Source organism: Styela clava, chromosome 4 (assembly GCF_964204865.1).
Source record: "Styela clava chromosome 4, kaStyClav1.hap1.2, whole genome shotgun sequence".
NCBI lineage: Eukaryota > Metazoa > Chordata > Ascidiacea > Stolidobranchia > Styelidae > Styela > Styela clava.
The window spans coordinates 17,051,147-17,160,255 of NC_135253.1; the positions used below are offsets into that span (position 1 = coordinate 17,051,147).

Consider the following 109,109-nt stretch of genomic DNA (forward strand, 5'->3'; position numbering starts at 1 on the left):
ATGCTGTTATAAAAATCTGAACATTCTGTCTTTTGCACAAATTCACGATAAGTTACAATTAGATAATGAGTGAATGTTTGAAACACATCACCCGAAAATAATGCAAAATATCACTTTCGTCCCATCAGTTAGAATGGCTGGTTAGATACCAAATCTGTAAAAAAATAAAGATATTCTTTATCCACATATGCATGGGGTGCATTCTGGACATTTAAAGACGTTTAAAAACTTTGCTGCAGAAATTAACTACATTATTACAGACATATTATGTCTGTATGTGTAATGAAGTGGATATGTAGATAAATACCAGACTGTTGTTTTCAATTATAACTCTCAACTCATTATTACAGCAGATATCAGTTTTTAGTACAGTAGTACTTGTATATCAGTATATAAAGAAGTTGCTAGTCTAGAAGGCTTTTTGTTCATTGAGCGAGTTTCGTATTCATATATTCGAGCATTGCTCTCTTGTTTCACAATTTATTTGAATGCTATCATTATGTTTAGTGCTTAAATAAATAAATACATCATAATGGTACAAATAGTAATTCGTAAATCCGATGGAATGGAGGAATGGTTTATGATTGAGTTACAAGGTGAACTTGTATCAAGATACGATAACGGCCTATCAGGCAATGTACTTGGTGATTTACATTTCTCAAAAACTGGCGAACCAGTTATGATAATCGGTCATCATATGTTGCAAGGAAAAGTAACAGACTTGGATAAACCATTTGGAGTTATGTTCGAATCAAAACAAAATAATTGTGAAATTGATGAGGATGAAATTGAAGCAAGCAAATCATATGAGATAAAAGCAATTATTAAAAGGAAAATCATTTTTAAAAATCGTCCAAAGCCTATTATTACACGTGTGCCAAAGAGAGTATGAATTGTATTCTGGTTTCAACTGTATTTAAGTTGGTGGGACTCTGGTCTGCGGGTAATTGACTCATCTTGAGTTGGTCTTGGTTCACCAGGATTCAAAGTTACTCAAGTCATGTAAATGGAATGATTTCAACTGTGTTTCAGTAGAATATTAGGGGGGAGCATGTTCATAAGCATGCGCCAAATTACTTGTATTTTATAGTGATTGAGCTGTATTCCTGATTGGGATTGTTTAATGATAAAATGTTGGGTAGCGGATATTTTCAACCTCATAATTTCACCATTTTATTTATTCATATTTATTAGAAATGTGTGAATTTGAAAAACATGTAGTATTCCTTAGTATTTGTATATATTTTTACAAATATACTGTTGCGTAATCTGTATATTCTTTTTCTTTTCTTTATGATAACACAAATCTTTAAGTGGAGATTGTCATTTATAGTTTGGAGTTGCTATTCAATTCCTTAATAAAATATTGTTTTATTATGGGAAATTACGATTAATGTATTCTATCGAATTTTGGATGAATGTGAGATATCATAATCATATTTTTGAATTTATTCTCAATGTATAGAATAAACATATTTCCCACTTTGTATATTCTTTTTGCATTGAATTTTTTACAATGAATTCAAGGGCATCTTTTGTTTGTATATAAATTTCCCTTCAAATGCCATAAGTGCTAAATACCTTCAGCAATCATATTTTCATATCACATTTTTTTTCATCTAAGATTGAGCAGGTTAGCATATTAACACAGTTTCACTATGGAAGTGGGTGAAATACCACTTCGACAATTGACACCAGCTGATTTTTTTGATGACGAAGGCACTCCGACTAAAACCACTGTTGAGCAAGTTGGTAACATTTATATTTTTGTATTATAAATACGTCTTTAATAGAAATGATAGTAATTTTTGCATATTTTTTTACAGCAAAGAGTAGAAGAAAGTGTTTTGAGAAAATTGAAGGATTTTGAAGATTTTTCTGATCTTGAACCAGGGTAACTTGTTCTGCATGTTATTTTTTTTATCTGTGAATGGTAGTATGGACCAGGAGTGATAAAAATTGAAGAATTTGTCATTTCAAATACATTTTTAATTATATATATTCAATGACAGAAAATTCTCATTACAGAATAGATTTGGTGATACAGAAGCGCTGGGATAGACAATGTTTTGATTGATAATATTCAGGATATTTTAATTTTTTTCGACAAATAAATTCCAATGTCAAACGTAATTTCGGTATAGAGATTTTAGTGTCGAATCGGTATCAATTGCCCCAATATTTATTTTATTTTTGAATAAACAGTTTCATAATTTTGACTACATTCCCACAAATTCAAATAGTATAAGTAAATTCATTCATCCATAAATTCATATTCAGGATATTTTATGTGACCCATGTTGTTGTTCTTGACAAGTGGCATATATTATTAGGTTAGCGATTCTAGGCAACGCTTTTCCCATATCTTCTATTGTGCAAATCCTCAAATGCTATTTTTTACACTTTAGTTTCAAATTTATAAAACACATCATTATTGAAATAATGTTGATGCCAATCATTGTGTGATTCAGTAACAATCAGCAAATTTCGTTTGATATCGACTTTGTGCTGTTTCAACTTTGCTTCTTTCCACATAGAATTCATTTAAAAAGAGATGATCATCTTCCATATTTGCTGAAAGGCTTGGAAAGATTATCTGAAGGATATGAGGTAAAATTTTCATTTTTTTTCGATTTCTATATTTTTGCGCATATTGAGATATGTTAAAAATAATTTGAGTGAGAATTAAAAAATATTGATTTTTATGTATAAATAGTTAATATTTCAATAGTAATTTTTATATATGATTTCTAGTGTTTGGATGCAAGTCAACCATGGTTATGCTACTGGATAGTTCACAGTTTATCCTTACTAGGACATGAGCTGTCTGAACAACAAAAAAGCAGGTAATGTATTGTTGAACATAATTACAATTTGACACATTATACCAGGCTAAGCTCAGATTCAAGTCTGGAAAATCTTATGTAAACAATATCATTCTATTTATAGTTTTCAAGTACTGTGTATCCTCGTATATAAACCAATTTCGCATGTAAGCTGACCCCCTAAAAACGGCCCTAAAATGGAAGCGCAGTTCTTACCGCTTCATGGCAGCTCCTGCCACGAACGAACCGCGGCAGCTCTTGCCATGGTTTTATAGCGCTATTCAGTAATCAGTATTAACGGTATATTCACAAACTAATGTACCAAATTTTATTTGATCATGCGGAATTTTATCTACTCAAACCCTAACCCCGAATCCATCAAAACTGTATTTATAAGAAAAACTTTCCAACTTACCCAATATTTGTTACCATAAGGGACAGCCTTGTCTTTACGGACCACCTGCCGTGGTTACGGCGGCAAAATGTTACCTGCCATTGGTTTTCAATTTGCTGCCGCGGTAACGGCAGCTCGTCATTGGTTTGTGGCAGCTAAAAAGTCAGTCGTCATAGGTTTGGCCATAGCGGCCATGGTATGGAAATACCGCCATGGTTTTGCGGCAGCTGCAGGCGCCACAGAATACTTAAAACTGCACTTGCTAAAATGGTGATTTTATAAAATTCGCATATAAGCCAACCATACAAATCGTAACATGCTGTACGAGTTGTAGCTGTTGGAATTGAGTTAGCATACTGTCATTTAGTTTGAGTGCAATCAGAGTTATGTGAGTATAAGCTAACCTTTTAGTGCGCTCAGAGTTATGCGCATATAAGCCGAATTTTTAGTGCGATCAGAGTTATGAGCGTCTAAGCCGACCCCTTGGTTTGACAACTTTTTCTTTGAGTTTTGAACTCTGCTTATATGCGAGGATAAGTTTGTTGAATCAAAACCATGGTCGTTATGTAAGGGCAAATTAAAGATTATGTGTTATATGCGCATTTCAGATATATTTTCAATACAATTTAAATCAATGGTCAATTGCCGTTACTCACTTTTTTTGAGATTATAATTCTATGACATTTCTTATTTATTTATTGTTGGTATTTGATTTTAGTGTTGTCAAGTTTCTTGAAAAGTGTCAGAGCCCAACCGGTGGCTACGGAGGTGGCCCAGAGCAATTTGCCCATCTCGCACCAACTTACGCTGCCGTCAATTGTCTTTGTATTATTGCAACAGATGAAGCATATGAAAGTATTAATAGGTAACGTCGTTATATTTCAACCGTTCGTTTCAACAACAGTTTTTTTTCTAATTTTCATGTTTTGTTGTCAGGGAGAAGCTTCTGTATTTTCTGTTTCAAATGAGACAAAATGATGGGAGCTTCACAATGCATGAAGGTGGAGAAAGTGATACAAGAAGTTTATATTGTGCTATATCTGTTGCATCTTTGACAGGCCTCGATGAAATAGCTGGAGAAAGCTTGTTTGCTGGATCACCACAGTACATTGTTAGGTATTGTTATTCATTTTACTTACTTTATCTATTTGATTGGACCACCATATCAATATTTTCAATTACTTTTATTCTCACACAAATTAGTTGGCTTGTTTGGGTAAATACAGGAAGAATATTCACTATTCGAATGCTAATTGTCATATAGGGATTGACTGTTTGAATCCTGTTTGGAATGTTCATTTGTAAGATAACTGCCAGTCAATGGTAATAGCTATGCATTATTTCTAACAACACTCGACTACTTTTTCATTAGTATGCAAATAATGTCTATTTTTCAGTTGCCAAACATATGAAGGGGGAATAGGAGGATGTCCTGGTGCTGAAGCTCATGGAGGCTACACATTTTGTGGATATGCCGGTCTTGTTATACTTGGCCACGAAAAATTAATCGATACTGATAGAATGTTGAGATGGCTCGTTAATAAACAAATGAGAATAGAAGGAGGATTTCAGGTTTGATGAGTTTTTGTTTCCTGAAATTTACACTGGCATTGATCTGATATTCCAGTGTTTCGCAATCAATGGGCTCATAGCCTGGTGTCCGAGAAGGCCACTGACCAAGGTGAAAAAGTGTTTAGGATAAGTGAGGTGACTATGAATTGTATCATAAAATATTCTTGAAAAATTCTTGAACTGTTATGAATGAATTCCCTTTGTTGCTTATGCGTTACATTAAACAGCATGCCATTGTTTTGCAACAATGTTATTTATGTCTCTGATTGTCTCTACTCTAACTCTACTGCTAAGCTAAAATCAGTTTCAAGTTTTCTGCTTTAGAATAATATGTGTTTGCTTTATAACTACGGTACATAGATTACCATGATATGAGATAGTGGGCCATGTTGCACTTTCATTAACTCATTATGGGTCATGTAAGAAAAATGGCTGGGTAGCTCTGTTTTCGAATTTTTCGCTTTCCTAAATTAACTTGAATATATTTTTCAGGGTCGTACAAATAAACTAGTCGATGGTTGCTACTCATTCTGGCAAGGAGGAGTCTTCCCTTTGATTCAAAATACTTTATTAGCAGAAGGATGCAAATCATTGGTTTGTTGAAATTTTTTTTTACAATTCTAGAAGTGTCTTACTGACTAATGTAGGCTACTTAAAATTAAATTGTTTTTTTTTGCAGTGTAAACACAACTGGTTATTCAATCAACAAGCACTTCAAGAATATTTGTTGATAAGTTGTCAGAGTAGATTTGGTGGCTTAATTGACAAGCCTGGAAAGTGAGTATCATGTTGTAGAAAAACAAAACCAATTATAGACTTTCCATCATGTAAAGATATATCAATTATTTTATGCCTCAACATTATGAATATATTATCGCTAATGAAAACATATCTAACACGAAAAATCTTTGGCATAAAAGATAAAATACTCATTGAGATAATAGTATAAAATGGTTTTAGTTGCAATATATAAATAATGATTCCGATATTTTATGGTAATTATAGACTGCGCAACGTAAGCAAGTCCATTAGAAACCTCTTTTTGTTTCAGATCTCCAGATTACTATCATACATGTTATTGTTTGAGTGGTTTAACAATTGCACAACACCCTCCTGATTTATCAAATTTAATTATCGGTGAACATGCAAATAATTTGGTAAGAATTTTTGTTTTCCTTTTATTGTTCTAAATCTGCCAATACATTGCTCTCTAAAACGCTTGGGGTGATTTGTTGACAAATGATCTCCAAATATGCTGCTGCATGACTCCTGAGTCCTAGTGTAAGAGTGTTAGACTTGTAGAATCATTCAATTAAATGACCAAGACTCAAAAAATCGAATACCACTACAGCTTCCAACCAAATTTTGACCATGATTCATTATTGCCATGTTTTGTTTGAAATTTTGGGTTATTCATGCTAATCTCCAAACCGCAGAGCTGTTAGTACAAATTCAAATTCTGCATAGTTTAGATGGCCCAGGATGCTATTAACAGTCTCCATTGTGTGTAAGAATTACTTCCAATACAATTTTTAGTATTTTGAACTCCAAGGTTGGCGTTATCATTGTTTTTTTCCTCCAAAGTATTTAGAATCCTAATGTTTAATTATCAGGTGCCGACACATCCAGCATATAACATAGAGTGGGAATATGTCACAAAAGCAAATGAATATTTCACCAAACGACCATTAAAGTTATCGGATGAAATGCAGAAAACAAAGAAATGATATTTTAAATCAATCATGTCTTCTTCCCAGACTACTGCTTGTGGTTCACCATATCATATACTATTCTATTAAATCAATTCTAATTATGAAATAAAATTTACAAACAAATTAGGATTAAAAAACTGTACTGAAAGAACATTTCATTTTCCGCTCCTCAAGTTATTAAACTCAATCAGGAATACGGTACCTTAGCTAAATCTGTGCTACTTTCCATGATATAGTTGACTGTTATAACTTCCTTGGGGGCTAGTATATGTAACATTAAATAGAGTTATGTCACCAAACAGAGAAAATCATATTTCATTCCACATACCATGATGCCGACTGAAACTTTGATACCATTGATTGTGTGTACCAGGTTAGGCCATAATTTTATTCCAATTACAAATTTGGGGACTGTCTTTGTCAGCCAAATCTGCCCATAGAATAGCATAGGTTTCAGTCCTTACACACAACTTGATGTAAAGTAGGCGAAGAAAATTAATTACCTCCATATTGGTACACACAATTCTGCAGCGCCGAAACTTTTTTGGAGCAAATAAATTAGAGCAGGGTTATCGTTAAATATTTGTTTTACTCGTCATCATTTTATAACCACATATTCATCATTGTGAATGAGGGCTATTTTTAAGCTAAAGATTGCATAACGAATTGGCCATGTTATTCTGTATATCTTGTAAGTGCTTCCCCTTTCGTTACATGTCAACCATCAAGTTAATAACTACAGTGTAATCTTTTACTTGAATGACCACTCAGATTTTACATCTTGTTTCAAAATAAGGGGAAATTGTGGTGAGATTACCAATAGTAAATTGAGCATTTTCAACTTCTTGGAGACGTGCACTAGAATCAGATAAAATAACCAAGCTTAGTTATTTTGTTCTATAGGTCAGTGATTCTTTTCAAAATCGCCCCTGGTGAAGTGGGCAGGGCAAAAGGGTAGCTGTGGTTCATTCGGGTCCGAATTATTGCCAAAGTGACCAAAATCCGTCAGTTAAAGATCACCAAGCTCAATATGTTTAATTGATTTGAAATTAATTTTTCCTGGCAACTTGACATTTTCTTGTATTGCTGAGGAGGCGATGTTGATATATAGAGTGCTGTGAGGAGGCAACTGGCCGATGTTGCATAAAAGTTTGAAAAACATAGCTTTAGGTAAGCAGATTCACTGCATTGAGTGTGCTACGCATGCCTGAGAAAAGCCAGAATGAGGGTTCATTTAGCTACTCCAGTAGAATTTCAGGAGCTGAAAAGGAATTGACCCTACTGTTGTCAGCACTCAGCATTACCTAAAATAGATAATTCAGTATACATGTTTCGAAGATAGCTGAAAGATACTTCCTTGTTTGTTTTCATACTCTTCACAACATATTGATGTTGCACAATACCTCCTTGGGCCGTAGCAATAAAAAGCAAAGACGAATTATTTTCATTATGAAATCCTAATTTTTAGTTATAAACCTTACTATCCAGTATCCAAGCCCTACAAGAAACACATCAGCAAATCATAGTAGAAGGATTTGCTGTTGCGTTTCTTGCCATCTGTTCACCTATACCTCTTTAGTCTACACTTTGCTGAAGGCCCCTCGTACAAATGTAAGCAACATAGGAGTTTAGCATAATATTTACTATTTAGCCAAATTGAGAATAAATAGAACAATAAATCAAAGGTTTGGAACTAATTATGTATAACCAACAGACTGCTTTGTGTATTTAAAATGAAAGGTAATGTTTTAAACCACGTGGAACTAGTGGTAGAAATAGTTGAGACTTGTGGGGTATTCGATAGACATCTGGCGATTATGGAACTGTTAATAAAAAATTTGACGACAGATAAAAAGTATTCTGCACAAGCATTAGACTTTTCATGGGCAATATTCATTTACTTGAAACTCGTGCCATAACACATTGGTATATAATATATATTAAATGAATAAACACATTCTTCATCTCAAAGCAGCATTGTGGTTGGATTCTCTATATATTTCTTGAAATGTTGAAGCCACTGTGCACCAACTGCTCCATCAACAACTCTGTGATCACAACTTAGTGTGACAGACATCAATGTGACTGCAGACACCCTGTGAAAAATTACAATTTATGTTACAATTAGGAGTGAGAATCATTTTTCAACTTAAATTAACTTCAGCTTCTGGGTTAGGTTTTGTGAAAATACTAGCCATTATAAAAAAATAAATCTAGTCCAATTATGACCTCATACATCAGTGTATTTCATGCAGTGCTTTCGAAACTGACATTGGTTGGGGAAACAATTAAAGTGATCAGACTGAAATACCTAGCTCGTATAAACTGAGTAATTGTGTGTTTTATACTGCTGTACTAAATGAGCACAGTCACTTTCTGATAATTTCCCAGGAGTGTTATTCATACACCTGGATTGATTACAAAACACTGCATAGAATGACTCGTACACTTTTTCGGTCTCCTTCGAATAGATCAGGCTTAAAGAGAAAATTGTGGGAAAAAAACAAATATGATAATCTGCTTGGAATATTTTCAGCCAATATATTATGATTTAGTACTAATCAGAAAAAAAAAATACATTCTTTCAAAGAGTTGGCAAATCAAACTTACCCTGTTTCTGAATTTTTATCTGGTACACATTCTTCCCTTGATCTTCCTACTGCAAGTATGCAAGACTGTGGTGGATTTATAATTGCTGTGAAGTCTTTAATTCCAAACATTCCAAGGTTACTGATTGTAAACGTCCCGCCCTGTTAATAATATTGCGCACATGAGGACAATCAATGTAACCATAACAGAATATCAATATCAGCATACCTTAACCTAAAAGTATTGACCAGAACTGTGGAGTTTGGGAAAACATCAGACTCCCAAATTTTAGCCATTTAACAAACAGCTCTGACTCCTATTTCGAACAAGGAAGTTTTGGCTCCAGATCTTGACTATAAAAACTTTGAAATACGCAAGGTGTCTTTAATGGTGCTTAAACAAGAACTTCATTAACTACAACAAAAATTTTGATTTGAAACTTCGACTACTCTGATTAGAAGTTAATTGTCTGACGGGTCTGAGGATGGGTGAAAATACAGCTCCGAATCCATAGCTCTGGTCAGATGCAAGAATTTGATGTTGGAGCAAGCTGTAACCGGACAATGAGCCATCCCGCAATCCTTTATCACAGGATCTCAAACAGTGAATCCACGCACAGCAATAAGTTTTGAGATAAGCGTTTTCCCAATCTCTGATGTGCCTACCATTTAGCCCAATGATTTAAATAGAGAGTTTGCATTTTCTAAATCAATTACAATTATTGAAACTTGGATAATTTGTGACATCAACTTACTATAAACTCTTGCGGCTGTAATTTTCCATCTCTGGCTTTCCGAGCGAGTGCAGAAACATCCTGAGATATCGATCCAAGTCCTTTTGTATGTGCATTGAACACGATAGGTGTGATCAATCCAGTATCTGTACTTACTGCAACACTTACATCTACATTGTTGTATCTGAATGAAAAAAACACAGTTTACAATGAGTCACAACCGAAGATGAAAAGTCACTATCGAATATATTTGAATTGAACATTTGTAATATATAGAAGAAACAGTTTACTCAAGAACTTGACGAGCAATACAACTTCAAGCTGTACCACGAAAGAAATTTTCATAAACTAACATAAGCATGAATTATTCTTTTTCTCAGACAAATCTACTCAAAAAATGAAGCTAATAAAAAGTCAATATTCATGCACAATCAGTGGTAACGATATAGCAAAGCCAACGTCCAGAATATCACAACAAACTTCAGCAGGGCAATTGCTCGTATAATTACTTCTCATGGGTTGGTCATGTTTGACTATGAATTATGCATAGTCTGTGTATTAGTAGAATCAGACTCACTGTCTTATAAAGGTATCTTGCCATGATGAATTCACTTCTGGAACTTTCAAACATGAAAGAGATGCAGCTTTGATCACAAAATCATTCACTGACAACTTGACTGAAAAATAAAGCACATAGTTTGAAAATTACAATTTAGGACAGAGTAAACTAAACATGCTGTGTAAATATACAAACATACATGGAAATATCAAAATGGGTTCAGCACCAGTTTATTAGTGTTTCCCTTAGATTTCATTATATGCAAACACTTTAATCAACTCGCCCAAGCGCATTGTACTACATGTAATCATTCCTTGTTAAGTTGTTTTGGGAGTCTGTTGATGTTATATACGTTCAATATTATTGGTCACATAGGACTGACTTGTGTATTGTATTTGGGGTAAAGAATCGTTCCAGGATCTAATAATATTCATTCTTACTGGGGTAGCCATTCACTGTTACAGCATTCAACCGCCAGCAGTGTAAGAACATGAAATTGAAGGAAAAACATTTCAGATATCTCTAGATCAATGCAGAATATAATATATCCTACAAATAGCCCTGATGACTTTGTACATTCTCACCTTCTCCACCAGCATTGAATTCTTTTCTTAGTGCTGTTAATTTTGCCATGTTACAATCAATCGTTAAATAATAATGTGGAATAGTTTGCTTTGATTCGATCAGTCTCTTAGCTGTTGTCTAAAATGAAAAAATAATAAAATAAAAAAATTGAATAAAGCCTTTCAAAATATTTTATTCCCAAACAAATTGTCATAAACAAAGTTAAAATAATATATTAGTGTTTGGTTATTCATAGTCACAAACGCGATGCTAATGAGCGAGCCGCTGTCTCGACTAATATGTAGGAGGCGCTCGATCGAGGAGTGATGCCAGACGGGCAAGACTAGTGAAGGTTGGCTATGAAATTTACAATAAAATCATAATAAATGAGTCTTTTAATGTAATAATAGTCAATATAGCAAATTAAAATTATTGAGAGGTCATAAAAACTTATGAAAATGAATACAAAACTTGAGTTTTCATTTCCAGCACACCAGGCAATGAGCTATCTCAAAAATTAGTATGGAGCAATTACTGTAGTTTATCAGCGACTTCACTGAAGTGAAAATAATGTTCTATATTGAAAACCAGCTGCGTAAACTGTAACTGAAAAATATTTTGTTTTGCAAGTGACTATACATTGAATGGTAATTTCAGCATAGTATCGGAAACACTCACCTTTCTTATATTAGTCAATGGAATATCAATATAATCTGCGCTCGGTGCAGCAGGTTGAGCAGACGATGAGGCAGTGGCTGTCTTAGCAGATGCAGGTTGTTGTGCTGCAACTTTAGGTGCTTTCTCCAAATACAAAAGAACATCTTGCTGTCTCACTCGTCCACTAGGACCAGACCCTAAAATATGTACTAATTGAGTAAAACAAATAGAAAATTATGCATGTAAATCGATGCATTAAAAAAAATTATAAAAAAAAAATTTAAGCTGGTAGCAAGCCGGAGTTTCATTTTAAATGAAGAATGTGTCAGCTCTCACATAGGTGGAATCAGTGATACAATGTCGATCAAATTTATAATTAACTTGAACACTGATTTCTTTTCAAGAGAATTTTTTTCGAAAACAATCTCAGTCAGGAGTAAAGATCATCTTTGAGCAACGTTGAGTTTGAGCCCTGAATATCAAGAGCTACTAAAACTACCTATATATAATTATCGTGGTACACAATCTGACAGCAAATGTGGATTGTTGCGAGACTTGGATCAAGATCTCTATAGCGGTTATAAAAATAGAATGTTGGTTTATCAAGAAAATTTGAAATAAGCCAAGGATATGATGCTTTATACGAAGACAATGCATGAACCTTTTCATACCTTGAACTTGAGATAAATCCACTCCTTTATCAATTGCAAGTTTTCTAGCAAGAGGACTGACAAATACTCTTCCTTCAGACTTCTTTGGAGCTGGTTGAAATGGAGCAGGTTGAGTAGGAACAGGAGGTGGAACTTTGTGAGCTTCTGGGGTTGCTGGAGCAGGCGTAGGAGGTGCTGCAGCTGATTCTGGTGTAGTTGTCCCTAAAATAGGCAATAAAATCGTACATAAAAAATGAAAATATGTGGTTGCTGATTGTACATAACTAGTTAGAAAATATAAATGAAGCGATAAAACCAATACTAGTTATTAGAAGTGTCACCACAAATACAAAACAGCAATGCCCAAAAAGATGGACACAAATGTTCAATAACTTACTGTGGCACTGGTAACGGTCATGTAATAAAATGCAAAAAAGGGGTAGTTAAAATGAAAAATGAGGTGATTCACAAATTGTTACAGCAATTTAGAAAAGGTAGCTTCCTAGCCAGACATCTTTCAACTTTTCATGTTGGCTCTCGAAAAAGTTTGAATTTTGATTCATATAATCTACTGCAATCTTGTAAAAATGGCGAATACAATACATACCTTGATCAACAAAGCTAGCAAAAGCAGCAACATCTGATTCATTTTCGACTTGAATACATAACAATGTTCCCAATGGAATATCTTTTGTTCCTTCTGACACAATTATTTTGGCAATAAATCCTGTATGATATAAAAATAACATATAGCTTACTTATTCAATACAAATTGATTACATTTGTAGAAATTAAGAAAAACAGAAAACAAATCAGCTTTTTATAGAGTAATTGTAAATTAAGAGATGAACAGGAATGTATTCAATTTCACTAATCCAGGATAATTTAGGACGTTTTTGTTTGAAAAATGAGGATTAGGAGATATTTTTGTTTAAAAAATCATTATTTGGAGATTTTGACATCTTACAATCAGACAAAAATAGACTTCGATCTCTTCGTGTATATAATGATTAACAAGCTCCTTAATAAGGAACATGGCCCAATTTTACATATATTCTACATCCCATATTCTAAAACATTATTATCTAAATGGTGAATTATCCGTTAAGCTATGTTAAAAGATTTATGAGCCTTGCTCAACATTGTGACAAAATTTTTTCAAGTGTCACCTTCATTTTCTGCTTCCATTGCCATTGTTGCTTTATCAGTTTCAATATCAGCCAACAAATCACCTTCCTCTACTTTATCTCCTTCTTGCACTGCCCACCTGCATGCAAATGAGAAAAATTGTATTCGATTTTCTAATTTCCCAAATTTTACTGCATAGTTGTTCTCGTGACATTGTGACTTGAAGTGCTTCATCCAGGAATAGAATTTTACTACCTGGCTGTCAAATTCATTAAATCAAACATTATTTACAACAACCAGTCTACATGTTGATTGTATCAAATTAGTATTAACTTATCATTTAGCATTCTGGCTCAATTTTTATGAGAATACAACCTAAGAAATATCCTAAACAAGAAAGCCTAATAATTCAAAATGAAAATAATCTACTTGGCAATAGTTCCAGTGGTCATAGTTGGTGACAATGCTGGAAGTGAAATTCGTTCATGTCGAGGATAAGAGGTTGTTGACTGTGGTGATTGGGACGTAACTGGAGCTGTTGGACTAGCGGCTGGTGGTGCGGCACTACCTGAAGCTTGATCTATAAAAAAATATAATATCATTAAATAGTCATTCAAAAGTCACATGTTATCAATGAAATTGAAGTCAGTTCATTTCGAATTCATAATATCCAGTATACTACATTCACAAATACCAGAAGATTCCTTGCTACCACTGTCCTCCATAACAGCACAAAAATGAAAAGTCAAGAGCTGCTCAATAAACTAAAACCAAGTGCAATTTTATACTGTCGCGTTTGAATTCCATGAAAATTCGCTACAGGAAAAAACATTTTAATGCAGAAATTTTAGCAAAAACCAACGACAGAAATGAGTTTCGCTCACTGGCCGTCCCACACAATTGAATCATAATATTATTGAGGCAAAATAGCTCAATATTACACATCTATAGTAAGGTCAGATGTCCTTCTTTCCGGGCATTCTTGAAAACGGAGAACTGTGCCATACTTTGATTTTAAAGTCATTTAAAAAGGGGAACTGGATAAACTCAAGTGGATTCTGAGAAATCCAATCCACCAATATTCATCATGCATCTCCATCAATAAAAATATGAAATATTATCACATAGATACCTGGAGTAAAATCTTTGAACGCAGCTATATCCTCTTCATTATCAACTGATATTGCGATGAGAGTTCCGAGAGGTACTTCCTTTGTTCCCTCAGGCACCAATATCTTGGCAATATATCCTTCATCTTGCGCTTCAAATCCAACTGTTGCTTTATCAGTCTCTATTTCAGCAAGAAGATCTCCAGGTTCAAAATGATCACCTTCCTTTAGTACCCAACTTGCAATGGTACCCATTTCCATCGTCGGAGAAAGTGCAGGGAGATCAATTTTTGTGTATGATGGGAGTGAATAAAATCGAACATGACAAGTGAATGGAGAATAGTGCATGTTTGAAGTTCTCCACATGACATGGTTTTGTGTATGAAATCTGTTGGCATCTTGGATAGATTTATTAGCAATGTGCAAACTTCTTGTGCTCAGTAGACGACTGGTTATTATGTGATTGGATGGTTTATTGACGATGAAACGCAGTGAAGCCTTCACACATCTTGTGGTACTTGCACTGCGTAGCATGTTGAATGTTCCTTAAGTGAACTCCAAGTCTATGTAGTAAATTTAAAACATAACTGTATAAAAGATATTTGTGGATCATGAAAATTTTAACACCTGGTCAGATTACAACTACTGAACTGAACTAAATTAAAAATGAATAATATAGCCTAGTCATGCATGTGGATAGTACAACCTGAATCATAGCTTCTGAGCTTGGTGTAAAATCTCCAATACTGCCAATATCCAGTTAAGATGACTGCATTTGTCTACGAATTTCAATTTTAGAATTCAATGACTGAATGAGGTGCGCTGATATTGATATCTAATTTACTTGACACATCAGTCAGTGGTAGGGTTACCATATTTTTTTGACTTCAAAGCGGGACGCCTCCAAAAATACGACCCCTTAGCTGTGATCCTGTAACTGTACAGTTTTCGATTTTACTACATAGGCCTACATTTAAAGCTACCCTAACTGTCTTTGTTGACCATATTGTCATCGAGAGTTCATGCACATATTTTCTGTCTAAATATTGGGTTCAGTTCGAAAAATAGAAAGGAATAGACGCTAACGATACAAATGATCCGAATTTAGATTTTTTGTGTACAGCAAGAGGAATAAAGAATAATGACATAGTCTGCCGTTTTCAAGCATTAAGAATTTACTTATTCGCCCAACCATGCTTTTCTGTAGATAACACCTTCAAAAAGACGTTGTTCAAATTTACATTAACGTGAATGACCGAACAGGACCAATTAGAATTGATTTTACATGTGATACGTTCGCTAACAATTTTAGCGGCAAACAATGAAACAAACAAAATAACGCATTCACCTTCAGTAAGTACAGAAGTAAGCTAACGTTGCGCTAGACTACCGGTAGGTTTTCAAATTTCAAATCACATTGAAATCAAGTTAATGTCAACACACAGAGCTCCGGTTACTGCTTTTTGTCTTTTCACCTCTTATGTATGTATACGGTAATATCAGATAGTCTACTACCATACAATCACTACGGTACCGGTACTGCACTGGAGAAGCAACAAATACTAATTTGAAAAATGTAAATTGATTACATTCAACATTGGACTCTACACATACAGACATATTCGAAATCTTATTTAATCTCAACATATAAATTCGAGACCAGAGAGTACTGGAGTACCGGGTATTTTAAATCAATGAATCGAACGACAGAACGAGCTTACCCTTTTGTGAAACTAACTTCTGCTTCGTTGTTTTGTGTTGCGTTTTAGTCAGAGAAGAGAGTGACCTTACTATGGGAAAGCAAATACGAAGCACGCAGTAATATTCCGCGACATGGCGCAATGGAATCAAAAAAAAAACAAATGTGACCAATGTAAACTTTGAACTGTTTCAACACAGTCCCGAGAAACGCCAGTTCCTAATTCTGATATTTGAATCGCCACTGCGTATATCATTAATAATAGGCGCCTATAAATTAAGAACTGTAAACACTACGTGCTACAATCTCCTCGTCCATGAAAGGCCACTTATGATTAATCCTACCGCTGGTACCGGTACGAGCAAAAGATAATGCAGTGGACATTTGAGTTTTTTTCTTGGAATAGGTACCGGTATCATTCGTGATTGAATGGTTAATTAATTGTTATTCAAGATGTCTATTATAAAGCACAAGGGGAATGGAATTTTAGTAGACCATGGCAAGTTCACAAAAGAGATATATCGAGGTTGCAGAGCACAGTCACAAAATTCTATTTCTAGTGAGTTCACACATGTCAAACTGGCTTACAAGGACATTTACTTTGGAATACAATCTCCACACCTCAGTCGAGAAAAAGACACACTTACCTCAAGGAGATGCAAAAAAAGAAAACTGCCTGAAAACGAAGAAGAAGTGTCTGCAAAAATGTATCACTTAACAGTATCACCAATGTTGCAGGAGATGACTAAAAACTTGGCATTGGAACTTGCAAATGAAAATAATTCATTGTGTGAACAACAATCCCAAAAATTATTGGAAGATTTCAGTCCAAAATGTACTATATGCTCTGATCTGTGTAGAAACCTTTGCCTTTCATCAATCTTGAAAAATGCGAGTAACATAGCGATCACTGGGAATGATCCGATTCACTTAGCAAAAAATGATGCAGATGGCAAACTTGTCAGGTATATTGGTGAAACACCGAGAACTATATGTTTCAGTAATGAAGTGTACCTGCTCCCAACTCAGTGCACTTTTTTATTGTCGGAGTTGGGAAATATGGAACCTCTAATAAGACATAGTATGAAATCTGGTGGTTTTAATATAATTGTAATTGACCCACCATGGGAGAATAAATCTGCTAAAAGAGGCAGTAAATATCCATGGTTATCACTCAAGGAAATATTAAGTGTTCCTCTAGACAAGCTAATGGATGAGAACTGCCTTGTGTTCGTATGGGTTACGAACAAACAGAAATATCATAAATTTATCAGGAATGATCTATTCCCGAAATACAACATCCACTTTACATGTGAATGGCACTGGGTTAAAGTGACCACTCAAGGTCAACCTGTGTTTGACTTTGATTCTGTACATAAGCGACCATACGAAACTATCATTATTGGACAGACATGGAAACACAAGTGCAATGAAAAACATATCGAGCCCACAGTAATTACAAGTGTTCCGTGCACTATACATTCCCATAAGCCACCACTTGATAAGATCATTAGGACGTTAGTGACAGATTTTCCTAACCCTAAATGTCTAGAGCTCTTTGCTCGCAATCTCCTGCCAAAATGGACAAGTTGGGGTAATGAGGTATTAGAAATGCAGCATATCAAACATTTTCAAGCTAAAAACCAAAATTAAATCGATGATGCAGATATGATAATACAGTCTGGGTTTCTCTCTCATACAATAATAGTCATTAAGAATTATCACAGATGTAGCATTTAAAATGTTATACCACAGGTTGATTTCCCTGCTCTACAGAGCTATGACAAATAAAAAAAATATTCAAGTGTATATGAACTTTTTTTTTAATTAAGAGTCGCATTCACAGTGTATTGATCCAATAATGCTAAATTGTTAGAGATTGTGAGATTTTTTATGTTTTAGAATTTCTACTGCACTCAGATTCAAATTTCTATTACATGTATCACACCAATAATGTTTTATCAAGCTATGACTGGCTTTGCTCACAATCATGTCCTCTTCAGGACGCAAAGTGGATGATGAACCAGAATCAGGTGAACACACAACTTGATGTTGAAGTCTATCGAGAGTCGTTGCTTTCATCTCACATTCACATTCTTCACAAGTCCATTGTTTTTCTATAAAATCTTTATTTTTCTTCAAATTTGCAGAGGAATTTGAGCAACTGATGCGGTCGTATATAAGATATGGTGTTATTACAACACCAGATTTAACTTCAGTTGGTGGTACAGGATTCTCTAATGATTCTAAGCTTTCTGGACTAGCATAAAGGTTTTTCTTTTCTGTTGATGTTAGACGACACATTGTGTATTTTACTTTGCTCGCCAGAAAATCTTCCATCTTTTCGGATAAAGTTGATTTTAAATCGCTGATCATTTTTCCACTTAATTTAGCTTGTTCAGAAAGTTTCAATTTTAGTAAGTCTTCCCACGTCCGTCTTAATCTGATCATAGAGAAAAGAGTATTTTTTGCATCATGTCTATCTTTTATGATAAATTCTAACCAACAGTCACATACTATCCTGCAGCAATCAGAGCTCACATCCACACTTTGTGCAAACAATAAAAAGCTTTGCAATCCTGGGATGCGAAGCGTGTTGCATAGGTAAGGCTTTTTTGTTTCAAGAAGATTTACATAAGCCAGGAGTTGGTGCTTGTTAGAAACAAGGCCACGATTGGTTTTAATTGTAGTTTCACTTCCACGGCTTGTATAAGGATCTAAAATATCTACATTATTGGCGAAATAACTAGTAGGATGAAGTGTAATGAAAGGCTTATTCGCAGTGTGGTAAATCAAGTTACCAGATCCTTCATATGAGTTATGTTCATCGGCAATAGCAAACTGCGGATACAAGCTGGAACACAGGATAAGCTTAAACACATCTATCTCCCGCTTGCTTAATTTTTGTAAATCAGGGGTTGATGTTGCCAGTTTTTCAGCATCATTAGTGATATTAAACTTAAGATCATGGATGTCTACTTTATCATCATCATCACTGTCATTTTGTGCTGCCCCAATCTTCAATCTTTTTGGACGTCTGGTGTCCATCATCTGCTTAGCTCGTACTTTACGAAAGCTTTTTCTATCAGAATGTTTTTGTTTTCTTTCATAACTAGTCTCCCCTCTCTTTTCACTTTCTTTTTCAAGAAGCAATGTATTGTTTTCTAAATGCATTCGAAATTGCCTTTTTAAATTCACAGCTTCATAAAACCTCTGTTCTTCCAAACATCTTCTTTTACACCATTTCCTACTGTTGATTTTCTTTTCACCTTTAATTTTGATCCACTCAATAAAAGTATTGAGAAGAGTGATGGGATCACCATGGTCTGATTCTAATGATTTTCTACGATCAGTTGCGTCTAAATTTTTGTATGCATTATAAGTGAAAGGTGATTGTACACTCAATATCGCTGCTGCTAATATAACAAGGTCTGTCATGTCAAATAATGTTCCCATTATAAGCAATTTCCCCATTGCAATGTCAAGTGGAAGTTCAGCAAGAACTTTACCAATAGGGGTCAGGTTTTCATCCACATCCAATGCAGCCTGAGCTTTTAGAACCTCAATATAATTCTCTATTGCATGTGCAGCAGGTGGTTCAATGAAGGAAAATTTCCTAATTTGTTCTATGCCCATACTCTTCATTTGTAGAATTAAATTGGCAAGAGGAAGGCGATGAATTTCTGGTACAGTGTAAGGAATTAATGCTTCATAGTCATCTTCTGAGAAAAGTCTAAAGCACACACCAGGTCCTGTACGGCCAGCACGACCTTTACGCTGTTCCGCACTGGCTCTACTGACCCAACATTCCTTCAGCAATTGCATTTTACTGTGATCATCATAGCTCATCTCTTTTACTCTACCTGAATCCGCAACAAATCTTATTCCATCTATAGTCACAGATGTTTCAGCTATATTAGTTGAAAAGATACATTTTCTTACGCCATCAGGGGCAATATCAAAAACTTTGTCTTGGTCACTGATAGACAACGTACTATGAAGACACAAAATAATCCATCTCCCTGATTGATCAGCATATTTCTGAGCAGCTTCTGCCACAGTTGAAATCTCAGTGATACCACTCAGAAAAACCAATAGATCACCATGCTCTGATGTGGGATATTTCTTATCAATCAACTCCATAATTCGAACATATGGTTGAGGGTTAATGTTCCCAGTCGCAGTAACTTTTTCTTCAATTGGTATGGGATGATATTTCATTTTTATGGGGTAAAGTCTTCCTGGTACTTGTATGACTGGAGCATTTTCAAAATAGTCCTTAAATAGTTTCAAATTGATTGTAGCAGACATGAGTACCACCTTCAAGTCTTGTCTTTGAAGCAAAACATTTTTAAACATTCCGAGCAAAAAGTCTGATTGCAAATGTCTCTCATGGACTTCGTCTAATATTATAACAGAGTACTGACTTAATGTGGTGTCATTTTGCATCTGCCTCAACAAAAGTCCTTCAGTCAAAAATAAAATTTTAGTTTGGGAAGTTTTCGTTCCATCAAATCTAATTTTATATGCAACTAAAGATCCAAATTGATTTAATGTCTCATACCCCACACGTTTTGACAGAGAAATTGCTGCAATTCTGCGGGGTTGTGTACATGCAATCTGGTCAAACCCACTCGCCAGTAAATATTGTGGTACTTGAGTAGATTTACCGCATCCAGTGTCGCCAGCAACAATTACAACTTGATTTTCTTTTACTGCGTTTATAATTTCGCTACGGTGAGCTGCAATTGGTAGATTGTCTTGTTGTAATTTTAGTTTCTTTAATTTTTGAAAATTTAGTTTTTGATTAAAATCAAAATATTTTTGTAATGCATCATAAAATTCTTTAATGCGTTGTTCCGATATGCCATGTCTTTTTCCAAGTGATATATATTCCTTTAGATTTCCATTGTCAAAATTGTAATCTTTAGATTTTTGTGTTTGACCATTCTGACCCATCTTCTTTTTCCTATATTCCAAATATCTCAAGAAAAATTTCCAGAAATCAAAATACTGTTCACTATGATATCGAATAAGGTCTGTATCCTTGAAAAATATGTCACCCAATTCGGTTTTATATCCTTTCCAGTCAAAGACCTCCATGTTTAAGAAATGAAGATATGTTCAAAGTCTGTAAAATATATTAAACAATCAAATTCTGATAAGGGAATAGCTAAGTAATAGAACCTGACTCTGTTGATGTGGCAATTTAAATACCTTTGGTCCATACTTTAACCACCACCCTCACCTTAGACATAACAAATTGGATGGGGTAGTAACTTAGTGCCTGCTTACATAGACCCTTGTTCCGAGTGAAGGGGTGCAAATGACTAATAAAAAAGAGTAGGTTGTGAGTGAAAGATAACAAAATTTTTCGGGGTTTGGATAAAGTGTACAAGTTTATTTTGACCTTATGATCAGCATAATAGGAGATAAAATAATTGATAAAAACAGACTGAAAAATTATGTATAGAATTGGGGAGCAAACAAAAACTTGGGGTAAGGTTTAAAGCTGTACAGAATTCAAGTTAGGAGGTTATGCTTAAACGAAGTTGCATTCACCTAAATTAATTAAAATAGGGAAATTCACACACAAAACCACAGTTGACATCCCTAATACAAAAATATGATTTTTATGCTACCACCACTGTCTGACCGTAGGAGCCAGACAGTCCTACTGCTCGTTCAGTATGTAATATATCGTTTAGTTACCTGAATACAATGCTCCAAGTACCAGTATATTCAATATCTATAAAATAATTCTTCTGTTAGTCATGACCGCCAAGCTCAGTCAGCCGCTTTCGATGTTGCAGAATCTGTTGAAAAGAAGGAAGCACCGTTTGCCCGATCCGTCACGTGACCCGGCTCGCACACGCATGTAATGTTTCATTTGCAGGTGCGAGCTGATAGGAATATCAGTTTTTTCGTCAGAAAGGCAGTTAAATTTGTCACAGTGGGGCGGCAACTATGCAAGACCTTCGAGCCACTCATAATGCAGACACTGTAGATGTATTGCTGTATTCTAAATAATTTTTTTTAATTCATATTCTGGACAGCAAATGCAGATTTAATCAAATATCAGTTTTCTCCGTCAGAAAGGCAGTTATATTTGTCAAAGTGCAGAAGTGGGATGCAAGACCTTTGATCCACTCGTAATGCATACCGTATACCGGTATATATAGATTTTTATTTATTATAAGTAATTTTTTTTAATTCATATTTGGATATTATTTTGGACAGCAAATGCATATTTAAACAGTCATGCAATTAATTTAACATTTTGCATTAAACGAAATAGTTGACAATTGGCTACATTGTGCCATTTACGAATCAAATCATGGATCAACCTTCTTCAAAAACTGAAAAAGAGGCGTTTGTCAGTGGATTGACAGGAACGAGTTATTGGGAAGTGAGCCTGCTTACAAATTTTTCAATACTACTTTTCGGAGTTCGTGCATTTGTAATAGCAGTTTTTCCGAGCACATTTGTACAGTCACAATGGAAGCGCTTTGTTTTAGAATGGTCTATCATGATATTTCCTATAATCCTGATTACAACATTACTTTCTAATGAAGTAGCTCTAGTTTTCTTCACTACGCTTTTTGTGGTCATCTTCAGCATTTTAACTCTGCCATCTACAAAGGCAAAAGTGGAAAAACAACAGGTGAATGTGTCTGATTTAAGCCAGGCAAAAATGGAGGAAATACTAAAAGAAAATCATGAATTATCTGATGATGATGATTGTATAGAAACAGAAGAAATCAAAAAACAAGAATCAATTTATACATCCTCCATAATCCCTCGGAATCGTATGCCATTGCTTTCCTTGTTCCGTGGAATGACTATGGTTATTAGTTGCATTGCTATCTTAGCAGTAGATTTTCACATTTTTCCCAGAAGATTTGCAAAAGCTGAAGTGTATGGTACAGGTCTCATGGACACTGGAGTTGGCTTTTTCATTGTTTCAAATGGCATTGTTAGCCCAGAAGCGAGGGGAAAGTATCGTTACTGTAACACCCTTATGGATAAGCTTGAAAATATGAGAAAAGCAGTGATTTCATCATGGCCATTATGGATGATTGGCTTTTGTAGGATAATATTTATTAAATTACTTGGATACCAGGAACATGTTTCAGAATATGGTGTTCACTGGAATTTTTTCTTCACTATTGCAGTTGTGAAAGTTTTGTCGACATTCATACTTTCATTCATAAGTATTACATACTGTATTCCATTTTCTATGTCATGTATTATGTTGTACCAATATTTATTATCCTATTCTCCCATTAATCTAACTTCTATAATTTTAAATGAAGATAGGAATGGGTTTTTAATGGCTAATAAAGAAGGCATATGCTCGTGTATTGGTTTCCTATCACTGTATTTTGCTTCTGTTCAAATTGGCGTTTTCTTATTTCAAGGAAATAGAACCAACGTTGTGTCGTGGTTTATTGTCTGTGTCAAATCCTTACTGATTGATATTATATTATGGACTTTGACAATGCTATCTTCCGACTATGTGCAACCTGTATCACGTAGGTTTGCAAATCTCGCTTATGTCTTATGGATATTAGCTCTTTGCTTCCAGTTTGCAGTAATTAGTCTTTTGCTTAATTTTTTCTTCATTGTTTGTATAAATTGGAACAAATTGCCAGTCGAATCTATGCCAGGACAGTGGGTTCTGTTAGAGAAGAAAAATCTTGGAAAAGCAAATGTTAAATATGATCCTCCAACTCCACCATTTTGTTTGATAACAGCTGTAAACAGGAATCTATTTGTGTTTTTCTTAACATCTAATATTTGCACAGGTTCAATTAATTTTATATTTGATACTATGAGATTGCCTGACGAGTATGCTTTGATTATCTTATCTGTGTACACATTTGTCAATCTACTTTTTATATGGATTTTACATACAAAGCAAATCAACCTGAAATTTTGGTGATTTTTGCAAGTTTGCTTGGAAAGTTGATATGCTCATGTGCAGTTCATTTTATATTGCAATATGTGCCTTGCATGTGATTTTTTTACCAACATCTCTAGACTCTAGTATGACATTCCACCGAGATAGCATACCAGGCATTTAATTGTCATAAATGGCATAGGGCTGTTACCTATGTTAATTCCATTAGATTGATATTTTCTTAGGGTTTGGACAATGTGTTTTGTTCAAAAGATCATTACTGTCATCAATACTGTTAAATTTGTAGGCATTGTTTGTGTGCATCCTGTAGAGTTATGTCCATTACAAATCACTCAGTGAAATATTAGCAAAGGCTCTATCTTGTTATTGGCCTATTGCTAATTATCTGATCTGTTTTCTTCAGCACTGTTTATCTTGGATTAGGATAAGTTAAGTTGTATTATTGCCCTACCTAATCAAACAAAACAGATTAGTAATTAGTGGCGATGCAATAACAAGGGTAGTCCATTTACAAGAATCTGTGTCAACTTTTATACTTATATTATAATGTTGAATCTATTTTCTTAGTTTTATACATGTTTATGTTTGATAAAACATCTATGTGATTGGCCAAACACAATCTATTGTTCAAACAAAATCTTTCAACTTGTAGTTCATTTAATGTTTATTAATCGGAATATTATGTTTTTTATTCTTGTTTTTAGTCTACCTCTACTAATTCACCAGAATGGTATCTTCGAACAGTGGTTATCTGCTCATAGAGATTTGCATTCGGTCAGTATTGGTCATCACATTCTTAGCGTCAGAAAGATTTCACCCGTTCGAGAGGATAATTCAACCGGAAGAATGGTGGTTGTATAAGAACCCAATAGCAGAACATGAAGTTTGCAATACAATGACTTTATTCCTTCTTTCAATTTTTACTCCAATTGTTACGATTTTCTTAGTGAACTATTGCAGTAAAAAGAGAAGACATCTTACTCCCGCGATAATCGCTGTAACATTGGCACTTTGTATAAATGGTAATTTAACAAATATTATCAAACTGATGGTAGGTAGACCAAGGCCTGACTTTTTCTTTCGATGTTTTCCTAATGGCAAAGTGCCAAACGGGCAACCATCAACTTATGACTTAAAATGCACAGGAGATGAAGGATTTATAGCAGGTGGAAGGAAGAGTTTTCCGAGTGGACACAGTTCATTTGCTTTCACAGGATTGGGATTTTCTTCTATTTATTTAGCTGGACACTTCCGCTGCTTCAGTGTTAAAGGTCGTGGAAGTTCATGGAGATTGATTTTATCTTTGGTTCCAATTACTTTTGCAGCGATGATTGCCATCAGCAGAACAAGTGATTATAGGCATCATTGGCAAGATGTTGTAGTAGGATCTATCCTTGGATTACTCGTATCATATGTTTGTTATCGTCAACATTATCCTGAACTATCACATGAGGAGAGTGATGTTCCTTATATGAGAACTGATCCTAGTGAAATGACACACTCACAATCATCAGGAAGGCTTCAGAATGTTTATGTTAAACGAGATATTTGATTATTGCTTGTGATGAAAAATCATGTGAGAACTTGTACTTGGTATATTCCAAGGGAACTAAATTTATCATAATATTGAGACAAAGATATTATAGTAGTGTGATTAACTAGTTTGTGGATGACAAAATGCAGCTAGAAAAATTAAAGTAAATATCTTTTGAATGTTATTCTCTCTTGCATCATAATTACAATTGGTCTCATAATACATATTTAAGGTCATTTAAAAATATACAATTATGTAGTCTGGGTCCCTCAACCTGGGCATGTTGATTTAGTGGATTTATTATTGATGAGATTTGTCATCACAGCATTTCATAGCATGTACAAACCAACATTTTCAGTCAAGTACCGGTTGGTGTTATTTCATTGGCTTATTCTCATCCTTGACAATAAAAACATCAGTAGTTGTAAAACATTTAATGGCAATGTCATATTTTTGGGAATGATAATCATAATGTCTTCGAAAACTCTTTAAGCTAGCTCCACTGCTTTTTGACCAAAAATGTGCAAAGACATGTATTTGTTTTTCTGTACCCATATTTTTTGCAATTCAATTGTTGGATTCAATATATTCTATTTGTAACTAACGATTCATCCTATTTTCCTGTCTTCCAATCCTTGTTTAGCTGTCATTCAGCACTTTCCTGAAGATTGATTGTAAATAAACATTCCATGACCATGCAGCCTAATATATAATATGGTAAATACAGTCATTGTATATAAATACAATATTTTGGGATATATTTAACTTTTGTTATTTATTTTCGCCTTTCTGATATTTATTAAAGCTATAGACATATTGTGTATTTAGCTGTGTTGAAAAGAACTATCGTATATGCTGTTGTTACATGTATATTTTATTTACTAGTTCAAATTTTATTGCTTTGGTGATGAGGACGTTTTGATAATAAGTATCTTTACTGTTATGTATCATTATATACCGCTATAAACGGGCATTTCTGGCTAAGCATATATTTATATAGAGCCCATTTCATGTAGGTGCCGCCTGGAAATCTTTTCTCAGTGTTGATTCTACGTTCAGTTGGGGACCCGAGACCGTCTTTAAAAAATTTATATCAAAATATATGTGTCTGTAAAAAATTTCAGAAATAATATGTTATTGGTGCTTGGTTATTTTATTGTTTTTGACGGATGCAATATATAATATGTATTATATTTATGGTGATAATTATGTAGAGAAGATCTTCAAATTTTTGTTTTGTGTTTGAAGGCAACACCATTTTATAACTGTTAAAATGATTTTACTTATTAATTTTTGATCTGAAAGATGGAGTCTGACAGCCACAGTGATGCAGATTGCGTTGACCTCAGTGAAGCAAATCCTGAGGAACATATGGTATGGTGATTGGTGAGCATTTATTGCGTTTATTAAGTTAAATTCAATACTTTGAATTTCATGATTTAATTCATTTGTGTACCTTTTATAGTTTCTCTATCTATTGTATACCCTATTTGAATCTAATTAGAGGATGAGTTGGGCTTTGCTCAAATGGAACTCACACGCAAATATCAGTAAGAAATGTGACCCAAGTTTATAACTCTTAAAATAAGCAATTAATGCATTAAGCATTAATTACTAGTTTATGCAATATGGCTTTCAGCAGCCTTTGGTCAAATGCCTATACAATGTAAAAAATTGATAAAAATTTTATCGTGTTAAATCAAAGATTTGCTTGAAATATAAGAAATGACAATACCGTATCTTGTCTGTTAATTTTTATACTGTACATTTTATTCAGATACCTGAATATGACCATTTTGATACAGAACATGATATAGTTATCGAGTCGCTGCCTGACGAAATAAAATATTCTGAATGGAACAAACTTGAGGTAGTATTATTTACGAAATGTCATGAATCTGTATTGAGATTTATCCTGCAGTGTTTTTTATAATCAAAATTTGAATCAAACTGAACTATTCATCAAAATATATATAACCTATATTGTGTATACATAAAATTGTGTATAAAATAATAAAGATGGTATGGTATAATAATGGTAAAGATCAAATTGCCATTTATGTAACTGATTTAGATTCTGGGTGAAATCATACTGCTTTGTGCAGAAATACTCAAATAACAAATTGACAGTTAACTTGAATGACTGTAGAGCAAAGTCAAACATGGGTTCATTGACCCAAAATTTCTTTTCACTACTTTTCAAGTTGCAGGAAACTGGCACATAGTTGAAGGCTTGGGTAATAAAAAATTATGTACATCGTTTCAGAGAGTATCTCAGGAGATTGGAGCATCATTTGGGAAAACAAATTTGCTGAAGTTGTTAAGACAAAAGCTGTTGGAACATAAATGGGGTGATGCAACATTGATAATGGAGGGAATTGCTTCCCAGCCATTGGGCAGAAGTGCTCATGTTTTCGATATCTTCAGAAACGTCGGTAATGAGGTGATTTTTAACCACCCTGTAGGTAAATATGAGACGGACTTGGTTACTCGGCACAAACAAGCCCAAAAAGTTCATGGGTCGTTCTCAAATCCTGTGCACATACTTTATGAATATGTTTTATACCTCATGGTAAAGAAAGACTTTCAATCTGCTAAGGAAGCTCTGGCATTTTTTCAAAGTTCATTCAAAAGTTATCATTGTTCTCGTGTAACAATAGAAAATTGGATGGACTTTTGGTCTCCCGTTTTAGAAGGCTATCTTGGAATGTTAGATTTTTTGTCATGGAAGGAAATGGGAAGCAACTTGCAAAGTACTTTCCTGTTGACGGAGAATGACCAAGAGCAATCTGTCAGAACACTCACTGCTGAAAGGGCTATTCAACGATTTGAAATAACACTACAATCTCCTGGTGTATGGGATATGTTTATTCAAAAATATGTTACAATGCTTGAGGATATGGGTCGCATTGAAGCGGCAGAAGAGGTCTTGCGATCTAATTCATGTAATAATCCAGAGAATCCGAATGCTCACAAATACTGGTATGAGTTTTTACTACGTCATTCTAAGATCGATATAACCACTGAAAATAAAATTGAATCTTTGACGAGGCTGCGAGGTGTAGCTTCATCTGATATCTACATGATTGATTTACATTGTTTAAAAATGAATCATGCCCTTACCAATTTTGACGAAAAGGTCAAATTTGTGACTGAAGTATCTCTTGCTCATAGTATCCTGATGGATATGCTCGATTATGAAGACTTAATGAATGATGAAAAAGCATGGGGTGCACTTGCTAAAAGCTTACGGACAGTGAAAGATTTGAAGAGTGATGCATTCAAAAAGATGTTGCAGGATTTATGGTATACATCAAAACGACACATTTGGTGGCCTAAATATCACTTTACAAAGTTTAGAGCTAATCAAGCATTGAATTCGAGCTCGTCCTTAGCCATGTCCAAATCATATGTAGCTTCCTTACTTGTTGGGAAAAAATGTGAATTTTGTAACATCATAAAGGCACAATTATAATATTATGATTTAGTATCTGTTACAATCTGAGGACAGCATATATCTTGTTTATTTTGCCTATCCCAGGGTCATCCTAAAAATTGTATATATTTAAGCTTTTCAGGAACGCACTAGAAAATGGCGTTGTCTGCCCTGTACAATGCAAAACGCGTAAGTGTATATACCGAACGGGACCTATTGTTTTGTCTTAAGGCATGAAATTAAATTATTAAACATAGCCACGACTTTCAGCGCATGGGGTCATCCTAAAAATTGTATATATTTAAGCTTTTCAGGAACGCACTAGAAAATGGCGTTGTCTGCCCTGTACAATGCAAAACGCGGAAGTGTATATACCGAACGGGACCTATTGTTTTGTCTTAAGGCATGAAATTAAATTATTAAACATAGCCACGACTTTCAGCGCATGTTGCTAACTGTTGGCGACCAGCTTGCCATCGCACACTTGCTTACCCTACAAGAGTTCTTAGTTTCGATGTGAAAATATGTGCGATGGATGCGCTCCTCGTCGTGGTAGGGTGGTTCAGGTAAAAAGAAGAGCACTCCCGTAGTATATGTACCAGGTTGGATTAGGTCATAATTTTATTCCGATTTTTCTCATTTTAGTTCTATTACGAGTTCGGGGACTGTCTGTGTTAGTCAAGTGAATGTACCCCTGCCCATAGGCTTCTTGCACAACTTGACTGCCGTACGTCACAACTCGGCGCGCTCGAGAAGCTTCTTTTCCTCCGCCTATTAATATGCTTACATTCAACGGGTGCTCTCGCCCGAACTCGGGTTGGTTGTGTATCGCGGATGTAAAGTGAGCGAACAAAATTAGTTACCTCCGTATTGGTACACACACTTCTGAAGCGCTGAAAAAAGTACGGTTACCCATCGTGGCGCTCGTAACAAGGCGAGAGTCCTGGGTGTATACGACTGAGCGGTTTCCTCTTCTTTCCACACCCCCGAGAGGCTCTGCGGTTGGCGCATCCTGATACGCTTGCCATCGCACTTCTGGTTCCCAGTTTCGAATCTCGTGGATAAATGTGGGACCTCTGAAGTATGCGCCATCAAGATGGCGCACAACCTGAACGGTTGGGGGTTCAGGTTATGCGATACTTGGTGCGCATACTTCAGGAGCACCTAAATATGGATATGGAAATTCTAAGTGTGAAAATGCTACTCTGTGGCATCTTGTTCGAGCCCAGTAATATTAATAGTGCAGCTAACCAGTTTAATATGCGGGCGTGGCCAAGAAATGATTGCAACCCAGAGACGTCGAGGATTCTAGGAATCTTATTCGGGCCGCCGACTTCCACCTCTATCTTGCTTTTCAAATTGTGATGAGATATAAGCATGCCCCGTGTCAACGTAAGTCTACAAAACACATCTAATCTTCAAAAAATAAAATTATTGATATACATGCAGAAGTACAGCCAATTAAATGTAAAATTCCATTCTGTAATTGATTAGTGTTAGATCCAGGATGACTCGAAATAGAAAGCAGGTTCCGTTGAAAACTAAAAACAATATAAATAAAATTTGCTTACAAATTAAACATTACATAGTGTTCCATTCATTTATTACCTATTCACTCACCAATAAGAGAAAACGATATTCTATCCATTCGTGTCTGATATCTCATAGTCGTGTAAACGAATCCCGCGATCGAAAGCATGAAGGCGATGACGTGAATAACCTGCAAATAAGAATCATATACCCGCATCAGGACCGGAAAGTAGAAGAAATCAATCGAAAATTTGAGATGAAAATAAGCTCAATGAACTCCGCGTTGTGCATTTATCCGCATATCAGTTTTTTACAAGAGTGCCAAGAAAGTGAGCGATCATATTGGTCCGAAATTCGTCCAGGCAACCGGGACGTTATCTATCTTTTCATCGGAACTTACAATTACAACACGTAGCTGTATGATGATAACGACTGTGCATATGAATAAAAAATACCAACAAGAACAACAACATAATAACCAAACGATCCATAGGTACAAGTCGTTTCCAGTAAAAAATAACCTCCTTGGACAGATTAAAAGCTGGTATGGAATTTGATTAATTCAGGACTAGCTTCATATTTCTCATCCACGAAGACGAAATGTTTTTACTTGTTTATTTTATTCATATTTAATAAAACGGGCTTTGCTCGTGTTTACGTGTTTCCACTGTTCCCTACAAATTTTTTTGCCACGTAGATTAGCGCCTCATCCGTCAACTGTTGTCTACGGAATTTTTTGAGCGAAAATTTTCCCCAGGAGTAAATTTGGCTCCATTCATAATCAACGTAACAGGCGATAAAATAAATCACAAAAACTGATATGTGAAGCACGAACGCTTCTAATTCTGTTATAACTACTTCAAAATTTTGATTCAAGCTCAAGCCCTTTCTTTAGCGAATTTGCATAAAATAAAGATACAGTAATCACAAAATGCCAAGCATAATACCAGGTAAATATCAACGTAAATAGTGAGGGTTTATATAAAACGCCGAATACACTTATGGTTATGGAGGAATTCATTCTCGCTCCAAAATCATATAAAGACGACGAGAAGTTTAAAATAAACTGCTGAGATTATATCACATTTATTGGTCACAAGACGCCAAAATCTGACATTGCACACGACAGACAATCCTTAGAATATTACCCAATTTAAAAAAATTAAAACACGTATTGAGAATGATTCGAATGTAGGCAAATAAAGATTCATCATTGAATGACTGTTTCAGAAGTTAGGCGCATCATAGTAGACGTTGGGTCATGTTGCAACTGATTACAGGGGGCGGGGGATGATTACGTGCGAATAGATTGCCGAACTCCTCGCAGGTTGCGGTTACAGATTTTTCCACCTAAAAGTATCTCTAAATGGTTAATCCTATAACCAGGGATTCCATACCGTCCTTATTTCTAAGATTTGTCCTTATTTTTGACTTTTTTTAGCTTGCGTCCTTATTTTTGACTTGCGTGTCCTTATTTTTTCTTATTTGGACTTCATGAAGGAAGCTTTGTGTTGTTTGTTTTACCGCCAAAGTTTTATTGTGGGTTGTGGCATCATAAAAGCAACACAATCTTATTTGGAACACAAAGAAGCAAGGCACAGATAGGCATGAAGCATTGTTAGTGTGGCGATCCTTAGGTTTTGTCGTGGTGGTGGTTATTTTAGCCTAAATGTAAAATGAGCAAATGAAAGAACTTTTTTCGTGATAAGTACGGGAAAGAATTCAAAGTTAAACGAAGCTTGAAGGGTGAGTGCTCCACACACTCTGACGCCTGTAATTGTGACATTAACCTGTAGCCCATAGGAAAGCCAGCTACTTCTGCTCACAATGCAGAGATTTTTCCAGTCATCCTTATTTTGGGTTCCAGATCGATGGAATCCCTGCCTATGACCGACATGCATGAGCGCTTTTACTGGTTTTTCCCTCGCCCATGGCTAATTCAAAAAATCATCAGTAAATGTAATGTTGAATATAAATGGAGGGGAAAACAGTAACTTTTAACTCTATTTTTGGAATGACTGGGCAGGTTAAACTATATATCTGACGCAACACCTGTTAAAGTTACACCGACGAAGATTTTTAAAACGTTATCGTATTGCGATGCTAGCTTATATCATCCGAGACGTTAATCGATTCAAGCGCAAGTAACATTTTGGTAGACAATGGATGGATGGCCAGCTGCAAGCGACAGTGTCTGTTTCAAAATTAGCTAGTACCGGTGCAACGCCTATGAACTTACCAAAGTGATATAAGTGAAAGATTGCGTTGTATTGAGCGGCGTTTCCATAATCGTGTAGTTGATGAAGTCGTTGAGAAGCCCCGCAAATAAAATAACTCCGAGGAAGGCGGCGATTCCGAGATAGAATTCATTCTGACGTATCCAGCGACTGGTTCCTTGTGTGAGATGCCTTTTCGCATATTTCGGACGAAATCTGGCCATTCCATTCTCGACAGAATGAAATACACAACCCCAGCACAGAGTCAACCCGCTTGAAGCGGCCCCAGCTGGATTGATACTTATCGGAATCCGGTTCAGTACAAGATTTTGCAAATTTAGTATTTCATATGTGCTTGTGGCGTCATAAAGAACTGATATGTTAGTAATATATGTTGCCAGATATTGCAATATGAAACTACATCCATTTGTACCATTTTACCAATATCGACAATTCAACATAAAATATAAATACGTTATAATAAATTTGCAATATTCAACCGTACGAGAGAACGAGACGGCTTAGATATATGGGCGAGCCACCGCCTCAATTACGTTTACAAAAAAAAAAACAGATAAACATCAGCTAGCTACCGTGTTTCCCCGAAAATAAGACCTACCCTGAAAATAAGACCTAGTCAGAATTTTAAAAATGATTTTAATATATGCCCTCCCGTAAAATAAGACCTAGTCAATAGCGCGTAATTTTTTTTTTACCCGTCCGATAGCAAGAAATCTCTTTTCTATACATTTTAAATGATCAATAATCTATGTTTTGCAAATATTTTGAATAAAAACGTGTTATTTATAAGTAAATTTTCTGATTTTGTATATTCGAAAATCTCGTAATTCTCTACTTTTTAATTTTGTTTTTGATAAATGAAAATATAAGACATCCCCCGAAATAAGCCCTAGTGTTATTTGTTGGGGAAAAAAATAAATAAGACTCAGTCTTATTTTCGGGGAAACACGGTATATAAATATCGCAAGTTTTGATTCCCTTATTTCTCGGTTTTTCTCAATTTGTACTATATGACGCAATATCCTTCTAATATTGCGATTTTCATTCTTTGTTACAGGTTCACTTCAATGATTTTTTACAGCGCGTTTCCCCGAAAATAAGACCTAACCTGAATTTTAAAAAGGACATTAATATAAGCCCTCCCTAAAAGACCTAGTCGATAGCGCGAAGTTTTTTGACTTAGTCGATAGCAAGAAATCTCTCCTATACGTTTTAAATGATTAATCTAAAACGTGTGAGAGAAGAAAAGGTATAATGACCTGAGGTAATGTCATTTATAAATAAATGGATATCGGTTTTCATATTTTGTATATATTTGAAAATCTTGTAGTTTTCTACTTTGTAATTTTGTTTTCAATAAATGAAAATAAAGTACATCCCCTAGTGTTATTTTTCGAAAGAAAATCGAAATAAGAATCTGTTTAATTTTCGGAGAAACACGGTGTATGGCTACGCGAGCACGATGTACTTTTCATAGTAGTAACTTGGATAGAATTAAATCCGAAAGTCTCACTAACGATGTCCGAGTTATGGAGAACGGAACAGACGTTTCATCGATTTTCCTATCATAAAGTTATCGAGTTGAAGTCTAGTTTTGATGTTAGGTATTCCAATCGACAACGATTTTATGCATGAGAACATTCTCCAACAATGATTTATTCCGCCGGGATTACTAGTTATTATATCATTTCTACGTTCACGAAGGTTGAGAAAAACATAAAAGTTGCTGCGATCTATATCGGTGTCGACTAATTTGCTTTTAGAGTAGAAAACAGACAAACACTGAGCATTTATTAAGTTAGTGTAGAGATCCGATCTAGTTGTGGTTATCTTATGCAGAGCAGTTTTCGTGACTTCATCATTCGAAGTCACAGGAAGCTTCAATTATGCAGGAAACATTATACGCCATATTTTATAGCAGCTAGTAATATTGTTTCCCTGTTTTTTTCTCTGAACCAAGAAAAATTTTATATTCTGGATAAATTGAGTTTTTACCAAAGAGTAATATACAGACGATCACGATCACAATCCAGTATTTTAGCGTGTTTCTACTTTCGTAGCAGCTTGATTTGCGCCAATTCAAACTATATGACGTGCATTTACGCGTGGTGGCGATAGCATTTGTCGATTATGATGTAATTACAATTTAAATAATTATGATGTAATTACAAGTATCATAAAACAGTTTGTTGCCCGTCGTTATTTCCGGGAATCTAACTTTATGTGTCGCTGCTGAAGTAATGAATGCTTCATTTCAAAAGTTGAACGTCATTATTATATTTTACATTCATTGTGTTATTCGATTTTAGAATTGCATTTTATAATTATTTAGGGCAAAGTATAGAGAATATCATACCCGGATGCAAAACTATCTTGCTTATGCGGAATATGAAATGAATGATATAAGGATGGCGAAAGGTTCTATCATATTTGATGTGCTCAATCGTTTGCTTCAAGTTGACCTACGTACAAAAACAATATGCGTTTTAGTTGTTCTATCATTTCTTTTTGCCACAATTGCAACATTCACCGATTTCTGGCTTTATGACATGGCGGCATGGCCTGTGCGTGTCCCTGCACCTGCGGCCATCACGTCTGATACAAAGTCAATCAAAAATGTCTCCGAAATTGTGAATAGGCAATTCCGTTCTAATTCTGGATTGTGGAGAATTTGTTGCTCAGCAGGTCTGTTATCATTTTTACGTAATAATTTTTGTATTACATTTTCTAAATACGGACTACAAATATTTCCTTATTTATTTCGTTTGAGCGGATAGGTACTGTTTTTTTTTTGTTCCCAGTTAGATGTAATAGTTTTGCTTTCTAATGAGTAAGTTTAAAAAATTTATAATTTCCTAAACTCGTTGAACCCATGTTACACCAAATTAACAATGATTAGCGCAAGCAGATTGAATATGTGCCTAAGGCTGAAGTCAATAGGAATTGTAGGGTTAACGTTGCAGAAATAGAATTGTAGAACTGTCGACTGTTTCCCGTGAAACACATTAAGCATTCGAAAAATCACAAAATATTTTAGGAGTTGATTAGTATTTATCCAATAACGCACGAATAAAGTACGAATTTTACAGATAAATGACACACTATGGTAAATAAATAAATGATTTCCGACAGTTTACATTGAATATCTTTTTTGCCTTGCAGTTGAGTGTCGCGGACAATGCAAGGCACTGAGTGAAGTTATGGATAATAAAGGATCAAGTACATCAGCGTACATTATTGGTAAGAGTGGAATTTCGACGAAATAATTTTCTTGTACCGTATCTACACTACAGTAGCTTTTTACACAGTGCGAAATTTCTTTACCACGGGTAGTTTATGTTGCCAAAAAACATACTTTAGTCAATACCTAGAGACTTCGATTTGAATGGTGTATGAAGCGTCATATTTCAATAAATTGTGAAAATTAATGTGATTATGAAATTTCGTATTTCCAAATTAAATTAGATTTTGTGTTAGCTCCTCATAATCAGGATAAATCTTCCGAGGCGGAAATATTCGGATTTTTTAATGCCAAGTGGTTCTCTGTCTGTCGGAGTAATTGACTGAATATTTTAGACACAATATACAATAAAAATTGACAAATTATAAAAATTCAGGACAAATTTGCTACTTGCATTGTATATAGATCATTCATTTGTCGTTACTTTTTCCATATTTAATCATTGGAGGCGTGTCGCATGTTCCATGGCGCCATTTATCAAGAGCAATCGTGACGTTTCTCCTATATTTTGTAAACGCTGAAAACCATCTGTCGTCGGGTGGTGAATTCGCGAACTTAGTAACATTTCGTGTTCATATTATTGAAAAATAAATCAGTTTCAAACGTGTGGGTGATAATCAAACTGACGTCTCAAATTGAAATTGCAATTGATCATAATAATTTGACGAGAATGTAACTTGGAAAATCACCCTTGAGAAACGGTAATCCCAATTTCAATTGTAACGGGTAAATTGCCGTAATAAATCACCAATCGTTATTTCAACTCAAATATAATTAAGTGGACTATGTATTATGCTCCCCTGTGAGTCCTGACTAAATTATGATGGCAAATTTGCTCGGAAAACTCTGAATATATATATTACTATAAGCTTGTTAAATCAAGTATCTGTTAGGACATTTCATGCATGATTCTACTTAACAAACTATAACGAGTCTCATTTAATCCTCAATCGTACAAGATCTTTAGAAATTGATGGATATTATGTCAGGCCCAAATCAGATATGGAAATGATACAATTGTAATTGTACGATAATACACCTTAGCATTTTCCGATCGAAAATTTTCATTGATTTTCTTGCAAGCGAAATAAATTTTGAAAATCCTGTACCATGGCCCATTCTAACTATTTTGAATACATTTCATTTGGATGTTTTTTTATTAATTTTAGAATAAAAAAAAAGTATTACAAAGAAAAATATTTTTTTAGCATCCATAATTTTACACAGGTACTCTCCGGGATTCGAATGCATTTCCTATCATCAGTATGCTGCTCGTTCTATTTGGTGGAATTTTGTTCTTTGCTGGACGATTCGTTATCGAGCCTAAAAATGCGACGTCGTTAACAGCAGGAGTTTTGTTTGTACTATCTGGTGGGTAGGAGTAGCATTTGGTTGCACAAATTAAAAGTTTTGTTTTTATTAATCGGTACTCCAAACATTAGGTTAAATCACAATTTTTAAACATTTGTAATACAGCCAATTCTTCCATGCGGACATTTATTTATTCAAAGTGATGCGATGGGTGATTTCAAAACTTATTTGATGTGTTTCACCACTCTGAAAAAGGGTCATTTGTGAAAAAAGTAAACTGAGCAAGATTATAGATATGCTGGTACCGCAATTGGTGAAAAAAAAATCGGAATGACAAGTCAAATAACACCAAAACTATTATTAACTTTAACGTTCGTATATAAAGTGCAGTTATGATAACATTTAAACATTTTTGATTTTTCGAATACGGGTATTTTTGTTACAAAACACATGATAAAGAATGCATATAAACAATCTCAAAGCGGTGAGGGAAATTACATTTTCAATACTATTTTTACTATTTTGTCTAATTATTCATCTATCAATTATTTTTATAGGTTTACTAAATGTTCTTGGCTTGATCATTTATATTTCAAACAACAATAAACTGAGTAAACCAGGGGATTTGCCGTCGTATGGTTGGTCCTTCTACCTCGCTGGTTTTTCTTTCATATTATCTGAAATATCTGGAGTGATGGTCGTGCAATCCAATGTTAAAACTGTGAGTATTATATGAAATATTACAGCATAAAATAATGTTTATCAATGGTAATCACCACCATGAATCTACATTCTACACAGTTTACATAATTCTTGACCTTTTAGTGGTCATCTGCGATTATGTCAGTATTTCAGAGAAGAACCTCATTTACTTCTCAGTGATTGCGTGACCTTGCTTTGAGCCAATTACTTTCTGATTTCCAGAATATCTAATCCATGTTCTTTGTAATAGTTCTTGTGGTTTTCATTTTGCAAAAGCGACATTTCAGCTCCTAATCATATAAAAACAAAGGCACGAAATCGAATGATACTCGAGGATGATATGAAATTAGCTTTGTCAAAAACTCAACCACGAATTACGCAGTTGGTGGCTACGCAGTTTCAATGCCAGCCGTCATATTGAGTAAAATTGCAGCTTGATGAAAATGTAAATTACACAATATTTACTTTGCCGCTTATTTTATTGATAAGTATAGAAAGTGAAGCAGGGAGTCGAGAGGTATGTGTAAACCACCAAAGGGGGTCGCGACTCGCGAGCCAAAAAAGGTTGGGAACCACTGATCTAGTAGATTACTCAGAAACTTTATTTAACAGACAATTTTGGAGTGGTATATTTTTAGGTCAAATTTATGACCAGGTTACTTGATATCAAGCTTTCCATTCAATTCATCTGTGACATGTTTTGCCATGTTGTTTTAATGAGGTTAACGATAGTGATACCAGTACAAATCACCAATTGAAATTTTGAAACCCAACGCCTAGAATCGGTCTGTTGAGAACCAGTCTAATACATTTGAAAAATGGTTAGGTATCAAGAGCAACCTTGCGTTGTTTTATAATATTTCCCCGTCTGTGTTTTGTCAGGACATTCATGACGACGAAAACAACCCAGACGACACTAAAATGGAATTGAACTCATGCAAATGCGAGCCTGAAATAACTACAACAACATCAATCCCGAATCAATTTCAAATTAGAGCATCACGGCCTTCAAGGTAGGTCATTTTAAAATAGAAAAAATTATCAGTTTCTATATAGAGTCTTGTTCGGTCTGCAATGGGATTTCTTTTTTCTGTAGTCGCAATAGCTAGATATATATAATGGAATATGATGCCTTCAACTTCATGACAGATTTGCCTACGCTGTCATCCGTATATAATAAAAAAAAAATGTTGTGTAATGCATGTGCAAAATTGGTATAACATTAATCCAGCAACTTTTTTATCATTGAAATTGTAGTTTATGAATTTTCCAAACAAAAAGTTAAACAAAACACAAAATAAAGGAATATGTACGAAATAAATAGAGGTTGAAAATATATTTTCCTCGTAAACATTTCGTCATCCCGGAAGCAATCAATTCTGGCATACCAAGTGTTATGTGGATAAATTTGGTATGGTCCAAATTTTTGCACGGGATTAAAAACCACATCCTAATCAATGATTTCGATCGTCGTGGGAAGCCTAATTGAAGATCTAATTGAATACATGTTCTCGATGGCGTAATGAATAGACTGCCTTGTGCTATGCTGCTTTGTAAACACAAGAAAGTCAACTTGGATTATATGTGATAAAGATTCATATAGTTTGGGTTTCATATTTTTGTTCATTTGAATTTTGCAACTTTTGCATTCAAATAATCACCTCCGATGTTGTTGCCCATATATACAGAACCAATTGTGTGAATTTTTTTTTATAATTACACGGAAGTTATCGGAATTTTAAATAATTTTTTTTTCTATTACCCAGCATGACGACCTTAGTTAGTTCATCGATCAAAATGTTAAAATTTGGACGAGATATTACTGACAAAGTGATGGTTGTATTTGCGGCTATGATGGTCGGATAAATTTCCCCTATTCCCTATAAAACGCGTCTTTCAACGTTGGAGATTGGTTAACCGAGACACTATGTACGATTTACGCCAACTTCTTGCTTGATAGACCGATTTGTTTCACGCTCATGAATAATAGAAGAAAACATGTCTCTCGACTGCTTGATTTGAAATTGCTGCAATCTCAGATTAAATCCCGATGAAAACGAGAGGATTTCTGTGACAAGAAAATTCGTTTATCGCTAAGCCTAGTTTCCCCGATCTACAGTACCTAGTGACGATTCCATGTACTTGTGCCAGACTTGGACGGCACCCATTTGAATATACTGTATGTTGGATGTCAAAAAGGAATCATTTGCAAATAAAGTTAATTCTGATTTTAATGAATTACGTAACGCTTGGATTGCAAATTACTTTAGTATTGATCATGTGAGAATATCGTGATACAAAAAATTATAGGACTCAGTTTTACATTAGCTGAAAAATAAGTACGTACGAGTACAAACCATAACAAGAAACCGACCAGAAATGTACACGGTGGGGTCAACATCGATGACACTGATTTTCAGACGTGAACACCTAATTTGACCGCATGGGGTCTATTTATAAATTTAAATATTACAGCAATTCAATTTTTGCCTTTGTTTTCAATATCCCTATTGTCTTGCAATGTTCCTCCATTTTATTCTTGTGCGGTGGTGACATGTTGAATATGGCCACAACTGATTTAAAATTTTGTATCATTGCGCTGAACTTTTTGAACTTAACAATCTTTTCTTGAATTATTCCGAAAAAGCCAAGTTAGGCAAAAACAATGGCCGTATTTAGGTAGATGAATTTTTGCGCAGAGCTCAAATAACAGTTTAACCAATTAACACACTTAACTAATCACTAATTGCAGCAGGGCCGCTGATGTACAATAAGTATAATCAGTATTATATTTTCACCATACCAAAAACATACACTGTACATAGAGATTGTTAAGTGAAATCGAGAATAGACTTCAAACTGATCATCCAGTAGCAACTTTCTTTTATATTAAAACAACAATTAGTTAATAAAAATGTGCTGTCGTCATCAATGATGTTGTCCGCATGTTGTTCACGTTTGTCTGGTAAAATGAAATGAAAATATATACCGGAGTGCATTCGAAGTCTACAACCCACTTGGTTAATTTTTAAATTTTTTTTTAAAAAATTCCGTAATTCACCTGATTTCGATGCTTTGACTGAGTTAACAGCATTATTGAGTTAAACCGTCAATATCGATTTCTATCAGTCTTGGTTATTAAAAATTTCAATCATTTTTCGATCAGGATCTGCCATCAGAATTCATCGATTTTTCGTTCCGTTGACCTCGATTCTCCGTTTGGAGACGACGACGCTGAAACAGAGAGTAATACATCACAAATTAAGAGGTGCGGAATAGAAATTATAACTATTCACTTTAAAATGAATTATTCTTCTGCTGGTGAAATATAAATGTAAAAAGTTTGTAGCGATGACATAGCCTATGGGGCGTCGGCTCAACCACCTCAAAAGATAGATATTATGAACTTAAAATTCGAGACCATCAACTCACCGCCAAGAGATCTGGAACGATTTAGTCGCCTTTAACCTTAGTAGCTCCCTATCTGAGAGTGGCTGTTGATTCAAAACCTATTCAAAGTGATGGTGTGAACCGGATAGACTCCGACTCTTCCAAAAAAACAGAAACTGCTTACATATAATATAACTTCGGGGTAGAAGGCGTAAAAAATCTTCATTTATCTTTTGTGTTGTACTTGATAAATATGTGTCCGGTATAAACTCGTCCTAATTTTCCCATTCACTGACGATAGACTCCCAAGAGACATGTTTTAATCGAATAATTATGAAGTATACGAGTTTACTAATTACAATCTATACATGATATTTATTTCTCCATTGATTATATGTAATCACCAATATGACTAAGTCATTGCACTAATTTGGTTAAGTTAAAATTAGTAACGATATTGAATATAATTATATATATTGAATTATGAATGTCGATAATTTTGTTCGGAACCAACAGAAGTAATTACCATCGTTTCAATTTGAGTAAGACAAAGAAATACTTTCATTAAAGAAATGTTCAATAACGGCGCCCGAGCCTCGCCATTGTTGATAAACATATCTCCGCACTCGAGTCTCTCCGTTGGCGGAATATAGTTTATATATATTATATATAAATATACCAAATCTTGCGCTCGGGCAAACTTTGGCCGAAATAGGATAAAAAATTACCTAATTTTCCCAATCTATAAACAGAGAACATGAAGATTCCGACGCTTCCATCAAGCTTCGTAACTTGAATAAAAACATCCTGGACTCAACAACGACGTTACCAAATTATGGAATCTCAAACGCCAGAAGTGGGTTTTATGGACTCGATAGAATCGAGGAACAAATTCCAACTCCTAATTACGACAATGAAATGATGGAAACAACTAGCGGTTCAAGTTCAACAAAACAAACTATTCGAGCTGATGTTGAAATTCCATCCATGTTTACCGGGAGGTCCAGATCAGATTATAAGTTGCAGTCAAATCCTAAATTCTCCATGTATGAAAATGATCGTATGCCTATGCAAAGCAGTAAAAGTGAACATGATTCAGTGAGTAACATTTCGAGACATTTTTCTCTTGAAAGAACTCATTGCAGACCCCCTCCTCGTCGTCGACGTAACTCCGAAGATCTTGATTTAACTAGTCTGCCGTTTACTTCAGCCGAGAGCATCCAACAACCTACAATGGATTTTGTACTTCCGGCACCTCCGACTTTTGCGGGAATTAATGAGGTAAATTGTAACTTTTTCACTTCATTCGGAGATTGGTGTATCATTCTAAGGCTAAGCTAAGGGTTATAAATACGCTCCGATTATTCAGCGCGGGTAATGTGAGTTATAATTACGTATGAGAGGATTGCTAGACCATTCGACGTCGTGGGGTGGTTCACATAACCACTTGTCGGTTACGTCATCCATCGTCACGCTCATGCATTTGAAAAGAATAGATGTCCAACTATTTGCATAACTAACATGGATTGGTAAGCGGACGAAAGACCGTGGTTCGCAATCGCATTCCTTTACCCTGGGATAAATAGGATATTCCTATTTCACACTAAAAATTCTCAACAAGCCTCTCTGAATTTAACTAAAATAAAACACTTTTTTTTTTAAATTTTCCCGTTTTGTTTCAGGACAATGTAGGCTCTTCGTTACCACAACAATCCATAAGTATTTTTGACCAAGGCGGGGAAAACAGCGAAAACCCTAGGCCGCGAAAGCCTAGAACCCGACGTCCGATTGTACAGAGGATGAATACATTTGATACACACAGCGACTTAGATGAAAGAAATGATTTTTCAAGTAAAGCATCACTTTCGTCGAACACCATACTAGAAGAAGAACCAGTGAAAAGGCGAAAAGGTGAGGCAAATTATTCTATCATTATAACTTCGTTGTGATAATGGCTAAATTGCATAATTGTGAACCTTCATTCTGTTATATCTCATATTCTGCTTAGCCTTATTAGACAATGTGTTCATTCAATTTCCCCCTCAAGATTTACATATCCATACATATGGGCGATCTGTACACGTGGTGAGGTTGTTGCCTTCTCAGTTAGCTATCATTTCAATTTGGTAATGGAAACAGTTCAGTCTGCTTCGAGTTTGTTTCCAGATGCATAGAAGCCCCAAATCTCATCAGTAATTCCACGCCCAACCCAGGAATTATTAAGAGTCCACCAGCAGATTTCCTCCACGAAAACCCCAAATTAAAAACTGGGATAATGTCATAAGTAATGCGATTTTGAACCTGTTTGTTCCCCGGCATGTCATGGCTTGATTCGGCCAAGCCTATTTTGGTACGCTAATGCAATACTAATATTTGTATTTATTTATTTGAACAGTGAGTGACATTTCACTGAGGTCGCGTGTTCTCCGATCCTTACAACGATCGGGATATTCCACATCAACCGAATCACAATCTATTCCCGCCAATTATCTAAACTGTGAGACGACATCCAGTGGTGAGCCAAACAACAGTTCATTTCGCTGCGACGCAATTGAAAAACAAGAAGAATTGTACAACAGGCGGAGTTATTTACCCCTTTCTTTGCCAGAAGTAGCATCTTGCAGTCCGCGATCACGGTCTGGCATTTCACAGGCTAAAAGTTATGGCGATTCCAGCAACGAGATCGCATCATGGTGTGATCCACGACGTCGAAACGAATCAAGAGGTGATCCAAATCGCATACAGAATACGAGAAAAATTCTGAAAGTTGATGGGGATTTATTAGGTAATTTTTGAAATTATTTCTTTATTATAATACATTTATCAGTAGTATCATTTATTGTGCAGCTTGACCGACATATTTGTATCCTCAACATTATCCAGACGGGTTTCACGTGCACACAAACATGGTAACTTCATACCCGCAACCTCATTAGGTGAGAAAATCACGAAGGTTACGTCAGGTCGGTTTAGCTACGTGCCGTTTAGTATGGGGCATACTCCTGGGTATTTATTCATTATATTTTCAACTGAATGAATTAAGAAACATGGACAACCGGGGACTGATAGCTAGTCCTACGATTACATAACAAAGTGACAGAAGAATTTTCGCTATATTATTCAATGTCATTATTAATGAGCCTTGTGGGTGGTAATTATATATATATCAATTCAATGATGCTTGATGAAATGCACAAAATTCAAAACAGTTTAAAAACAGGAACAGAAATATGTCGTCCATGTCCCATAAATATATCCCTCACAATGTAGGACCTACATCGTTAATAAAGTTAGAATTTTTCAAACATCATTATAAATTGCTTTCATACGTTTCAATTCTGTATTGAATAAATTTGTGATGTAAAACTCCCATTTGTTTTTAGAATAACAGCTATGAACTTTTCCATTTTAGATCTCCATCAAAACCGCCATTCCTATTACACACTACCTCACCCCGGTGAACCGTACCACGGAGAGAACTACTACCTGCCAACCTATTCGGATATGAACGGGAACTTGAACCTCGTTTATGGAGTTAATATGCCACCAACGTTACAAACGAATCCACACTTTGACACGCGTTTGCCTAGATCACTATCCACCAATGCACTCAACAAACAATCAACTGATCGAAATCAACGATTCAAAAAGGCGGGAAGCGTAATTAACTTGGCTAAGAAGTTGCTATCATCCGGAAAAACGCAAAATACTTCGCGAGGTCCGGATGATCAGAGTACGACTCAGAAGCTCAAGTCGCTGCTGTCAACGATGAATCCAAAAGGAGGACAAGATAGACTCACACCAGCAAGTGTCAGCGAAAACTGTAGTGAAATTTACAACCCGATAACTGGATCGACTGCAGTGTGACTTTTCAATAGCACGAATTTGAATTTTTTTACATATGACTCATATTCTGGATTCCAGTTGAATTCTCGACTTGATTGTAATTTTTCCTACGTTCAGGGGAAAGCATATTTATCATGTGCTTAACCAACGGTCGGGCTCGATTTTAAGTAACGAGATTTCTTTTGTATCGAAGTCATTCATTAACAACGGGTTCCCACATTTCGGAAATGTATGTATGTCACTGCGTAAGCTACTATGACATGGAACGCTTAGCATAAATTGAATATATAACCTTTAAAACGTTAAATATAACGCCGGTCGTCAACTGTGGTGCATCAAAAACAAGGACAGGTTCTTGCGAAACCCCTGGATCCCACCACTGTGCATAACAAACACTTCAATTATAATCGTGGTTGTGCGAATCAATCCTGTCTTCGATATTATTAATATCTTAGAATATTCATTTTATTCAGAAAGATTTAATAGATAACACCAATGAAAGATGTTCGATTTTTCTGAGGCCTAATATATAGGGTGTCCATACGATATATATTAATTTTATTAAATCGCAAAGGGAATTTATCCATACCATATATATATTGCTTTGGCCATCACAGATGTATTAAATGGAGTTAAAATACTTAATTTGAATTGTAAAGGGACTTTATGGACAACCTTTATATTTAAGTCAGCGAGGATATTTTAATATAGTGTTTTCACCACGTATTAGTAATAATTACGAATTGCCAGTTACGTGGCTTCCAAATTAGCCCCACCCTGGTACTTGGCATTTACTGTATATATGCCATATCATCAGCGAATTTTTGTTACTGTGTAATATTGTCCTATTGAATTTCCTATGTTTTGCTATTTAGAAGTATGTCAGTATACCTTAATATCATTTGGCGTTGAATTTCTTGGCGTGGGAGCTTTCGTGTTATGTAATAATACAATAAGAATTAACTATACGCGTTGAAGAATAAAGCAAGTAATATATATCTATATCCATCATAAAAGGTTACGATTAAAGGTTTGAATAAAAACAACAACAATATTTTATATGATGATTATTTACGCCTTTCAAACAAGGCAAGCGGTGTATTGAACGACATCGCTATTATTTTTGAATGCAACAAAATCTTTCGGTTCGGCATATCCTACCCAATTTATTACATCCTTTATTACATAAGCTGAAGCAAGAATTTGAAAGCGAGAGAAATGTAAAAATTTGCGATGTCAACGCAGTTAAGTTCCTTTCTACCGCAATTATCTTTTTATGAACATGAAGGTTGCGCATCGGTACGGTTGGGAGCAGCTATACTCAGGCTAAAAAAGCGTCGCTCCAGATGTGTGTGTACCAATATGGAGGTAACTAATTTTGTTCGCCCACTTTACATCAAGTTGTGTAAAGGGACGGAGACCTTTGGGTAGCGGTTATCTTCACTTGGCTAACACAAACAGTCCCCGAACTCGTAATAGAACTAAAATAATGAAAATCGGGATGAAATTATGGCCAAACCCTAACCTGGTACACATACTATGGGAGCACCAAAAAATCAATTCCGGTGAAATATCGGGTCCTATGGAAAATTTAAGAAATAAAAGTAATAGCCGTCTAGCGACTCCTTCCATCTTCAATCTCCTTGGCGCCACTTTGTTCGGAGGACTGGCGAAGAAATCTTTGAACTAAAACCAGAGTCAATGCCATTGCCGATGATCCTCTCTTACTTGGGTTTACCGTAAGGACTAGCGGCTACCGGTAACTCGCCATGTTAAAATAGTTTACTGCAGCAGTCTTTGTAAATATCACCCTTCCCCTTGCATTTGGAGACATAAAAGATGTGTCGTGAAGACGACAATAATTTTATTATAAATAATTGTCATAATATTCAATCAATCGTGATATACTAAGACTCATATTTATATTGAGTACAACACCATAGTTCCAAGAAACAAAATAATAATCATCATTCATATTTAGATGAGAAACAATATCCAGAAAAGTATATTGAATCAGTAATAAAGGCTATGTTACAAAATTTTGATGAGTACCAAAAACTAATTGAAAACGGCTTAGTAGCTGAATCCAGTAATTAGAAGTGGTTATGGAACATATTATCCGATACTGAAAACCCAAAACAGGGGTAAACAATATCAATAACTTTTCAAATACAAAACAGTCGAAGGAAAAGTTGCACAAGGCCAAAGATGCAAGTACAAAAGTAAATGAAGGGGGCCGTCACTGCACTCGCACTTCCAAACGATAATATCAAAATCTTAATTTTTTATTGAATTTCGTCGACAATGTCAAGTCCTACCATGCACAGAATCATAATTGCTTTATGGTATCAAATGGACAGATTGCGCCAAAATAAACGTTCATTAGAATAACCATTTTGTGAAGACCGACAATATTGAATAAAAATATTTATAAGTATGTCAAACGACATTGATAAACATTGTCAGTACACATTCTGTTATCAGGCATGATATGCCATTTTAACAGCGGATACTAGTTTTTCACAGATCAATGTATTTTACATGGAACAAGTTGAATTAAGTTAGTATCTTGCGTTTGTTCTGCATTGAAGTCAGAAAAATAGGTATATCATAATCAGTTCCAACGCTAAATCCCAATTTACGGAATTAACAATCAACAAATTTCCACACGCAAATATACAATGACACCCTTTCATCGACAACAGCATACGGATAGTCAAAGGGATCACTGTTTTACATTTGAATGTACACTTACAAATTGATATGACAGGAAATATAACAAGTAGTATTTACAACAGCTTAAACGTGAAAAACGAAATCATCATTACCTAAATAACATTCTACACTGTAATCAAATAGAAAAAAGAAGAAAAAAACAGAATTGGGGTTTTCATACAATTTAGACAGACATTCCAAAATTAGGTTGAGGTTATATGCAGAGAGAATAATAGGTATTGAAATTATAGCATGCCACTCGCCGTTAGTGGAAACACAGCTATATCAATCATTAAAGAATTCTATACTCGAATTAATCCATGCATTACCGGGTGAGGAAAGCCTATAAGACAGCTCTATCACATGGCAAATATCAGCTTCTCATTGCCAATCAAGGCATGGTATGTAAATAGCTGAGTTAGTTACTCCAAGTACCCGTATATAAATTATTATCCTAGCAATAAACGAAGGTATTTATGAAAAAAGATCGCTTGGAACAAGATCCTCATTGTCCTAGTCTTACGATATTACATGTTGAGGATTTTTTCACTAAAAAATGCTTGCCTATCATTCCAATACTTTTTAATCTTGTATATCTTATTGACTGAATTATGTGTGGGAAGAATACCATCTGGAAAAAAAGATGATAAAAACAGATAGGCAACCATAGTAATAAAGCAAGGCATCTGATATAAGCCTTGAAAACAAGAGTAGAAAAAAAGCACACCATATCCATAAGCTATTATATGACATGGGAGGAGAGAAAAGTGAGATTTCCTATATCTTGGTGAAATTTGAAAACGTCACATGACTATGGTGAATGGTTGGTGATACGCAAGACATCACAATAACATGACATTGCAGGTTGCTGATGGATATTAAAGTAACATCACAGAACAATACAACGCAAAGCGATAGCTGAAGCGTGTGACATGGTAAATCTGACTGAACTAACCAAGTTCATCTATTGAAAAAGCTTATATCAATAGAGATTTTACTTGATTGAAAATATTCACTTATAAATCACCTTACGTAGTCGGACGGCGAGTAAACAATCGTGTGCATTTTAACTGTTTTCGATATTTGTTGTTAGGTGATCCTCCGCTCTCTTGTGAGACTCCAACGCGTTCATCGTGTACATGTCTTGTGGTAGCTCCGATTTTCTACGAATCAAGTTACGGGGTCCTTTGAGTGCTTTCTTACCCTGAAATGGAAGAAGACAAAAGTTCTTTCTTTTTTCGATATGCCAGATTAAGTACTCCCGTAGTATGTGTACCAGGTTGGGGTTAGGCAAGCGGTTCCCAAAAGGTGCGTCGGGATGCACTAGTGCGCTGTGATGAGTTGCTAGGTGCGCCGTTACAGGTTGCTAGGTGCGCCGCGAAAATTAACAGAATTGTGATGAACATAACTGAAATATGATTGAACATTCTACAGATTGCATTTATTTTAAATGTTTAATTGTTTCTTCTTCCAAAAGCTGTGAATATGAACCAATAAATTCATTTCACATTTCTATGTCGTTTACTTTTCGTTACTTATTGTCTGCCTCTATTGTCACGTAACAATATAGGTAACCACTATTTGCTGGAATTTCGTGATCCACAGTCCATTTATCTGCTGAATCTAGTTTAGAGAAAATAAGTGATTTTTTTAGCATTTCAAATGATATTGCATAAACCCACATGTTTATAAACTTTAGAAGGTATAAAGTACACATTAACGATCACAAAATTGAGTTTTGTTTGAAAGCAGCATTTTTTTTTCGTGCAAGTGCGCCGGTGAGTTTTTTTCCCTCGTAAAATGGCGCCGCCCTAACAAAAGTTTGGGAACCGCTGGGTTAGGCCATGATTTTGTTCAGCGTTAGCCAAGTGAATATACCCTCTGCCCATAGTCTTCAGTCCCTTTACACAATTTGATGTAAAGTGAGTGAACAACATTAGTTACCTTCATATTGGTACACAACTAAAAAATACGTCGCACAAGCAGACACTGTTAGGTAAGGACTTACTACCAGTACTGTTTTTCTGACCATTTACCTAGAACAGGGGTCACCAAACTTTTTTGACCGCGGGCCGGGTATGACTCAAACTGGGTTGAAACGGGCCGGATGAATATTTTTGTCAATGCAATAAAATAAATTCACAAAAGTTGGGAAATTCATCCAATTTATTTAACAGAATATATTCTACATTTCTGAAGACTTGAATATTTAATTCTATCTATATCGCAGAATATAGATCAAAAACATCATAGGAAAACAAATATACAAGATTTCTATATCTAGACAACTATCCTGAGTTTAGCTGTTATCAAAACGTTGCTGTCATGAATTAGGAATGTTACAAAATCGACTATTTCGCGCCAAAATAATGAACGCTTCACGTCTGCTAAGTACTGTTACGCCGTGTTGGAATACTGCTACTGCTAAAAACGACTACGGACTGCCTGCTGTAGCTTGGAATTCTATGAAATTTGGACATAATTTAGATAAATAAACAACATATCTGGTATTTGATTTTTTTCATTAGCGCATACATTTCTCAGCTTTCGACGCTTTTAAAAATTCCGCCTCCCCCCTTTTATACGTAGCGCAAATTAAACTATCATGCACAACTCCAGCGTTTATTTGTTTATTATGCGACGATCTTTCGGCGGTGTCAATGACCGTTGCCAGAATAAAATCCCGAAATAGTCTCAATATTAGTGATTGACATGTGTTATTTTTTCATATTTATTACAGTTCTTATCAAAAAAGTAATACAATCCTTATGAAAATAATTGCCCTGTCGGGCGGTACTAAAATTCCGATATCTCGGTTATTTCTTGACCGTTTTTTATAAACTTGGTACTGTTTTCTATTTTCACTCAGATCTATCCACTGGCGCAGTTTTTATTTAAATCGGATGAACTTTAATTTTTTTTGTAACATACTACATGAATATCCGCATTTGAGCAGTACAAAAGTTAGTGTGTCTTATGAAATTGGAGCAGTACGCGAGGGATTATAGTACTGTTAGCGCAAAATGCACATTCAACATTTATTTTAGCACAAGAAACGTAAACAGTTTCGTCGAAAGCACGCGCCACGAGTATACAAGTGCATCTTTCGCAGAAAACGTTGCGTACCGGTAGAGAATTTTAGCCTATTTTTTCACAGCTATTTCTAGACTAATTTTTTATTACTACTATTAAAACTACAACTCCTAAGGATGCAAATGATAGTTGACTTATTTGATTCATACTTAAATTTCCGAAACACAATCAAAAACTAACGAATAGCATTCAAAGGCGCAAAAACGAAGTATTGTTTACAACCACGACTGGAAATCTGTCAGGATGACAAAAGTTATCTGAGCTGAGATGCGAAGAGGCTTTTCATTACGTCACGTTTTTTTGCATCTTGCTGATTGGTCAATGTTACGAAATAAACAAGGAAGACCGATGCTCGGGGAAATCTTCCTTGGAAAAAAATTAAGCCATTTTTGCGTGTTATTGCGGGCCGGATAAAATGACGCCGCGGGCCGTAGTTTGGTGACCCCTGACCTAGAACATCTGTGAATTACACCTTAGACCAGCGGCTCTCATCTGAGATTAAATTTTACCTCTGCGTCTGGCATGACAAACTGTGACCGTGGACCACATAGCAGCTTACAAGGACCTCCAGAAGTATGCGCACCAAGACGGCGCACAACCTGAACATAGTTTGTGTGTACCGGTTAGAATTCAGGCTGTGCGATATCTTGGTGCGCATACTTCTGGAGCCCCGACATGTAGTTACTTTTTCATATTTCACTCCTTGCATACTGGGAAGGACAGTTGACATACACGGATAACAGTAAATAACACTTTTGAAATTAACTCAGAGGTGAATGACATAATAATATTCTCAAGGCTCAACCCCTTGCCTTTATTTCCTATGCCCTGAGAGTTAATTCTCAAAAAAATGTAAACCCCTGAGAATAAATCAAAAACCAACCTCTTCTGCTTCTTTTGAAACATGAGAGAGAGTGAGATCCTTTTCTATATCAGTGACATCCATATTTTGTTGGCCTGCCACAACGGTACCAGCTGGTGCTAGAGCCACACCTGCGTCGCCAGATCCCATCAATGATGTTAGTGGATGGTCAGAGGCCGCTATCAGAGAATCGGTAAATGGAGTCAGAGTTCCTTTGTTGAAAATAGCTATGGCCTGTTAGAAAAACGTGAGAAGTGAAAATTTTAGGTATTAGCTGCAATCAGTACAATTCAGTAGTATATTTTAGGATTATACAAGCAGAATGGGTTCAGGAACAGTCTGTGTTAGCCAAGTGAATATACCCCCTGCCCATAGGTTTCAGTCCCTTCACACAACTTGATGTAAAGTAGGCGAAGAAAATTTGTTACCTCCATATTGGTACACACAATTCTGGAGCGCCGAAAAATGGACTCGAAAAGAATAGACTAGTTATCAAGAAGCTAATCCCTTGGCAAAATCTAACAGAAATTAATAGACATACAAATATTGACGTTGTTATCAATACACGTGCTGATCAAAAAAGCAAAATTATAGGACTATGTTCTTGAAAGTTTTATGTATTTCAGAATAATGCGATAAATTCAAGTTTACAACAATGGTCACTGCTACTGGTCAGAGAAAACTTGAGATAACAAGGATTTTTTTCTGTAATGTATTGGCTGAGCCAAAACAGCACAATAATAGTTTTCACAAATTTAGTACCGCAACTCTCAAACTTTCAAGTGATTCTGATTGGCAGAATACATTGGTATTGGTAAATATGTTGTGATATGCAAATTGCTACAATCAAATTTTAATTATAAAAATTTACGATAAAAAATGTTTAAAGAATCACATTCAAACAAACCTGAGGATTCTTTACTGCCAATGTGCAAAGTTTTTCCCAGCATTGTTCTCTCTCCTTTTGTTTTTGTTTCTCCCTGTTCGAGAAAGAAAATATGTATTCAAAACAATTCAATAATTTCGCAATATATCTTTAAGTGACAACCATAATCTTTCCAAAAGAATAGCTCTTCATGTACAAAAGTGATAAAAAGGCCCGATAAAAATAGGTAACATCTCACAATCTGTTGAAACTGTATGAATGACTACCGTTGTATTGTCTAAGACTCTTAAGTAGACCAAACTATTATCATGGGTGGAACAAAAAATTTCATTATTGTGTTATATTTTAATGTTTTCATTATTCCGAACCTAAAATACGACGATGCAAAACATGGGAAAACAGTCCTATAAAACATAACCATAGTACATACTTCTGCTTTTCCATTTTATATTTCTGTGTGCATTCATCAAATAACGTCTGATTCATTTCCATGAAGATTTTCAATGCATTGTATATCAGTCCATGTATTGTCCTGGAAATAATAATAATTAGCTGTAATGTTGCATCAGTATAACATGGAAGATGCGTTTTAGGTTTCTTGCCAAGAAAAATTTCAGCCAAAATCCTAATTCAGTATTACATGAATGAAATTGGATGGTAAAAGCTATCAAAATCAAACAAAGACACGGTTTTTAAGTAGTTAGAATTTTTATTACTAAGTTACCATATAATTGATTCGGTTCCATTACATTTGAACCAGTGTACATTTGAACCCGTGTACATTTGAACCACGTACATCTGAACCCATGACAATCGCACCTGTATGCTATTGCACCTATGGTAATTTTTTTGTTTTACGGATATTTGAACCCATACTAACCCTAACCCATGGGTTCTAGCACCCACATATAGATTGAACCCGCGGATATACACATGGGTTCAAATGTACGTGGGTTCAAATGTACGGTCACCAATTGATTCAAATTGTGATATAAATTCAATAATAAAGTAGTATATCCGGGTGACTTGAGTCATATTCATCTTTACCCAGTCCAGGGTTTCGCAAATTGGGCCCTGACCCTCTATAGAGGGCCACGAGCAAAGGCCTTCCCCAGGTGCCAAATTTAATCCAAACACTCCTAGAAAATGTCATTTTTCCAACAGAACTGAATCAAACCGACCTGGGCCGTAACCAAAAATTTTCAAAGAGGGGGGTGTTCTGAAATTTTTATTAGAATAAGCTAGAATAAGCGTGTTTTTATTAGTCTTGAGGGTCTAAAAAGCATTTTAAGCTATCTATGATACAGAAATGTGATTTTATTTTTTTTTATTTTTTAAAAGGGGGGGGGGGGGTTCGACCCGCAAAACCAACCCCACTGAAACCGACCATGCCTCCGAGTTTTCAAATTCACAATCATTAATTAAAAAAGTACTTACTTGTTCCAGTGTGTCTTGGAATTTTTATAAAGAGCAGGAAATATGATGGGAAGAACAGCATCTGTGTTGTCACTGACTAAACTCATGATATATTCGTTATTCCAGAAATATAAAGCACGTTCTGCAACCTGAATATTTATTAATGTTAAATCAATCGTTTATAATAGTGCAAGATGTACTAGGGCAACAATTAAGGGGTTGCCTCACTATTTTTTTTTTAATTAGCCTCAAATGAGTGAGAAATTTTTATCTTCACTAAAAAGGAAATAGCTTTGGCTTTCATTTTATATGGTTTTTGTCAAATTTGGCCCAATGCATAGTCAAATGTGCTGTAGTAAGTTTTTCTAATATTGACCAATGGGGTAGGAGGTAAGATTTTAAATTCATTCAAGTCAGGAGTCGTAGTAAAATCATACTTCTAAACATGGAGAGTCAATGTCCAATTTAAAAAGAAAAAAAAAAAATACTTTACATACCCAAAAATTTTAACAGAAACCAAGAGAAGCATGCAAAGCATCAATATTTTGTGATCAAAATTTTATTTATCAAAGTCGAGAGCTGAATCTAATTCATTTCAAGTTTAATAGGATCAGTATTTTTGAAGATCAGAGGTCGGACCAGTGTTTCCAACTCCACAGACTTGGCAGTGCCACTAGTTTAAGAGCAGAATTTCCTACCAACAGATGTGGCTTTATTGGTGGTATATTATGTAATACCCGATTTTATTAAACCTTTGATTAGTTTACGAACTATTTTTACTTTCGACTTTACCAAAATAATAATAATTATGAGCCATATGAATGTCATACCTGGAAGTGAGGGCTGGAAACACTTCTAGAAAGTTGTTTGAATAGAGGAACCATAATTTTTGTGAATTCCGTAGGCTCAATCACGTCAAGTATTTCTTCAAGTTCATTGAGAAACATGACTTCTTTAGGGCTGTGAACTTTAGGCCAAAACTTCAGCAGTCCATCAACAACCTGAAATGAATCGGTTAAAATCGAATGATACAATCGCATATTATTATTATGGGTAATGGGTATTATTTGGCTTTAGCAAAATTGAAATCTAAATTGGTGGATAAAGATTGACAAAAAGAGATTAACATCTCATCATTGACCATGTGGATCAAGAACTTCATCCAATACCAGATATCAGTGATTTTACACTTCATGAACAAGACTTGCGCATGAAAAATATTTATACGGATAATACAGAAATATTTTACCGGTTTGGTGAGAGAAGAATCTTTCTCCAGGAATTGTACGACACAGTATGCAAGCTAGAACAAAAATAGATTATGAAAATTAATTTTCATTCAACGGACAAAGCTTTCACCAATTGGAGAAATTTGTAAATATATAGCCTATAACAATAACTCTTGCAACATCATCCATCAAAAATATTGAACACACCACAGTTAGTAAACAGATTGATGGAATGATTAGCTGGGTATTGATAACTACTTCAAAATATTGTACTATAAAACATACAACTGAAACCAGGTAGGGGTGCCATAAAAGTTATAGGTTGAAATTGGCTCTAAAACCCTTTGCCTAATACTATTTCTCTGTAATAAAAGAATTAACGTTAAAAGGGGAGAATCTTATTTGAATAAAATGGGTAAATGGTTGATGAATTTTTTCAGATACCTTTTTTGACATGGCTGAAACTATCTATGTTTGTTATCGCCAGAAATAACATATTTATGTGTAAATCGATTTACATTTTTCCTGATAGTATTAGTCACATTTTAAGTTGAAATAGAAAAAAAAATACATTATTATTATTATTGTTAGCTTTAGTTTTGCAATGAAAGAATGTGTTGATTTTTGCAACATACCTGAGGATGATATACACTGAGAGATCTCGCTTTATGAAGTGGAATAAGAACTTGCACTAAAAATACTTTGTGTTCTTCTTTCAATGGAAGTGCGAATCCATTGATGATGCTGGAATATTAAAATACATTTTTTTCGAAACAAATCTTATGCATTATTCAATATCCTGGGAAAGAACATAGAACTTGGTGAATAAAAAGTTGAGATAAGTTCCGCAACATATAATATATTATTTTGTATACATTCTGAAATTATATTTTCGAATAATTAATATTAATATTCTATTTATTTATTTTGAAGTGTTTCAACTTAAACAGAGAAATTTGTAAAAGTGTTGATTAACTTAAAAATTTAGAATAACTTTCTAAATATAAATATTTCAATAGTGAAAGCTACAATATCTATTTTTAGGTAATATCCTCGTAGGAATAAAGCCGCTATAAAATCTAGTTTTTTGATAAAAAAAAAATATATACACAATATAATCTCACCTTCCTAATATCTCAAGTAACTCTGCAATGCCATTGTGTCTCTCCATTTCATAAATAAATCTGCATGAAAACAGGGCAAAGTTATTTGGCAAAGAATGTAACAAAGACTGCACAAATTATATTCTCACAAAATAAATCAATTCGTATTAACTAATGAAATACTTAAACACAAAAATCTGAAGATATGAATTGGGCATAGGGTAATAACAATAGAAAAAGTTGTGCTGACCCAGGAGTGTCCAGCATTTTTTGTCGGTGGGCTATATAACCAATGTCAGCCATTTAGCTGGACCACATAAACAAAATAGTTTTTCCATGTACGCAGCGAATTCAAAAATTAGCGCCAGTTGCACATACCTGTGTTAACCCATACATAATAAATGATTAGTATCTACTGAAATTTCTATGTTGTTCAATTTTTTTCAGAAAGCACCAATTATGTAAATTCATACTTATAAAATATATTGTTTATATTCTTTCTGATGTAAGCTCTCAATCCAAGAAATTTTCCATAAATTCTGTGCAGAGTAGTTTTGAGGAAATCTCTCTCACGTGGATCTTCACTATCAAATAGGTTGAGAAGCTGAAACGACAAAAAATGGATAAATTAAAAATGAAACAGTTATAGTAAATAGCCTTAAGCCAGATCACTACCAATTATTAATGTATTTGCAAAATGTGTTGTCAATAACAATGCCTGTTTCACAGAACATCGATGGTTTCTCAAAACAAATAAGATATGAGTGCATTCCGAATTAGTTAAATTTCATATAGCGAAATTTGGTTTTAGAAATAACGTAGAATATTTTCATTTGTATTAAACATTATTCTGCACAATTAGTATGTGTAGACCATTACTGACTTTCATAACGTCTGATAAATATAGAAATGAAACAGTCTATCTCTGACATAGGGAAACTATGTCCCACGGGCCAAATCAGGTATGCTGCCACTAGCTAACTAAAACGGAATTTTGATTTTTTAGCTAAAAAATAGCTCAAGGAATTTCTTGAGATTGCGATTAAATTTAGTTTTTGCACGAGGCTTATTGTTTTTCACTTTTGCTTTTGTATTCGTTGCTATTGTTTCGTGAGTTACTTTGAGGGAGTGCGAGATACATAGTAAGCCCTTTTTAATAAATAAAACTAACATATGCGACTGTACTACGCTGTAAGTCAAATATTTATAAAGAGTCAATATGGTTTTTTAACACTATAAATATTGTTCATAAAATGTAACTTTTACGTCACACTTACATAGACCGCCAGTCTAGGTGGTCAAAATTTTTGGCCCTCGGTTCAAAAACCTGGCCCACTCCTGGTCTATCTTGTCTTTACTACCTTATAATAATCAAGTTTCATGAGTATGGTATGCAGAATTTTTGGCTGTTGAACATCGGACTGATTTAGAATACATTCAATATTTTATATTTAAGAATGTTGTTCCTGAATATACATTGATATGGACATCACAGCCTAAAGTACTATTTTTAATGTTTAGGCTATAGATGGGTGTGAGCTGCTTTCAGACAATTCTTTCAAGTTTTTTTATTGGCATTTATTCGACGTGATATATCATTCTGATCCTTTGCTTTCTATTGTTAGCAAACATGATTTTTAGTAAGTTTTAGAGATTATATGTACGACCAAAATAACAATAATTTGTTTGTATAGATGTGGCTTAAACTTGGACATGCAGATGTATCAACAGTTGCCAATTTTTTCATACAATACTGTTTTCAAAATATTCAATTCAATGTCACTATATTATACCACTATATATGAAGGAAAGATTCCCAAAATGAATTGAATATTCAAATAGTTGCAAAATTATTTTAAATTCTGGATTTTTAGGAATAATAACCAGAAAAATAGGCATCAACTAGACTAGATCACTAGAAATGATCATATATGGGGGAACTTTGATTGCACAATTTCGAACTCACTGATCAAGAATATACAGAACAATTCATTCAAATACATTTGAGATGGGTTATATTTAATAATATACGATATGTAATTCTTGAATTTAGAAAGAATTTAGAACATTTTCATTTGAAAATTTGTCATCCTGAGTATTTACCATCACAAAAAATTAGTGTAATCGTAGTTCAGGCATTGAAACAAAAAGAGAATATCACTAAAACAATATGTATATCAGCATTTCTTAACCTGGGACAAACTTCTTTGTTTTGTTGGTGAATAAATCTAAAGTAAAAAGAATAAAAATCCAATATAAAGCACGAAACCAGCTTGATATTGAATCTAACACTTGTTGAGCATTATTTATTACTCTACCAGATATTGATCATCTAGTCGTCAATATACAAAGTCCCTTTAAACGAAGTAGTTTGCTTATCTCGTTTTTCAATAAATGAGCACCATCAAGTACATTTCAGGTAAAGTTAGTAGGCTAGCCAGTTTTGCTACGAAGGTAGAACATGCAAAATAGGCAAATGACCACTAGGCTATATGAACCATATTGTATTATCAAATATGATTTATATAGGTTCACAGTGGTTTGTGTATACTCCTCTTTATATTTCTCCATCTTAGAAAAGCATGTCAGAATGCATTCAGATTCAGTTTTGGCCGTTCCTATCGCTGATCCGAATGAGGTTATTATTAATTAATAACAACAGGGACATTGTATATTGAACTACAGGTCCTTTCTCCTTGTTACTCAAAAGATATCTGAGCAACCAGACCTTATATTTCAAAACCTTAGCATATAAATCAGTATTGACTAAATCCTAAAGAATTTTTCGATTTCTGTGGACTGTCATTGATTCTACTAGAGTTGGACTCGAGTTATCATTTATTGTGTGTGACTCGAGTTATCTATATGACTCGCACTCGTACTCAACTAACCACCAGTGAAAATTCACTCAGGGATATTTGACTCTTCTCCGGACTAGGCTCGAGACATAGATTAACAAAGATTCAACTTGACTCAGGGTTTAGAGAGTTCTAACCAATAGTGCTATGATTTGTTGACGAGTACAAGTACACGTGCTATTCCATAGAACAAGTTTATGCTATGCTTGTTTATCACTTTAATAGAAAAAAGAAGATCATGTTTTACTTCATATTATCTTGCAGAACCATTGATAAATGTCAAATATGAACCCAAAATGATAAGTGTACATGGCGCAAGAACATTTCGGTGACAGTCTAAAACTGTTACTTCTATGTGAATACTTATTTGATAATAATTATAAACTTAGACAACAATGAACATGAAAATGTCTTTTACCCAAATGAAACAAAATAAGTTGAGTGTTGGTCATTTGAGAACGAATCGAATAAATCCAAGATCAGTTATATTTGATTTAGTTGATTCTTAACTAGAAATAATTTAATTTTGAATGATATCGTTCTTTTAATAGGCATTTGATGTATAACAATCAGAAGAGGCTTCATTTAATTTTTTTTAACAGTGATGAAGGGATAAAACCAATACAGCAATGTTTCTTCTCTCTATACTGTAATACCAGCAGTTTAAGAATATACATTGATTTATTAAATTCTAAGCCGAGCACGGACCAATTTAGAATAAATTTGACACTTCATATTCAAAATATTCTAGTTTTCGATCTTGGCCATTCGTGGCTCCAATATTGTGAAAATTTTATTATATTTTGACTTGCCATATCGTACCAATAAGACAATGTTAAATACACATATACCGGTAAATAAAACATTCACCTGTCACGACCATAAAGCAGTTTACTATTGTTTCGTAAGTTACTTTGAGGGCGAGATGTATAGTATGCACTTTTTAATAAATAAAAGTTACATATGTGCCTGTACTGTACTGTAAGTCAAATATTTATGAAGAGTCAATATGGTACTATCTTAGCCCTATTAGGATATTCGGTATAGTGTGTGTACCAGGTTCGGGTTAGGATAAATTTATTCCGATTTTCCTTATTTTAGTTCTAGTACGGGTTCGAGGACTGTCTGTGTTAGCCAAGTGAATATACCCCCTGCCCATAGGCTTCTGTCTCTTAACACAACTTAGGCAAACAAGATTAGTTACCGCCATATTGGTACACACACTTCTGGAGCGCCAGATATTCTATATTACAATTATTTTTCATAGTGAAATAATATGGTCATAGTGCAGGAGAATTTCTGGAGAACCCAGCTTTAAACAAAAACTTCCTTCTTCAATTAATTGTGATAATGATATGACTAGGCTACTGCATTTTTATGAAAGGGGTAATTGAGCTTTTGGTAATTAAATTTATGGGCAACGATATTGAAACGTTTCTGAAACACTGCTGTAGAAAATCAAGTCACCTTCATTTAATTTTTCAGAATTACAAAATAATCTCATGAATATGATGATTCTGCTAACGGAATAGTGAAACATCAATCCATATTTGAAACTATTATTTTAGAAGGTATTCATTAATACAAACTTATTATGCAAATACCATGATTACAATTTGCTATAGGCCGTAGGGGTTGATTGTAAATTCAAAATATACATATATAAAACATATAGAATAACATGAATTTGGTCATACCTCCAAAACGAACTTTTGATCGATATATTTCTTCGCAATCGGGGGATGGAAATCAGGTGATTCCAAAAATCTCAAGAAAAATTCATAGACGAGCTGAAAATAGAAAAAATGGAGTTAGACAGTGAATACAACATGTATAAAATTAATACTGGCAATTTTTATGAATTCAACTTTATAAAATTGCTACCAAATTTGCACTGATTTGTGAGCCTGATGCAAGAGAAGCCACAACTTTACCAAGAAAATCTTTGTACAGAATAAAAGTAAAAGATTACAGTTTAATAGTGATAGTTTAATAGTGAATAAAAAAAATCAATTTTGTAAAATTGAACTATTTGATTTTTCTTGTCAGAGATGCGTCGTAGGAGTTTGGTGTGCTTTTATTGATACCGTGGTCGGGTTTCCGAACTCCTCAGTCATGAGGGAAGAAATTTTGAATTCTCCAAACTCGAAGTTGGCATTTCAAACTCGCTTCTATAGTCAAAATTCCAATAACCAATCTTCTTGTGGTAAGAAAAGGGTCAATTTTAAACCTAAAGCTCGTTCTCAATATTAATATTCATTTTACATGTACAACAGTAATTTCACATACCGGTAAGTATCACACAATCATAAAAAGTTTACTGGCTACTGTAATTAACAACCAGGGATAGAAATTCGGCTAGGTAAACATAGTTACCAGGCTAGTGAGCAAATAATTATATGTCAATAACTAGTATCCAATATATGGTACTTCAGTTATGTGACAACATAGTAGGAAATCAGAATTTGCACATTTCCATTTACAGCCGTCTCACTAAGATTTACATAGGTGAATAGATTAGATTGAGGGAAAGAATTGAACAGCCCTTTTACACCACAAATAACAATTATTGCTTACTTTGGCCACACTTAATATGTTGAATGATAACACATCTCGAGGAATAATACAATAGTACAAAACTATCAATACTACTATCAGAAGTCTTTGAAAGAAACAAATCGTTTGAGGAAAATCTGACATAAATCAATATCTTCGAACAATGAGAGTCAATATCGCATGCAAAACAGTAATTTCAAATACTGAAATTGGAATTTAAATAAAATCTCTGTAAAAGTGCAGCTGTTACATTCAATTGTGTTTGAAATGCAATGTATATGATAAGTTTTAAAAAGAAATTTTGGTGAAAATTTTTAAAAATGGATATTGAATTTTTATGCTAGCTCAACATCTCTTTCAATTAGGTACTAACTCCAAAAAATGAAAATCTGATAAAATCAACCCTCAATTATGGTGAGGTGATGAAAACCTTCAGAATTGAGAATCGGATATGAATATACTCATGTGCTGTATTATGGTAACATAATACTACGCAAGAACAATAATAAAAATCTTATTCCTCAATTGAAATACATAAGTGAATTTTGTAATTAGACAAAATAGCATTATAGTCAACCGATAGAGATCCGAATAGAATTGCTTCGACAACTGAAGGATGAAAAACTTGTATGGATAATACTAAGAGTATTTGAATAAAAAAACAAAATATGGTTAAATATATTTGGGTTAAACAAATATCTTTACATAACAACAATTTTCAAACAGGGTTACAGATACATAAATTCGCCCAGTAAACATCAGTAGGCCTATACACTGTTCCTCAGTAGTTAGACCATGTATTAGAATTTTCCTTTACTGCCTAGTGCCAACATACATTTTTCAGATTATTACAAACAAAGTTGATGTTCATATCAAATCTGTACCTAATAACTTAATTTTAATTTTAATGTCATGGAGCATTATTTACATTTTTCTAAATACTTATCAAATCCCAAAATAAAAACTATGCCAAATAATCTTAAAAAATTATCTCTTTATCACATGTGACACAAATATAAAGATGAGAGGCAAACAGTCATGGAAAACCACAGGAAATAGAATCCCACACAAATACATATGAGCGATATGTATTGCGATTTGTGGTCTTGTGGCAAAGAACAACCTATGATAAGCAGGGATATGAAGACAACAAAATTAGAAAATAGAATAAAGTAAAGCTTGTACAATTCATGCGAATATAACAGTAAAACATAGGGTTTTAGATATCAAACTTAGCAATGAGTAGTGTGCTTTACAAACAACCAACTCCAAGTTTGACAATCGAATACTTGAGAACAAATGCTTAATTTTATAGAAAGAAACATAAAATATCATAGGCCTATAAAAATGTTCCCATATGACATATATAAAGTGTTCCTATCAGAAAAATAAAACAGCAAAATTTTGGGCAAAATAGCGGAACTCTATGAAAACTTGAGGTCTATTAGTTGAGAAGAAAAGCATTTTTTTCATAACAAGAATACCAAATGATCCACATGTATTCCGTTTTGACAACATTATGTTAGGAAGGATCTAATAAATACCAACAATATTTGTCTATAACAAAAATGGGAACCGGATTCCGCACAATCACTGTGTGACCGTGTGTAATACAATAATACGAATTACAAGTTAGTGTAATATTGCTATTCAAACAAAATGGAAAATGAAAAATTCTGAACAAGAATATTGCCGTTGTAATGATTTTACATTAATCATTCATTATATGTGCATTCAAAACAATCTCATTTTTCATATATCAGTACATAAAGATTGACCTCAAATCCTGGGCAAATGTGTACGGTATATTTATATAGAAAACTGATCAATATTCAACTTACTAAAAATAGATTTCACATACTAGGATTTAGCATTATAATTTCTTTACTAAACTGAATCCATGTTGCATGTTATTAAATAGTAAAAATTAATTTCTACAAACCTGTATATGAGGCCATGCTGCTTCTAAATTAGGTTCGTCCTCTTCCGGATCGAATTCAGCTCCGCTTGGATTACTCAGAGGTGGAAGAGATCGAAATGTATTTATAGCAAACTGAATAAGAAAGGAGAAATGAATGAGTTGACAATACTTACAAACATTTACAACATTTATTACACATAAAAGTAACTGGGTGAAACCACAGGCCGCAATTTTATTTACCATGGGCTTTTCTATTAGTTGCAGGCACGAAAATTTGGGTTGTTGATCTCATGACATACATTGTTCGTGTCACGTCAGGGTATTGTAACGTCATAAACGTAATAAATTTGACTCGGGTATAGGCTTTGCAAAGCAAAGGGATTAGAATTACTAGCACATTAATTAAACAAAATTATAAACTAGTTTTGCGGACCCCATATCATTCAAAATTGGCACTTCTCCATGAGCTGCACAATTTTTTCTTGTGGGAAGGATTTTGCCCACGAGCCGCAGATTGCACAACCTTGTCTCAAACTAAAAGAATATTGAAATTGACTATTGACTAATACAATATTTTAAATCCTTGATTTTACGAATAATTTCAAAATAGATCAATTTGGAAAAAGCATAATTGTGAAGAATAGAAGTTTATTAACTTAACAGTATACAAAAATTTCTTTATGAAAGGTGTAAAGTAAACAGAGAATCAAACATAATCGTTAGCTCAACTTTTCTGCATTTCCCATTTCAAAGCATTGAATCCTATGAGTTCTTGTTGAACATGAACCAATGAATATATTTGATTTCATCACATTCAAGTGCGGGATATATTATTTCAGGATGCATTATTAAAATCTGGTTGACCATTTCTGGCTACATGCATAACAGATAAACTCAAGTAAATTAAACTGTAAGTTTGATAAACAGGCCTACAGGGTAGTTCATTTGAGAATATGCAATCTCAGCATTTCCACACTTTTTGCACACTCATAAAGTCATAATGCATGTCAAAATTTGGGAAAAATTCAACCTTGCATTCATTTTAAATTGGATTATAATACCATAACAAAGCAATTGTAACGCCCGGAATTGGATACTCAAACTGCGCTACGTTTATACCCAACCACTGTCAAGTACCACGTCCCGGTTCTCCTACAATTTGCAATGCAAACTCGTAACATTAAGTCCCCACTCACAGTCTTGAACTTTTGAACCCAACACCTCAGAAGATCACACGAATTGGAAGAACTTTGTTGTAATATTCCGCTTGAAATCACGACAGAATACGGCAATAGCATTCACAATGCACATAGAGTTTGTGGCTCAACTAAAGTTTGAATTTCAATAATACACGCACAGAGTTTGTATGAGTTTGTGATTAACACACTGAGCACTGGGTTTGTGTCAGAGTCTGAGTTTGATTACAAATATTGATAGATTCCGGGATTAAATAACTAAATAAAATACAGAATAATTAGTAAACATTAATACACAATAAATCCCTGACTATCCTATATCCTAACATAATGATTCCCTAGCTACATTATAAACATAGCAAAATCTACTAACTACAAAACACACTCAACTAAATCCTAAAACACCGGCAAAGCATATGACTGCAGATTGCACCATCACAGCTCGTCTCCGCTCACGCAGAACCGAGAGCAATACAAGAAACTAACTATAGAACAAGAGTCGTCGTCGGTCGATTGCCTCAGCCAATAGCGTGCAAGACAAACATATTGCGACATAGCTACTATTCCCACTCTCTCGAATACGATAAAGAAATAAACAAGAACTACCAAAATGCGACCTGCGTCCATTACACCGGCCCCTAAGAACCGTCTACATCCCACGGTTATTACCGACCACCAAAAGGACGCATGTCTCATTTTCACGAAATGAAAACATGAAAAACAATATATACAAAAATTACACAACTCCCTCTAACAAACACAATTTACGAATGTCTCGCATGTAACAAGAATCCGCAGTCCTCACACGTACACTGCGGACATGCCCATCTGAATCAGGAAATACTTCCTCGATTAACCCTTTCGGCCAGAATCCTCTCTTAGTCTTTTCATCCACAATGAGAACAATATCTCCAATGGCAAAGTTTCTCACAGGCTTGTGCCACTTTTGCCTCAACTGCAATGTTGGCAAATATTCTTTCAACCACCTCTTCCAGAAACAATCTGTCATTAATTGTACCTGGCGCCACGACTTCTTATATCCATCTGCTTTCATGAATTGATCAGGAGGTAGATTCGGATTAGGCCTACCAAGTAACAACATATTAGGACTCAAAGTTGCGAGATCATCCGGGCTATCTCCAATCGGACAAATTGGTCTCCCATTTAAAATGCTTTCACACTGTGTTGTAAATGTATGCAGAGCATCATCATCTAATAATCTCTCCCCAGCAATTGCTCTCATCAATTTTCGAAAAGATCTTATCATTCTTTCCCATGCTCCATTTGTATGTGAAGCCAAAGGTACAGAAAAACACCATTCAATGTTTTGCTGTTGCATAACTTTAGAAATTTGATTTTGATTCCAATTTTGAATCCCTTCACGAAGTTCTCTCTCAGCACCAATGAAGTTTGTTCCATTATCACTGTACATTTTCCTTGGTCGTCCACGTCTGTTTATAAATCTCTGAAACACATTTATGAACGATGAAGTATCCAGTGACTTAGCAATCTCGATATGAACCGCTCGTGTGGCCATACAACTGAACATACATCCATATCTTTTCTCCTCACTCCTGCCTCTCTTCACTAATATTGGTCCAAAATAATCACAGGCAGTTTCCATAAAGGCATGATCACTAGGTGTCACTCGAACCTTTGGTAACGGTGCCATCACTTGCTCCCCCACCTTAGAGTTCCATCGACAGCAAGTAAAACATTTGCTCAATCTTCGACGCACAGTTGCATGTCCCTTAATAATCCAAAATTTCTCACGAATTGCAGATAAAACATGCAAAGTACCACTGTGACCTTCTCTTTCATGATACATGTCAATCACCAAATTAGTAACATAACTATCACTCGGCAAAATTACTGGATATCTACTTTCCAATGGCAAATGTGAACGATCAAGACGACCACCAACTCTCAAGATCCCATCCACAACAATAGGATTCAGTTTCTGTATTGATCTCATCTGCTCATTTCTTGATAATGACTTCTTTGGCGTCCTGACAATCTTTTCTTCCAAAGATGAATGATTATGCAAAGCATCGATTTGTTTTCCAAACTGCTCTCTTTGCACAAATCTTACTATGCAATCAATTGCACAGTGTAATTCACAAATCTCAAAATGTCCTGTTTTCAGCTGACCGACATCTCCATCACCTCGAGATTTAGCCACCTTCCATCTGAGATAAGATCGATATCTCAAAAGCCAAGCTGTCGATCTCTGAAGTTTCTCCAAAGTAGAGTATCTCGAAAGCAAATGCTTGATTGGATTTTCCTTCAAGTTATCTCTGACACAATACACAGATAAATCTTGCTTCAATTCAGGGTCATTATTTAATATGCCACGAATAGGTTTTGATTTTGGCCATAGGCTTTCTTCTCTCGTCAAAAAAACAGGTCCCTCAAACCAAATCTTTGCCTTGTCCAACTGATACGGTTTCAAACCTCGAGATGCAATATCAGCCGGGTTACATTTCGTGTCAATATGTCTCCACTGCGAAGGCTCTGATCCCTCATGAATAACAGCAAGACGATTCGCCACAAAAGTATGAAAGCGTCTTGTCGTATTAGTGATATACTGCAACACTGACATTGAGTCGGTCCAATAAATTACTCTATCAATTTTGTACTCCAGCTGAGTCTTCACAAACTGACCCAACTTCACTGCTACCACTGCCGCAGTCAACTCTAGCCTTGGTATAGTCACTGGTTTTGAAGGTGTCACTCTTGACTTTCCCATAACAAAACTGCAATGCACGGTTCCATCAGACTTGTTCAACATTCGCATATAGCATGCACATCCATATCCGGTTTCACTTGCATCACAAAAAATATGCATTTGAATTTCACTAGGGTCATTCATATCTGATGATTTCAAACAACGAGGAATAGAAACACTTTCCAGATGCGGTAAATCTTGCAACCAGTTCATCCAGCAAGCCTTTTCACCATCAGGAATTTCATCGTCCCACCTCAAATCTTGTTTACATAATTTCTGCAGAATTTTCTTCATAGGCAAAATAAATGGCTGCAGAAATCCAATCGGATCAAATATCTGGCTCATGGTAGAAAGCATACCCCGTCTTGTAGTTGGTTTGTCTTTCACATTCACCTTGGTCACGAATTTATCCAAATCAGTATCCCAATATAACCCCAGGGCTCGTTCCACCGGTAGATTATCAAGATCCAAATTCACCAAAGTCTTTGCTCGCTCACTTTCTGGAATTTGCTCAAGCACCTCTCGACAATTGCTGATAAATTTCGTCAGATGGAATCCACCACTTTCCAGTAGAACAGACAATTGCTTAACCAAGTTTATAGCGTCACCACTCTTTGCTAAGGATTTCAACAAATCGTCAACATAAAAATTCTTCAGCACAGTATCAACTACCGATTGTTCAACACCCGGCTCATTATCTGAAGCACATTTCCTCAAGGCGAAACCTGCAACTGATGGACTTGAACGGCTTCCAAATATGTGTACCAACATGGAATAGTCACTTGCTTGAGATGACAAATCATCATTCGGCCACCACAAAAACCGAAGCGAGTCACAATCTTCTGGCCTCACTCTCACCTGATGGAACATAGCCTTGATATCTGCCATCACACCAATTCTTTCTTGTCGAAATCTCAAGAGAACTCCAGCCAAATTATTCGCATAATCTGGTCCTTGTAATAAATTATCGTTTAAGGAAACCCCACGAAAAGTTCCGGCCCCATTGAAAACTACACGGAATTTTGATTGTTTCGTACTATGATGCCCCAAATAAAAAGTTTTGTCACTAGTCACCAATTCATCATTAGGTATTTTTCTCGCATACCCATTGTCCAAGTAATCATTTATCACGCTCTTATAACACTCAAACAATTCTGGGTCTCGAATAAATTTTCTCCTTTGGTACATTAATTGTTTCTCAACCATGGTACGATTATTAGGAAGTTTTACCTCTTTATTCTTCCATGGGAGTCCCACTTCATAATGTCCATTAACTTTACAAACAGTTTTTTCCATGATAGACAATGCCCGCTTGTCTTCAACAGACAGTGAGGATGCAGATTCACATGCATTATCATTAAAATCATGCTCATAAATTTGACACAATTGGCGATGTAAAATATTATCATCACAATGAATAAAATTCACAAAATTATTATCACAATTAGAAACACTCTCTGGGCCAAACAGTGTCCACCCCAACAAGGTTTTCACCGCTCTGGGCTGTCCCCTTTTCCCGCGTTTAACCTCTAACACATCATGGGCATCTGGGACATTTGAGCCTATAAGAAGCTTGACCTCCCTATCCGTATTATCAGAAATATCAACATGGGAAAAATGTGAATACAATTCAGTATCACGCACACTGGGAATACTCGATTTTAAGTTTGGCAAACGCTCAACAGTTAGAACTCTATCCAGCACTAGGGAGTTGCCTGCACCCGTTGCAGTCAACGCTACCTCAAACCCCTCTTGGATTTTATGACCAGTCACAGTCTGCACAGAAAAATTGGTTTTAACCCCACTTATACCTAGCTCCCTCATGAGCCCACTAGTACAAAGGGACACCGTAGATCCCGGGTCTAACAGGGCATAGGTTGATATCTCCCTACCTCCTATGGCCTTACCCCTGACCGTGACTGGCAACACTTTGAGTCTAACATTCCCAACCCCTCCCGTAGCCTCCACGCTACAGGAAGTTGCTCCACATGTAGCTTTCTCACCGGCCCCACTGACCGGAGCACTCGTCTCTTTTCCTGAACAAGAACTTACAGGATTAGTAGAACCACCCGGCTTTTGCCGAGGTGGGAAATGCAGCAGCACATTGTGCTTTTTGCCACATCCATCAACATTGCATAACACATTGCGGGTACACTCATTTGCTTTGTGACCACTCAAAAGGCAATTATAACACAATTCATTTCTGCCCACCCACAATGATCTTTCTTTAGGAGTCATTTTCTTAAACTTCAGGCATTTCCATAATGGATGTTGATTACCTGACCCACAAAAAGGACAATCAAACTTTGCAATGGCCCCCCTACTAGGTATAGCATTGGAATCGGTCACAAAGGAGGACACCCTATCCCTAGTCTTGGGAACAGTCCCTCGTTTAGGACTTCTCGACTTTTTCTGTTCCCTATTCGAACAGACAATCTCCCCATACATGGTAGAAGCACCACGAGCAATTTGCATAACATAATCCTTTAAATCGGAAAACATTGGTTCCCTCCCCACCTCATAAATGCCGCTTGCAATCTTAGCATAGCCAGACTGCAAATCTTCAGGCAACCTGGAAAAAATCTTTTTCAAATTAACACTACTATTAAGATTATCCATACAATCCCATTGGTCAAAAACAATCTCACAATTATCCATTAATGTCACTAACTTATGCAAGTCAGCAGAGTTATTATCACGAAGAGGTTTTCCTTCAATCAATTCTTTCATAAAGGAATCTATAATCATATGTTTTTTGCCAAACCTCTCATTGAGAATGTCTAGGGCCCGCTTGTAACCCCTTTCCCATGGTTTAGTAATTACACATGACCGAATTGCCTCTCTGGCAATGCCCTTCGTACATTTTAAAAGAATAATAAGCTTACGATTTGCTGGAATATTTTCCACATCCACTGCTGCTGTAAATTCACTCAGAAACTCTGGATACCTCAGTGGATCACCATCGAACTCAGGTAGATCAACTTTCAGATGTTCACCCATTGATGCTGGACATGTAGGAACCACCGGATACACAGGAATTGCAGGAGAGCTCAAAGATGTCACTGCTACACTCGAACCGTAGACATTCTGGACAGGAACACTGCTCACACGATGATATTCACCCATTCCAGACACGCCACTCGTGACTGGGAATTGGCTCGCCACCGACACACCACCTGTGGCCGGGGCATAACTCGACACCGGCATGCCACTCATTACCGGATTGTAAACACAATGTCCAGATTGTACAAACGATGTGACAGGAACTTCGGACGATCTCTGCAGTCCAGGATTAGACATGTTTATAGCATTAGTCAATGTTGACGTCATCAATGGCACACGAACATCAGAAAAGTTTGTCTTTACAGGGGAAACCACAGCAGGACTTGATATAGGAATGTTCTCTATTTTTCTTTCAGGAATCGGCTGCAACTCAAATGATGAGGGTTCAGTCTTTACAAAAGGCACATTAGATTTAGGATCATAAATGTTCACAAATTTAGGTTTTGTCAATGGCTCTATCCCACTGACCAAGTTTTCAGAGGCACAACTTGTATACTCCAATTGATTGCTATCCAAATTAGAACTCATGATAGATCCTTCAGTTTCTTCGAAACTCTCAGCTATCAATTTCGCTTCATCTGCAAGATATTCCGCATCCAAAGCTCTTTTTTCAATGTTCAATTTCTCCTTTTCCAAAGTAGCTTGTTCACGTTCACGTTTAGCTTGAAGATCAGCTAGCTTGGCATCCAAACGAGCTCTGGCAGCTACTGATGATCTCACAGATGATTTATTTGAAGATTTACTTCTATGAGAAGCAACACTTGTTTTTCTTGATTTACTAGACACAGAGTTATTTTTGCTGGCGGCAGCATTGTATCGCTGCAAATATTCCCCATATAATTTATCACATACCGCTTTCTTTCTGAAAATTTCATCACACTTTACAGTCGCTTCTTCAAACTCAAGCTTGTCCATCTCCAGACCGGTATTGACAGAATTTCGAAAGTCTTCACAAGCATTAATACAGTTCTCAAATGCAGCATCCACAGCTTCTTTTGCACCCACAACCTCTTTGTATTTCTGTGGGTCCAGCATTAGATCCTCAATGGTTTTCAGAAGCTTTGTAAAGTGGCTTTCATATCCCGCACGAGATCTTTTCTTTTTCATTCGCAGTTCAGAAACAATACCATCTTCATCAGACATCTCGCAATATGAATAGCTTTATTCCGTTATGAAATTGTCCACGATAGAATGCAATTATTCTTCGAAATTGTAGAATAACTATGTATTTGAAATTCTCTACGTAAAACGTAGGAGACGAATCTTTATTTGTAATTGTGTAACGCCCGGAATTGGATACTCAAACTGCGCTACGTTTATACCCAACCACTGTCAAGTACCACGTCCCGGTTCTCCTACAATTTGCAATGCAAACTCGTAACATTAAGTCCCCACTCACAGTCTTGAACTTTTGAACCCAACACCTCAGAAGATCACACGAATTGGAAGAACTTTGTTGTAATATTCCGCTTGAAATCACGACAGAATACGGCAATAGCATTCACAATGCACATAGAGTTTGTGGCTCAACTAAAGTTTGAATTTCAATAATACACGCACAGAGTTTGTATGAGTTTGTGATTAACACACTGAGCACTGGGTTTGTGTCAGAGTCTGAGTTTGATTACAAATATTGATAGATTCCGGGATTAAATAACTAAATAAAATACAGAATAATTAGTAAACATTAATACACAATAAATCCCTGACTATCCTATATCCTAACATAATGATTCCCTAGCTACATTATAAACATAGCAAAATCTACTAACTACAAAACACACTCAACTAAATCCTAAAACACCGGCAAAGCATATGACTGCAGATTGCACCATCACAGCTCGTCTCCGCTCACGCAGAACCGAGAGCAATACAAGAAACTAACTATAGAACAAGAGTCGTCGTCGGTCGATTGCCTCAGCCAATAGCGTGCAAGACAAACATATTGCGACATAGCTACTATTCCCACTCTCTCGAATACGATAAAGAAATAAACAAGAACTACCAAAATGCGACCTGCGTCCATTACAGCAATGGTTTATAACATCTGAAACAATCCATCAGAACTCATCATTAGAGCAAATATTACCAAGGTTGTTAAATATTGATTTCATCTCATTATGGGATGGAACACATTTCATTCAGTTAATTTTATTTTCATACTGAATCCTTTAAATGAAGGCTTTGTTAAGTAAAAAATTTCAACTACATTTTATAAAACTGTAGTGAAAAATTGATAACAACCAAAGTGGGATTAAATGATTTATCATGATGGACAAGTTTCTGTGAAACAGATTAAGTATATATTTGATATATAGCAGCCTGACACAACCAGTGGCACATGTTGACAAAGCTAGATTATAGAAATACGTGTGTCCTGTATTGATTTATGATAAATTTAAATTATGGATATGAAGTCAGATATTCAATAGCATTTGTGAATATGTGCTAAATTATTGAACATACAATATTAGAGTATTTTAATAACTATTGTTGAGAAAATCCAGGTGTTTGAAACATGGAATCATGTAATGCCATGCATGATTGGCATCCTGCCGCGGACAGTTCTTATAGCATTCCTCCGGTGGTAATTTTGAAATTTCACAATTATTACACAAGAAGTGAAGATATGATTACTTCAAAGTCAATTACATACATATATACATACATACACCTTTAGACAGGAACAACCAAAAAAGAATATCTACTGTTCTGAATATATTCTAAAATAATATTTTTGAAAATGGAATTCCTAATATATTCTAAAGTGAGTCGTGTTCAAAGGAGAACATATAGAATTCAATGTGTATTCAATGGTTCGATTTTGAAAAATGCAGGAATGTTGCAGATAAACAGCTATTTGGTTGTTTACCATTTTCTACAGTTTTCACAACTCAAATAAAAGCCCCTTTGTGTCATATTGCAGGAGTTATTCAAAATGATATTTTTTAAAATGAAACCAATCTGAATTATCCCTAAAATCAAGGATTTGAAATATTGAGTAAAATTAAATCAATTCGTTGTAAACATTCCCTTTTCAGAGTTCTACCAATAAAGGTTTTGAGAAAATATTTTGTCCGTGCAGGCTAGTAGCCTATAACTTGTGAACAAACAATATCAGAAATATCGACCAGCTGAAGATATTTGAATATAAAAAGTTGAGGAAGAGTGCAAACAATATATCATTTTATTAACAAAAATTTTGAAAATATATTTTCAAGAGCTAGATCGTAACAGGAAAATATTTGAAATATCACTCTCAAAATTAATTAAAGTAAAAACACTTCAGTTGAGGTAAATTTATGCTAAAGTACCTGGTATTTAAATAATATTTAATGTGCTGTTATAATAACCGTTATAGTAGTGTGTAATTGATTAACTAATAAGTAAATTTGCACTAAATGAAAGAGTTATTTTATTAATATAATAATACTAAATGAATTGCAATAGACCTACATATTCTGCGTCTGTACCATATGTTCACTTCAAAAAGGTAAAAGAAGTATCATCACGATGCTAATTAGTGTGGTTAATTGATATGTTCTCAACATTGGACAGAGATTAAGGTAATATCATCCCCATAGGCTATCTATCAGGTGAAAATCAATACTAATAGGAAATACACTGCTCAAGAAAATATTTAGAAGTGGAAATATTATAGCGGAGGTTTCCAACCTTTGAACCAACCGATATATTTACCTTTTGAATACAAATCACAATAGATTGGAAGAAACTTGACTTAGCATTGAATATGACAAGTGAAAGTTTTATAATATATGCATATTTAATCAATGTGATAAGTGGGCTTCATCTTGTGTACATAAACGAGTATTTTAGACCAAATATTATTGCTGGCCATATTTCTCACTTTGCCACAAATTTTCCACATTTGAAAACGAGTATTTTAGACCAAATATTATTGCTGGCCATATTTCTCACTTTGCCACAAATTTTCCACATTTGAATGCTTTGTGTCAAGTTTCAAACATGGACATATAGGAAGAAATCTATGAAAATGGATTGATAATTTACAGCGCATTGAAATCTTTAATTTTAAAAAATTTAATTTTTTGTCGCATTATCTTGTGACAAGTTATTGGAAACCACTGGAATTGAAATGCAATTGAGCATATTATGAAAAGTGCAGAAAAATTACAGAAAAACAAATTAACTGATTGATTCGTCTGTAATATTTTATCCATTTATCGTAAAATATATCCTAAAATATTACAGAAAAGTTAAGAGTGTATGAAGATTTCAGTTTAGAACTCAAATTCCGTTAACAAAACAGAATACTCACCATATGTACAGCTTCTGGGTAAATTGCCTCAGTGATAATTCCTCTGTTATGAGTAACGTATTCCACCATTTCATTTAATGCTGCTCTTTTAACCTCCTTCCATTTGAGATCACTAAGCGGATCAGTTACAAAATCGAATACAACACAACATTGCTGAAGTTTTCTTACAAACAGATTTTCAACGTCATTTGGTGCAGCATCTGTAATTAAATAAAGCCTGATATACAGCATGTCTCGTGTTTCTAGCAAAATATATCATTAGACTAGAGATAGTTCTTGAGTACCTCCAGATAAATTTGATAAGTCAATTTTAACTAATCATAACAATAATTCGTAACAGTAGCACTCCAAATTTTGACATCTTTCAGGAACACATTTTTACTCTAAATTCTTAGATGCAAATCTTCTAACAATAGAGCAAAATAAAATGAACTTAATTCTGATGAAACACTCTCATTAACAATTTTCTAGAAAAACGAGAGTCTCCAGTTCAAAATTTACCTCCAATATATGAACATTTGAGCTCAAAATAAAATATTTATTCCCATTTTAGTACGCAGATAAAATATCTCAACCGTAATACGAATACGAACAGCGGGTTTAGCACAATCACAATTTATTATCGCCAAAAAATTCTCTCTTCTTTCTCTACAGCCAGTGTACAACTAAATAATGATTTATCCTCAATTTTAAAACACTGCAATTTTTGAATGAGCCCCAAGCCTGATTTGAGTCTTATTTATCTTCAGGTCTCATTTTATTGTCCAATTTTAAGTTTCTGTACGATAGTACCTTTTAAAGCAGGAATCTTCACGAGCTCTCTGTTCTTTGAAATATTGAATCTTGATGAATTTTGACGTTTATCTTTCTTTACCATCGGAACGCCGGGTGCATATTTCACCTTTGTAAGTTGTGTGACTGGAGGACCAGCATTATTGTGATGCTGAGCATGAGGCTTTTTCTAAACAAAGATGCACTGAATATGAATCAGGCTTATAGTGTATAATAGTAAGTAAACATCTTTCGTTCAGACCATAAATTTTAGAAGCGCCGATTACCTTTCTAATTTGGGGAACTCTACCAATGAATTGTGGTAGGTAAGGCCCAAATACTAAACTGAGCTACGGTATGTTCCATCATTATCCAGTTTAAATTTAATACTTCATTAAAACGACTAGCCTAATTGAATAACCCCACAAAGGAACTATTTAAAATAAAACATCAAGCAGTAAATAGGATTTAAAATCGGATTTTTAATGTTTATCACAAGGAAAAAAAAGTCATTAATCATATCGCAAACCACGACTTCTTGTACGTTTACCAGTCCATGTTGGGTGAGGGAATAGTTTACCAGTTATTTATTTCAGAGGTATGAACTTGCTGGCGAGAGAAGCTGCCACATATTGAAACAAGTTGTGCAACAATACTCTTGGACATAATGTACCTTTCCCCGACCTTTGACCTCCGAAAAATTCCTCCTATACTTTACCATTGCAAAGTTTTCAGGGCTATTTTAAGAGTGCTTTTGCGAATTGGCGCCTGTGAAATTGGGTATGTGTTTCAAACCATCATTATGTTTCATCGCATACAACAATCTGTTTTTTAAAAGTACCGGTAAACAATTTTAGCCTAGTCTATCACAGCTATTTCTACACTAAATTTTTATTACTGCAATTAAATTGAAACTCCTAGGAAGACAGAGTGATCATTGAATTATCTGATTTATATTTAGGTTTCCGAAACACAACTGAAAACTAACGAACAGGGTTCAAAAACGCGAAAACGAGGTATTGTTTACGACCACGCTCGAAAATCTGTCTGAGTGAGAAATCTGTCTGAGCGGATGCGAAAAGGGAGCATTGTTACGTCACACTTTGCATCTTGCGGATTGGCCAATATCACGAAGTAAACAAGGAAGTCGATGCTCGGGGAAAGGTCTATTCTCCCTCACAGGATTCGGACCTGCCATCCCTGGCAGACTAATCAGAATTACGATGGAATGGAAGCAATATTCCAAACTCATAGTACGATATGCTAGTCGTTGAGCTGAATTATTAATTATATAATAACAAGCTATCGGAAAATAATCTTTGTATACAGATAAAATTCCTACCTCGTCCTCATCTTTTGATTTTGAACTTGCTGTATTGGTTTTGGATCCCTGAAATAAAAGAAATAGCTATATTGCAATTTTTGATTTTATACAATATAGTACAACACCAAATAATACAATATTATATAATAAATTAAACAAGTGATTAAACTCCCCCTGATCAATTTGAAAAGTTGAGTTGATGGACAAAGTAATAAAGATGTGTTTGACAAAGGTTACAACCTTCTACTGCTGGTATTGCCGGTTTAATATCCCGAATTCATAATATAATAATAAGCTGCACAATGCCGAACCAAAAAAATTTGTTCTTTCAAAAATATTACCCTCCAACATATCAATGGCTGATTTCACTGAGTGAAAAAATAGTATCACCATTATTCATCTGGTACAGGAAAACGAACAACAGGAAAATAATTACCTTTTCCTTCTTGGGTTTGTTTGGCATCTTCGTTGGTGTCTTTGGTCTTCACTTAAGATAGCCAAATTAGGTTATCCGTAGTTATAATAATTTATAACTTGCTGCTGTGGTCCAATATTGTGTTGCAAAATATCACAACGCTTCAGATTTACAAGTATTGTAGATTAAGAATTTCTCATTTTTTTATCACAATTACATATGCTGCATGCACAATAACTATGTACAGGGCTGTATATACCTATATAAATTTAAATTCGCTATAAACTGGTTCTGAATATCGAAAAAACTCTATATCTTTAAATTGATTCAGCTTTGAATAAAATAATGGTGACACATTCAGTAAGATTTTGTAACAGTAATGATGTCAGCAGAGAAATTAGCAACCGGTCGCAAAGTTAGCTTTTTTTTGCTCTGTTCTACAGTCTGGACAAGAAATGGTACATTCAAATTTCAGAAATTTTGACAGTGTTTTGAGTTTTTTTTTATTCATTCCATAGCAGTCAATATTCCTACAGGAGTGGTGACTCCTCTACCGCCCATGGGCCTGATGGCGATGCTTGTTTTTGGATGAAATATCAGATGGATTTAATTAATTAAGGTTCATGAGGCTCAGTAAAAATACTGAATATAACGATTTTGAAAGTTCTTGAAATGATCCAGCAATTGATTGCTATTCCAGTATGACACAGTTCTCCTATTCCAAGAATAAGTTAAAAGACAGCCGACGCATCTCACAATTGATTTAAATTATTATAGAGACAGGAATGATGCGATCCAATGCATCTGCCGTTGCATCAGATGCCCTCATTTTCGCAACAAATTGAGTGTTTTATTGAACCTAATGTCGGGCTCGGGACACCTTCAGACCCTGGAATCGGACAAACTATGCCCTACTAAATTTTTGGATGTAACAACCATTGTAGTAGTAACAGTATTTCGAGTTTCAGCGGACGCACGACATATTGTATCTTAACAAAAGTTACCGTGTTACACTATCATCCCGAGAACTGGAGAATGAATGACACAAGCACTGAACCAGCCAATTTATCATTATTCGAAAAAACTACATCATATTAATACAGCCATGTACTCAACCCAAGCCGCAAAAAGCACGATGTGGTCGCTGAGTTGTAGGTACAGAGGTAGGAAATAGTTAAATTATCATATGGCAGTACCGAGACTGCAGTATGCTGGTATGGCAATTCCAGATTTATGTATTGTAATACACCCCTGCACAGTACCAGTATACAGCAATGAATACAGACTTGACGGCCAGACTACATAATCTATATAAGTTAATACTCTTACTAACATCTGAAAATTGCATTGATTGGAGACTTAAATGCTGGATCTCAAATATGGTACAACCCGCAAAAGTTAGGTCATATTGTGGTCTTTCCAATAATCTCCAAACTTTGAAACTAGGGTCAGGTATGTGGCCAATAACTTTCCCACGCACCTTCTTTAGAATAAAATAAATAGTGAAGAATATCACTCATTAAAATAGGTCACCAACATTAATTGATCAATATATTTGAGCGATATAGCAACGTCAACGAAAGATTGAACGATGCTGTAATTCTGTAATTAGCACCCTCGGAGCTGTTTTACCTTATCGGTAGGCAAAGACAATTGTTCCCTGCTAAAACTTGTATATGATATTTCTCAAAAATATATAGCATCAATTGGTTTTTAAAAACTTTGTTTCAAATAATTTATGGTAAGGTGTTTTCAGCAATAATATTTAATAAACAGAATGAAAGCACAGTAAAAATTATACTGATTCGAAACCAAAATTGAAGGGGAACATTCGTCATTACCATGTATCACCGACCCGGCGGTGTCAGAGGTCGCGACAATTCAACACACGATTGGCTGAATTTGCTCTGACGTCATGACGTCTAAAATACTATAGTTGGTAACCACAGAGAAGTTTGAGATAAAGAACCCAATTTATTTCCAAAAAACAACGTTGTAAGAATACAACTTATATGATTATTCATCTCAAAATACCAACCACTAACGGAAAACAGCAGAGCAGCGTAATCAAAATGTGAGCAATGAAAAGTCAGTTTTTTACTTGCGTGTTTGGAAAGGGGAAACGATTTTTTTTATGTCAATGGATTTGTTACAAATCTTAAGACGTGGAAAGTCATAAATGACCATTGATTATGCAAACCAGATATTCTTTCCACAAGATTAGCGCCTGGTAGTCAGAGGTATGACTGGCAGCATATGTCTTATATTCAGCATTCAGCGCCAACCGAGTCAAGCGAATAGTGAATATGTTTATTTCGATTTCCTGTTACAACAAAACAAAGTAGCAATACAGTGCAAAACAAACAAATATACGAAAAACCGGGAAAGTGGTAAAAATCTAAAAAGATTCAAGACGTGCCACTTACCCAAACAGCAAACAATTAACACATTGAAGTAAATTTGAAAAAAGTACACGAAAACAATTTGGGCGAAAATTCTTTTGAGTTTGAACACACAATTTCTACTATATTGTATACTCGAAAATAGCGAGTGGTGTAGACTTTGTGGAGTAGGCTATAATAAACAAACACGCGGTGATTAGGGGAGATGCGGGAGAGATGAACCATTTTTAATATATCTCCTCAATCGTTCGTAGCAATTTGAAGACGCTCATATCGTCCGAAGGTCATTACCTCTGCTATATTTCAGTTATGTCTCTTTTAATCCAACTGACCCTGTTTCTGAGTTATACCAGTTTTAAAAAGGGATGTCAGATGTCACAAGTCTCCTGCATGTTGAGGAGAGTTGTGCATACCATTGATGAGAGTTGAGCCGCTACATGCAGAATCGCACGGGAAGTAGCGTTTAAGTTGCAATCGGGAGAGTATCTTTCACAAATGTGAGATGCAAATACTTCTGTATCGGAACCGTGAGGCAACTGGGCAAATTTAACTTAGCTAATCTTAAATAGGAATCAATGCATCTATAATCTTATTTATTTTTGTCAGTCAATACTGAATGGAAACGAATTATACCACCGAAGCCTTCTTATGGACCTTTCCCCAAGCATCGACTTCCTTGTTTACTTCGTGACATTGGCCAATCAGCAAAATGCAAAACGTGACGTAACAATGCTCCCTTTTCGCATCCGCTCAGACACTTTTCTCACTCAGACAGATTTTCAAGCGTGGTCGTAAACATTACCTCGTTTTCGCACTTTTGAACTCTATTCGTTAGTTTTCAGTTATGTTTTGGAAACTTAAATGTAAATCAGATAATTCAATGGTCACCCTGTATTCCTAGGAGTTTTAATTTAATTGCAGTAATAAAAATTAGTGTAGAAATGGCTGTGATAGATTAGGCTAAAATTCTTTAACGGTACTTTTAAAAAACAGGTTGTTGTATGCGATGAATCATAATGATGGTTTGAAACACATACCCCATTTCACAGGCGCCAACTCGCAAAAGCACTCTTAAAATAGCCCCGAAAATTTTGCAATGGTAAACTATAGGAAGAATTTTTCGGGGGTCAAAGGTCGGGGAAAGGTCCATTACACCTTGGTAGCACCTAGAAATCGAAAAGAAACGTTTATTCATAAGTTGAGATAGCGTGTGACAGAGTATGTGAAAATCAAAAATTCCATTCATCGAGGTCACACGACAACGTGAACTGGGTGCGACGTGAAGTTCCAATAATGCTAGGGATTGGTAACTTTCTTGCAATGTCTTTCTTCGACCAAAGTGCTTCATCTTCGACATCCAGAATAAAAGTAGTTCGGTCATTTACGCTTAAAACCCGGCGGAGAAACACTCCTTCGAACTTTTTTCCTTCGAAAGCATCAACTCTTGCGACGTAGTGAACAATTCGAGATTTTCCACTAATTTTGACTATGACAAAATCGCCCTCGATAATATTTTGATCTTCCTCCTCTGAGTCATCAGTATCATCGCACAATTCATTCTCGTTAGATTCAGTTTCGCTCGAAGAAGTGCTACATCCGGATGGTGCTACCCTCACTCTAACTGTTTTCTTGTTTGCAAAGAGCATTTTTTTAGCCCGGCCGAAGTTCTTTGCTCTATTTTTTTTTTATCCTAGCCACTGATTTCGCTGCTATTTCATATCCAACTGGCGTGTCTGTCAAAATTTTCGTGCTACCTTTTTTCCTATTGAAAGCTTTCACCTTCCTTGGCCCTGCTTTCGGTAAAGGTAGTATATCACTTGGAGACACATAAGGAGTCTCCGCGTTGGTAGTCTGCACTGCTCTAATCAAACCAGTATTGCTCTCAACGCCAGTTGCTGATTGAATTGTGTTATCTTTTTGGTTCATGGGAGTATCGGGATTTCTCTGTAAACCTGACACACTTTCAACATTGTCTACTGCCAAGCAAACTGGATTTTCGCGATCTGTAACTGAAGATGGCGCATAGTCTTCATCTGAGAATACGTCGCTGTTGAAAGGCATAATACCAGTGCTGTGGAAGCCAGCTAGGATATTACGCGGTACAAATGCGCAGATGTGAGCTTCGTTCACCAAATGAGCTATGTCGTATATAGACACAGTCTTACCCGGATTGGACCTCATCCAATTATCCATCGCGCGCACATAGGCTCTTTTGTATGGTCCATAAACAGTCTTGTCTAAAGGCTGGAGTTTGTGGGACGTGTGTGGAGGTATGGTCAACACCACAACTCCGTTCGCCTTTGCCTTGTCAACAGCTGTCAGTGAAACGTGGGCCTCGTGATTGTCTAAGATGAGCAATACCTTTCTGTCGGGTATACAGCGTGTATGCTTAATGAAGTGATCGAGATAGTTGACAAACGTTTCCTCGTTAATCCAACCTGATCTGGTGGCCGCACCGTCAGATCCCAGTGGCGCACCTCGTATGAAGTGATTACGATAATTGACACGGGGATATATCATGTAGGGCGGAATAAATCCACCAGCAGCCTTGATCGCATTGACTACGGTTACCAGCTCACCTCTTTCACCTGATGTGACAGAACCAATCTGCTTAACCCCTTTTTCCGTAACAATGCTCTCAGGCTTTTGCACCGTATGCCACCCTGTTTCGTCGATGTTATATACGTCTTGTGCCTCGAATTTGTGTTGGTCCATTACTTTGGCAAGGTTTTTGTAGAACTGTCCCACTGTATGGCGATTAAATACCGTTGCTCTGGCTAATGAAGTAGCTTCTGGACTTCGAATTGCAAGGTTATTGCGTGCTTTCAATCCAAGCCAAAACCCTTGACCAGTTTTTTTGTTGATTTTCCAATTTTGTGGCACATCAACATCGTTTCTTTCTGCAAACTCACACGCCAAACATTGGCATTTATCTTTGGATAGGCCATGGTAGTTTGCTGCAAGTGTTTTGATGTGACTAGCTAGTTCAGCTTCCATTTCAGGACTGAATATCATATTCTTGAGCTTGCAATTCTTGTATCCGCTTGTACCAAGCGGGTCATGTTTTTGTTTATCCATGTATCGCTTAAGCGTCATTCGGTCCACATCAAATGTTCTCGCTGCCGATCTAATACTGCATCCCTCTTTTACCGCTTCTGCAGCCCTTTCGACTAATGCCGGATCACTTCCACGGGTTGATTTTCTTTTCTATGTTTGCGGCATCGTCTGATAAAGAAAAAATGTGATGAAAAATATATCCAATGCAGGAGCGTTGAGCCACGGAGCAACCCTCCTGGGGACCACTGGATCAACCCTCCCATGATCGGCCATCTTCCCATTTGAGCTCCGCTACTGCCGAATGACTACTCGACGTGCGCTGCAATAGACTCCATTAGAGCATCACAACATAGACTACACAATGACTTAATGTGACTAAACCACGACCTGTAATATTATTAATAGTGAACATATTACCTGAGATCATGAAATTCACTTTTTGCTGCGATTCCGGCTTTTTCATTAACTGTTTTCCACCAGGGCTACAGAACGTCTGCTTCTCACAGCCAAATATAAAGTAATGACACAACCTACCAACAGAGGGCGCGCGAGCATTCTATTACTAATGCATGTTGCTAAATTTGGGGGTGGAACAAGTCTCCTCGTGGCTCAAGTCACCCGCATCTCCCCTAATGTGATTCTGAACACACGCAACGGGGCTCCCGAAGTATGCGAACCAAGATGGCGGACATCGGAATGTACTATGTGTACTAGGTTAGGGTTAGGCCATAATTTTAGGTATAAATACTACGAGAGGCTCTTGGCTAGTCTTCGAACTGATAATAGGACTAAAATAGGGAAAATTGGAAAAAAATTATCGCCTAACCCTAACCTGTTACCCATGTTACGTTCCGATGTCCGCCATCTTGGTTCGCATACTTCGGGAGCACCCACGTAACTAATTGAGGTTGACTTTTATTCACTGGGCGCCACAAAAAATATATAAAAATAAAACATTGTTACTTAGCGATTCCTGAGTAAATTAAAATTACATTTTTCACTGACTCGGATCACGGATGTATTAATTATTGGACCTTATAGATAATGTCATAAATATATTTTTGAATTACCACCTTGTTCCAAGACAGTCTTTTAGTAAGTAAACGAATAGCTCGCAGAGCACCTGGGTTTCTCTCACGGAGCACGTTGCAAACCTATGTGGTCTACTGTAGCCTACGCTGAACAACAATAATAAAAGCAGCGTAAAAGTGAACAACAACAGACATTGAATATAAAAATGGTGACCGTACATTTGAACCCATGTGTATATCCATGGGTTAGGGTTAGTATGGGTTCAAAAACAAAAAAATTCCATAGGTGCAATAGCATACGGGTGCAATTGTCATGGGTTCAAATGTACGTGGGGTCACATGTAATGGAACCTATAAAAATACCATTCCATGCCCTTGGGTTCCAACTTCAGTGCGAATAGTATCAATTAAAATCCACATGCTTTTTGAAACTTGTGCTGTGCAATCAAATCAGTCTTCCTTATGAAACCCATCATCAAATTTCACATATGACGATAGTCAATTTGCAAAGATATAGCCTTCTGTTTTTTGCCATTTCTATTATTGCCTTCTATTTCTGAAGTCGAAATCTATTCCAATAAATGATAATATTATTGCATACGAGTTTGTGGCTCTATACAATCCGAAGAACACCACGCTGTTTGTTATAAGTATAAAATCAAAATATACTTATAACTAACACTAGAATGTTGGTAGCACCTTTCTCTGGCTCCATTTGAGTGATTAATATTTTTGTGTTGTGTCATATGCGAACGTAGAATCGTAGTAGTTTGAGGTGAATGCATTTTTATATTAGAATCATCGTTGCTCCATATTTACCACATATTAATTCAGTTATTTAACTATTGTAGCGACTTTTATTAATGTCCCTATTATATATATATATATACGTTGCTGGGAGTCTTTCACCATTTGCATATAACGTTGTTGCGCATTCCTTAACATGAAGCAACCAATGCCATATTTTCGAACAAACCTGAAATACGTTAAACCAGTGATTCTCAACCTTTTTTTAGTTTGTGTATCGATAAACCTTCAAAATCAGCCCAAAATGTCAGAAACACTCAACAATAACAACAAAGGCAGACAATTCAATTTAATGAAGAATTTGCTGCTATCCGCGCATAGTCTTCATCTGAGAATACGTCGCTGTTGAAAGGCATAATACCAGTGCTGTGGAAGCCAGCTAGGATATTACGCGGTACAAATGCGCAGATGTGAGCTTCGTTCACCAAATGAGCTATGTCGTATATAGACACAGTCTTACCCGGATTGGACCTCATCCAATTATCCATCGCGCGCACATAGGCTCTTTTGTATGGTCCATAAACAGTCTTGTCTAAAGGCTGGAGTTTGTGGGACGTGTGTGGAGGGATGGTCAACACCACAACTCCGTTCGCCTTTGCCTTGTCAACAGCTGTCAGTGAAACGTGGGCCTCGTGATTGTCTAAGATGAGCAATATCTTTCTGTCGGGTATACAGCGTGTATGCTTAATGAAGTGATCGAGATAGTTGACAAACGTTTCCTCGTTAATCCAACCTGATCTGGTGGCCGCACCGTCAGATCCCAGTGGCGCACCTCGTATGAAGTGATTACGATAATTGACACGGGGATATATCATGTAGGGCGGAATAAATCCACCAGCAGCCTTGATCGCATTGACTACGGTTACCAGCTCACCTCTTTCACCTGATGTGACAGAACCAATCTGCTTAACCCCTTTTTCCGTAACAATGCTCTCAGGCTTTTGCACCGTATGCCACCCTGTTTCGTCGATGTTATATACGTCTTGTGCCTCGAATTTGTGTTGGTCCATTACTTTGGCAAGGTTTTTTCAGAACTGTCCCACTGTATGGCGATTAAATGCCGTTGCTCTGGCTAATGAAGTAGCTTCTGGACTTCGAATTGCAAGGTTATTGCGTGCTTTCAATCCAAGCCAAAACCCTTGACCAGTTTTTTTGTTGATTTTCCAATTTTGTGGCACATCAACATCGTTTCTTTCTGCAAACTCACACGCCAAACATTGGCATTTATTTTTGGATAGGCCATGGTAGTTTGCTGCAAGTGTTTTGATGTGACTAGCTAGTTCAGCTTCCATTTCAGGACTGAATATCATATTCTTGAGCTTGCAATTCTTGTATCCGCTTGTACCAAGCGGGTCATGTTTTTGTTTATCCATGTATCGCTTAAGCGTCATTCGGTCCACATCAAATGTTCTCGCTGCCGATCTAATACTGCATCCCTCTTTAACCGCTTCTGCCGCCCTTTCGACTAATGCCGGATCACTTCCACGGGTTGGTTTTCTTTTGTATGTTTGCGGCATCGTCTGATAAAGGAAAAATGTGATGAAAAATATATCCAATGCAGGAGCGTTGAGCCACGGAGCAACCCTCCTGGGGACCACTGGATCAACCCTCCCATGATCGGCCATCTTCCCATTTGAGCTCCGCTACTGCCGAATGACTACTCGACGTGCGCTGCAATAGACTCCATTAGAGCATCACAACATAGACTACACAATGACTTAATGTGACTAAACCACGACCTGTAATATTATTAATAGTAAACATATTACCTGAGATCATGAAATTCACTTTTTGCTGCGATTCCGGCTTTTTCATTAACTGTTTTCCACCAGGGCTACAGAACGTCTGCTTCTCACAGCCAAATATAAAGTAATGACACAACCTACCAACAGAGGGCGCGCGAGCATTATATTACTAATGCATGTTGCTAAATTTGGGGGTGGAACAAGTCTCCTCGTGGCTCAAGTCACCCGCATCTCCCCTAATGTGATTCTGAACACACGCAACGGGGCTCCCGAAGTATGCGAACCAAGATGGCGGACATCGGAATGTACTATGTGTACTAGGTTAGGGTTAGGCCATAATTTTAGGTATAAATACTACGAGAGGCTCTTGGCTAGTCTTCGAACTGATAATAGGACTAAAATAGGGAAAATTGGAAAAAAATTATCGCCTAACCCTAACCTGTTACCCATGTTACGTTCCGATGTCCGCCATCTTGGTTCGCATACTTCGGGAGCACCCACGTAACTAATTGAGGTTGACTTTTATTTACTGGGCGCCACAAAAATATATATAAAAATAAAACATTGTTACTTAGCGATTCCTGAGTAAATTAAAATTACATTTTTCACTGACTCGGATCACGGATGTATTAATTATTGGACCTTATAGATAATGTCATAAATATATTTTTGAATTACCACCTTGTTCCAAGACAGTCTTTTAGTAAGTAAACGAATAGCTCGCAGAGCACCTAAGTTTCTCTCACGGAGCACGTTGCAAACCTATGTGGTCTACTGTAGCCTACGCTGATCAACAATAATAAAAGCAGCGTAAAAGTGAACAACAACAGACATTGAATATGAAAATGGTGACCGTACATTTGAACCCATGTGTATATCCATGGGTTAGGGTTAGTATGGGTTCAAAAACAAAAAAAATTCCATAGGTGCAATAGCATACAGGTGCAATTGTCATGGGTTCAAATGTACGTGGGGTCACATGTAATGGAACCTATAAAAATACCATTCCATGCCCTTGGGTTCCAACTTCAGTGCGAATAGTATCAATTAAAATCCACATGCTTTTTGAAACTTGTGCTGTGCAATCAAATCAGTCTTCCTTATGAAACCCATCATCAAATTTCACATATGACGATAGTCAATTTGCAAAGATATAGCCTTCTGTTTTTTGCCATTTCTATGATTGCCTTCTATTTCTGAAGTCGAAATCTATTCCAATAAATGATAATATTATTGCATACGAGTTTGTGGCTCTATACAATCCGAAGAACACCACGCTGTTTGTTATAAGTATGAAATCAAAATATACTTATAACAAACACTAAAATGTTGCTCGCACCTTTCTCTGGCTCCATTTGAGTGATTAATATTTTTGTGTTGTGTCATATGCGAACGTAGAATCGTAGTAGTCTGAGGTGAATGCATTTTTATATTAGAATCATCGTTGCTCCATATTTACCACATTAATTCAGTTATTTGACTATTGTAGCGACTCTTATTAATGTCCCTATTATATATATATATATACGTTGCTGGGAGTCTTTCACCATTTGCATATAACGTTGTTGCGCATTCCTTAACATGAAGCAACCAATGCCATATTTTCGAATAAACCTGAAATACGTTAAACCAGTGATTCTCAACCTTTTTTTAGTTTGTGTATCGATAAACCTTCAAAATCAGCCCAAAATGTCAGAAACACTCAACAATAACAACAAAGACAGACAATTCAATTTAATGAAGAATTTGCTGCTATCCTTTTGATATCATACGAATTAAATGTGGTTCTAATAAATTTTCTGTAAAGCTAAGTAGAGTGTTGACTTGACTTGCAATTGACAAATAAACCATCTTTTGCTGTGCTGATAGGACATCGCCTTTATAGGCATATCGATTTGCTTGGCCAGTACAGCTCTGAGCACTGATACAAAGTAAATCATAATAGTGATTTTTGGTTGTTTCGTGCAAATATTTATTTAGGTACAGAAGGCAAGTTCACAGATTGTAAAAAAAACCCACTAGTTTGGCAAGTTTTACTTTGGCAAGAAACGGAAGCAACATTTATCATTTGGAATGAAGAAAATATTAGATGATAGATACTAAGCGAAACGAGTTTTCAACACAAAACGACAGCATAATCGATATAGGAATAAACCTGATTAATATCTTTAAGGACACTTGCACATGAAAACAGCAGATATTTGGTAAACTGTACAATTGTAATTCGTGATATTCCAATGACGGAAATGTTATTGCACATTCTGGAGACACCAATTCATTGCATTTGAGAACATTTTCTCCCATGGTGACGATAATACTTTTCCATTCCAATACTGAGGTATCCATGGAAATTGCCACATCTTTACACTACGTTCTGGATGTGGCATTATTGCAAGATGACGACCATTCGTGGAACACAATCCAGCAATCCCTGGAAGACAGCATTAAAATTATCATATTGATCATTTTCCAACAACCAAATATAAATTGGGATCAAAGATGAGTCAAAATTGTGAAAATAAAACGAGCAGCAATCAATTCCAACCCAATTATAGAGTTCTGAATTTATCATTTCCATAAACATTCCTTCAAATTGAATGTATATAAAGCATATACTAACATTATTATTATGCTCAGATTAGCTAACCACATCTGTGGCTTTTATAAAATTGTTAAACGCGTTTCCATACCTTGTTCTGATCCATTGGGATTGAATGGATATTTTGTAGTAACAATTCCATCATTATCAATGAATCGAATTGGTGCAATACCGAGCTTATTGATATTTTCTAACACTGATTCATCCTTGAATTTGAATTGCCCTGAAAAATAATATTTCATGAAAAATAAAACTGGCTTTATTCAGTCTCATTTTTCTTGTACTACTGACTAAGGTTATCTGAAAAGCAAATCATCAAAAATGAAGGTTTCTGAACATAGGCGTTTGGCTGCCCAAGCGTTTTTTTAGAGGCACCATAGATTGTTTTTTTTGAGCCATGAACAAAGATATTCGCTAGGTACCATTCTCCATGACTGCAATAATTTAAATAAATTGACGTCGATTTGTCTAATACTACGGTATTGCATTGATTTTTTTGCATTTATTTGTCAGTCTTTATCATTAAACGTGGTATAAGCAGAAACTGGTGGAAACTTGATAAAATGAAACTAGGTACTTTTATAGGAGAGTAGGAAGTCAGAGGGGGTCAAGAGCCTTTGAAAGGGCCATATACTGTTTAAGTTTAGGAATCAAATTTTTCAATTTTGCCAGGATAAAAACCTTTCCATTTTTCATATTCTTGTCTTTTAGTTTCGTTCTAGTAAAATTCTAAATTATTATCTTTTTATTTGAGCACCAGTCAGTTACCTTCCCCATGAGCAACCCACACTCCAAGTTGAGATTCATCCATTCCTTTCAACATAATACTTGGACTATCAATAATTTTCACAGTGACAAATCTTGACTCAAATCGGCCAGATTTATTATGAGTGAGGTAGCAGGATAAATTTGGCATTTTGCTGAAAAAGAAGGAAAATTTGCATGTAGGATTCTGAGTAGAACATAAAGTAGTTGAAATGAATTTTACAGAAACAAAGATCAACTCAATTTGGAATGGGAAGTAAACGTGAGCCCATAATACAAGAGCATCTTGTAGTATTCAGAATCAAATATTATCGCACACCTTTCATTATGATTGTTTTCAGCAGGTTTTTCATTTCCGATCCATCCTAGCAGAGCCATTAGTTGACAACCATTACAAACACCCAATGAAAAAGTATCTTCACGATGGAAAAACAAATCAAATTGCTCTCTCACTTTCTCATTAAAAAGAGAGCATGCAGCCCAACCTGGAAAACAATATACCAGCATTTTGAAAAATTAACGAATTTTCTGTTCCACAAGATAAAAGATCCTGTTAGAAAAGTAGGATTCAGGTAGAATCTGACAATTTCTAATTTCGAAGGCACATAATATATATAGGTGGCTGTTATTTTTGACTGAACAACATATAACATTAACTTATCAAATGCTTGTAAATTGCATCCGATACACACAAACTAACATTTTCCATAAACTTTTGAGCAGGCAAATTTCCCAAGAAAATGAAGGAATAGAAAAAGTACCCTTAGCAGAACCAAACACATCAGCATAGCTGAATCCACCAACAAAAACAATTCCACGAAATCGATCGACAGTAATATCTCCCGACAGAAGATCTTGCATTGTTACATCCCATGTCTTGAATCCAGCTTTCATAAATGCAGCACACATTTCACGATCTCCATTACTACCTTCTTCTCGAATGACAGCAACACTGATTTTTTCTGAAAAACAGGGTATTCCATTGACTTGTAAGTAAAACAATTCATTCTGCCAAGCAAAGCAACTAGGACTATAATTTGGTAATTTTTTACTTCTATTGAGACATGGAAGCATTATTATTTACAATGCACTACTCATACTTACTTGAGGATATTCCTTTTGGCACAGTTTCTTTCGTTTGGTCGAAGCTCACATGATATGGTGGATTCTCCATGCATTCTAAAAGATATTTTCTTTCTTGTTCGACACAATCATTATCACATTGCAAATGTTCTAAAGCAAAGCTTGTGCTTTCCCAAACGTCCCGTAATTGATTGGTTGATTCATTGCTCAGTATCACAGTGTCATTAACAGAAATGGATATCTGTGAGGAATACAATATTTAAATGCGAATAAAAGCAAAAAGTAAAGGCCATTTGAATCCAAGATTGTTTGAGACAAAATCGATTATATTTTGAATACATTGAATTTTTTTTACATTGAATGCACAATGTTTCATCAGAAACTTGAGTGCAATCCAAGCAGATCAGGGTATAAAAATCACCTGATCACAAAATCATACAGTTAGTCAAAACAATCACATTCTCTATACTTTAGTAGTTTTAAAATGGTTACACAAATATAGGTGATTTATTATTTTGTTCATGCTCAAACTTCCATATTTTGGACATAAGAATTCGGATTTAGCGTTCTGTTTTAACCATTACTGTTCAATTTAAAACCATCTTTTTATCTTATATTAGCATCATGCCTGCAACTACAAATTAGATTCGAAATAACAAAGAAATGACAAATACTTATAGTCATATATGGTTCCCATTTCCATTGACTATTGCTAATTGACTGATTCATGTTTTATTCCATGCTATGTGTTTTTATCAAATTAGCTATAATGATTTTTGTTTATGCAAACCTGTCTCTCTTTTCTACTTTTTCCGATAGAGATCGCATTGACATTATGACTTGCAAATTCATTAAGAACTTCATCCAAACAAGCAGTTTCTAGAACCAAACCAAGTCTTTCTGAAAACAGCACAGATGTCTCATCTTCATTTGATGAAATGTTAACCTGTAGAGTAGAAACAGTTCAATCGTTACTCTCCTACTCCTACTGTAAGCGTAGATTGTCTACAGTCAAGAGAGCTGCATGTACAAAGATATTTGCTGTCAGTTCTTCCATTGCTTAAGGGCACAAAATAAGGGAGGTACTAAGTATAGCAACTTAGAAGCTGCCGATTAAAGAGAAATTCTGTCTAAATTGTTTTGGAATTTTTGATTTCATCATGTCATGTCTGATGGGGAATTTGATGACATTGACATAATGTTTGTGTCTACAAGACCAATGGTCAAATATTTTTAAGTACGTTCAAATTTATTATAAAAATTTAGAATATTACTAACAAATTTTTTATGCATTTCTTATGCAACATTTGAGCACTTTTTGTATACAATATTTTGACCTTCAGACGATAAAGTGTGGCACAAGGACAGGAGTCTAGCAATAAAATTCTATGCCTAGGCCGAATGTCATCACTAACACACATGCCACATTAAAAAATATTTACATATAAATGGCTACATGACCAATCAAACTAACTAGTTTATACATTTTCATAATAATAACTGAATCAACCATACCTCTATACCACAGTTTCCAGCAAACGCCATTTCAAGTAAGCATGTGATAAGTCCACCATCACTGACATCATGACCTGATAATATTTTCTTGTTTTTAATGAAATGTTGAGTAGTTTTCCAAGCATTGATAAACAGTTCAACATCATCAAGATCAGGTATTTCATTTCCAATTTGTTCGAAACATTGAGCCAAAGCACTTCCACCTGTGAGATTCATATGTTAAAATATCAGTGTTACATACAAAGTATCGGTAATAGTTGGTAAAGAAAGTCGGCATCGGCATACAATTATATGGCCCATTTAGTTCAGGAAACTTTGGTTTAACAGCATTACAATGGAGAGTAGAAAAGTATTAGGCAGAAAAATATTATATAAGATATTATAATATATAATAAAATCAGAATTGCTAACCAAATAAATCTATGTACAACTCACCTAAGTGGCCCAGACTTTTACTCATTGGCACATATACAAGATGTCCTTCTTCATTTTTTCCAGCACACTTTAAATCAGGAGTAACTTTCACAGTAATATCAGGACATGGAGCATAAGCTGACACTACAAGAGCACCAGGACATTTGACAGTTTCCTGTTTTAAAGTCAAATCAAATCAGTGAATTGAAACCAAACAATGTTTTTTGCTGCATAATGTAAGATAACAATGTTCAATATCCATTTTTCTACATTGTACAAGCTGAAAATATTCTGAATAGCATCCGCAAGTGTTTCTCAAATTGTGAACAGCAAGCTAATTTCTAGTGTATTGCCAAATTTAAATTCATTTTCTGGAAAATTGCTTCTCATCTGCTGGCATTTACAACATAAACTGAATGAGTCTGTTGAAAACGACAAAGAGACTGAAGTACAATTGGTTGTATTGGACATTCAGCCAAGTTATGACCATTTGTAACCAAAATACATATCGAATCAATCAGATGTGGATATATTATGAAACATTTCCTTATTCTAACTCAATATTAATAATTAGGTTAAATTGCTTTTCCAAGTGCATCACGAGTAGTATTACAGAAAGCAAATGCATCATGAGTTCGAAATGTTTGGAAACCAGTGGCACAAGCTATATATCCTGGAGAAGGGATGTTTACTTGACAATGCAAACGCACCATTAAACTGGTATATTTCCTTATGCATGAGAAGATGTACAATTAAAACCAAAATCACCACTATAATTTAATTAGTATTGAAACATTTTTTAACCAGCCATAGGAAAACTAATTACATTCTTACATTATCAACTCTAGCTGCCATACTCAACGAATCCTTTCCTCCATCGACAGCAATTCCAAGTTTATTCATGATTTCACACATTGATTTACATGCTGCATAGATTGCAGCTCCTTCACCTTTCAAGATCATAAAAATTGTCAAGGAAATACATGATTTAAAACATTTTTTGAATCAGGAACGCAACAACCATGGCTGCGGCATCAAAGAGAGTTCTATTCGACGCCAACTTTTTTAAAGATAATATAAATATAGAGCAATTAAATTATACAGTAATCATATTCCAGGATGCGACAAAATGCAAAAAGGCGAAGCGAATGTGCAAATTACCAGGTAGTTTAGCTGGCCACATCCAATTTCCACTACATTTGATATCACGAATATCTGAGATTCCAGCAAACACAAGATTTGTTAATGCTTCACCAACAGTTAATCTGGCACCAGCACACGGATCAACTAACATTTTGATTGGTTGCTCACCTGAATAAAGAAAAAGTTTATTAGAAGACTGGCTGGATATTTTGTCCCAGTCATTACCAGGTTGGAGTTGAATTTAAAGTTGGGCATGTTCTCATTGATACCAGAGTTGAAGACATATTGTATTTTCTGCCTGGGTCTGAGTCTGGGTAAATTTTTTAATTCTTCAGAATTCTGAATGGTGATAATCAAACAAAAAAAGTTCCAACAGATAGTTCAATAGCATTAGGTTTACTCAGCATTTGAACAGATAGTTTAAAGAGGGTGGCTGAAGATTGGAGTCAGAAGTTTTCTTCAGCCTCCTGGAGTCAAAGTCTATTCAGCAACATGTAGTCAGAAGTCAGAGGCGTTTGTTTGTCAAATGGCTAAGAGTTTTAAATCTGATGTAAAATTCTTTTGACTTGACTGCTATTGAACGTTTTCTTATTCAAAGAGAGACAGACTATCTATGGCATAGATCTAGGCTTACTTGGAAAGATAAAAAACAGATTTTAAGTTTTGGAACAATTCCAACAAACCAATCGCCGTGGCAGATCCTTTAGTTGTAAAATGTGACAATGCTGTTACAGCTACATCAGCAAGTGGTGTATGAAGTGGTCCAACACATTGTTGCTGTGCTATTAATCCTGTTACAGAACGATCAACCTAAAACAATATATCTGTCAATCAGACTCAAAACCTGTACAGTGTACACCCAAGCTGTATATAAAAGACTTTCTGTCTGGAGAATAGAGTGAATGTGAATTTTAGAGATTAGCATGAAAAAATCTTGTCACTAAATAACGGTGTCATAGCTAAAGTTAAATCATCTATCCAAAATGGGATCATTCGAACATTTGAAAAAAAAAAAAAACTGTAAATATGATAATATTATAATAATTGATCTTATATAGTTACCTTGTTTGTAAGAAATCTTTTGCTGCTCACAGAAGGCAACTTGAGGACATGTAATAGCATATCACGAATAGGTACCTGGAATAAAGTTGAATCATTGGAAAAATCTTCCCGAGGTAAATAGGTATAGATGAATTTCACTGTACAAGCAACCACAGCTCCATCTCAATATTACCTACCTACTTCAAAATACCATGATTGAGGTCCAAAATATGGTAATCCCGTAATATGTGTACCAGGTTGGGGTTAGGTCATAATTTTACTCCAATTTTCCTTATTTTAGTTCTATTACGAGTTCAGAAACTGTTTGTGTTAGCCAAGTGAATATAACCCCTACCCATAGGCTTCTACATTCCTTTACACAACTTGATGTAGAGTAATCGAATAAAATTGGTTACCTCCATATTTGTACACATACTCCTGGAGCGCCCAAAATACTACTACAAAATACCATGGGATTCAAACTAGAATTTTTAATATGCAGTGCTGACATAGTACAGTCCACTTCAAAAAAAAATGGAAGTAATTGATGTCCAAATTTTCCCACTGAGTCTAGTTAAACAATCAAATTACATAAATTTGTTTAGTAACAATTAAACTATATTGACAACAGATATCTCGCACCTTTGGAATTCTAACAGGTTTTAAGCAACTTTTTTTGACTTTCAAATCATATTCCTTGGGTTTCATTTTTCCTAAAACATGTTCGAGATCAAGGTCAACAGGATGTCGAATAGATGAAATATCATTATGATGACGAGGTTTTTTGGTTGGTGATTCTCCACTGCCAATATCTGAAAAATCAAATAAAACACTATGATTTATAACATAGAATTTTTTTAATTTATTTCATAAGAGATTAAAGTGGATGAGATACCTTGATCATACAGAGAACCGTGACCTGACGTCGAGTTACAAAACCAATTTGGCTAGAGCAGGGGTGGGCAGGGTTTTGGGACAAGGGCCAAAAATGTTGTAAATTAGTGGGCCATGTAAGTATAACGTAATAAGTTACATCTTATGAACAATATTTACAGTGTCACAAAATCAAAAGTGGAAAACAGTAAGACTTGTGACAAAACTAAATTTAATTGCAATTTCAGCAAATTCCTTGAGTTACTTTCAGCTAAAACATCAAAATTTGGTTTTAGTTTGGTTGTCGCAGGATCAGGCGGGCAGACTGAATTACCCAACTGGCCGGATTTAGTCTGCAGGCTGTAGTTTGTCCATGTCGAATTGTCGATTGTTCGAATGAAAATAAATTTAAACCAGACTTCGATTCAACAAACCATTTGAAAAATTACTCTGAGTTTTCCCCCAAACTCTGAACTACAACTCCGAGTTGAGGGAAATTTTAACTCAGACTACAAACTCCAGTAAACCTAATTTTAATAAAAGCTTCTGCACGCGCACACTTTTATTGAATTCTAAATTCAATCCAGAACCCAAAAGTCTTGCAACCATTTCGCATTTGCCGATTAGAATCATACAGGATTTGATCCTGCAAACATGAGCAGGGGCCAACTGCCGATTCTAGCAAACACACAGTGAAGTTATAAAATAAATAAGTTTAACCAATAAGGACAAACCTCCTTCAGATAAAATGATTCTTCCATCCCCTGTTAGCTCTCCAACAACATCTAATGTTGATCTTTCACGTTTACAAATCTGTTTCACAGTTTCAATTTGATTCTTATGCAGTAAAATTGCATCTGATTCCTGGCAAAAAACAATATTTTGACTAATTACTACTACTATTGTTGCTATAGAAACAATATTCATGACTCATGAATGAACTATACATGTTGCTATATTTGATTGAATACAACTATTTCAACCAAGCAAATTATATTTTTCAAGATTATTTCACCTGGTATTCCGCAACCCAAAGTTCCAGTGTTGTGAGTGATGAATCTCCTCTTGTGAATGATTCAGTGTGTATTATTGCACCAGCTGGATCGACAATTTCTTTCAAAACATTTCCTTCAAGAAAAAAAGAAAAACGAGTATAAGAGAGTTATTTAGTTATCTAATATAAGAGAGTTATCTATTTATAAGCACTATCTATCCTAGCAGGAATATTCAATTTCAAGCTCTGGTTGACATATTGTCAGCTTTACTTACAAAGTGTATTCCAATGGGGTTGCCAAATAATGGTGATTCCTTATTTATAATGTATAATATTTTTGTAGTTTGTGGTCCCAGAAGGCGCAAGGAAGATATCATGGCTTAGTAATATGACAAACCATTCCCATAATCTCATATCCGACTAACAGTCCATGTCTGATATGAGAATAGTTAACCAGGTATTGGTAACACATGCATGAATAAGAAAATATTGGGCTGTCAAAAGACTATGGTTTTATAAAATAAATGACTGAATTTAAACCTCAGTCTATCGATCATGCCAAGGTTAGATTGTCCAAATGTCCAAAATGAGCAAAAGTGCGGAAATGAAACAACTCAACCATTAAATCCTTCACAAACCATTGCCACCAGCTCCTTGATCATGAATACTGAGTATTGGATTTTCACGTTTCATTTCAATACAAGATCTAACGACTCTATTGAGCTTCTGTTGCATTTGAGCATCTCCACGTTGCACTGCATTAAAATCTCTGTCTTGTGTATTGTCTCCTTGTACAAGTGAGGATGCCGATCCACCACCAACACCAATGCAATATGCAGGACCACCAATTTTGCCAACTACTAAATCTAAAAACAAAGGTTTAACTTTGTTAAACATTGCAAGTGCAGTCTGTAGGACCCACTTCACTCACTCACTATGCATATTCAAGTAGCCTTTTGATAAGTCATATTTCGGTACTCCCAAAGTATGTGAACCAAGATGGCGGACACAGAAACGTAGTATTTTTACTAGGTTAGGGTTAGGCCATAATTTCAGGTACAAATACTAAAGGAGTCACTTGGATAGTCCCCTTACTCGTAATAGAACTATAGAGTACGGGAGTACCAAAATTTCATCAAAAAATACAATCATTACAAATACAAATAGAATCCTAACAAGCAGTATTTGATATGCAATTAGCTATTTTTCGGCTGAGCCGTCAGCATTTTTCATCCAATTTATTATAGATCTTCAACCTGAGATGCCAACATATGCCAGGTGCTCTAACCATGAGATCAATTATTCCCATATCTTTAATTTTCTGTTTATTCGAGATTGTATATTTAAAGATAACCAAAGCAAGGTAATCCAATGCACTGAATTTTATTATAATCATAAGTTAACGTTATCATCTATAATTCAACATTTAATAACTAGATCCAACCTTTCATATTGTCAGGATTTTTCTCCAACTTGAACTTATTAACATGTTCATTCTCAATTGAACCGATACCTCCACTAAACATTATTGGTTTCAGCCATTCCCTTCTCTCCCCATCTGGGAGCTTCATTCCAAATGATCGAAAGAATCCTGAACAATAACAAAATAAGTATAGTGGTAATGCCAAGCTTCCCGATAATGCAACAGAAATGTATTTGCGTTATGTACAGCAAGACTCTCGAATCACAAAAAAATATTCATCTTTTTTTTTGCTAGTGCATTCTTACTTTATATAGCAGTGGTTCTCAAACGGTGCGCCTCACAAAGGGGGTGTGGACAATTTTTTGAGGGGGCGTGCCGCTGATTGTTAGATTTGATCTTGCCCGCTTTATATTGGATATTTACATTCCACATATTTTCCATGTATTTTCAACGTGTTTTTTGAATAAAATATACTTTCCCCATAACTATCTGTTATTTGTAGCTTATTGTTAGCTAGTTATTTTTGAGGTGGGTGCGAGGCAAATTTGAAAAAGGGGGCACGTCTTAAGAAGTTTGAGAACTACTGTCATATATGCAATGCATACCGAGGTTTTGTGCATGTTTCAATTGTGAATTCCCATACCTGCAATCACAGGTTCTCCAAATTTATTTCCATATTCACTTGCACCGTCACTTGCTTCAATAATTATTCTTGATGAGGTTGCAAGACTTGATGGTGTTTTCCATTTTCCATGATCCTCCCATGGTAACTCATGATGAGAAAGATTGAGACTACCGACGCAATAACTGGAAAATAAAACAAACGATAATGCTCATATTTGGGAAGTAGCAAATGATGAATAATACCATAAGACGCTAAAAGACAGCGTTAAAAAATGGCAAGTGTTTTATAAAAAAACGCAAAATGATTCCAGACTAATTTCTAATGTTCAAATAATACGAAGCAAGTTTATGAACAAGCAAGATTTTTCTATTTTTTCGATATTGTGTTTTGAATTTTGATACTGTGTTTTGTTTGACAAGGCATCATCACCTACCGAATTTATTACAGCCTGAGTGAAAAATAAATAAAGATAAAAGCCTAAATAATTGGCAAAAATAATTGAACAGTGAATTCATATTAAGAGCTAGTTTCTATAGAACACTTGAGTGGCACAATACTAACCCTGTGGTCCCAGCTACTACATGAGATCCTCGTCCAGCTGCATGCTGGTCTCTTTGCCTCCCTCCAGTGCCCGTTGTTGCCCCTGGGAATGGTGCAACCCCAGTTGGGAAATTGTGTGTCTCAGCTGTAAGAGTGATATGCCTGAAAATGAAATGAGTTGAAAAGTTCACCTACTTTCGTGTATACATAACACAGGAACCATGACTAAGTGGCCTTAATTGGGTCAAGAGAGACCTATTCACCATATGAGTGCACTTTAGTATGACTCGTATAAGCAACAAACCATAAAATAGAACCTAATTGACTTTTCCAAATAACTTATGTATGTGATACGTGGTGTAAAACAACTTCACGTCAGCTTAACATGCTAATTATTCCTTACACCACTTTCCGGTAGCATTATTTAACAAAAAATGTTCGAACTAAATTCTCTGACTGCTCTTATTGAGATGAGAAGCTAGTTTCAACCACCAGATTTGTTTCATCTCAGAACAAGTCATAGTCAGCAAAGCGATTTGGCTCAGGAATCAAAGATCATTTTAAAATATCACGGTGAAATGTAGTAAAAACAGTGGAATAAGGTTGTTACAAAAAATCAAAAATTCACTAGCTTGCCGCAAAATTAGCTCAAATTATGTCGTTTTGATGCAAATGCATTAATTTTAATTTGATTTTTAATATAGTCATTAGTCAATTTATCATTGTTTGACTCATTTCGGGATTGACTCCATCTGATTTTAGGAGGAAAATTCAAAATTTGTTTGGATGCGTATCTGAGTTGAGACTTGGATGGGTGATAGATCACAACCCAAAGTTTAGGGGCTTGTAGCCAACACTGCTTGCATTAATTACACACCTCATTCCAGATTCTTTGCATAAGCTACTTGGTTTTCCAATTTCCTCTGGAGCAATTGCATCAACCTGATAACCTTTTATTGCACTGCTGTTGTCACGAAATGCAATAACATTGTTATTATTGCTATGTAGCTGAGTTTCTTTAACAAGTTGAAACATAGTTTTGTCTTGTACTTTTCCATCTATTGTTATAATTCCATTGAAATACCAATGACGACTATGCTCGCTGGAATAAAAAGATGTTGGGTCAGGTTTTTATCTTAATATTGGCAATACAGTAAATTGCTTGATTGAGATTTTGTAAAAATGGGTTCTTAGGGCTAGCAATGACTACATAAAATTTAAGTGAATTAGTTGGGATGTGTTTAATTTTTTCATTGGAATGCATTCATTCATTTGCCTATTTATATAGAAGAGTAGAGCCGCAAGTGTTGATAGCTCTTCGAAACGCAACCACGCATCATCAAACTTGGGGAACCACTGTATTAGACGAAGATCAGAATATATGGAATTGAAAAACTTGCAATATCATTCATTTTTATTAGTGATAAAATTGAATAATGAAGCTGTGAAATCAACATAGGCTGAAAAATGAAAACATTTGATGGTATTTGCTATGAGGTCCCATAATGTAATACACACGCATCCCAAACTTGAAGATCAGGGAAACATAGAGAAGGCATAAGAACAACAAACTAAATATCAACCTATTTGATTGTGCAAGATCAAAACATTCCACAGAAGTTGGATTTTTTCTCAATTTATTTTGAAACAGTTCTGTGTATAATTTGATATCTTGATCATCCATGGCCAATCCAAGATCAATGTTTGCTTTCTGTAGAATAGTAGAATGCAAGAACGGTTAACCTGGACGACTGAGCCTGCCGTTTTTTATTTAGCTCGTATAGTTTACAAATATGTAATCCGTTATTTTTTCACAGAAAATAAATATCACTACAGAAATACCGTAATCATCACAATTTCAATCTTATTTTTAAACTACGTCAGAACATTTGAAATTAATAATATTTTATAAATATCGCAAAATATGTAAAAGTTCTTTGTCACACATTATTAGACATTCCCCACTATGTTTTTGTAGGGTTTTTCTTTCATTTTTAAATGAACTAATTTGATTTTGCATCAGAAAAAGTAGAAATGAGAGAAAAGTACATTTATCCAAACCAACATACCCTCAAAGCTAATTCACCTTCTTTTAAAACATCAATTTCATACCAAGTCAACCTTTTGTTGTTTGTTTCAAAACTTTCAAGAGGAGTCAGATATCTGAATTCAGAATTTATTATTTACATTATTAAATAACAAGGGATTTGATTGAGTTAATATGATGGATTGTGAGTCTGATATATAAAGTACAAAACTCAACAATCTTAGTGAAGAAACTGATATTAATCAAGTAAATCACAGCTACTAAATAGAGATCAAAATTGGGTGCTTTTACCTGCTATACATTGCTGGTTTATTACCACTGCTGGTGGTATTTCCTTCCCATATACAGTTAAAAATCTTTTTGAATTGGTCAGCTCCCTTTTCCAGCATATGTTTACAAAAAAACTTACAAATAACTGCAAAAAGGCGATGCGGGCCACAGATAATAAAGCTCCGGGCCACATGTGGCCAGCGGGTCTGGGTCTGGACCACCCTGATCTAGACAATCAATTGCATGGTGACCCCTGGAAACGACTTGTTTCACAAGTATAATATATAGGCTATTAGATTTTTCACCTCATTTGTGTCATTGGATCATGAAGTTTGCTGACAATTATTTTTTCGATTCCTGATGAGATAAGCCCGTCTGCTTTTATAAGATATCGTGTTGATCGCTCAATTTTTCTGATCATTTTAAGCTCCGTATGATGACATATTGAAACTGCATTGGTGCAAAACGGCGTCGAGAAAGACAAACTGAAAAAATAAATTGTGAAGAAACATTCATTCAGTGGCTGCTTCTACAAAGCCTCGTTGAGTTATATAAATAATATGCAACAATAGAAGCAAGTGAATCTGGAATATTTCAAAGTGAACTCATCTATGTGACACAAGTTTGATTTGACATGTACTAGTAGGTAGTGGCATTCAATAAGCTAAAATAATAATGCTATTTACCGTGGTCCTATTTCAATCAGAAGTTCATTCTCTTTACTGGTTGATAAACTAGATATCTTGTTGAGGTCAGATTCGCCGAAAGGTTCACAAAGGATCCAGTTGAGTTTTCTGAAATAATTCATAAATTGAAACATATTACAAGATACCCATAACATATGATTGATAAATCAATCCGCAAACACAGAGAACAGTAGAGGGCAAATGAAAATCAGCACCAGTCATCAATTTCCAACCCTTTTCATTGAGCTAAACAGCGCGAATTCTATTTCAATCGCCAAACAGATTCAATTTTACCACCAATATATTTGATATATAAGGTAAATATAAAGCGGAACAAATACACCTCAATATTTTGGACATATCAGTTTAAGCCTAACTGTTTGACAGTATAGCACAATATGATGATGATAAAAATTCAAAACAATGTCATCAGTCTCCCGGTCTCAGAAAAAAAATTATGAAATATTTCAATTCCTATTATGAAAATTTTATTAGTTCAGGATTTTGTCAATTTATTCAAAAAAACACAATAATAATCATAGTAAATTGAACAAAACTCACTCCAAATTTTCACCAGACAGTTCAATTTGTGTTTCAATGTAATAACAAAATTCAATCTCAACATCTCTCACTAATACTGAATCGATACTTGTGTTGAATTTGCTTTTCACTTCATCACACGAACCCTTCTTCTTGACATAAAATCGAACAATTGTCATTTTCGAAGAATTGTTTCTACAATCAGACAATCAAGACGACAAACATAAACCAAATTTCTTAACCTTCAAGAACAGATTAGAACTGCAAATATACTGTGAAAGCAACAAGATATTTTCAAGTACTTGTAATACTTATTAGTGTAATTCATATATCATGATAAACTGAGACGGGCCCAGCGCTTTTCTTGTGCCCTATGTTCAACAGTTCAAAAAGCTGAATGTCCGTACACGTGCGTTGATGTTGTGATTATGGGGAATCCCCTACAGCTTACTACAGTAAATTGCTACAGTCCACAGAAGTGGTTCTCTAATTTTTTTGTTGCGTCCTCCATTTTCGTAAAATCCAAAACTAAAGACATTCGTGAGCCCACAAAAAAAAAATACAGCAATTTTCAAAAATCAGTACCGGTGTATATTTTCGAATTGCCGCAATGAGAACAATGCGCCTGTTTATCGTCTGTAAGTTTCAAGAACCTTTTTGCTGCGGCGTTGTTGTAGGCTATTTAACTTTTTAGCCAAGTGGTTTCCAACCTTTTTACTCTGCCGGAGTGGTAACTTCCAATAGAACGAATAAAACACGTATACGTATACACGTTTTGGACAATTGCGAGAATTAAAAAACGCTTGCGCAACGTTACGAATCGGAACTCAAAAATGTGTTAACTTGGCCACATGTCAACTAACATCATACTGATTGAGAATTGTTCGATAAACATTTATGAGACATCTACCCGTCTAACAAATGTTGATACTATCGTCTGTAAACGAACTACTTTTTGGCAGACTGTGAATTGGTTGTTTTTCGTAAGGTCACAATTCCCATCGTTCGTCAAACGTGCAACTTTTGGAAGTGGAAACAAGGCATTATTTGTTACTAAATTTCTAAGGACTATTTTAGAATTATTTCCAGGTATGTGCGCTAACACCGCGCTACGAAACTCATTTTCTAGTCCTTTTTCAGGGCCTCGTCTCCCAGTCTAACCCTAAGACATGTTCAACTTACACTTATACCAGGGGTGGGCAACTTCTCTAGTCGGTGGGCCAGATGTGGGGAAATGAAGTCCTCAGCGGGCCGGATGATTACAAAAAATACTTCGGTGTCCAATCTTCATTAAATGCTCATGGTGACGCTCTGGAATATTATACTGTTTATCTTGATACATTCTGGTTTAAACAGAGAAATATTCATAATCTTTTATTTGGATGGATTTGGATTAATCGAGAAAAGCATCCATAGCGGGAAAAGCACGCATGCTGATTTCCAAGTTTCTGAATCTTGCGAGATTTGACGGAACGCTTTCGCGATAGATCGGAACCGAAAAAGCAAAAAGTGTGATTACTCAGCGCCAAGACGTCGCCGGGTCATTAATACCGCACTTATCAAACACCAATATGACGGCGGAAGAGAGATTGCGTAATAAACCAACGTAACTTCGGCCTATTTATCAAGAAAAGCATGCAGAACGGTATAGCACGCATGCTGATTTCCAGGCTTCTGAATCTTGCGAGATTTGACGGAGCGCTTTCGCGATGAACCGAAAAGTATGATTACTCGGCGCCAAGACGTCGCCGGGCCTTCACGCAGGTATCAAACAGCAATATGACGGCGTAAGAGAAATTGCGTAATAAACCAATGTAACTTCATCTTTTCGGCTTCGGTAAAGCGATTGAGACAGTAGAAAAACAACAAAATGAAATTTTCCGCGGACCGGCAAAAAAGCCTCGGTTGGGAACGGTTGGGAACCACTCATCTAAAGCATATAGAACTTTTATTGTGTAAATGAGTTCTCAATAAAACATGCTCTCCCCCAATAGTTTTCTAAGATTACATCGAATTTTTAAAAGTATTATTGGACAGACCAACTTTTCTAATAGTCATCTTCAGTGTGAAACTTAATCACTTCAGAAAATAGGGTGGGAGTTGACCTCGATGACCTCATGGTCGTATCGCTCCCTCCTGTCAATACCGAAGCAATTTTATTTGTGTTATGTATTTTTTTCGTATTGGTGACTGTTTGTTTTTGGTTGACAAAATAATAAATCTGTTCATGTGGATATGGATTATGTTTATGGAATGTTTACAACGCTTTCTGCTTTGACCTTATATTATCCACCCAAGCAAGCTTAAAAGTGTGAGTTGTTCAAAACCACTACTGCTCAATGACAATGAAATTGAGAGAGTGAAAGAAATAAAATTTCCAGGAGTTATCTTTGATGAAAATCTGTCATGGAAATCACAAATGTCGCATGTTATTGGTAAAACAAAAAGGAACTTGGCAGTTGCTGCCAAAGTATCCCAGTGCGTTAATCAATCAGCTTTACTAGCAATGTTTCAATCTCTACTACTAAGTCATATCCGATATTGTAGCTCAGTCTGGCTCCATGGTAATAAAACACTTGTCTCGAAATTGCAAAGCATTTGTAATAATTTTTTAAGAATTGTCTTTAGGAAAAGTAAACGTGAAAGCGTAAATCATTTCTATAAATCGCTAAATATACTCAAGGTTGAAGACATAATGAAATTTGAAGTATTATCATTAGTTTATGATTTTCATGACAATTCATTGTCAAACTGCTTTGACGACATACTAACCAAAACCACTTCCAATCGAAGAAATAATTCCAATTTATTCATACCGTTTATGAGTAAATCTGTGAGCCAGCATGCCCTATGCTATAATGGACCTAAGCTATGGAACTCTCTCCCCCTGAATTTGAAGTCATTAAAATCCAAAAAATCATTTCAGAAACAAGTTAAGTCGTACTTGGTATCCAAATATTAAAAGTTATTTTTCCATAACCACACTGATATAATTATATACTCTTTCGTATGTAATAAGCTACAACGTTTTGATAGCTTGGACACAAAAAATATTGAACCTTCATGAATGACCATGATAGAAAATTGGGACACTCTTCACTTGCACATACTTATTTTCATGAAAATATTAAACAGTTACAATATTGCTATTGTCCCTGCAGCTGCTGATTGTTGTTGAGTCGGCAGTTTATCTCTCTCCACCTGTTCTACATCTAATGCTGGTGTGTCGGGTTCTGTAGCATGCACAGCAAATTATTTTATTTATTTATTTTTCAAATGGCTGTTTACACTCTGACATCTGCATGCGCATGTTCCCTTTTTGCTTAATGTTGGATTTTTGACATTACACATGCATGGTCTTTGTTTCTATATGGGTGGTGTGATACCTTATGAGGGTTGTAGACCGTATAGTTTAGCTCCTGTACCTATTATTGTAATTAGGCGACCAGTGGAGACATATTGGATTCTCCCCTTCGTTTTAATTTGTTGTGGTATTCTATGATTTGTTTTGTGTGTATACAAAATTTTATCCTACGTTGAGGTTCTGCTTTTAAGGTAATGTGAAGGCCAACATACGAATGGTCAGTGTGGTTTGAGAGTTTCTGCATGGTTTGCGAGGAATTCACCCTGTGTCCCAACCATATTTCAACTCTGGTCTTTGAACTAGCGTTTTAAAGATAGATAACTAATAATCAATATCTACTCAAAATAATAATTAATTCTAAACAAAAGTGTAGGGTAGTGCTGTTTCCAAATATGTAACCCTTGAATATCCTACTCGCAGATTTATTTTCTGTTTTTCAGGTCGTTCCGTGATGATCAATACAATGGCTAATTTATTGAATACAACAACAACAACAAAATTCGCAGGCTGATGTCTCATCCACGATAAACTTGAATTGACATCTATTACGCCACAATAATTAAATGAAGAAATGATCCTGCGAAATAGCAATACTAATTCCTTTATCCTGGCAGAAGTCAATATCTAAGAATAAAAAAAATAAAAAACTTATAACCTTAGCAACCAACATATTCGTATACCCTGTCTTTCTACCTTAATTAATTATAATTACTCATACCTATAAAGTTACTGATAGATTTAAATACTTATTACAATCTGGACTATAATTTGGCAATAATAGGCTCTAGTTTGGGCAATGAAGTGGTCTAGCCCACCTCTTCATGTACCCAATTCTGGCAACTTTGGTTGGGCATTTTGGCATTTGTCTCCATCTATAATCAGCTTGACAATATATTTTTTTATAAAAGTTTATCTTTACTGTTCACTCCCATTTATAAAATTGATCAATTTGGCAGTGGCAATCATCATAAATTTATTAATATGGTGTGGCAAGTAATTTTTATTTATTTATTTTTTATTAACTACCAATATGTAATTTTTCATGTTCCCTTTACTTAATAACTTCTATATGGTTGTGTGTGTGGGTGCCTGTGAGCGTGTGTGAAATATTTCAATTATTTTAGGTGAGTGAACACGTACCACATCTTCTTGGCAAAACCTTCCATCTTATATACATTCTGTACGTTTTAAACCTTATCTAAGGTTTTGTTCGCTCTCCTGATTTCATAATCAGTTCTCATTTATTTATTTTTACCATTCATTTTATTGTTTTGCTGATTATGGAGTCGAAATAAACTTATACTTATACTTAATAATTGTTTAACAAGTGTGCTAACGCAATTGTTTGTTTACTAAGGCAATTGTTTATTTCACCAGCTCGCTCTAACAGTGCGTTGAGAGTAGAGCGATCGGCAACTTTCAGGAATGATGCGTCGGACCACATTACAGGGTGTGGTTGGATACGGTCAGCGGGCCGGTCAAAATCTCGTCGCGGGCCGGATCCGGCCCGCGGGCCGTATGTTTCCCAATGCCCACCCCACCCCATAATGTACACAAAAATGTCAGTATTTTTTTCATGAAAGGTCAAAGGTCTGACGTTCTGAAGACTTCCGCTTTATTATCGTACCGGTCAAAGTGACTTCAGTATTATGTTATAGTCACTTTGGTACCGGTACTAGTCAAAGTCGGGTAGGGTATGAGATTAGTTAATAGTTAGCCAATTATTTGTCCTCGGAAGGATTGACTGCTTCAAGGCAGTTGTGCGCAACTCAAGGGCTGCGGCCCACGGGGCAAATGCGGCCCCCCAATGAAATATTGTGCGGCCCGCGATATACGTATATTTTACAGTTTTAATTTAGTTCAATCTCGCACCGTACCGGTACGTGTGATGCTCTTTTGTGCCTACAAGTACTGGAAAGCGAAAGCCCGGTTCGGGTTCCGTATGTTAAATAGATGGTTGGTTTCACCAGGTCGCCTTGACGTACGGTACCTATTGCTCCTTCATTTTACTTATTGAAAAACATATTTTCGTTCGACTTTATTGTATTTATCGCGTTTTGTTAGACTTTCTCAACGGTGTCGCCGCTCGATAACCAGCCTTGGTTTTCGGCGTCTCCCTTCACCCTGATATGCGATTTTTTTTATATATTTCTTTTAAATTGTGTATGTAGAATTCGTATTTTTCAGCACGATGAAAAAATAAATTACTGATTACCGTACCTAAAGGTAGGGTTGCCATATTGGCTTTTTTCAAATGCGTTTGGCGTCAGAATTTCCGTTTGGCTTTTTTCAAGTCTATTCTAGTGTCTATAATAAAAATCATATGAAATACAATATTTAGTGTTCAACAACTGAACAATATACCTG

The 109,109-nt window shown here is 35.5% G+C and overlaps 13 protein-coding genes across 16 annotated transcripts; 7 read left to right on the forward strand and 6 right to left on the reverse strand.

Moving 5' to 3' along the window:
- The first annotated feature begins 503 nt into the window (after positions 1–503).
- LOC120327245 (chromosome transmission fidelity protein 8 homolog) lies at positions 504–1,625 on the forward strand. The gene has a single exon (XM_039393706.2). The coding sequence runs from the start codon at positions 533–535 to the stop codon at positions 890–892; it is 360 nt and encodes a 119-aa protein (XP_039249640.2). The 5' UTR covers positions 504–532; the 3' UTR covers positions 893–1,625.
- LOC120327200 (protein farnesyltransferase subunit beta-like) lies at positions 1,581–7,323 on the forward strand. The gene is made up of 11 exons (XM_039393645.2): positions 1,581–1,748; positions 1,827–1,894; positions 2,538–2,610; positions 2,755–2,846; positions 3,938–4,084; positions 4,156–4,335; positions 4,617–4,791; positions 5,284–5,385; positions 5,471–5,568; positions 5,843–5,948; positions 6,405–7,323. The coding sequence occupies exons 1-11, from the start codon at positions 1,659–1,661 to the stop codon at positions 6,516–6,518; spliced, it is 1,245 nt and encodes a 414-aa protein (XP_039249579.2). The 5' UTR covers positions 1,581–1,658; the 3' UTR covers positions 6,519–7,323.
- Positions 7,324–8,127: 804 nt separating this feature from the next.
- On the reverse strand, positions 8,128–15,118 carry LOC120327181 (dihydrolipoyllysine-residue acetyltransferase component of pyruvate dehydrogenase complex-like). The gene is made up of 11 exons (XM_039393615.2): positions 14,516–15,118; positions 13,813–13,963; positions 13,425–13,522; positions 12,863–12,982; positions 12,277–12,477; positions 11,627–11,802; positions 10,969–11,086; positions 10,403–10,502; positions 9,847–10,009; positions 9,114–9,253; positions 8,128–8,599 (listed from the first exon to the last, which is right to left on the reverse strand). The coding sequence occupies exons 1-11, from the start codon at positions 15,024–15,026 to the stop codon at positions 8,470–8,472; spliced, it is 1,908 nt and encodes a 635-aa protein (XP_039249549.2). The 5' UTR covers positions 15,027–15,118; the 3' UTR covers positions 8,128–8,469.
- An 881-nt stretch (positions 15,119–15,999) lies between these two features.
- On the forward strand, positions 16,000–18,173 carry LOC120327203 (N(6)-adenine-specific methyltransferase METTL4-like). The gene has a single exon (XM_039393651.2). It carries the CDS (start codon positions 16,645–16,647, stop codon positions 17,842–17,844), a length of 1,200 nt encoding a protein of 399 aa, XP_039249585.2. The 5' UTR covers positions 16,000–16,644; the 3' UTR covers positions 17,845–18,173.
- LOC120327162 (putative ATP-dependent RNA helicase DHX34) lies at positions 18,064–22,062 on the reverse strand. Its single transcript, XM_039393587.2, has 2 exons — positions 21,904–22,062; positions 18,064–21,322 (listed from the first exon to the last, which is right to left on the reverse strand). Exon 2 carries the CDS (start codon positions 21,292–21,294, stop codon positions 18,064–18,066), a length of 3,231 nt encoding a protein of 1,076 aa, XP_039249521.2. The 5' UTR covers positions 21,295–21,322; positions 21,904–22,062.
- A 345-nt stretch (positions 22,063–22,407) lies between these two features.
- On the forward strand, positions 22,408–24,819 carry LOC120327228 (glucosaminyl-phosphatidylinositol-acyltransferase PIGW-like). Its single transcript, XM_039393687.2, has one exon. The coding sequence runs from the start codon at positions 22,529–22,531 to the stop codon at positions 24,134–24,136; it is 1,608 nt and encodes a 535-aa protein (XP_039249621.2). The 5' UTR covers positions 22,408–22,528; the 3' UTR covers positions 24,137–24,819.
- On the forward strand, positions 24,785–26,897 carry LOC144411630 (phospholipid phosphatase 5-like). The gene has a single exon (XM_078112129.1). It carries the CDS (start codon positions 24,843–24,845, stop codon positions 25,665–25,667), a length of 825 nt encoding a protein of 274 aa, XP_077968255.1. The 5' UTR covers positions 24,785–24,842; the 3' UTR covers positions 25,668–26,897.
- LOC120327223 (TATA box-binding protein-associated factor RNA polymerase I subunit A-like) lies at positions 26,808–29,136 on the forward strand. 2 transcript variants are annotated; one of them, XM_039393683.2, is made up of 3 exons: positions 26,808–27,023; positions 27,427–27,519; positions 27,916–29,136. In XM_039393683.2, the coding sequence occupies exons 1-3, from the start codon at positions 26,955–26,957 to the stop codon at positions 29,122–29,124; spliced, it is 1,371 nt and encodes a 456-aa protein (XP_039249617.2). In that variant the 5' UTR covers positions 26,808–26,954; the 3' UTR covers positions 29,125–29,136. The 2 variants fall into 2 exon arrangements, with proteins under 2 accessions (XP_039249617.2, XP_077968254.1); XM_078112128.1 differs by having other exon boundaries at positions 26,895–27,035.
- A 1,361-nt stretch (positions 29,137–30,497) lies between these two features.
- Positions 30,498–33,159, reverse strand: LOC120327243 (uncharacterized). The gene is made up of 3 exons (XM_039393705.2): positions 32,855–33,159; positions 30,706–30,805; positions 30,498–30,626 (listed from the first exon to the last, which is right to left on the reverse strand). The coding sequence occupies exons 1-3, from the start codon at positions 33,053–33,055 to the stop codon at positions 30,547–30,549; spliced, it is 381 nt and encodes a 126-aa protein (XP_039249639.1). The 5' UTR covers positions 33,056–33,159; the 3' UTR covers positions 30,498–30,546.
- Positions 33,160–35,161: 2,002 nt separating this feature from the next.
- On the forward strand, positions 35,162–46,358 carry LOC120327169 (uncharacterized). Of its 2 annotated transcripts, XM_039393602.2 has the most exons (10): positions 35,162–35,537; positions 36,015–36,092; positions 37,321–37,464; positions 37,962–38,125; positions 38,989–39,119; positions 41,273–41,374; positions 42,249–42,777; positions 43,179–43,407; positions 43,892–44,281; positions 44,909–46,358. In XM_039393602.2, the coding sequence occupies exons 1-10, from the start codon at positions 35,213–35,215 to the stop codon at positions 45,361–45,363; spliced, it is 2,547 nt and encodes an 848-aa protein (XP_039249536.2). In that variant the 5' UTR covers positions 35,162–35,212; the 3' UTR covers positions 45,364–46,358. The 2 variants fall into 2 exon arrangements, with proteins under 2 accessions (XP_039249536.2, XP_039249537.2); XM_039393603.2 differs by lacking the exon at positions 41,273–41,374.
- An 819-nt stretch (positions 46,359–47,177) lies between these two features.
- On the reverse strand, positions 47,178–78,096 carry LOC120327184 (serine/threonine-protein phosphatase 2A 56 kDa regulatory subunit gamma isoform-like). 2 transcript variants are annotated; one of them, XM_039393621.2, is made up of 17 exons: positions 77,800–78,096; positions 77,382–77,429; positions 76,061–76,229; positions 75,269–75,468; positions 64,003–64,113; positions 61,202–61,294; positions 57,120–57,250; positions 56,668–56,727; positions 56,179–56,287; positions 55,564–55,617; positions 55,145–55,315; positions 54,336–54,463; positions 53,329–53,430; positions 52,920–52,992; positions 52,034–52,246; positions 49,090–49,261; positions 47,178–48,688 (listed from the first exon to the last, which is right to left on the reverse strand). In XM_039393621.2, the coding sequence occupies exons 1-16, from the start codon at positions 77,824–77,826 to the stop codon at positions 49,124–49,126; spliced, it is 1,827 nt and encodes a 608-aa protein (XP_039249555.2). In that variant the 5' UTR covers positions 77,827–78,096; the 3' UTR covers positions 47,178–48,688; positions 49,090–49,123. The 2 variants fall into 2 exon arrangements, with proteins under 2 accessions (XP_039249555.2, XP_039249553.2); XM_039393619.2 differs by having other exon boundaries at positions 47,178–49,261.
- A 7,263-nt stretch (positions 78,097–85,359) lies between these two features.
- On the reverse strand, positions 85,360–86,085 carry LOC144422122 (uncharacterized). Its single transcript, XM_078111948.1, has one exon. It carries the CDS (start codon positions 86,083–86,085, stop codon positions 85,360–85,362), a length of 726 nt encoding a protein of 241 aa, XP_077968074.1.
- A 2,456-nt stretch (positions 86,086–88,541) lies between these two features.
- Positions 88,542–103,744, reverse strand: LOC120327159 (phosphoribosylformylglycinamidine synthase-like). The gene is made up of 26 exons (XM_039393583.2): positions 103,400–103,744; positions 102,839–102,946; positions 102,458–102,637; positions 101,905–101,998; positions 101,419–101,546; positions 100,713–100,937; positions 99,857–99,997; positions 99,314–99,477; positions 98,692–98,838; positions 97,886–98,113; positions 97,269–97,381; positions 96,988–97,117; positions 96,023–96,192; positions 95,402–95,476; positions 95,023–95,149; positions 94,358–94,507; positions 94,031–94,146; positions 93,218–93,371; positions 92,783–92,985; positions 92,058–92,213; positions 91,289–91,508; positions 90,946–91,146; positions 90,504–90,669; positions 90,188–90,339; positions 89,511–89,642; positions 88,542–89,251 (listed from the first exon to the last, which is right to left on the reverse strand). The coding sequence occupies exons 1-26, from the start codon at positions 103,555–103,557 to the stop codon at positions 89,070–89,072; spliced, it is 4,020 nt and encodes a 1,339-aa protein (XP_039249517.2). The 5' UTR covers positions 103,558–103,744; the 3' UTR covers positions 88,542–89,069.
- Positions 103,745–109,109: the final 5,365 nt, after the last annotated feature.

Bases quoted from the DNA above. Each gene is read 5' to 3' on its own strand.
- LOC120327159 (XM_039393583.2), bottom strand. From the start codon at position 103,557: ATGACAATTGTTCGATTTTATGTCAAGAAGAAGGGTTCGTGTGATGAA. The intron at 98,114-98,691 runs GTTGGATCTAGT...CTTTGTTTTTAG, and splicing joins AAATCCTGACAATATGAAAG to ATTTAGTAGTTGGCAAAATT. The intron at 90,670-90,945 runs GTACTTTTTCTA...ATTGTTTTCCAG, and splicing joins TGTGTTTGGTTCTGCTAAGG to GTTGGGCTGCATGCTCTCTT.
- LOC120327223 (XM_039393683.2), top strand. From the start codon at position 26,955: ATGGAGTCTGACAGCCACAGTGATGCAGATTGCGTTGACCTCAGTGAA. The intron at 27,024-27,426 runs GTATGGTGATTG...CATTTTATTCAG, and splicing joins CAAATCCTGAGGAACATATG to ATACCTGAATATGACCATTT. The intron at 27,520-27,915 runs GTAGTATTATTT...ACATCGTTTCAG, and splicing joins CTGAATGGAACAAACTTGAG to AGAGTATCTCAGGAGATTGG.
- LOC120327245 (XM_039393706.2), top strand. From the start codon at position 533: ATGGTACAAATAGTAATTCGTAAATCCGATGGAATGGAGGAATGGTTT.
- LOC120327184 (XM_039393621.2), bottom strand. From the start codon at position 77,826: ATGCCAAACAAACCCAAGAAGGAAAAG. The intron at 57,251-61,201 runs GTATGACCAAAT...TTGTCGTTTCAG, and splicing joins ATCAAAAGTTCGTTTTGGAG to CTTCTCAACCTATTTGATAG. The intron at 52,247-52,919 runs GTTTGTTTGAAT...TTTTTCTAACAG, and splicing joins TGGCAGTAAAGAATCCTCAG to GCCATAGCTATTTTCAACAA.
- LOC120327162 (XM_039393587.2), bottom strand. From the start codon at position 21,294: ATGGAGGTCTTTGACTGGAAAGGATATAAAACCGAATTGGGTGACATA.
- LOC144422122 (XM_078111948.1), bottom strand. From the start codon at position 86,085: ATGGACCAACACAAATTCGAGGCACAAGACGTATATAACATCGACGAA.
- LOC120327243 (XM_039393705.2), bottom strand. From the start codon at position 33,055: ATGGCCAGATTTCGTCCGAAATATGCGAAAAGGCATCTCACACAAGGA. The intron at 30,806-32,854 runs GTAAGTTCATAG...TCTTATTTGCAG, and splicing joins CTTTCACTTATATCACTTTG to GTTATTCACGTCATCGCCTT. The intron at 30,627-30,705 runs GTGAGTGAATAG...TATTGTTTTTAG, and splicing joins AATATCGTTTTCTCTTATTG to TTTTCAACGGAACCTGCTTT.
- LOC120327200 (XM_039393645.2), top strand. From the start codon at position 1,659: ATGGAAGTGGGTGAAATACCACTTCGACAATTGACACCAGCTGATTTT. The intron at 2,847-3,937 runs GTAATGTATTGT...ATTTGATTTTAG, and splicing joins TCTGAACAACAAAAAAGCAG to TGTTGTCAAGTTTCTTGAAA. The intron at 5,386-5,470 runs GTTTGTTGAAAT...TTTTTTTTGCAG, and splicing joins CAGAAGGATGCAAATCATTG to TGTAAACACAACTGGTTATT.
- LOC120327228 (XM_039393687.2), top strand. From the start codon at position 22,529: ATGGATCAACCTTCTTCAAAAACTGAAAAAGAGGCGTTTGTCAGTGGA.
- LOC120327203 (XM_039393651.2), top strand. From the start codon at position 16,645: ATGTCTATTATAAAGCACAAGGGGAATGGAATTTTAGTAGACCATGGC.
- LOC144411630 (XM_078112129.1), top strand. From the start codon at position 24,843: ATGGTATCTTCGAACAGTGGTTATCTGCTCATAGAGATTTGCATTCGG.
- LOC120327169 (XM_039393602.2), top strand. From the start codon at position 35,213: ATGCAAAACTATCTTGCTTATGCGGAATATGAAATGAATGATATAAGG. The intron at 41,375-42,248 runs GTGCGGAATAGA...ATCTATAAACAG, and splicing joins AATACATCACAAATTAAGAG to AGAACATGAAGATTCCGACG. The intron at 42,778-43,178 runs GTAAATTGTAAC...GTTTTGTTTCAG, and splicing joins CTTTTGCGGGAATTAATGAG to GACAATGTAGGCTCTTCGTT.
- LOC120327181 (XM_039393615.2), bottom strand. From the start codon at position 15,026: ATGCTACGCAGTGCAAGTACCACAAGATGTGTGAAGGCTTCACTGCGT. The intron at 12,478-12,862 runs GTATGTATTGTA...TGCCTATTTTAG, and splicing joins TGCTAGCTTTGTTGATCAAG to GGACAACTACACCAGAATCA. The intron at 10,503-10,968 runs GTGAGAATGTAC...TTTATTTTTCAG, and splicing joins ATTCAATGCTGGTGGAGAAG to TCAAGTTGTCAGTGAATGAT.